The 110,356-nt window shown below is 42.9% G+C and overlaps 5 protein-coding genes and 1 non-coding gene across 14 annotated transcripts; 3 read left to right on the top strand and 3 right to left on the bottom strand.

Moving 5' to 3' along the window:
* The first annotated feature begins 1,933 nt into the window (after positions 1–1,933).
* Positions 1,934–68,132, top strand: dennd1a (DENN/MADD domain containing 1A). Of its 7 annotated transcripts, none has more exons than XM_028972957.1 (24): positions 1,934–2,074; positions 2,963–3,027; positions 17,196–17,239; positions 26,397–26,446; positions 27,653–27,772; positions 38,859–38,928; positions 39,104–39,184; positions 40,399–40,452; positions 41,183–41,293; positions 44,148–44,248; positions 46,971–47,016; positions 48,014–48,115; positions 50,626–50,751; positions 56,081–56,182; positions 57,012–57,099; positions 57,446–57,486; positions 57,557–57,628; positions 58,278–58,334; positions 58,658–58,792; positions 60,954–61,013; positions 62,922–62,992; positions 63,831–63,959; positions 64,373–64,628; positions 64,871–68,132. In XM_028972957.1, the coding sequence occupies exons 1-24, from the start codon at positions 2,058–2,060 to the stop codon at positions 65,939–65,941; spliced, it is 3,069 nt and encodes a 1,022-aa protein (XP_028828790.1). In that variant the 5' UTR covers positions 1,934–2,057; the 3' UTR covers positions 65,942–68,132. The 7 variants fall into 7 exon arrangements, with proteins under 7 accessions (XP_028828790.1, XP_028828788.1, XP_028828792.1 ...); XM_028972955.1 differs by having other exon boundaries at positions 58,568–58,792; XM_028972959.1 differs by lacking the exon at positions 60,954–61,013.
* LOC114787251 (U1 spliceosomal RNA) lies at positions 34,586–34,749 on the top strand. The gene has a single exon (XR_003749381.1). It is a non-coding gene; the product is annotated as a U1 spliceosomal RNA (small nuclear RNA).
* A 193-nt stretch (positions 68,133–68,325) lies between the features above and the next one.
* Positions 68,326–83,092, bottom strand: crb2a (crumbs cell polarity complex component 2a). Of its 2 annotated transcripts, none has more exons than XM_028972952.1 (13): positions 82,895–83,092; positions 75,933–76,625; positions 74,443–74,638; positions 74,049–74,188; positions 73,784–73,954; positions 73,577–73,690; positions 72,231–73,187; positions 71,554–72,128; positions 71,309–71,474; positions 70,357–71,227; positions 70,045–70,161; positions 69,820–69,946; positions 68,326–69,624 (listed from the first exon to the last, which is right to left on the bottom strand). In XM_028972952.1, the coding sequence occupies exons 1-13, from the start codon at positions 82,980–82,982 to the stop codon at positions 69,400–69,402; spliced, it is 4,440 nt and encodes a 1,479-aa protein (XP_028828785.1). In that variant the 5' UTR covers positions 82,983–83,092; the 3' UTR covers positions 68,326–69,399. The 2 variants fall into 2 exon arrangements, with proteins under 2 accessions (XP_028828785.1, XP_028828786.1); XM_028972953.1 differs by having other exon boundaries at positions 68,326–69,621.
* Positions 83,093–86,006: 2,914 nt separating this feature from the next.
* cdk9 (cyclin-dependent kinase 9 (CDC2-related kinase)) lies at positions 86,007–90,174 on the bottom strand. The gene is made up of 8 exons (XM_028972986.1): positions 90,122–90,174; positions 89,832–89,945; positions 89,020–89,101; positions 88,826–88,916; positions 88,580–88,746; positions 88,180–88,351; positions 87,877–88,025; positions 86,007–86,786 (listed from the first exon to the last, which is right to left on the bottom strand). Exons 1-8 carry the CDS (start codon positions 90,160–90,162, stop codon positions 86,421–86,423), a joined length of 1,182 nt encoding a protein of 393 aa, XP_028828819.1. The 5' UTR covers positions 90,163–90,174; the 3' UTR covers positions 86,007–86,420.
* Positions 90,175–90,657: 483 nt separating this feature from the next.
* fpgs (folylpolyglutamate synthase) lies at positions 90,658–97,979 on the bottom strand. Its single transcript, XM_028972970.1, has 15 exons — positions 97,370–97,979; positions 96,216–96,344; positions 95,763–95,816; positions 95,617–95,681; positions 95,115–95,229; positions 94,663–94,740; positions 94,508–94,569; positions 94,052–94,154; positions 93,816–93,893; positions 93,560–93,707; positions 93,248–93,328; positions 92,964–93,114; positions 92,624–92,699; positions 92,189–92,255; positions 90,658–92,072 (listed from the first exon to the last, which is right to left on the bottom strand). The coding sequence occupies exons 1-15, from the start codon at positions 97,511–97,513 to the stop codon at positions 91,696–91,698; spliced, it is 1,728 nt and encodes a 575-aa protein (XP_028828803.1). The 5' UTR covers positions 97,514–97,979; the 3' UTR covers positions 90,658–91,695.
* Positions 97,980–100,172: 2,193 nt separating this feature from the next.
* glipr2 (GLI pathogenesis-related 2) lies at positions 100,173–105,725 on the top strand. 2 transcript variants are annotated; one of them, XM_028972972.1, is made up of 12 exons: positions 100,173–100,263; positions 100,752–100,964; positions 101,091–101,168; positions 101,251–101,430; positions 102,090–102,161; positions 102,673–102,885; positions 103,012–103,089; positions 103,172–103,351; positions 104,008–104,079; positions 104,584–104,796; positions 104,899–104,976; positions 105,059–105,725. In XM_028972972.1, the coding sequence occupies exons 1-12, from the start codon at positions 100,257–100,259 to the stop codon at positions 105,259–105,261; spliced, it is 1,587 nt and encodes a 528-aa protein (XP_028828805.1). In that variant the 5' UTR covers positions 100,173–100,256; the 3' UTR covers positions 105,262–105,725. The 2 variants fall into 2 exon arrangements, with proteins under 2 accessions (XP_028828805.1, XP_028828806.1); XM_028972973.1 differs by lacking the exons at positions 101,091–101,168; positions 101,251–101,430; positions 102,090–102,161; positions 102,673–102,885.
* Positions 105,726–110,356: the final 4,631 nt, after the last annotated feature.

The following is a 110,356-nucleotide window of genomic DNA, read 5'->3' as shown; positions in this document are numbered from 1 at the left end:
TGGAAAATACTCTGCGTCGCGTAAACAGGACAGGACTTACACCGAAAAAAATAACCGTATGCAAATAATAAAAAAACCTCATGTAATACCCTTAATTGAATAAATGCATATTTATCATCTCCGTCCTCTGTGTGGAATAATGTTAGCTCATGCATTAAACATGCGGCGCACTGGAGACCCCTTCGCGTGCATGAAATACGAGATTGTGCGACTCGGTTAAAAAAGTTAAATCGGTGTAAATCTCATTATTGACGGGGCTTTTTTTTTTTTTTTTTTTTTTGGTAAATGATGCCGCTCGACTAAGGACGCGGTTTCTCCCCTCCTTCTCAGGTTCAGCGCTGCGATAAGACTGACTTCGGGATCCATCCCTTCTGTTGCTTCCTTTTTTCTTCTCTTTTCTTTTCTTTTTTTTTTTTATCTTTTCCCTCTGATCTCCGTTTGGGAAAGTACTCATGGCCAATCTGAAGACCCCGCTTCCGAATACATGCTGATATATATATATATATTGCGACACTGTGTTTCTTCTTTTAATTATTATTACATCGTTTTAGACAACGTTCAGGATGCATTGACGCGATGTCACTACAGCCGGAATCAATTTGGCCTAATGGCGGCAAACCCCACCAAGACACTGTAACTGGTGTACAAACGACTGCCGAAAAGCTGACGAACACGCCCGCAAGCTCCGAAACGACGTCGACGTCGCGCCGATAAAATGTTGCGTAAACTCGTGCGGCGACTCCTCCCTGCTGCGTCTGCGCGTTTGGGGGAGCGAGAGAGAGAGAGAGAGAGAGAGAGAGAACGCCTCCGATTTGACAGGATGGGGGGGGGGGGGGGGGGGTTGGTTGTTGCGAAGCGATGGTCAATCTGAGACTTCCTCTTCATTAAAAAAAAAAAAAAGTTTTATTTATGCAGCAACTCCTTTCGAGGCTTTTCTTCAAACGAAGCAGCTTACCGTTGCCGCAGAGAGCTGCGGGTTAATTTATGCAGCCGCTCATCTATCATTAAGACGCTGAGATCGGTTTTCGAAGCACTTTCTCCCACGCCGGGGTTCAGAATGAGGTTAATCCAGGCACATCGTTTAGTGCTAGAATAAAACTGTTTACTCTACGTCATTTTGTTTGTACTGCGGATCGGGGTGAAACGAATCCCTCTCTTCTCTGGTCGAGGCTTACAGAGCAGCTGTTATTATATCACGATGTGTTACACACCTCCCTGGTGAAATCTGCAGCTGACACGCACTGGTACCCAAAACATGCACCACATATCGCATGCTAGATATGGGTTACACTCTTCTGGCCAGACGGAGACTTCATTTTCATTTCACAGTTGAATTTCCCGCGAGGTTTCATTTAATTCGGGTAAACGACCAAAAGGGAATACCCACACAAAGCCGAAGGATCATCAGAGTGAATGTATCTAATGTCTTTTGGGGTGGACAGGCTTTAATTAAAACAGAGAATATGTCATTTTGAATGGACTCAGACGATTAATACCTGTCCCTCTGTCACACAAAGTCACATTCCGACATTCAGGACAGCCGGGGGGAAACAAACTGAAATGGGAGAAAATAAACAATGAAAATCAAACTTTCTCTTTATTTTAAATGTATAATTGTAATGGCCAATCCTTATTGCAGTCCGTTTGGTCAAGAAATGTGCAAATTATTAAACTAATTAAACGGATTACGTCGAAACCAAACTGGACGCACATTTGTATTTAATTTATTTTCACATGGCAGTCCACTGTGACAGAAGTTGCTCCACTGCTCTAGTTTGGCGGTGTCACGTCTGCAGACCGCGTCATGCGACTGTTGCGTCGCAGTTTCTTAGCCTCGTGGTATTTGTATTTTTTTAAAGACTCGTTCGCAAGACCCGTGAATCTGAGAAGAACTACAACTCCCACAACCCCCCGCGCCAGCGGTACCGTGATCTGCGCGTGGAGACCATGGCGTTTCCCCGGACTCTCTGACTGGGGCTGTCAGGAAAATAGCAGCGGGAAAACGTCTGCACGGCCCATTCTGACAGCGATAAACTTGGATTTTGTGACAAGTGAAAATGGGGTCTCGTATCAAGTAAGCGCCATTTGTTCCGTTGTTTCCTGAGACGGCGTAGATTGCTCTAGCTTCGCGAGACGGAAACCGGTGACACTACGAGGCCTGGACTTGTTGAAACCGGGTGTTACGTTTGGACAATTTACACGTCTGTCTGATGTAAACTGCTCTCGGCGTCCTAAAATGATAATGCACAAAACAGCGCGGCGTCACATTCGCGTTTTGTTGGCTCCATTCGGACGTTATCCAGCGTTAGCGGGCAGGTAGAAACATGTAAACAAATGCCGACGTTCCTGCCTCGGGCTCCGAATTCCGTCTCTGGCCTTCACGGGAGCCTTGATATTTCTGATCTCGCACCGGCCTCGCTGCCTTTAACTGGCCTGAACACCAGTGACGAGCGCTATTGTCTAAGCAGGAAGTGGGGTTCATTAGTTTAGGGGAGTCTGGGGCGTGGTCTGTTGCTTCATACACGCTCACCCTTGATCGTGGACGTTTGCTTTCGTCATGCATACACGGTGTATCACCATGGTTGCCTTTCAGCAGTCCCCCAGTTATGATTTATTGACAGATCTGGCCGTATTGCATCTCGTAACACCGAGACTGATATATTTCGAGGTCAGCCCTGTTTTCAAATGATGTCGCTGCAGTGTCAAGTGTCACCAGTATGCTGTTCTGTGTGTTAAGGACATGACCTGGTGTGTCTTGTCAACAACTGCAGGGCTTTCACAGTTCTCGATACCTCCAGGATCAACAGTGTACCTTTTGAAAGCTGTGTAAATAAGACTGACGAGTGTGATGATCATTATGGGATGACTTTTTTTTTTTGTTTTACTCAGGGCTCACATAGAAATGCTTTGATATGTTTGGATTTTTAATCGTTGCAAACTTTCTGTCCTGTGCATTTTGCAGGGAGAGCCCCGAAGCAAGTTTTGAAGTGTATGTGGAGGTGGTACATGCAGGACCATCAGGTTCAGGTAAACATTATCGTGACTGTCTCAAGCTCATAACTTCCTCATTAGAACTCTTGGGTGTGCCCTGTAGTTCAACATTACGTATTATTTTGCAAGGCCATGTTTTATGCTTATTCAGCAAACCGCCGCCCTGCCTGTACTGTTTGACTGTGGAGTGTCTGTTGTCAGCACTTACACTGGTAGTGTAATTTGTTTTATTCGTTTTATTTATCTTTTTTGATGATTGTACCCATGAACTTGCTTTGGGGGTTTGTTCAGCATAATACAGATAGGTTAGGTGTCAAGCATCATGTCTCATCAAGTATGTTCTGTACACTACCCCTTTCACTCCTGGGAATAATCCTCTGCTACATTGCTATGTGCACAAGTAATAATCTCACTTCAAAAAGGAGAAATTAAATCTCATGTAAATTAATGGAGATTTGAATTGTAAAATTGTGCTGTTTAACTAATTTTCATGATTTCACAAATATTCCCAAGGTCCCTGTTTCATCCACTGCATTCTGCATACATGGTTTATTGGCCTCAGTGGCCCAAAATGCAATAAAAAATTCTGTATAATGACATATTTAAAAAAACGGGGTCAGTGTGACTGAATGGGCTTCACCTTCTTCACAACAACAACAACAACACCAACAACATTTATTTCTTATATAGCCCAAAATGACCCAATGGGCTTTGACAGGCCCTACAGTTGACACCCCCCATACTTGACCCTTCTCCACACAAAAAAAAACTCTAGGAGAGAGGAAAAAAAAAAAGAAAGGAAGAAACTTTGGGAAGGAGTGATACAGAGAGGGACCCCCTTCCAGGGTAGAGTGAGCCTGCAAATGGTGTCAGTGCAGGGCTGGGGATGATATAATAATAAGTCCTACGGTTGTAGGGTTGGAGAAGTCCAGGATGTAGTCAGTGTCATGGTCTAGATTACGTGTCCATAATGATGTTACTTGTCCATTTGAAGATCCCTGAAGCTATATGTCCTTGTTCAACCTTTCCCCCCACTGCTGGCCTTGCACATTTTTTGTGGGTGATTTGCTTTGTCTTTGTCTCTTTTTAATAACCATGTTAACTCATAAAAGGTGGCATTATGAAAATGTGTGCACTTTTGACTCTTTGGCGATTTTCCTCAGTAGCAGAAAAACTGTAATTTGTTGCTCACTTGACTTAATTGTTGATTTGACTAAGATATTGTGCAGCTTAATTATGCAGCCTGTCGTGGGGGCTAAATATACATTAGATTAAAATAAACAGGGCTATTCTGTGACCTGCTGCTTCCTTCCTTGTCCTGATTTTCGCCATGCAGGACCAACTATTGTCCCTTTCTTGGCAGGGTGTGAAAAGCACGTTTTCCTCTGATCAGATAATTGGGGGGTCCCTGACCATTGCTCCATAAATGCATTTAGTAATTAAAGCCATGCTAAAAATAGAGCCTCAACGTTTGATCTTTTCTATATCTTTACATGTGGCTTTATACACAGCATCTTTAAGAAGATTTGTATTGATCAGGCTTTGCTGTTCTGATGCGAGTTTGCATTTCCTTTAGATCAGATGTGCACATGTTTTGGCTGATTTATTTGTCTTCAGTTAAATGAGTTCCAAGTGGCATTGTGTCTGTCTAGCTGTTTGAATCACCTTTAGGCACACAGGCCTTCTGTACAGGCCTCCTTTACCTCTTCAGGAAGAGGGGCATTGTTGATGGGGAACCTATTATCTGGAAAAAGAGTTTCAATTTGAATCAGTTTCCTGGGCTTTACTGAACCCATGTAGTCAAAAGTACAGTGTTTCTGCTGATGTGGCATTTTTATTTTTAAAGGTTGGAAAAAAAAAATAACACCAGAGATAATAATGATTGTGCTGATAGGACCCTTCTCTTTTGTTATTGTGGCCTTCATCTTCAGCACATAAAATATTGGAAAAAGAAATGATTTTGTTTTCAAGACATTGTCTTGCCGATTCTCCTTAGAACAAACCAAGAAAAGAGAAGAAATGGCTAAAAATGATATGAACTCTGAGAAATTGCTGTTTAAGAAAGGATGTGCCATATGCATGCAACTAATGAGCATTTAAGGTTGTTTACTCTCTGGAGTCTGCTCTTTCCAGCCACTTCCAGAGCTCTTTGATTACTGTGACAGCGGCGTTCCACATTCCACCTCCATGAGGTCCACAGCATGACCTCTGACCCCTTGGGGAGCTGTGGAACTGTGCTGCGCTCTGAGAAGTGATGGCTGCAGGAGCGGAGGAGTAAAACGCTAATTAAGAGTTCCTGCATTTTCCTTCACTGATTTCAGAAGCCAGTAGAGGCCAGAGCACCACGTGACGTGTGTGTGAGTGTGATTGTGAGTGTGTGCGCAAAAGTGGAGGGAACCAAGATTGGTTACCAAAAGCAAGTTAATTTACGTCTGCCTACCATACAAGTCTATGTGTACATTTCCTGCTGAGAGCACTTATGGGTTTTGTTTAAAAATGAATATAAGGCTAGCTTGAAAAAAAAAAAAACTGTCCATCTACAACAGAAAAGACTCACACTTTCTAGGTCGCCAATGTAGCTTCTGCGTATTTTAGCGATGGCGCGTTGGCCAGCGCGCAGCTTGCGTTCTCCCAATTTGTCCAATTTGCCTTGATGCAATCAAATTGATCCCTAGTGTTTGTGACCTTCACGTTGCATCGGCCTACAGCTGACAGTCAGCGTGTTCTGCACGATGACAGCCCATTTCGCTGTTTTTTTTTTTTTTTTTTTGTTGCCCCAACCAACTGATGCAGTTTTTAATGCAACTACCCTCCTTTCAGTACACCAACCCCCCAACAACCACCACCACATCACAGCCTCACCCACTGCCCTCCCCTCCAGCCCTTGGGGCCTGAGGATTAATCCGGCCTTGTTTTGTTTGCAGAGGCTGAGCTGCTTCAGCTGGGAGATGGTGCTATTTGCACTCCAGTGCTTTATCGAGCAGAAAAAAAACAGGGAATCGGAGAATGGGCGTCAAGCCTGGGTGGAAACTGAGACTGTTTTACATTCAGTTTTTTTTATTTTTTCTCGTTGATTAAACCAATTTTTTTTTCTTTTTCAAACAGTTGTTTTTGTTTGTATAATTTTGCATTTAGCATTTTATTCTATAGACTTTCTCATTGCTACCGCCTTACAGCCTTGGTCGTGCTGAGTAATGTCTTCTGTCCAGAAACCTAGTAGCCTGATAGCCAGCCCTGCCCTGAGCAGGAGATTCCGCTGGTGGCCCCTGTCAGGCTCTCGCAGCAGCCTGTTATCCAGCATGTCAGACAAAGGGGCCCTAATCCATGCAAACACTGGCAAGTAAATAGAGCACGAGGTGAGGCGGAGAGTTGAGAGGGTGACGGTGGAGTCAAGTAGCTTTTAACCGAGCCAAATAACAGGTTTGTAAGCGTGTAGAAGAAGAAGTTTCATTAAAGGGGGCTGGGCATGGCTGACAGAGCTCTGTTTGACTCTTCTCTCATGGGGCTGTGACTGACAGGTGACATCCTGCAAGTGACAAGCTGTAGCAGATCTGAAAGGCCCCCCCACTCGTCTTTCCTCTGTGCTCGTGGGAGTGCCAAGGGAGACAACGCAAAGAGAGAGATCCCCTTCACACATAGCTTTTTTTTTTTTGTTGTTGTTGCACATGCTTGTGCATCTCTGTAGCACGTCATCTGATCTGTGTGCCTGGACAAAGTTTGGGAAATGTTGAGTCTGGGGCTTCTCATGCCAGGTGGCTCCAGCACATTGGCATGTGTCTGCAGGGGGTGTGTGGCTGTGAGCAGGTTCAGGATAGGGCAGCAAGCGTCCCATTTTTAGAAGCAGCCGGGGCTGTAGCATCATGTTGCTGAGCTGGCACGAAAGAATCCCCCCAAGTCTGTCACGGCGGCCTGAAAGCGGCCTTCGTGGTCTTTTTAAAATAGCCCCACTATTTTAACAGGAAGAAAGACAAATTCCTTTCGCTGTCAGGTGCTGTCCCTGTGTAGGAATACCCCTGTTGGCTGGCCCACAAGCAGGCAGTAGCCAAAATAAAGCGGATTCTCACGAGGCGTGCGAACTAACATGACCTTTTTATTCTGGATTCTTCTGGGCCTGTCTCTTTAGAGGTTGTTTTTGTGTGTGTGTGTGTGTGTGAACGAAGGCACATCACACGTATCTGTAACAGAAACGTATCTTATAAGCAGGTCTCTGTCCACAGTAGCCAGTGAAACATTGATTTCTCCTTGTCAGTTTTACAAAGGATTGATTTGTTAAGACAGGATTGTGTGTTTTTTTTTTTTTTGTGCTCCCCCCGGACGCGGGCTGGACGAGCGTTTAGGAGATAACAGCGCCTTCCTGCGTGCTGCCGGCTCTCCTGCTTGTTCTGCTTGATCATTCTGCAGCCAGTGTGCACGCTGGACCAGTAATGAAATGTCATGCTGCCGCTTGGCCTGCATTTGTGTGCTGTATCCCTGTACCCATGTGTGCTTCGGAAAGGAGTGTGCTCGTTCCAGTCGTGCCTTTTATGTGTGTGTGTGTGTTCGTGTGTGCGCGTGCCTGTGTTTTTCCAACCCTCTCCCCTTGGTCTAGGTTTCTTCTCTTAATTACAGCAGTGCAGGTCCTGGGAGACCCGTCTCCTGTGAGTGCACCCCTCCCTTCCGCCCCCTCCGAGGGCTCCAGCAGAGTCCCCATTAACGGCAGACCAAGGCCGGCTGTTTGTACTCTCACACGGAGCACAATTAAATGCAGGCAGATCAAAAAGCCAGGGGAAGTCTCAGTGCAGTGTGATACTTTTTAAAAATGCACATTCTGCTATTGATGGCTGTCTGTGTTTTTTTTTTTTCTTCTTGTTCTTCTTCCCCCAAGCTCACCCCCGCCAGCCCCCCATTTGTTGCTCCGGACTCGGACTCTAATGGCACAAGCTGCCTCCACAGTTAACTTAATTTCATCTTTTTTTAATATCCTTTCAGTGGGCTTTAGTCTGCAGGTTTGCAAGGCTTCTTTCATAATGGTTTCCTGTGTATGGTGAAGGAGGGTGATTAAAAGTGCCTGGTCTGAGAGTGTGTAGCAGTGCATTTAGGATATGTGGGTGTGTGGGGCACTTGGGTCGGCATTAGCAATGCAGCGGGTTGAGTCTGGAGGTGAGTGTCAGCTCCAATTCTCACTTTGTGCTCCCTGCAGATAGGTGCTGACTCCTGCTCCCCCCCAGGGATCCCGTTGCTATATCAGGTCTCAGAACAGCTTCTTTCAATTTGCGTCCTGTCATTATTATGGCTCACTCAGAGACAGTCACGATACGAGCTGTCCTGTTACTTCATCAGTAGCTCAGAATACTTTTTAGCAATTCGTAGATTATATTTTTAAATGTAGTTGAATTCTTCTCTTGGTAGTCTTTGTGTGGGAATAAAGGAAAGAACCTGGTGGAATGATTGGCAGGTCCATCTTGCTCCTGCTCCTTTCTCATTATTCCTGTATTTTAATTTCCTTCGTTTTTAATTGCAGTTGCACCCTCTCATTTCCCCCTTCTCCTCTCTGTCCAGCTTTTTGCTCACAGTTAACATTCAACCTCAAGGCTGTTTTAACTTTAAATGAGATCAGTGGCTTCCATCTTTTTTTTTTTTTCTTTCTTTTTTTCTTTCCTCCCTTTTCTCTTTTGTAGTACAGTAGACGGTGGCTGGAGTCTCTTCACTTAGTGAATTAATTGATGTCTCCTTTTATTTGCAGTGCATTAATGATGTGTGAGGCAGAGAGCGTAGCTCAGTGTTCATCCTACACGGGGCTTTAATGTCACAGGCAGAACAGCTGCTGCTGACTGGATGCTGCAGAGTATGGGACCATATGCTGAGTTAGATACTGATGCAGACATGCTGAGAGGATCCCCTTGTTTAATTGAGCAAACTCACTTTGAGCAGTAGTGTGTGTCTGTCCGTGTGTGATTTGATTTGATCGGATCTTGAGCAAAAGCAGCCTTGTGAGTTAAAACTCTCTTGTTGGCTAATCCCCTGATGCAGGATTGTGTAATATCCTGTTAGCGAGGTATGCAAAGCTGCTGGGTTTGTGGCTGGCACTGCCAAACCCTCTATGTGTCCCTCATACACACAAGTACACACTGACGGGGGCCTGTAGAAACATACAGGCCTGCACGCCCTCGTCTGTTTGTTGTAGGCAGGATGAGCACTGCACACCCCATCCACTACACCGTTTTTGATGATCCATAGCATTTTTTTTGTGGGTGTGTTCAGTGCTGAAATGTTCATTCATTCATTTGACAGAGGTGATTTGTTTTTCTGATGCGACGAGGACCTGCTGCTATTCATATACACTATGCAGTGATTCACACTATATATTATAATGTGAAATGCAAGTGCAGAACAATACTGAAACTATTACATACAATGTCCAATCATATTGACCCTTTATTAATGTATCCAGTAAGTTGGAACAATGTGCATTGTGTGCACATGGGCTATGTTTGATTAAATCATCAATCAAATCTTTTTGTTGTAGACAAACGTGACCAATCACATTTCCTGCCAGGCTCACAGGCTATAAAGACATTGTGCTCAGGACTGCAGCCAGTTTTATTCACAAAGGGAGAAAATGGAAGCCTTATGTCTAAATGCTGTGTATCACATGTGACAATCACTTCACTTTAGAAAAGTAACTTGCAGTCATTCAATCTTATGAAAGTTGCTCAGAAAGAGCTTGAAAATGTTACTCTGGCAACACCAGGGTGATCAGTAACAATTTTGTGAAAATGCAGTGTGTATGTACAAAGTGTAACCTTGTTTAACACCATTAAGCCTCTTTAACCCTGTTAAAATGGCAGTTTCGTCCGAATACACAGTGTTCTCTTGGTGATGCAAAGTTTTGTTTCTGAGCCAAAGGTACCTTTTGGAATTGTGGCCAAAAATGTAGTCTTTGGTCTCATCAGTCCACACATGGGGACTTTATTTTCAAGTTTTAGCCTGGTCTGGATTTTTTTTGGACATTAAGCAAACCCTTAGTCCAGAGTCATAGTCACATCTTTTCATAACCAGTACTTGCTGGGGATTCCTGCACCTCCTTCAGGGTTGCTGTATGTGTCTTTGACCAGTTTTCATCTTGTCTTTTTTTTGGTGGGACATCCAGTCCTTGGCAACATTTGCAGTCTTTTTGAAAACTGTCTTTACTTTAGTCCACAGTATATCCAATGCTGTAGATTTTATACTGTTCCACTGATCGATTACAAGGTGATCCCTTTAATGCTTTCAAGCTTTCTATGAACCATGTCTATATCAGGCAACGGAGGCAATGTCAGGAAAATCCTACTAGATTAAGGATGTGGACACATTATACTTATTATTCAATTAAAATAACAACAAGAATTGAATTGTGCAGGTTAGAGATAACATCGCAAACAGATCATTTTGAAATGATTTATTGTGATTGTGTGGTCAAAAAAATCCTGCCATTATGCACACCTTTTTATATGCACTGTAATGCACACTAAAGTGTATCAATGCAGCGCACTTTTACCATAATAATGCCTTTGTTAGAGGATCAAGGAAGTGTTATTATGGTATGCATTACAGAAATTACCTAGTGAACAAAGTGTAATGCAAAGGCATAATTGCTAGTCTTCATTGATTGATAGTAGTAGAATTAATAGAAATCACTATTCACTCACTATATGTCTGTGTATGTGATCATGTCTGTCATAAAGATCATGAGGGCGGTTCTCTGGAAAATGAAATCAAAATGCTAAAAAAATATGTAATATTTGTCCTAATATTTAAGACTGGTTCTCAGATAAAATAAATGTATTTAAAACCAAAGGTTTTGCAGACATTTAAAACATGGTTTCCTCTCGCGATGTAATATATTTACTAATTACAATGGAATTCAAAGCAATTTATTATTATAACCTTAATACTTAACCTTAATATTACTCTTAATAATGGCTATCACATGTTAAATTTAACAGCACTCATGTAGCTTTTAAACCAGGGACATAGTGTGATATAACAATCTTGGTCATTTTAATTGCATATATTGGTATATCATATACACAGTATTTGAAGTGTTGTACAGTTTTGATGGCCATTATACATTTAAATATTTGGTGCAATAGTTGTCTGAATTCTAATAGTCACAGAATTGTGGACTAGTGGACTAGTTTTCTGTGTCCTGTGTCACATGGCAAGTTTTCAAACTGCTTGTTTAGATTTTGTAATAACTTTATATTGAACTAGTAGTAAGAACCAGTAGTAAGGCATGACAAGTACTACATACATGTCACACTTGTTCATAGCTCCTACCACTAGTTATGGGGATAAAGTAACATAGAAAGAAAACTCACTGATGCAATGTACTGTGAGATGTGACAAAGGTAATAAAGGATGTTTAATCCCTCCAAAAAGTCGAATATGAAAGGTGACACCTGCTTTGTGATTCCTCAGCTCCCAGGTACTTGTACATTGTATTTGAAATTCATGGCTGACCATTATATGTTCAAGATTTTAACAATTGAGCTTGAGTAAAGTGCAAAAGTAGTTCTTGTTCTTGTAGATGACTGCTCATATTCAGTGCTTGAACTTGATGAACTATCCAGATCCATTTTTCCCTTTTTTCCCCTCTTCTTTTATTGACCTTTTTATAATTTTAACATGCAAAATTGCAGTTTTTTCAGGTTTGTTTCAACAAAACAAAGTTAATATCACTAATATCATGTATAATGTGATGCTTAAATGGACATTAAAGTGGTTTCCCAGCACCCAACTGTGTTTAGGGCCTTTGCTCGGCTGTTTTTTCCCCAGTGTAAATCGCTCAGAAGTGTGCGTCATATGCTCTTGGCTAAACATTCACTGGAAAGCCGCGACCTCTGAGTGTAAATCCTCATGTTTCCATATAATGTGAACAAACCATCCCACGCGCCTGACGATTTTCTCTTTCCCCCAAACCGATGCCGCTGGACCATGCAGCTCCATAAAAATCTCCGACATTGTTAAAGGCACTTGGGAAGCGACGCCCATGACATCAGCTGAGGAGGAGATCAGCAGCGTCTGGATCTGGTCTGCGGGACTCGCCCCTTCTGCCGCCACATTTGTTCGCTTAGCCTGTCGCTCATTCTATTTGTGATGTTTGTCTGTTTTCACTTGCGGTCCCATGCTGCATGGCGGCAGCAGACTGTGAGAGGGCTGGAGAACAGGAGGTGAGCTGCTACCAGGTCCCTTGTTTCTCCACGTAACACCCCCCTATGTCCGCCTCCTCTCTGCCAGCATCACCTCCGCCCTGCTTTGTGCGGCACAGATGTATATGGTGTCATAATGACAGGGTGAGGCGAGGGGTGCTGCTTCTCTCTCCCGCCCAGACCCCTGTCCCCTCTCCAGGGAACCAGGCTGCAGTCCTGATGGCAGGGAGCGCTGCTGGTGGCGGCAGCCTGCGTTTGTCTTCTCCTGCTGGGCCCGGCCTCTCGTCTGGGTTTCTCTCTGCTCAAGCCTCCAACGTTGGATGCTGCGACTGAGACTACAGAAGGCCCGTCTCTCCGCCTAACCTCCACCTCTCCACCACCACCCCCACACACTCTGGGCTATGCCAGCTGCTGCACCTCCTTTAGACCTGTCGCCTGGCAACTGTCGCTCGGTGGCGGTGGGGAGTCAGGAGGGGCACGGGCCGCAGCAGGTCTGAACGAGCTCCCTGGAGACCCCTCAGTGCTGAGCCGACCCCCGCCCTCTCCTCCAGCAAAACACAACCCAGAGGAAGCACTCATCTCACGCAGGAAGTTTTACTTTGCTCTTGACGAATAATAGCCTGTTTTGTTGTTTAGGTGCGTAGCTATTGAGCTTAGCTCATCCAGAGCCACTCCCCCCATGTTAGCTGGGCTCGTGATTCAAAGAGGCCAAGGAGGAATTCGTTTTTTGCAGGACCCCTTTGCCTCTTGTTACGGTCTTCATGTAGTCCAAGGAGCCTGCTAAAACTATATGGCTTTAGGTTGCTCATCCAATTTTTTGCTGCAATCTCAAATCTGCTTGTAATATTTTCCCAAGCTGTAGACGCTAGTCACATGATTTGTATTCATCCTGTTTGGATAGAAATGGTATGATCAAACTTTTGATGGAAGGAAAATACGCATGTGCCAAGTTCTTGTGTCACAGTCCTATCTATAAACAACAATTAAGATTAGAACGGGAAGAAAATAAAGAATTACAATGCTACAACACTTTATCTGTAGCGTTTGCAGAGCCAAGGTTGTGGTTACACAGGCCCTGCCTGCACTAGAACCACCAGAGACGTGAAGGACCATCGTTAACTCTGCGAGAGCGAGGCCACTGGCTCTCTGTTGAATTTGTGGGGTGAACGTGGGCAGTCGCTCAGTCCAACTGCCTCATGGATGAACAAAGAAACATCCCACATGTCCTATATTTTCCCGTGGTTTTTCCCCAAGACAAACTTTACAAATTGTGGAGTGTTGAGTTCTTTTTCCATTTATATTGAACAGGATAAATACATCTATGTGTACATGAGATTAAGGGTTGATTAGAGCTACTTTAAGTGTGGTTTGACATTTGTGGAATGTCTCTGTTCAGAAGTTTCATTTTACCACAATAAATGTGTGCCAATCTGAAATAATTGCTACATATACACAAAGCACAGATAATTAGGCAACTTGGACTTGTCTCAATGCTTTGGTGCAGAAGAATTTCCGACAGAAGATCTGTTCTTCCTTGTCTTTTTGAACATCAGTGTGAACATCATATTTCAGCTGTAATTACAATTATTGTAATTGTGTAACTATGGACAGCCAATCAAGTCCCCGTTCTTCAAAACATTCAAATTGGGAAGTTCACAGCACCACTTCTTGGCCTGGGGCAAGTTTCTTAGGGAAGGAAACACTGAGTCAGATGCCCCTCCTCACTATTTTTACATTGATTGAAGACCCAGCGGCAGCACGGAGCATTTACAGTCTATTTGGCAGTGTTCTGTTCTAAAGAGACGTCAGTCCCAGCTTTCAGTTTCATGTCTGTCTGTTTTTGCTGACATACGTAGGTGTTCTGTTTAACCTTTTACTGCCTCACTGGACCCCTGAAGTCTCAAATTGCTGTCTTTAAATACATAGCTTCTTTCATTCCTCCTTTTCTTCTCTCTCTCTCACACACACACTACACCGCCCATTATTCTCTCTTCCAAGTTTCTTCATCACTTGTACTTTTCCTTCCTTTTCCCTTCTTTATGCTCAGCAGTGCTCCTTTGTACTTTTTCCTCCTCAACATGTTCACATCCTCTTAGCCAGAAAAAGATAAGGGGGTCCGGGCAGTGGATTAAGTTGTATAGCCCCACCCATGGTAAAAGGGCTTGGTGGATCAAAAAGAACTGCTCTAAACTCCCATGAAATCAGGCAACAAGATTATTTGGCTTCTGTCTCAAAGCTGGGGCTCAAAACGGCCTTTTTTTTAATTCATGGCTCACACACCACAGCTGTAAGTTTCTTATCATGGCATCCCCGTTCTGCTTTAGTCTCGCACTGTCATTAAAAACATGTTCTACAGTAGAGCTAGGCGTCCCCCAGATTTCACAGAAAGGGTTGTGTCTGTGTGCCGAGTATCTTGTTGTGGTCTCTGCACTGAGAATTTCAAGAGAACAAGCTTTGATAAGGGCTTTGCAAGCCTCGGGCCTAAAGCCGCCTTTGAAAGGATCTGTGGTTTGAAAGCCACATGACTTTGCCAGAGGCTCAGTGAGGTTCTGTGTTGTCTGTATGTTGTGTGGGTTACAGGCAAGTGTACTCGTTGTTCATTTTGGGTGCAAAAGGAGACTTGGCTTTTTGTTGTCCCAGGATGACTGTGTCAGGGACACCTGATGACATTATATTGGATTATGTTCTAGTGCCTAGGATAAGGTGAAGAGGGAATATTTAGTGTATTAACCTGTACAATAATTATTTCATTATTATCCCACCATTATTTTTATTACACAGTGTTTCTATGTGAAGGCTGCTATTTTTATGCATCTTATGTTTTTTGTAGGTGTACTGCTACTAGAAACTGAATTTCCCTGATAACTAACTAACTACCTACCTTCCAATAATATGAATGTAAAATGTATTCTGTATTATAATATTAGATTTATACAGTATTTTTTTTATATGGTTTGTCTTTTCTATTGCGATATAATGAAATTTATGTTATGTTCATTTTATGCACGCACGCACACACACTTGTCTGTATATTATTCACGTTAACTATATATGTTTGTGTGTATGTGTGTGTGTGACACACACACACACACACACACACACACACACATGTATATATATATATATATATAAAACGTGAATAATATACAGACAAGTGAGAAGAACGTTTCAGAGACTAATAGTGGTACATAAAAAATGTAAGCAGATGGGGGTGCACAGGATTGTGTGTTCAAATTGATTTAAAAAAAGTTTTTTAATTGGGTAAAACTTCTCGCCTGAATCTGGATTACACTCTGCAACCACTACGTAAACTTTAGATATGTTGAATGTCCTTTAATTAAATGCACAAATAAACACCCCTTGCTTATTATCCAACTATTGTGTTGCTACTGTAGTTAGGAATGTTTCATTGTGTGGAACTTCTGCAATTAGTTCTTTGGACTGCGACTGTACATGCATTTACATGGATAGGGTTCTCTAAAGCCCCCCCAAAAAATCAGTTTTCAAGGGTCAAACCACCCTACATTTTTAAAAGTAGTTACTTAAGACTTCAGTTACAATTGGCAGTTGGTCCAGATGGTTACAGCGGTGCACAGTCTGCGTGTGTGTGTGTGTGTGTGTGTGTGTGTGTGTGTTCAACACATCTTCGTAGTGTGTCAACTCCAGAGGGTACAGCGGGTGTGCGATTTTGCAGGAGCAGAAGGGGGTCTCTCTCAATACCTCTGTTTCTCTGTCCTCCTCTCACCGGGGGATGAATTTTTCATGGCTGCTTCTCACTGCAGCGTGGGACCAGTCAGCAGCTCTCTTTCAACACGCCTCACACTTCCGTCACCTGTGTACTCTCTCTGTCTCTATCTCTTCCTCTCTACTTCGTTTCTGTCACCAGGAAGGATTCACACGCTGACTTGGCGGGTGTGTTTTGGAGCATTAGGCCCGTCTGGAGCCTTTTGGCCCATCCAAGATGTAAATGTCCTAGATGCTCGGTATAAGTTGGTTTCCTATGTAAAACTGCATGTAATGTATGCCTGCTTTACATTTGGATGGATCTGTGTGTGTGTGTGTGTGTGTGTGTGTGTGTTTGGTACAGCGTGTGTGCAGACGCACTCAGCTACGTAGGCAGTGAGTCTGGAAGCTGCTGTGGTTGGTTGCCGGTTGCTGCGACAGCGAGGCAGGCAGCATACGGAGTGGTAATGAATACTGCCTGAGTGTTATCAGTGGTCACGACGCTGACAGATAAACAAAGACAATGACAGACTGTCTCATTTGCAATTCAGTTTTTTTTTTTCTTTCCCCTTCTTCTTCTTTCTCCTCCTCCACGTTGTGCCAATGGCTGATTTCTTGGCAGGGTAGAGTTAAGGAATATGATGAGCAGAGAGTGAAAGTTGGTGCTCTGTGAAATTCAGATGCAATCAGTAAAACTTACAGCGGGCCCACGACACAGTGAGTGGAGCATGAAGCGTATATACTGTTGTATACCGTGAATGACTGGTAATTTGCAGATGTTTCTGTTAGTCTGTGCTGTTATATATATATATAAAAAAAATAATAAGAATTTTACTGGGGCTTTAAACTGAGACAATGACCTTGATTTAAAGGGAAATATATATATAATGTACACATATTTACAGCTATGAGGTATAGAACCCCAGAAATATATGATCAACATACTGTCAGGTATTTTTTTAAGATTGTGTGTGTGTTATATCTGATAGGACGTCCGGCATTCAGCTTGTTGGCACTAGGACTTAGCTGATAATGTAGGCACCACACCCCTCTCCTCTTTTCCACTCTCCTGCCAGGAGCAGGGTGCTGGAGGAAGAGGAGGCGACTACATGGGTTACGGGGGTGGCCCTAACGCCTCCTGCCCCGGCCCCTAATCAGCCTCAGCTGCCACCCCCCTTACCCTTCGAAACGCCACCCCACCCCCGATCCCCTGCCAGGGTCCCTATCATCCTCTGATCAAATATTAATGTGCTCTGCTCGGCCTGCTCACTAATCCAAAGCCAATTAATATTATCTGTCAATTATTTACAGATCCAGAGGTACGTAGGCGATTCCCGGAGGACTACATCGACCAGGTTTGGAATGCATAATTAACTCTTCTCTTTCCTGCCCTCCTCCTTCCTTGAAACCATTCTCTTTTCTGCGCCCCCCCCCCATTTCTTTCCGTCTTTCCGTCATCCCCTAACTCGCTGTGTCTCTTATCCTCTTCCCAGTGTTGTGTATTACTGTGGCTTGTGTTTTGATGTCTTCCTTTTTATTCTGTTCGTTGGACCTTTTAAGTTATAAACGCTTGTCATTTAGGCACCCCCACCCGCCCCTTTTTCACTGGACTTGCTGGTGTAATGGCAACAGTCCCGACTAACACCACTGTACACACAAAGACTCATAAAACATCGATTACCAGAAATAAATGAAAGTTGATTTGTGGTTTAACTAATTAAACACATTTGAATTTTAAAAGAGCTTTTTCAAATGAACACTGCATAAAAAAATATAAAAATTGCATTTGAAAGAGCGCACCAACAAATGTTTATTTGCATTGGCACTTCACTATTTGATTGCACGAATTTCTTTAATTTTATAAGTCCAGTTTCATTGTATTCATTTTTTATTTTCAGCTTGTTGCCACGTGAACATTCAAGCAGAGATTAGATCCACTAACGTGCATGATGTCAGAGGGAAGACCTCATTAAGTGTGATGCACAAGCATAATTGGTTTTGATACTTTTAAAGGCAGGATGCATGTTATGTTGGCTGTAAATAAACACCACTCTACGCATTCTTTTATCTGCCCAACGGCCTCCCTTAAATCAGGCCTGCATTGCGCTGCACTGAATAGAAAAAGCTTGTTGCCACAGATCTCACAATGGATTCTTCTGCAGCAGTAGCCTGAGGTAATTGTCTGCATCTTCAAAGACACTGAATGCTGCATTTTTCCTGTTGTTGTAAACGGTCCCTTAGCCAAGCCGGGCACACTGTAATCACCAGGCTTTGTAGCTGAGTGCGCACCCACCTTCCATTTCTCTCGCTCACGCTCTCGCGTGCTCATTTGATGCAGCCGAAAAGCCATTCTTTTGTTGTGAGCGAATGTTTCATCCTATCCTGGCTTTGTTCCTTGTGAAGAATCTGTAGGATGGATCTGCTTTAGGAAGCTAAAGGAAAAAGGAAGAAGGTGAGGGAAAGAGGAAAAAGAATGTAATGTAATGGAAGGAGAAGAAAAGGGAAGAAAAAGAGTAGGGAGCATGAAAGTGGGCTGATGCTTTTGAAACTGGCTGTTGAAAACATAGATTAGAAAAAGAGAAGTGGGATGAGGAAGAGATGTGAATTTGTAAATCGGAAAGAGAGAGAGAGAGAGAGAGTGGGAAGGCGAGAAGAGGGATGGGAATAGAGGCAGAGAGAGAGAGAAAAAAGATCCACACGGGCATAATGACAGCCAGTCCCGTTGGCTTCCCTCTAGCCTCCACACCACACACTTCTCTTTCACTCTTTGTAGTTCACAGAGTGGTTGGAGCAGAGAAAGAGAGAGAGAGACACACACAGAGGGGATAAAAGGTGGCGACAACAAAAAGGGAGTTGGTACCAATTCCAATCTCCACTGCAGGGTCCTAATGATTGTAGTCCAGCCCAGTGGCCTGGGAGAAAATGGTTCTCCACTGCTCTCGCCTTCAGAACTCCACAGGTTTTGGTCTGCCTCTATTGTGTCTTTTAGACCATATTGTGTTTTGTCTTATGTCCATAAGGTTGGGGACTGTCAATTAATTGTTTTAAGACTTGTGATCGGTAAGTCACAGTAAACTTGTGTGTTCCCCTAATTCAACATGACCCAATTTACACCAAGTATTGTGTACCCAAAGCTTCCAAAAATGGAAGACGGCGAAGAGACTATAAGCAAAGGGAAGTGTATCTTAAAATGAGCCAAAACACATCTCTGGACTTTTATGATGATGGTTAACTGCAACAGATAGAATCAGGATTAAATGTTTATGACAATTAGATGAAAATATTTAAGTGCACACAATACCATGTGACATGGTTCAAATTCTTTAGAATTTTTATCTGCGAGTAATTGTGATTAATGAATTAACATTATAAAGAAAAACAAGTGTTTTCTCTGTAGGCAAAGGAAGCAAATATTTTACCATTTAGATCAAATCAACACTGAATAAAGTAACAAAGTGGGCTTTAAATATTAGGCATATGGCTTTATTGATTTTCAAAATGTACAAAGTGATTGTGTTGACAATATACAGCATCTTGATTATAAGGTATAAATTCTGACGGATCTTTTTAAAAATGATTCTTTTCAATTTCATAGTGTTTAGGATCGAATTAGGATATCATATACTGTTCATCAGCAGATGGAGACGTTAATACACAGTGATTGATTTGTCTGAAGAGAAGGCACAGCAGTGTCTCATTATCTGTTTCATTCTATATCGCTCTCTCTCACTCATTTTTTTCTCCTCGCGGTCTCTACATGGTGTTAGATCTCTGTGACAACTGGTAGGGTCTTTCTCTCCTGCATCTTCTCTTCCTGGTTTGTAATTAAAACAAAGCTCAGCGATCACCCCCAATATCACACTTTATCTCTTTCTCACACACACACACACACGCGCACACACACAGACGCACACACGCTGCTGTGACATACCTACTTTGAACCCTTTAAATTAGGCAGCTGCTGCCTGTTTCTCTTTGCTTATTACAGCAATGTGTTTTATTTTATAATGTAGAGAAATGTTGTTTTGAAGTTCAAGCTCCTTTTGATGTGCACACTGCATCCACTGACTATTTCAACTCACAGGCAAAGGCGCTCGAATTAGTGAACATTTAACAGGGGAATATTCAAATAGGTGACCTCCAGAGGAGAGGTATGCATGAGGAAAGGAGGCTTGGGTTTTCACACTAAAAAGGGATGAGATCCTTTTGGTCTCGATGCACTGAAGTCTTGTGCCCTTGATTAGGATGTGCCGCATTTCTTCATAGCTTCTCCTTCTTGTACTCTGTGTCAGCCACAGTAGATACTATTTAGTTCATTCCGGGATTGTGTTTGTCAGTCCACTGCTAATCCAATCCTTATTTTGATTTCTTGTCTTGACCTCAAGATGTACGTCTCAAAAACATTGCTCCTTTTGTCTTTTAGTTCCTGTGCAAAATCAGTCCTTTTTGTTCTGCATATATTTATTTGACTCAGACCACTGCACACTGTTTCCATAATTTGACCCCTTTTACCCCTGCAATGAGAGTGATTCACAAAGTGTGTAAAACTGTGTTATCAGGTGTACTCGCATCCTTTTTAGCCACTCACTCTCTCGCCCACAGCACCCACTGTGATTCACTATTGACTTGAATAACTGGACACTGTCCAACCAGGTAATGCAGCGTGAATCAAGAACCAAGGTCCGATGACATTTAGAGAGAGACAGAGGTTTGCTTTAGAGAAGAAGTGCACAATTAAACTGCTCTTTTTTTTGTGTTCTTGTATATTATATTATATAGGATAATATTCACTATATTATTCTATCCTACATCTATCCTTTTTTGGCATATCACACTTTATCACAATTTTTTTTTTATATTATTGCACCATATACTTTGTAACATGCTCATTATGTATATATTAGAATATTCTCATGTTTAATGTGTTTAAAAATAAGTACAGATGCATGGGAATAATGAATATTGTGAATATCTGGTTTCTCGGACCTGTATACAGCTTGTTCATTCCAAGTTACTAATATGTTAACCACTGTAGAGGCTGATCATTGGCATTGTTCTCTTAACAACTTCAGGTGCATTATTTGTGTAGTTATTGTACTACTTGCATTTCAAATATCAGCTTTGAGTTTATTAACTTGAAATGCAGCCTAATCCCGAGCGTTAAAAGAGCTGGTTAAATCTTCCGGTCCTGGGGTGGAAAACCTGCTGCTATTGTGTCTTCATCCCAGGAGGAGATAATTGTGATGTGGTACCTGGAGCTTGTGTAATGGTTTGGGGTGTATCTCTTAATTGCAGCTCACCTTAGCGAAGCGTCGCGTCACTGGAGAGGACACCTGGCTACCCATATGGTGTCAATGCCGCCACTGGCACCGAACAACGGTTAAGCATCTGGCCAAATAGAGAGGCAGAGAGCAGCAGAGTGAGAATCACCGCGGTAGACTGTTGTTCCTCACAGTCGACTGCCTTCCTGCCCTGATCCACCTTATCTGCTTTAATCCAGATCACTTCAGATCGGAGCAGCTCTGGACACATTCACCTGTCACTTACAGTTAGGACTTACACGGAGGAAACTTCCTCTCTGCGGAGAAGCTGGAAGAGCAGGAAGAGGAAGGGAGGGAGGGAATGGGTGGATGTTTGCCCATTAACTCCTAACTGACATTTACTATGTAGTCAGAAATAGAGCTTTGGGAAAAAATAGTTTTTAAATTCTGAAAACTGTAATCAAGTAATATACCTGCCATTGAAAATTATAATTCAACATAAAACAACTGAACGTAAACAACTGCCCAACTCTCTTCCCAGACCATGGCCCTACAATAAAAACGGCAAAATGTCTTGTCTTCATAAAATTTATCTATGGATAGGCAGTCAGATAGTGTCTGTGAAATGTCTGGAATTGAACTTCAGATGTTGTATTCCAGATGTACGTCAATGTAAAAAGCTAAAAAATTTAACCTGCTGTATATAATTTGACAACTATTTTTTAATAACGTATTTTAATTTAATTACATACATTTTTATCAATTTGCAAAACAAATAAAGATTGAAAGGTAAATGTCTCTTTTTAATTAAGCTTCTCCCTCGGTTTTTGATGTGGTCACACACTCCCCCCATTCGTGATTTATGCAGCGAGATGGGATGACTTGGCATAAAGTGTGCACTATTTACTACACACAGATGGTCGCAGTTGTATAATAAAGTATGCTGCTCCTAATGACAGTTTTCTCTCAAAGATGACTGTACAGCAGAAGTGTGTTTGGTAGTGATGCTTTAACATGCCTAAAATGGTTTAATCATGACTAATCCAAATCATTTTGATTTGGCTGTGTATAGAAAATCTGGGATTTGCTGTAATTAACACCATACCTCTGAGTAGGGGCAAATTAAAAAGAAATCGCCATAGCATTGTACATTTATTTGTTTGTTTGTTTTCATTTATTTATTTATTTGTTTGTTTATTTATTCCCCTCTCACAGAAAGGAAGTGGAGTCAGTGGATGTGAAATTCCAGTTTAGCCTTTCTGATACTAATGAATAAAATATCTTCTTGCCCTTGACTAAGGATCACTGGCAGAGAGTGAATTATTTATCCCCACCATTATGTTGGTTCTTGAGGTTCTTCAGATGCCAGGAGATTGAGAGTGGTGGACCACAGTCAGGGCCCTTCATTTGAATCTGATAGTGGCCACGGATTACACCGAATTGAACTAAATGTGTCCCATTTCAGGGTTCACCACTGTGTCTCAATCTGTCTACTCTTTGTATTTCCATACATCTGTTCATTTAGTCTGTGCATTTGTGTCTCATTAGCTCCACGAGACACTTGTATTCCTTGTGTTAGATGTGCCCCAGATATCAGGGTTGCTTCACCTGCAGTGAACAGACTGGTATGGAGGAGCTCAGATCTGAATGGTGGCTTGCGGCTGCTGGAGATCACAGACCGAGATTTCTCTTGCTCAGTCTGCTCCAGCCACCCAGGGTCCAGGCTCAGTGCCGGCTGGTGCTAATCCACATGGAATCTTCATGAATATGTACGTCCTGTGTGCAGTGGTCCTTTTTCATTTCCTTAAAATGATTAATAATGTGGAGATTTATACACAGAAACAACTCAAAACTGGTTTATTGATGTATAAATAGATTGATACAAATATACTTGATTGATACCAAAGGGAAATTTAGGGTTACAGTTGCAATGAATGTCTCTTCTGTCTGCCCTTCATGCTTTTTGGACCTTCAGATGACCCTTGTCAAGTGCGAGTACCAAATAGGCATGTGCACTAAGCTCCCTTCCAGGCCTTTACCCATGGGTACTGTCTATATTTCTGTGAAATCTTTAAACAGAATTTTAATGCATGGACACACAAGCTTTTTTTTCTTCTCTTAAAAGACTGCCGTCTTGGTTGTGAAGTCAGTTATCAAAATGGTTTAGAGATTTAACTTATTTTACAGCTACATCAAATTTTAGTGTTCTTAACATAATTTCTCATAATGTACCATTTGTACACAATCAGCATTCACAAACTTCCAGATCAGTGCAATTTTTGTGTTTGCATGCAAGGACTTGGAATATATATTTTTTATTAGAATTTTTTCCTTATTTAATTTAAGAGACTTTCTATTGATGTTAGCCAGGCTATGTTGTAATTTAAAATCTATAACTAATAAAAGGGACGTATTTCGCCATTAAAACCCATAATGAGCCTCTCCACCCTCTAATGAAGTAGCAATATGGAGCCCGGCATGCTTTTATTAAAGCATTTCATCACTCAGCGGACACTCATTTAAGTGCCCCTCAATAGGAAATGGAGGAACAGGAAATGACCCTCATACCGATCACTGCTTGCTTGCCTGTTGTTATTTATTAATGCAGTGTTTATTAACTGTGTGATGTTTTCTTCATCATCTTCTATTGGTATTGGTACGAGTATATAGATTTTTTGGATTAGATTATCTTGTAACATCCAGGAACTTTAGGGTCACTTGAGTAAATAAATGTATTTTTTACCTCTATTACACATTTAAAAAATGTGACTGACCTGTTCATATGGCATATGTCGCCTCAGTGTTTGGTTAAAATATCTTTTTATCTGTCTGCCCCCTTGTACTTTGCTCGTGAGCAAGGAAGATGTGAGTGAGCTGAAAGCTTTGAACCGAACGCAACGGGTTACTGTTCACTGCTGTGAAAAATGCCTGACTGTTTTCAGTTTGGATTTGTGTGTGCCTCTGTGTGTCTGCTAGTGTGTGTTCATTCACTCGGTATGTTTAGCTAAGAGATGTGCCTTTTGTCTGTGTGTGTGCAGTGTGGGGTTAATATAGCTTCAGTGTGTAGACCCCAGGTGTTTCGAAGTCCCGCCCAGACCCCTCCTTGTCACCAGACTGACTGCTGTATGCTGCATGGCAATTAAATCCAAAAGCAATAAAACGAGAGCTACAACACCTTACGCACCACAAGAGACTCGCTCACAGCAACCACCTCGCGCCCAAATCTGTTTCCTCTTTTCAAGAATCACTTACCTGTCCCTGCTTTTCAATAATGATAGATGATTATTGCTCCCAAACCACTTTATGATACATGTGCTTGTTAAAGTAAACAGTCTGATCAATTCACTGTGTTGTCCTATCTACGTGATTGGGTGAAACCCTAATAGGTTTATTAATCCGATTTTGAAAAACATTCATTTAAACGTAGTTCATGTGATTAAGTGCTTCATTGATAAATATCTGTATGCAGCTTTGAACACAATTTGAACACAATTCTGAACACATCTATTCTAATTTCCACTTGTCTATGTTTTTATAAACAATGCAATAACACAAATGTACAGTGTATGTATGTTTTCACTTTTTTTTTTTTTTTTTTTTAAACATTTCTTTTTTTTATACTGCTCCTGTATAAAAAACAGCTCCTTTTTCTTTATTTCTTCATATTACATTTGGTTGATTACTTATCCTGTATACAGATAAATCATTGAACCATACTGTGAAAGGTTTTTATATTTACTGCGAAGGATGGCATTTTAATGAAGTGGTCCTTCCGTGGGAAGCGGCCGCCAGAAACCAGGCGAACCCCCCCAGCCATCCAGACCTCGAAGGTGGGGCTGGTGCTGCAGCCAGCTGTTGGTTCAAGTGCCCTGCGCTCCTATCGGCAGACGGTGAGGCCGACTGTGGAGACTGAGGCTCATGCTGGCACAGACCACTCTTTGAGGGTGTCTGCATAAAGCTGAACCATAGCAACAATAATAAGCACACATTAGTCATGACAAAAAAGCCCTGAGAAACGGGGATTGCTGACCAGAGTGAAGTGTGTTTGTGAAATTGAAACCTCTCCATCCCCACCATGTTGTAACCTCACGTGTTGTAACCTCACGTCACCCCCAGCCTCATGTTGTGTGAAGCCAAAGTGAACTGTGTGGCGCGTTAGTGTTACGTAAGCGGGGCTGTGCGTGTGTCTGTGTGTATGTGAGCGTGCCCCGTGATAAACAGGCGGCACCAGACGTTTAATTTGGCCCTGTTTTCCACTGCCACCTGTTTCCTGCTGTTACGGACGATCCCCAAAGCGTCACCGATATGAGGGCTGGGAGGTGCAACCAGGTCCCCTGCACCAGTGCCATGACGACGCACCAGCCCTTGGTAGCTCTGGGGACGTGTTGGTGCAGCCATGGTGACGCTGCCTTCTGTACATGTCAGAGATCCCATCCCGGTGCACCGAGGCTGGAGACGACTGTCTACTCTCCACTTGGTCTCATCCCAACCTGCCCTCTCAGTCAGCCTGGGTTCTCTCTCTCTCTCTCCCTCCCTCACCCTCTATCTTCTGTTCTCTCTCTCTCTCTCTCTCTGTCTTTGTTTGGGGGCACTGCAGCCCCTCTGCTCTAATCCTGGGGCCTCCTGGAACAGCTGAAGAAGAGGCAGAGTGGCTTTGCCAGCGTTCCGGACTCCCTGCGGACTCCCGTCCAACTCTCTCTCTTTTTCTTGGCCTCCCCTGGCCTCCTCCCTGCTGCTCACTGGCTCACTGTTGCCCATATGTTGGGGCAGCTCCTCTCCCCCAGGGCCCTGTTAACACTGCTCACCCCACCCCTCCACACCCCCACCCCCCCCCACCCCACCCCAACTGCCCGCACACCTCCTGACCCAAACCCCAGTGAGCCACCCTCACTTATTTGTTTTCTTTGTGTGGCTCTCTCTCCCCTCCTTTTCCACTTCTTCCTCCCTCCCTCTTTCCGCGTCACCATTGTGACTTTCCCCACTTTGATCGACCGCTGGAGCATTGTGTCGTCCATCTCCCTCCGTCTCCCTCGCTTTCTCCCTCACCTTTAGCTCTTAACACACCCGTCGCCTCTCCTCCCTCCCCTGCCCTCATCTGTCTTCCATTCCTCCAGGCTGTGGCCTGTTATATGGTGTGGCGCAGTTAATACTTAGATTTATTGGCCCCTTTAGATGTATAAATGATCTCCTTTTCTCTCTCCCCTCTCCTGCCCCCCCCCCCCCGCTCCCTTTTTTGCCTCTCCTCCAACAGGAAACTCTTCAGACTCTGCCCAAGTTCTGCTTCCCCTTCAGCGTGGACAGGTACGCTTGTCATCAGCCTTTTCTTTTAAGAGGTGGCGGCAATGGCTTTTTTTCCCCCGGAAGCTTTCTGGAAATTTAAAGGCTTCAGGTTCCCTAGAGAGACAGAGAGAGTGTGTGTGTGTGTGTGTGTGTGTGTGTGTGCGCACGCTCTTTTTAAAGTGTGATTTAGCTGTCCCAGCTGGTAGCTGGTGGCGGAGCTCCCCTCCATTTTGTGCGACAGCAGCTCGGTGTGTCCTTATATCAGTGTGATCTATTAATCATTACGCTTAATTAAGTGTAAGGATATTGCTCACTGCAAAGATTTAGTGGGCGGATATTCCGCCGCTCACCCCTTGACCCTAATCAATTCACAATTTATGTTTTTTCAGTGTCTGTTTAACAACTTAGCCAATCATAAACATGAAATATTTTTTTTTCTGCTTTGGCCTTGATATGACCATTTAAATGTATGCATTTGACTTCAGTTTAAGTCAGAAGGTGTAAAAGAAAACGGGAGTAGGTAAACTGAATTTAGGAAAAAATAACGGTTTACCTGAAACCCCAGGGGCTGTATGTAAAGTGTTGTTTTATTAAAAAAAAAAAATAAATCACATTTGCATTTAGTCAAATGAGTTCGTCCCGTTCTCACCATTTCTTACAGTAGGTCTCAGGTGGACCGTTTTAATAAGCTGCACTGGAACTGATTCCTAGCGCCATCTGCAGTCCAGAGGAGCTCGCGCAGCCCTGTATTTACCTAACTGGTGAGGCAGATCGGTCAGGGCTGTGTTGGATGGTCTTGATAGGTTGGCAGCGGTGGCTGCGGTGTTAACTTGCACGCGGCCTGTTCCGTGGTTGCTGATGGACTGTCACGCTGCACTGTGTCCCCAAAGCCCCTGCTGTGCCGCGGGGTAGGACAAACGAAACACAGGCTTGTTGAGGAGGAGTTATGGCAGTTTTCCATATATAGTTTTTTTTTTATCCCATGTTAAATGTTTTTCCATTTTGTGTGTGTGTCAGTGTGTAACTCCGATTTTAATGGTGTTACTGTGCCATTACAGTATGTGAGACTCCTGAATTGCAAATACCTGTCTTGGACCAATCATGTTTATAATAAGCTAACCTGTCTGTCTGTCTGTCTTGACATGTCTCTCTCTCTCTGTCTTTTTTTTTTTTTTTTTTTTTTTGGAAACCTCTGTCTTCCTTTGCACGTCTGTCACTCACTCTCAGCCTGTCAGTAAGTCAGGTGGGCCAGAACTTCACCTTTGTTCTGACGGACATCGAGAGCAAGCAGAGGTTCGGCTTCTGTCGCCTGTCATCAGGTGCCCACACCTGCCACTGCATCCTGAGGTAAGACCGCGTGTTATTTTCCACAGTCGGATCTCTAGATGGTTCTCCTTCCTTTGTTAGCTGAATGGCCATCATTGCCCACCTTACTTCTCTAACAGCAAACGAATCCGTAATTGCATCAGTAGCACGTGCGTCATTCTTTTTCCAGCGACAGTCGCTTTCTGCAGCCTGCGCTGTGCTGTAGTTGACTGTGATGTTGGGCTCTTTGTAAGCGGCGCTCCGTTGCTGGCGGCGCGCTGGAATAAATCAGCCGGCCTTCTGTCTGCTGTCATCCTGCTCCGTCTGACTGCTCCGAATGCTCCCATCCGGCGCAGCTGTAACCCTCCGCCCTGTCGTTAGACTCATGAGCGGTGTCAGCGCACCGTCCCAGTTTGAGCGGCGGCGTTGTGATGCGATGTAGCTCTCAGCAGGCAGCCGCTCGGTACGGAGGGACGAAGCGTGGGGTGGCCGGGGAGCATCCGATGCCTCACCGGCCACCACAGAATCCTCTCCTGTGTTTTGTCTAATTTGTCTGTTCACCCCCTGGTTTTCCTCTTTCTGTCCTTGTACTTTAGGATTAAAATAAAAAATTTCAGTGTCTCTGCAGAACTTGTTAATTGTTCTTTTTTCCACACCCCACCTCACTGCTCTCTTGTATCCCTTTTTTTTTTTTTTTTTTGTTCCTTTTGATCTCTCCCTCTCCCCCTCTACAGCTGTTTAGTCCTTTTGAGTAATTGCATGTGACTTCTTTCCTCCCTGTTGGAAGTGGAAAAACTCGGATGAAGTTTGTATCATGCAACTGAGCCATGTAGTGGTTACACCAACAGCATCACCAGCACCTCAGACACAGATGCCTCAACCGAGTCCCCAACGGCTCTGTCACAACGTTTTTGTTGTATGACGTGAACTGTGCATTGAGTGCGTGCCACTCTGCCGCGGGAATTGTGTCCTGTGCTTTAAGACGCATATTTTAAACTGGGGATTAATGTTTGGTCATGTGAATGTCCCATATACATTGAATGGGAAGTATGTATTCCGCATGATAATCTGATAAAGGCATCTTTGTTCTGTGTGCACGGGCCATTTGGTAATAGGATTTGGCCAGCGGCGGATTTTCTCTTTAAGGGAGAATTTAGACCTTATGGGAAATTACATTGTGTTTTTTAGGTTTTCACGTGAGCAGAGGTCACTGTCATGCACCTTTGTTTATTTACGTTGTTTATTTAGTTATTTATGAGCGTGACCTCACCCCTCCTTCTGTCCTGTTCTTGCCATTTCTCTCATTTGCCTCAGCTTGTAACCACCCCACTATCTCCTCCCTTCCAACTGGCCCTTTCTTTTCTCTCCTTTACTTTCTGTCCCTCCTTTTTCTCTGTCTTTCTCTCTCTGTCACTTCTCCTGGTTGGAGGAGGACAGGCGGCCATTTTGCTCTAATTGAGCAGAAACATGTGAAGGGATCGGGCATATCTGGAGGGATTAGAGGCCCGGCTCGGAGTCGGTGCTACACGCAGCTTGTGTTGTGGAGCAAAAGGGCTCTGCTGGGAATGAATGTAGTTAGTGTGACCTTTGACCCTGGGCTCTGTTGACATGGATGGCAGCCAAGGCGCAGCCACAGAACGTCTTTTGTTAATCTCATTCATGGGCCCCACCCCCATGAGCGTGGGGCAGAGAGGGGAGGCTGGCAGCTCGCTCCGCTGGAATGCAGGGCCTTTCTGTTCCCATGCTTTGGAAACAGAGGTGGGTCGCCTGGGCAGCAGGGACGGGCCGGCCCTCTCCGGCAGGTCCACTCCGGCTCAGCTCAATCGGCTCTGACAGCTTCCTGCTCTGGGCTTGCCAATTGGCAGCACAAGGGAAGTGCATGATTCTCTTTCTTTCTCTCTTCCTTTCACATTTGACGACTCAAACAGGCAGAACAAAAGCAGAGACTGACACAGAACGTTTTAATGCTCTAGATATCATTCAGCCTTACTACATTCATTCGTTCATCTGGTGCTCTTATCTATCCAGTGTCATTAACTAATTACAAGTTCTGTCCCCCTGCGCCAGCGTCGGCTTAAGTGTCTTATTCAGGGACACAATTGTAGTAGTGCTTCTCCTACTGTTGTTCTCTTAGCGCTTCCTCAGCACAGGATTAATTAGCAATGCTATTAACCCCCCATAATAATTATGTGGCGTTGAAGGACTCCACATGTGTCTCGCACAGCTAGAAGCATTGCGTTCACCATGGGTATACAACAACAGGCTCTCCAAACAAAATAAATCATAAAAGAGAGGAAGTAGTCGAAGAGGATGAGAGACAAAGATTTGGGTAGAATGGGCTCTTGAAAGAAAAGGAGTGGAGGAAAGCTGTTTCTCCCAGATTACTGACTGTGGGCCACCTCCACATGGGTCTTTTGGGAGCCCAGCGTGGGGCTGTGTGTCTGGGGTTCTTCTTCACTAGAGCTGGGGGATTAGGCAGCGGCAGGCCCCTGACCTGCCTTTGTGTGTTCGGCCTGCTGACCGGACTGGCCGTTGCAGCCCTGGCCTCTACAATCTCCCCTGTTGCTGACCTGCGTACGGGCCAGTAGGTCTTCTGTGAGAGGTAATCAGGGGAAATCAATGGGCAATCGATTAGTTTGTTCTTCTTTGGGCCTTCAGTATGTGCCGCATGGAGCTTAAGTGGTGATGTGCATGGTTGAGTAGACAGACAAGGGGAGGCAGAGGCTGGGACTGAGGGTGTTAATAGGTTTGATTAAGTGCTTTAATTCACTGATTTCATTTAATACCCTTCACTGAGCACTTAAGTACACGCGTATCCCATGAAAGGACATTTTCAGCTCACTTGATACAACTCGGTGAGTTTCCTGGAATTATTCACCAGTGGTGTTTATCTCTGAGTTTCAGTAGTAACTCCCTATTAACTTAATCATTTCTTTAGATTAGAACACAGAAGATTGTTGTTTTCACTTTTACAATGAGATCTTATTTTGAGATATAATAATAATTATATGCTGCTATCCATTCAGACGTTTAAGAAATGTGTTAAAAGCATTCAAATGATTTAGGATGAAACTTCTCAACATTTAAAAAAATCATAATTTTACAAAAACAGTTATAAAAAAATTCTCACATACTCATGAACTCAGTGAGAAACTCACAATTCAACATGGTAAATGTTTTCTGGTTAAACTGGAAGTGAATGTAGCATTTAACACTTCAGCTATCTGCTTCCTAGTTGGGTAGAATGGACTCTTGAAAGAAAAGGAGTGAAGGAAAGCTGTTTCTACGATAACCTCATGATCAAATATAATCGATTGTGTCTGTGGAATCAAGTCTTTAACAGTTATTATGATTGAAAATTGATCAGTTTGTTTGTAAAGGCACACATTTACTTGTCTTTTAATAGAGATAAATGTACTCTTTGAGTTCTGTTAAAAATTGAAATAATAAAACTAGAAGGTTCATGAATGAACCTTTATGCTTTTATGTCTGCATGCTATTTTATGTGAACTCTTTTATGTGGCTGTCAATTCAATCATCATAAAATATACAGTGTAAAGTGTTCACATGGTTTTGTTTTTTCACATTTTTCACAATACAGCCTTATTCCAAAGGGGATAAAATTCATTTTAATCCAAAACAATTTACACACAATATCCAAGAATAAAAAAGCTTGCTTGATTTGAAGGCACACATTTTTGTCCATTTTTGAGAAAATACAAGCCCTTGCCTTTAGAAATTGCAATTAAATCGCTTGAAAGTTTAATAGCAAAGGACTTTGATCCTTTAAACTTTTTTTCCCATCATAATTGCACAATAAAACATTCCCAAAATAATACTCATTTTTATTACTGAGTTTAAACTAAGTGTTAATTAAAAGTATAAATGATTAACTACAAATGAATACAATATTAGAAAATACTATAGAGAAAAGTCTTTTAACTGCTATCACTTTGCCTGATTTTAATGTATTTTACAGATAACATTTGTAATTTAGAACATTTTAGGAGTAGTGCATGTTTTAGATATGTTTGACTAAGGATTTCAGACATCTGACTCAACGAAACCAGTTTAGTGACACACACACACACACACACACACACACACACACACACACACACACACACATTTGTGAACCAGACACTGTTGTTTGACAGAGATGTTGTAAATTGCCATTTTATATCCATTTATGGCAAACCTGAAAATCCAGCCCTCACGTTATATCAGGATCATGTGGCCATGTGTAGTAAATCAGGCTGGTTTTTAATGAGCCAACAGAATGAGCAGAATGTGGTTGTCAACCCAGCTGCTAGCATACCTGTGGGAGCAGAGTTCAGAGGAGAGGTGTGGAACCTCTGGTTGGCAAGGAGGATAATGGCATTAGTGGCTGCTCACCCCCTGCTGGTCTGGGGCACAGACGTCTGGAGGGAGGGGTCCCCGCCATGCAGTTGAGGGACTTCCGCCACTGATTGAGTGTGTGTGTGTGTTTGGAGGTCATAGACGAGCCCTAATCAATTCCCTGCCTGGCTTTTTTTTTTTACAGGCTGGAGGAGGAACCATAAAGGCTAGCCCAGGCGGAAGGGGTATTGGGGAGCACATAGAACTCTTTCACTTCCCTTACAGTTAAAGAGCTTGTTGACGCATTTACGTTCTGCCCACTGCCCCCCTGCTCTCCGCCCAGCCCTCCAACATCAGTGCAAGGATGGTGCCAAAAAATGTTTCTAATTCTGTCTGAGGCCATGTATCACGCAATTATTTGACCAGGGAAGTTCGGCTAATGGTGGTGCTGAAACCATAAACCCGCTTGTCTGGAGCGCATGGAAGTAACTTAATCACGTTCTTCTTTAAAGCAACTGCGTGTCAAAGGAGATGGGCGACCAGCAGCTGTGTGCAAAGTGGCTCTCTGACATTGAGCCATGGGCTGTGGAATAGTTGGTCATTATGAAGACTACATTTATGTATCATTTTTTATATAATTTTTTTTAATGCCCCTTTCTCTGCTATGGTTACATTAACCACCCCACAGAATGTCCAGACAGAGAAAAACTGATCCTGATCCTGCAACAATCGATCTGTTTGTTGTACTTCCTCATACAAGGCTGTGTCTGTTATAAACACCTGGTGTGCATTGAGCATTTAAGAGGTGTTAATTACCGCTGGATGAAGATTTTTACATGCCTGTGCATGCCTTGCTTTTGCTTAATTGATGAATATTTCAGTCAAAACATCTCATCTTGGCCTGTGACCTGCGATACACTGTCCAGACCACCACCTGCTCATTTCCCACTGGCCGCTGAAACTTTAAGACTTCTGTCCTCACAGGAAGCAGTCCATGAGCACAGGGGGACCGGTGTTGTGGCCGAGATGTTTATTGTGTTCTGGCCAGCGTGAGGTGAGGCTAAAACAGGAGTCAGAGTGAGCGTCTCAGGGATGTTTGAAGGCAGGAGCATTGGAGGGTTTATGATCCGTGTTGCTGTAAAGTTGTCACTGCCAGGCATCTCAGACAGGCTGGGGGAAATGTTAGAGGTCCTGAGCCGCACCTCGGCCCACAGCTCTGAGACGCTGGGCTGTCGGGGATGTTTCCTATTCGCCCTTCAGTTTACAAGCTTTTGTAGTTTCATTCCCGAGGAAAGAAAGCGCTTTAAACAGGCTTCTTGAATAACTTTTTTCATGCCAGTCAGAGTGTGCTTAGTGTTGCTACTCTGTTATTTAACCTTTTGCCTGTGCAGTCAAGACTTCAGGAGAAGGGAAAGTTTTTTTGGTCACACTTACATGTAGATCACAAATCACTATTTTTTTTAAAGCCCAAAGTTTTGAGCTTTTAAATGACTGTCCACAGACATGATCATAGGTACCCATTTGCTTTTTTTCTTTGTAGCTGGTGATTTTTTTTTCAGGTTGTGGTGGACACAACACATATGCTGTTGTGACTGATTAGACTACTGGCACAGGATACTTGAAACAAGAAAATGTTTAGGTTCCTGGCATTACTTTGCTTGTAGTTGGCCTTCGTGTGAGTGTTGATTCCTTCCTGAGTAAGATGTCTTTCGACAAACGACTAACAGATGTTCCTGTTCAAATGAGTCCATTAACGTCCAATAGCACTTTGCCTCTGCTCCATTCCATGCTGTTTTTTACACCCATGCCATTAAATATTCTGAAACAGATGTGCTTCAAATGTGGTGAAAATTTTAAACTGACCTTTAAGGGACAAACATGAAAACCAAAAACAGAGAGTCAGTCTTAAAAGGCAGCCTACCTTTCTCCAAATGACAGATTTATTGGTGATGTTGTAACAAATGTACCTGCTATGGATTTGTTGACTGCAATGTGCAATAAAAAGTTTTTTGAATTAGGGCTTGAATTTATCATGATTACAGCATATTTTTAATGTCAGAGATGCACTTGCTTCTCTCCCCAGACCTTCACTGTTGAGTATTACACCCCCTCTTTCTCTCTTTCAATCTTCCTCGTCTCCTTCCTTCCCTCCTCTCGGGTGAAACTCTCATAGGACTTAACATAGAAACTAAAATCTCAAAACTGTTCTCCTTTCTCATGTCCATGTGAATTCAGATCAGATGGGCAGCAAATGCAACTGTAGAATTTTTTTTTGACCAATATTGTTTTTTCAGGGACAGTGTTGATTATTAGTAGTGAATGTGTTCCCATATCCAATATTTGGAACCAATATTAATTTACAGTAAAACATTAAGATGTTTTAATTTGACAAAATTCAGTTTAAACTGAAAGGTAAAATGTATAACGAAAATGTAAAAGGCATAAAGAAAATGTTACATATAACATGTGAGAACACCATATCATAGGGATGAGTAATGTAAATACTGTAATGTAAAGCAAGATACCTGGCAGGGGAGATACCATGATCAAGAAGGCGGTTCACCCAGGGCGAGGCTCAGCCATTACACTATGACTGTGCTGACCCCTGCAAATTCCCCAAATGTCGGAATCTTGACTGCATAGTTTCTGGTAGTGGGGGACTGCGTTCGCCCTCTCCCCTGGTTTAAATTGGGGCAGTGGTGTCCTAGAGGTTAAGAAAGCAGAGTTGTAATCAGAAGGTTGTCTGTTCGAATCCTGAACCGCCAAGGTGCCACTGATATGCCACTGAGCAAGCTACCGTCCACACACACTGCTGCCCCGCCACCTGTCATGGCTGCCCACTGCTCACCAAGGGTGATGGATAAATGCAGAGGATTTGTGTGCACTGTGTGCTGTGCTGCAGTGTTTCACAACAACGATCACTTTTACTTTTTAAAAAAACTTTTGCTTTAAATGCTGCGGAAGCTCAAATAATCCTTTTTTAACGTTAACGTTTGCATTACAGAAAACTTAATGCGGCTGTTACATGTATCATTGGTGCTCACACAAACGTATTGCATTCACTATATTATTAAGACAACATTTCTTTATAAAGCAGTATGTTCATTTAATATAATGAGGTACGGTTTAAATGTTTAAAATGTTTGTTGTTTTTACATTTACATTTACAGCATTTATCAGACGCCCTTATGCAGAGCAACTTACAATCAGTAGTTACAGGGACAGTCCCCCCCCAGAGCAACTTAGGGTTAAGTGTCTTGGTCAGGGACACAATGGTAGTAAGTGGAATTTGAACCTGGGTCTTCTGGTTCAGAGGCGAGTGTGTTATCCACTAGACTACTACCATTATTTTGTGTGCTCACATTATCTTCACAGCAAGGGTTATTATTCTGACATTTTCCATCGTCTAACTGGGAAACCAGGCAAGATTTTCATTATGGAAATGTGTGGTGTTTTGCAGCATTAGTGTGTAAGACTCTGATGTTCTAATGTGGGGAACAACTTTTGGGGTTTTACACTGTGCATGTGTACTGTGAGGAACAGCAGGGCTTCAGCACTGATTGGCTATTACTCATTTGAATGTAGCAAATCAGAGATAATTGTGGGCAGGACATTAAACGAAGCAGTGGATTGAGTGCAAAGGGCACAGAGGCCACAATTAGTGCAACTAATTACTTAATATCAGTGATTGCTAAAATATAACGATACAGATAATCAACAAAATGCCTAATATCAACCCCCAACCAAAAAAAAAAACAAGGCTGATGATCAGTCGATCTCTAGTAGAAATGTTTTTTTCTCTTAGATACCTTTTCTCTTAGATGCTTACTTAAAACATAGTTTCAAAGCTTCCATTGGGTTAAGCACGCACGCACGTGCACACACATGCACACGCACACACACACACATACACACACACACACACACACACACACACACAAACACAATATAAGGGTTACATTTTTACTTTCCATATTATATATGTGTGTGTGTGTGTCTGTGTGTGTGTGCGTGCGTGCTTAACCCAATGAACACACACTCATATAAAACATGGAATGTGAACATTTAACCTTTATATTACACAATGAATCAGCACCACAGACAGCTCCTTTTTTATATATTCTGTGGCTATGTTTTATGAAAACATGGAATAGGCCTCCAACTGGTCTTAGGGATGATTAGGGGATAAATTGTCTGACTGGACTGTATTTCTTATTGTTTTATGGTCTTCCTCACAAGTCTAATCTGCATGGCTGTATAACACTTTGAAGACACCAAAAGCACTTCACAAAACCACGTGAAGTTAATTTGTCTGGTTGTTACTTGGGGCCACCAGTGATTTTTTTTTTTTTCATGGTGGGGGTTGAAATCCTAACCCCATGAGTTCAACGACCTCGTATCCATTCACCTTCCCACCCCACAGACATTTTAGAGGTCAAAGGTCATGCATTCATTCTCTTATTCAGTTGTAGAATTATCTGCATGTTCATCAGAGAGTGTGGGCCAAGCTGTGGCCTCCACCATGCATTAAGGCTGAATTATTTGAAGTTCAGGTGGAGGTTGGGTCTGGACCGACTCCCCTCTGGTGGCCCTGGAACAGGCTGGAAGGGTTCATGGTGAGAGTAAGCTCTGCATAATCCTGTAGCCGCGTAACCCCCATCTTCTCACAAAGTCAAGGATGTTTAGCGCTCATCTCAGCTAATGAATTTCAGAATACTAAAGAGCTCAGAGAAGCCCCGGTCCCCTGGAAAAGTCAGTGGTGCTGTTGAGCATTCTGATCACATGCACCAGCCTTGAATGCAGGCTCCATACTAATACTGCCCACCGTTGGCTAGAGGATCATGGCTGCTTTGCATATTTTGAATATTCCAGCAGAGTGGGACCCCTTCATTGGATGGCCTGGGCTCGTGCCTTATTTATTTCCTACTTAGGGCTTTCCTGTGTGAAGATGAACGCTTTCAGGGGACAGCTTGGTCAAGTGGAGAGCCTCAGAGCGCCGTCCTTCCTGTCCTTGTTCCCCTGAAGTGCCTCTGGGCGTGCGGTGACAGTTTAGCAGCGTGTCGCAGGTGAATAGGTTAGCGTTGGCACTACAATTGTGCTTGTGAGGGTTTGCCCCACCACATGGAAAGGACACGGTCTGACACCAGCACCTATTTAAATATCCCAGTTTGGGTGTTGGAATAATCTGCATATCTCATCCGTCTCAGAAGAGAAGGGGCCTAAGAGAACCGTGATCTATGCACATACATTAAAACTCAAGCCCTTGATGTAAACCTTCATATTTTCATGGGTAAGAGACCGAATTTGGGCTGTGTTTGGTTAAATTAGTTGACCAAAACATGCATCTGTAATATGCAAGGGCTTGCAGAGGACTTGCTCCAATTAGTCTGAGGGATCCTCAGCTTGGCTGGGCTTCTGCCATTTAACGCCGACACCAGGGATTCTCCGGGTCTATCTCCGAGCTTAGCCAGACTCTGCCAGAAAATCAACACATCAGGGATAATCCGTGTGTGAAGAGGTGTGGAGCGGCGATGCTGTTGTCTGTAGCGTTAACTCCAACCCCACCCACCTCCAACCTGCTGGATCAGTGGGCGAGATGCCATAATCTGTAAGTCTAGACGCAGCTTTGTGTTGTTGCCGGAAAACAAACTTTCCCGGCCGCTTGTCTCAGGGCTGCATTTTTTTGGGGTTATTTTTTATTTATATTTATGAGTATGAAGGGATTAGTGGAAAGCTGTTTAGTAGTGCCCACTGTTTAGCTCCGGCAGGCACTCGTCAAATGAATGGGGATGGAGTGTGTGTGTGTGTGTGTGTGTGTGTGTTTGCTTCAGTGTCCGCTGCAGTAATGAGCCCGCACGGTGGAAGCTTTGCGTTCACGGACGACTGACGGCCACAATTAAAGGTGAGAGGTATAGTACGCGGGGGCGCAGTCAGCCACCTCAGCCAGCTCTGGATGTAAATAGCGGCGCAGCGGCGGAATTAGCCGCTGCGCAGTGCAGCCGCGATGCTGTCTGAGTAATGAGAGAACCCTGGCATTTCAACATCACTTTTCCTACTGAAGCAACAAGCGTCAAGCCGCGTGTCTTCTGCTGCAATATTTTAATTAGGATGAGTATATTTCCCCCGCATCTCAGGGCCTAGGCTATATGACTTGGATACGAAGGAAGGGGAGAGGGGAGGTGGGGACGGGGGGGATGCAGCTGTTGCCATTAGACATCTCTCTCCTTCAGCCACTCTTTCACCCTGTCTTGGTCTACTTTCCTCTTTTTTTTTTTTTTTTCAACACTTTCATTCTCATAGGCCATTATTTTTTCATCCACCTCTCTCTCGTTGTCACCATCTCTTTCTCTGCTTGGCTCCCTTTTACCCCTGAGGCCAGCGGAGGGTAGCAGCGGTGCAGTTCCTTTCTGAGTTCACTTGTCTCACTTGTCTTGTGTTCTCTCTCCCTCTCACACACAAACACTGTGGGACTGTGGGTCCCCACAGCTGTTGTGAGATGATGGAGAGAGGGCCACAGAAAGCTCCAGAGGAAAAGTGTCAGTGCTCAGTCCCTCTCACTCTCCCACATCAGACTGACCCACTGACAGCTGCTTCCTCTCAGAGCACCACCTCCTCCGCCTCCTCCACCATTGCCTCACCACTGAAGACGGATAAATTTTTTATCCTTAAGGAACAGTTTCAATTTTTAACATACAGTACATAAGTCACAGAGATTCAAGCAAAACTGCATCAAGGTGGAAATTTGGCTTTGGTAATGTACATATAATTTTTTTTTCGTCTTTGTGTACAGTTATCTCCCATGGTTTGAAGTGTTCTACAAGCTTCTCAATATCCTTGCTGACTACACTCTTAAAGGCCAGGTTGGTGTTTGCTAGTGATGTTTATGCATCTCTAGCATTTTATTATCTGGATGCATTGAGAGAACCTGCCAAATTACTTCTTTTCAGGGCAGCACATTGGTTGTAAGTCCATTAAGTGTGTGTTTTTGTGTGTGTGTGTGTGTGTGTGTGTGTGTGTGTCCGGGGGGTGTTTCAGGAAAGCCAATGGCGGGAGCTCTTGGAATCACTCCACAGTCTCTCAATCCCTGAGCCTGGAGTGCCTGTACATCTGAGTGTGGTAAGTTCTGGCTTTAGTCCCTATAAAAGATGCTGCTAATTAAACCTGTTACTGTCACACCTCACCTAGTGACCTTCTCTCAGTCAGTGCAGGATTTATATTTTGTTTTTTGGGAGACTAATGCATTTTCACAGTCAACGTGTACAGGCCTCTCTGACTCTGAGCTAAGCCTCCTGCTCTCCATGCTCAGCCCCAGCCTCTGCTGCCTTCAGTCTGTAGTTTAAGGCAGGACCAGCGGCCGCACTCTCCCTCGGCGCTGCTCGTTTTACAGGTGACAGAGCGGGTAAAAGATTCGCCTGTGGGGGAAGAACTGACAGGGGAAGGTTTGGGAATAAAAGAGAGATGACACTAGTGCAGGAACAGAGTTTATTATCTTTTTTTTTTTTTTTTTTTTTTCTTTCAGACACCTTTACTGTTGTTTATGTTGTCTGCCACCCTGCTCACTTGCTCCATTCTCTGCTCCTGCAGCACATATGCGTGCACATTTAAACTAAACACATTTTTTTTTATTGATCTGTGCACATTCTGACGGACATTTGAGAGATTACTTTCAAAAACACCACTTTTTATGGTAGCCCTTCCATTTCCATGTTTGTTGAATTTATGCACCAAAACATCTTCTCCAACATGATCAACTAAACAAAAAATGTCAAAGAAAGAACCTTGTCTGTGGAGTTATACCTCTAATTTCATCCAGTTTTCCTAAGTTGGAGCATTATATTATATTATTCAGCAGTGGATTATAAAATTTAGGTAGTTGTTTATTGTTGTAACATTTTTTAAAAACTATTTTAGGTAATACATGCATTGGAGTTTTATTTATTTTATTTTAAATAATGAAGCCCATCAATTGAGAAATAAGTGGAAAATAAATGGTCTCTTTTATTTCAGGAGTTTATGTCCAAATATATATGTTCAGTTTTTTTTCAACCCGTTATCACAAAATGCAAGTACCTGCATCTGTACTGTTCAGTTATAACTGTGTTGTCAAAATGTATTCCTGTGTTTCATATATGGCGAATACAAATTCTGATTCTGAGATTCAGTGTAATTTGGTTGGCCTAAACTCCATAGAGAGGCCACTGAGCATTTTTGCTTTGTTTCCCTGTGAGAATAGAATATTTAATTTATTTTTGTTGTTATATGATTATATTCAGAAATGTAAATGTACCATGCTGTTCGGAATGTATAACCACTGTGTTTTCTGTCTATAGCATTCCTATTTCATTGTGCCTGATACCAGGGAGCTGCCCAGTATACCTGAGAACGTGAGTCTGCTCAGCCCTCATTTTTTATTACAACTCTGTACAAGTGGCGAGAAACAAAAAGTGTGGAATACATGCATGTTTTTTTCCCCAACCCAAAGAATATGATCCAATGCTGCAGGCAATTGTCCTCTAGAGGCTGAACAAACATTTCACATATCAGTGATCAGCTGTATGTTTCCTGCCTGGGTCAGACTGCCTGAATGCCTCCCCACCCAGGGGCATCTTTCCGTAACACAGTGACAGGGTTCCTCTATCATCCTCCCTGTACCTGGGTCTCTGAGGGAGAAATGTGAGGAGCCAGCTGAATCAATAGGCCTTTTTAAAGAACATTTCCCAAGTCCCCACTTGCCATCAATGATCAGTGGCTGAGGCTTAGAAGCCAAAAAGGCCCCAAGGCTGCGTATGCCTGTAAGTGTTTATGTTTGCACGTTTGCCTCTGTATGAGCGCGACAGATATATCGAGAGAATTGTAGACCTCTGTGACAGAAAAATCAAACACACTCCCCATTCCTGCTCTGTCTTTACATTAACGATAATGAGTTTTCAAACACTGATGATGAGTTCAGCCATCCTTGTTTAGTTGTTGGCAGTAAAACAACCCTCAGTGCTGTTTCATGTTGAAAATGTGGTTTTAGAAATGATTGATGTTTCTGTTAATACACATTTGTGGCCTCTCCTTCTTAACTAACCTCTCTACTGTTGTTGTTTTTTTACCTTTGTTTTCTTGCAGAGAAACCTAACAGAGTATTTTGTAGCCGTAGATGTCAATAACATGCTCCATCTGTATGCTAGCATGCTCTATGAGCGCCGAGTCCTCCTCTGCTGTAGCAAACTAAGCACTGTAAGTACTGTAGTCTCTTCACTCCCTCCGTCTCTGTGTCTCCTCTCGCCTTTTTTTGGGTTTTATTTTTCTCCATGCATTCCTCCTCTAGTTTTTTTATGCTCCTGGTTTCCACCACAGGAGATCAGACCCACTGGCTGCTCAGGATGGGGCTTCAGTGTTGGGTTTGTGATATGATGAAATAATGAAATCCTCTTACCTTGTAGCTTTGATTTATCCATACAAGTATAATATGTAGTGTGTGTGTGTGTGTGTGTGTGTGTGTGTGTGTGTGTGTGTGTGTGTGTGTGTGTGTGTGTGTATATATATATATATATATATATATATATATATATATATAATGCCATTCTATTTTAGTAGTTTGTTACCTTAAAAAGGGCTTTTTTTTTTATGAATTAATTTTTTTTTTTTTGTTTGTTTCTGAAAATTCATCTTCTTTTGAATTGCGCTGTTCTTTATTTACTGTTTGTTTTGGTTCTTGTGTGGAGAGTGGCTTCTGACAGGCTGGATAATTTGTGAAGTACTTTATTCTTAGGATGACTTTTACACATTCGCTCTGTACCCTGACATCTTTATCCTAGGCAAGACTAACAGGCTTTTAATGATGCTTCCTTAAAGAACATCTTCGTTTTGTTGGAGCACATTGGTTTGTTATGTCGGTGAGTGCATTTTCCTGGGGAAAGGGTAACTTTACACCTTTAGTGTCGTGTGAATGCATTGTGGTCTTGTCCATCCATTCCAAGTAAAAGACGCTAATGTCTTTACACCTGGGACCATTTTTATGTTTCAGTCCTTCTCCACTCCCACCCCCCATTAGTTTCAGCCTGTAAATCTAGTGGGGTCTATAATGGTGACGGTGTTATTTATTTAATTATTTATATATAAAGATCGCTCAGTTCTTTTAGTCTTTATTTTTAATACTGGTAGCAGTGTTCACACAGAGCTGAAGGCAACTAGAAGGATGCTGTCTCGTCGGACACGTTGTTTATGCTTTACTTCTGTACGAGGGTGTCATTCATCTGAGGGATCCCACGCCGGTTCCCCTTTTGACGTGAAAGACTGCCAGGTATGCCTGGATAGGACCGTGACAAGCGTTCCCCAGGGCTCCCTCCCCCTGCCAGCCACTCGTTGTCTGAAGGACAGGGACACCACTGGAATGGATCCGCCACAGATCCTGTTTTTCCCCTTTATTTCCTGCCAGAAATAATAATACGATTAAAAGCTGCATTTTTGCACTCTCAAATCTTCAGCAGCTGGCCAGTTTGATTGACTGGGTGAGGAGAGGGGGGATAAATAATTTGTGTAAGATTTGACAGATCTTAATATAGCAACACACTTAAAGCGTATATATAAGGACCCAGCGGTGTTATTTTGAGGCATGTGCATGTAAATTTGCACCGCCATGCTACTACACAACTGCCTTTATACTCTTTCCCTCTGAATCAGAGCAACGAGGATGCTGTCGTTTGCAGCATTCCTCTTACCTGACACACAAAGCTGCATGGATGCGGTAAAGAAGGAATGACACCAGCGTTAGAGAATTGCAGTTCGAACGCTGGCGGAAATTAAATGTCTTTCCTGGCATGCGTAATTAGTTTGCTCTGCCGAGGAGAGCAGGGCTGCTTTGATGCCCTGAGTAATCTGGCCACTCACTGTTTGACCTGAACCCCTGATGCGCACAGGCACACTGTTTGTCCTGCGCCCTGTGGTGAGGGTTTATGGGAAAGGGGGATGACATCACAAGCGGGTCTGAAGGCAGTGTGCCAGTGTGTCTACAAGACCTCTGTCACACAGCTGTGGGTCTAAAATGTACCTCCCGTTCACGGGTTTTATCAGAAGGCATGTGTCATCAATTTTAATTTTTTGCTCATTTTTTTGAGGTTTATGAGCACCGTGACGAGCAGCGATATGAGGCTTTCTGACAAACATCCTGGTTTATGTCATGTCCGCACAGTCTAATGTGAGACACTGAAGCTGTAATCACAGCTCTGGGTGGAATTAGCATTTGTTTGAAGTTTGGTTTTTTGAAATGTTTGGTTTTCTTTTTTTAAGGAGAGAGGTATAAACAGCATTTAATATTTATGAAGGAGAAAGGTGTGGGACATTTTGTGCATATGCTGAAAGATATGGCATTTTTGAGGAATGTGTGGAATCTTTCATCATTTTCCTCTGGCTTTTCACACCATGTGAGCTGTTAGTTATATATATGGATGGTATGTATGAAGAAGTTGAAGTTATAGAAGAAGAATTTTATAACATGCAAATGTGCCACTGAGTTTTGAAAAAGCACCAGGACAAGCATCAGCACATGGTAGAATTATTATCATGAAACCAATATGGACTAGATATATTAGTACAGTGGTAATTCATTTTGCTTACATTTTCATCAATTCATCAATGCAATCAGTCATTACAATCATAAATAAAAGGCATATTGTGGAATGTTCAGCAGTACAGTGACTATTTTTGTACTAATTGTTATCCAGGCAAATTTGATCCAGGCATCTTCATCCTTATTTTAATCTCTAAATAGTTTAAGGTTATGTAATAAACAAACAATAAAAAAAAATAAAAAATAAACCAGGCAAAAAATTTTTCCAACATCCACAAGGTTTACACTGAACACTTTCTTATCCTTCACTCATGTTAATGAGAATCTCATGAAGCGGATTTTGACGATAACAAAAGTGAACAAAGTAGTCATGAAACAAAAAAAGGTGGAACTTTGGAACAATCTACAGTCCAATCTTGCACTACATTCTTCAAAATTCGTCCATAATCACCACAGATTAGATAGTGCATTTGTAAAACAAATTTTTTGTGTAACCATACTGTCTCCTTTTCTTTCTCCTAGTTAACGGCTTGTGTTCATGGAGCGGCGGCCATGTTGTATCCAATGTATTGGCAACATGTTTACATTCCTGTTCTTCCACAGCACTTGATCGACTATTGCTGGTGAGTACTATGCTGCACCAGCTGCAATTGTTCTTCCACATGAAATTCTCAGGTGAACCCTTGTGCTCCTTAAAGCGGTTGAGAAAAAATGTTTCCTGCAGTAGCATACAAACTGAAATCACCACTGGAAAAATCGGAAGCTGAACATTGTCAGTGTGTTCATTTGAAATGAAGAAAGCTGTAGGTAGATGCTTGTTCTATTTGGGAAAAGACATTTTGTTTGAACACTGAACTGTTCAAAAAATATTTTACATTTCTAAAAACTGCAGCTGTGAGTGGTTTTGCATTTAAGAATCACATATTTTTGTTATCTCAGTTGCAGCACTATACAGTACTTTACATGGTGTTGTCATTTAACACGTCATTGTTAGTGAGTGAGCAGTGGGCAGCCATGAAATGTGCCCAGGGAGCGGTGTGTGGGGACTTTGTCCAAGAGGACCTGAGTTGGTGATTTGGGATTTGAACCTTCAACCGTTTTATTACAGGTCCGCTTCCTTAAAGCGAGACCACCACTGCCCCACTTTATATTAATATTTATGCCTTTGATGCTTCTGCTCTTCTTTCTGGTGGTTTTTAGCAGCAGAGCATATCGGTCTCTTAAGACAGAGATGTTGAGGACAACACCTTGGTTTAATGGTTTGCCTGTTGTCAAGGCAGGTGTGAAAGGAAAAGAAACACTTACAGATCTGAGAAGGGAAGTGAATTATCAAAACCACAAAAGGGGAGAAAATGAAGCCGCAACCTCAGCTGTCTTGAGCACCTTGTTTAGATTCTGCAGATTATTGAATCATGCTGAACCGTTGCTATAGCTTGTCCGTCTTTGCACATCAATATACCAATAGGCATTCTTGTCACACTAAACTCGGGAATGGCCATAGATACACTAATTAAGAGAGGACTGGAGGATTTGGCTCGTAATTAGAGCCATTGTCACCGTTTTTCTGAATGACTGGACCTGCCCAGACCTCAGTATTGAGCTACAACCCGCATGAATGCACTTTTATCATGAATGCACTTTTACAAGCCAGTATGTTTCAGCATAAGCTGTTTTCCAAGCAGAGTTTTTCATCTCCCAGCAACCAGTGTTAATTATGGGGGTGTTCACATCTAGATAAGGTTGGCGGTGTGGGAGGGGAGCGGATGTGGGGAAGGCAATAAGCTAATTATCACTCTCTCTTTCTTCCACGGAAAACCGCTAATCACTCATCTAACGCTCTCTGTCTACGGGTGCATGAGTGTTGTCTGGCTGTGCTGTAGCCTGGTTGGCTGGCTGGGTTTGTGAGTGAGGTGGAGGACATGCAGGGTGGAGTGCTAATTTGATGTCAGGCTTTAAAAAATGTTTATGTCTCTGCTCAGGCCCAGTCGCCCCCTTTCCGTAGCTTCAAGCATGTCCCTTCAGCAACGAATAATTGGGCACAATGAAATTAGTGTTGGCCAAAACATGCACCCGCGTGGTCGGTTTATTTATTTATTTATTTATTTATTCATTCAACTCTTCCTCACTCCTGCTGCCCTCTCCTCAATCCATGGAATTTTTATTTTTTAATTTCTTGAAGGAGTCTGCATTTTAATTGAATGTCACTGTGTGGGAGATGGAAACGAGGACACTTAATTAAGGGCTGCGGGTCTGGCTCCATCGCACCCTTGATGGGTGACAGGTTCCCTCACCCCCCCCTTCTTGTTCTGACCATTACCCAGTCAGCCACATCTCCCCTCGGCTCAGCCACGTCGCCTCGTCTAATTCCCCTCAAGTCCACTTCCTCTGGCTGCTGCCTGGGGCCAAGGCAGGAGAGAGAGAGAGAGAGAGAGAGAGAGAGAGAGACGAGAAGCCAAGCAGTGGAGAAATGCAGCAGCCTAAAGGACTACGTGTAGATGAGGGGTGTTTGGGTCTCTGACCATAAAGCTCATTGATAGGCTGTTTTGAGAGTACAGGCAGTGAACGCAACTATGTACTTTCGTGGCTCCATGTTTTTGTTATTTGGATAACCACACCAATGTAGACAAGCGTACGTCTTCAGTAAAAATATTGATACAGACTTTTCTGTGCCTAATTGTCGTTTTATTAATTACAGCAAAGGGCCAGATTTTCACAGCTCCATAATAGATGTGGATGTAGACATATTATGACTGTTTGCTTGTGTCACTTCAAGAAATTCTCCTGGATTTACAGAAACGAAGAGCTGGAAACAAGAAAGGACTGCTTGCTACCTATATCTTGGAGAGGAGACACTAACTACCCACCCATCCCTTTTTGTTTGCGTCATTATTTCTGACACCTGGTGGATGTACTTTAATGATGTTTTCATAAACAAAGTTTATAATGAGGGAATCCCATTGCAATGATTGACAGCCCTCGCGCACCCTACTTCCTCATTCTGGCAATTTTAAACCTGCTCCCGTCAATAAATCACACCCAAAAGTGAAGCACAAGGTCTTGTCTATTCCTTTCCACTTCCCTCCGTTCTATACACTTGGAATCACCTTTTAACACAGGAGTGTCTCTAGGCATCTTGGGACCAAGTCCGCTGGATTTGTCCATTGTTGGGACCAAACCAAACATTCATACTGGTTTTCAGCACTTTAGTTCATTCATTCTGATGGGCGATTTATTGAATGTCAAATATTAGGGAACAGTCCCCGTTTCTTTTCAGTTTTCTGTAATTAAAGTCTACAGTATAATCTATACTTTTTTGAAAATGTGTTTCATCTTTCTATTCCCCAGTGCGCCCATGCCATACCTCATTGGAGTACATTCCAGCCTAATGGAGGTGAGTGGCTATGATTCATCAATGCCCCTTTTATTCTGTATGTTCCTTCTGATCTGTTTGATTGACAGATTAGCATTGTCGTGCCATTCACACAAACGAGACCCCAAGTACTAGACTGTGTTCTGGCTGTTTCCCAAACTCATCTACTTATTACATGTGTGGCTGCACCAAGCTCATGTATGACATCAGGTGCTGGTACAGTTTGTTGAGCTTGTACAGCTCTATTATTCACCTTTTGATGGCACCATCTGATGGAGCCCTCACCTCCTTAATTTATATCATACATTAACCCATCCAAATAGTGCAGGTGAAAGCAACTTCCACATTCACACACACAGCCCTTCTAACAGTGCAATAGCCTATATGAGGCAAAGCTGTGGGTGTGAAACACGACTCGGACAAAGACACCCTAATTGTGAGGATGGACTGCATTCACACACATCGATCCACATGTGTTTGTTCCGAGCAGCCGTACTTTGCCTCCTATTAGGCTTTTTCTTTAGTCGTTAAAGGCCATTCAGTGCGCTCCGAATGCCCAGCAGAGGTTTGATCTCTCGGCCATACGCCACAGGCTGTGAGGATGATTAATGACTAGCTTGCAACTAGCTTTCGCTTCTTGTCTCTCTTCCCAGCTCAAAGGTCACGTCGCTCTAACAACCTCTCGATCCATCATTCCCCATAACCGACTGATGATGATATATTAATCACAGGCTCGGTCCTTGGCATATCTTTGGGGGTCTTTTTAATTCAAAGGCCACTGCCTGTGTGTTGGTTGGAGCATTCTGGATACCAGGTTGGTGTAGGGGCCATTGTGGTGAGAAGAGAGATCATGGTAGTGGCAATGTGGCTCTCCCATGAGAGGTCATAGAAATTGGCCATCATGGGTCATGTGTCCAGAAAAGTGTTGTGTGACCAGGGAAGTTGGAGTTGGTTTAAATGGGGCAAAAAAGAGCAATTTTTTTCATTGCTTCGTTTTGTTCCTTTTTTTTCTGTACAGAAGGTAAGGAGCATGGCCCTGGACGACATTGTGGTGCTTAACGTGGACACCAACACTCTGGAGACTCCCTTTGATGACTTGCAGAGTTTACCGAATGACGTGGTGAGTGTTGCATTTTTCCTGCACTAACCTTCTAAATGTTCTGCTTTTTGTTCTGTCCATTCACGACCCGTGGCCCCTCCACTGCATGCGCTTCTGTCAGCTCGGTGACAAAGCTTCATGGGCATCCGCACAGTAGTCCAAATTACCGACCCTGAAGCCAGATCATTGCTCCACTGCTTGTTATTTATGTTTTTGCGTCTACAGTCAAGATACAGCTTCAAGGGTTACTGTCTTTTTAACTCGAGTGTGTTTTTGTTGCTTTTATTAAAGCTGGACCCTTTTAGTGGAGTGTTAGCATGTGCAAGCTGTGTGTGGGTGTCTGTTTGTATGAAGAGAGAGAGAGAGAGAGAGAGAGAGAGTGTGCACAAGACCTGATGGTCTGGGCCCCGATCCGTGCCACCTGCATCTGAAGTGGCCTTTTAATTATCGGATCAAAAGGCTGCACTGCTGCTCAAAGAGGCAGAGGAGGTGGAGCCACCAGCCCTGCTGCTTTTCATCCACTCTGAGGCGCACCGGCAAATACACTGCAGCCCCGGAGACGCCCACCAGGAGTGTGTGTGCTGTTTGTATGTGAGTGTTATTGATTAGCAGGTCATGGGTATTCAGGACAGTGATTTTTTTTTTTTTTTTTTTTTTTTTTGAGTGATTGAGTGGCACCATCTACTTTGAAGTCTTAGATGGAGTGTGTTTGTGTGTTTCTGTGGGTAGAATGGAGAATAATATAATTAGGGACTGACTGAATCACTTATATTTCTGTCATTTCTGGGAAAGCCTGAATGGTGGAGCAGTGTCGTAAAAAAAAGGGGGGGGGGGGTTTGGCTCAGTGACACACAAAGCGAGCTCAACTTTTTACTTTCAGTCTTAATATCCTCTACTGTACGTGCTTCAGAGAGACAGGAATTTATCTGGATTTTGTTAGATTGGGATATCTACCAGGTATTTCCTTGGAAAGGTTTAATTGATGCTGACTGGGCTGCTCGGCAGAGGGGGAAAAGACATTCAATTAGTGTTTTGCAGCGTGCTCAATGCTGCCGAAAGGCTGCTGCTGCTGTTCATTGAAGGAGACCGCTCCGCTGAACCTGTTCTGCAGGGCAAAAGCAAAAGGGCCTCAGGCTGCACCTCAGCCGACTGTTCAGTTGTTGTCCCGAGGACCTTTTCTAGCCACTGGGGTTGACGTGTGACCATGATACCCTGCAGGCCGCTCCGTGAGTCATGAGTCACCCGGAGCTTTTACTGGACTTCGGCAGGCTTGAAGCTGGCCCTGGTGGTTTGCTGCCGCTGGGCTGCTTTAACGGGAGCCTGCGGTGATTAAAGTGGCAGCATGCAGCATCGGCATGGCACATCAGAGGCCGTGGGTCCAGTAAATACCCCCCAGTGAGCCCCCACCACTCACAGGAATGCCATAAAGCTTTAAGAGAGTTCCGACTTGTTGGTCAGACTCGCTCTGCTCATGCTTTCAAAGAGTCGTAAGCCTTGATTTATGACTTTTTCATTACTTTTTCTCCCTGCTTCCTCTCCTCTATGGACTTTTTTGTGACTATACGTTAGAGGGACTGGGTGCCTTGTAAGTTCTGTGACTGGTTTTTTCTTTGAGACGCAGGAAGTTGTGAAGAGAGGACTGAACGGAGTGTGGCTTGAGAATAACCTAGAGGATCTTGATTAATGACACTTTTATTAGTATTTATCGTTAGCTAAATACAACATTGATCTCTCATTTGTTTCATCATTCCAGCCTGTTTCTATTTATTTAAATATAGGAAATACATTGTTCATGCTCAGTTGCATCCATGTTTTAAAGACTTTTCACTGACTGGGTATGGCCAGGGGTCTTAATGACTGGGAGCAGAATTGCGCGAGCACGCGAGCAGCGGATGTATTATTTCAGGACTCATGGGCACGCGTTTAGCCACATTAGCCTAAACGGCCGTCTCAAAATGTTTGCTCATGTAGAATAACGTAGCCACTGCCTCTCCGCGCTTCTGTAGGCAGATACCACTGACGAATGGGGCAGTGATGAGGTCAGACAGTGCGGTACCTGAGCCCTGCAGAGCCCTGTGGATGAGGCTTACTGTAAACCCATCTGTCTCCAGAAACGTGAAGGGGTCAGAATTTTGTAGCAGATCTCTCTCTGTCTGGCGGTAGCCTACTTCCACCGTAAGCATTTCTGTTTGTAACACGCTCAAAGAATTTTGAACATAATGCAAAAACTACATTTACGTTGCACAATAGAGGTTTTATTCAGCAGTGTGTGGTTGCTCCCTTTATATCCAGGGCGCCCCTTTTGTAGCTCCACTTTATTTCATACAAAACCGGAACTTTTTATTTAACAAAATAATTAAAGTGACAAATCACCCTCACAGAGGAAATATAAAAGTGCCATTCGAGTTTAATGCTTTCAATATGTGGTTGTGCCCTGCCTCGCAACTTTGACATCCCCTGGCGTAATGTGTTCTGAGAACAAAAAGAACAGGATTTTATCAATACGTTCACTGGCCTTGCTTCCCCTGCAGGTTTCATCACTGAAGAACCGTCTGAAGAAAGTGTCCACCACCACTGGCGAGGGGGTGGCCAGAGCCTTCCTCAAAGCCCAAGCAGCACTATTTGGCAGCTACAGGAGTGCATTGCAGATTGAACCGGTAAGAGAGAAGTCATAAGCAATGACATAAATAGACACACGATACCTTGTATGCTAAATATGTTAATGAGTTGATGTACTTTTAAACTGGAAAGAAGCAATACAAAACACTTTCAGTTCAGTTCAGAGCTTTTTGCAGTTCTTTATCTCCTATCTCTGCATATGTGCTATTGTTATAATGGCTTATTATGACACTTGTGTATCTTTTTGAATTTAACAGTAAAGTGCATGCTCTACCTGCATAAATGTGGAGTGCATGAAAAACAGAGAAAGAAAACAGCGAGCTGATTATTAAAATATTCTACCATATGTTGTCAACGTCTGATCCGCACATTGTCTGGCCCAATGGATCTATTTTAAAATCATCTCAATGTTGGATTTACATATTTTAGACAGGATGATATGAATAAAACAAATATAGGTGTCAATCACAACCCAATGCATGCTGGGAAGGTGGGAGCAGGGGTGAGCATGTATAATAGCATTAGCGATGTAGATCCCTGTGACCCCCAGTGCTGAAGCCGAGAGAAGAAAGCCCCCCATGTGGCCCTCTCCAGGGCCCTCTGCAGTGGGGACACTGAGCCCAACAATGGCCCAGCTGGTTCTCTTGTCACATATGGGAGCCCTGTACTCTCACTCGCAATCTGTCAATGCCCTGTGGCTAACGCCAGTGCTAACACCCACTGTACAGGGGAATGGGGGGGAGACCGGCACTAAATCAGCCGACTCCGGTGCCATCAGACTTTAATTAAAATAAAAAGGCCATCCGAACACAACAGAGAAATAAGTGTTTTATGTTGCAAGAAGAGAGTGTCTCAGACAGGATGGCAGTGATGTGGAGGTTCTTGCAAAAGTGTTCTGCAGGACAATTGTATTGTCAGGCTGCATGATAACAAGCAAGTCATAAATACGTTAACTAGCCGACATCTTTAAGAGCTATGAAGATTTCTGTCATCTCCTACCCCTCTCTCTTCCAGTCGCTCTGCCTATCTCCCGTTCACTTCGGCTCGTTGTGTCTCATGCACAGAGTTTGTGGTCATTAAGGCTGAACTGCAGACCCAATTAGTCTGACCAAGAAGAAGGATGATGAGAGAAAGGCTGAGGGGGTAGTGTGTGTGTGTGTGTGTGTGTGTGTTGGGGCGGTGGGGGGGTGTGGGTTTATATTTGACGGCACTCTGCTCTGGGCCCCTCACTCATGCTCGGATACACTCCTGAAATGTCAGACAGACATGTCCGTACACCGGGATGAGCGCGCGCTCGCGAGACGCAGAGCAAAACACGACTTGGCTCAGCATCTGGCATCGCTGTGGCAGCGAGTCTGGTTGTGTGGGCCGGGTGGAGGGATACTAGGCCACTGCAGTCAGTTGCCAGAAGACGCTCAGAACTCTTAAATTAATGGTATATATGGCTACAAAAGTATTGCCTGATCTGTATATCAAATGAAATAGAAATAGATTTGCACATAGAGTTTTTGTGTGTGTTTTGACATTCTTTTGTAACGTTACTGCATCTTGCTGCTTGCAGATGAACCCTCAATGATGGTCAAATCTTAATTGTTTTTTAATAGCACACATTCATGTGTGCTATCATGACAATGTAGCACACAAAGCTGATAAATGCTAAACCGCTCAATGTTGAACCTGTAAATTGGTATTTAATTATGCGTAGTATTTAAATTGGGTCTGTGGGACCTTTCAGACAGGACAGTTTTTTTTTTTTATCTATTTATAATCCTAAGCAAAGAGTGTACGTGACGTAAACCAGCTGTAATATTTCAGAATTCACTACCTGAGATTTGACACACAGACACACGCACGCACGCATACACAGTTGCTCAGGTAATGAGGGATGACTTCTATGCTGTGCAGCATGGCGGCTCTCATCTCGCTGGTAATAATGTTATCTCCGTTCGGCCATTAGGGACGACGGGGCTTTTAATGTGCTAATGTCTGGCCAGGTGGTCCCGTCGCCCAGAAGGACCATGAAACCTGCAGCGCTCAGTCCCCATTACTGTAATGAGGCCTCTTTAGCTCCCAGCTTACCTGTGCCATGTGGCTGCCTCTACTCTGTCCTGTGTGTGTGAGGGTTGGTGTGTATCTGTGTGGGCGTGTGCCTGCTCAGGATGATTTTGTTAGTGTTTGTGGAGGGATACAGTGTGTGCACTTACTTGTATGTGTTGACGGATAGAGTGGGAGATGGAGGCTTCACACTGTGTGTGCCCGAGCGTGTATGCATGCCCGTGTGTGTGTGTGTGTGTGTGTGTGTGTGTGAGTTGGGGTAATGTACTGCTCACTTTGAAGCAGTGAGGTTGGAGATGCTCCCTGACAGCTCATTGTGACAGTGTGTAATGGAAGCACGATACATTGCTCTGTGTGTGTGTGTGTGTGTGTGTGTGTGTGTGTGTGTGTGTGTGTGTGTGTGTGTGTGTGTGAGAGAGAGAGAAAGCCAACTCTGACAGGGTAGTGTGACAGGGCGTAGTGAGGGCCCGATGCATGGCCATGTCACACAAACACTCACTCGCTCTGGCAGGCTGCATCCAAGCGTGCGCTCAAATCTGTTTTTCTCATTTCCTCATAAACGTCTTCGCGGAAACGACAAGCCTGTGCAGCCTCAGGAGGCTTGGCTCGCTCCCGCTTCAGCTTAGCCCGCCTGCCGCTAGAGACAGCCAAGCATGCATGAGCCGCTTGGCCGGCCTGTGTGTGTGTGTGTGTGTGTGTGTGTGTGTGTGTGTGTGTGTGTGTGTGTGTGTGTGTGTGTGGGCCACAGTTTGTGTACTTGAACAAGATGTGTGTTTTGTGTCCACGCAAAGTTCTTAATTTTGTGTGTGTATGGTTTTATATGTATGTGTGTCATATACGTGCGTAGGTCTTTACATTTCAGTGTGTTTTAGTGTGTTTGTGGCATGTATTTATTGCATCCATTAATTGGCCTGTATATTGTGTGTCCATTTTATGTGAAATATTTATATCTGTAGCTCATTATTGTGTGTAACTCCTCAGCGTGTCCCTGTCCTTCTCCTAAAACATATATTTTTTGCACTTTTTATATCCTGTAACTTTTTGTTAATATGAAAAGCACTCTACAGTCTAAATAAAAATGGTTTCTCTTTCTCAGTTCAATTATGGTTATAATGTGCATAAAGTGGCTATATCTGCAGATTTCATGTCACCGTGGTGCAGTGCTTAGTAGAATTAACACATTAATGACCTTCCAAGGATGAAGTGCCCATAGGCCCAATCCTCCCCCTTTTTTCTCGTCTTCTTTCCTTCCCCCCCACCTCTCTCTCTCCTTCACCCATCTCTCTGCCAGACATGCATGGGGGCCATTTTGAGCGGGTTGTGTTTCATTAGCGTGATGCGAGCGGACAGTGCTAAGCTGCTAGCAGCCTCCTCACTGACAGCTAATTACCCGAATGAGACTCGCACGCTGATAGAGAACAACGCAGAGAAAATGTGCACCGAGAGAAAGTCAGACGAGGGAGGGGATGGACAGAGTGAACGGGAGAGAGAGAGAGCGAGTAATGCACACAGATGTACAGTATTGCTTTTCTAGCACATCCAGCAAAGTTTTACATGTGTTAAATGTTTAAGGATGCATAATTGGATGCTTGAGTAAAAATCCTAGAGGAAAAAAAAAAAAGAAACTTGCTGAGCTGGAGGAACCAAAGCCTATACAGTTCTGCTGAAAGCTGCAGTCTTACACACGATACACACTGACCACCATACACTTCATATGCAGGTCTCATCATGTTCCAAAAAAAAGAACCTAAACTGTTCTGAGACAACCCAGTTTTTCATTGTTTCATTTTGCAGCGCATATTACAATGTTGTGTATGTATGTTTTTAATGAATTAGGTTTTCTAATGAAATTCTAGATGGGAATACTACTTTCATGCAACCTTTAATATTAACACAAATCTTCCTATAGGCATATCTTTAAATATGCTTTTTCATCTACGTACGGGTAAATGTTAAAAAACATAATTTTTATTAACTTTATTTTGTATACGGCTTGCCTCATAATAAGATAGCAGTGTAATATATTGTATATAAAAAGAAAAGTTTAGCATTATATAACATACTATATAACTAACTTATATAAGGTTACTCTCACCCCTTATTTTTGTTGCAATGTTTTTTGCATCATCATCATCATCATCATCCATCATGTCCCTGTTTAGTAGCTTGCTAATGCATTCAGAACCTTTGTAAGGAGGGAGTGGTAGTGCCAGGGTCCTGGTTGTGGTGTTGGACCTGTGGCGTAGCAGTCACTAGAGCAGCGCCCCTCTTCCACATGGATGGCCTTTGGTTGGGGTCAGTGGCTCCACACTGGGTCAGAGCTCCCCGGCTTAATCCTTTTGCTGCAACTTGGCTCTGGTATCTTACTGCCCCCTCACACTGGACTCCACGAACCCCAGAAAGCCCACAGCACACAGCTCTTGTCTTTTTACTATTCCAGTAAGGTGTTGTGATAATCTCATGCACTGATTTGGGATGCGCATGGTTTGGAGTGTGGCTTTGTGGAATGGATGTGTGTGAATTTGACTGGTTTATTTCAATCTTTAGCAGTCTGGGGTTTTGTGTATTAGAAAAAAGAGTGCAAGGGTGTGGGTCAGGTCTAAACTCTCTTTGACCTCCTGTGCTGTTGCAGCACTGCCACCTGCTGGTGTGTACTGGATGCTCCAAGAATGGCTCACATGTTTAACATTTAATGGTGTGTCTCGGGTGTGTTTCAAGTTTTATGAATGATTATGATAAATAATCAAATGGAGAGAACATTAATGCAGCATCAGGTCTTATATTATATTAATGTAGCATTTTGGTGTGAGGCCTTGAGCATTTAGATGGATGTCGAATTATTTATTGTGTGAGCTTGTTAAAAAAAATCATATCAAATCAAAGAGCCTATATACAGTGTCTAGAGGAATAAGCTTGTTACTGATAGTAATGATATGCTGAGTATATCTGTGCGGAATAGATGTGTGTGAGTAAAGATTTCCAATACGTTTGAGCATGCATAGTAATTAAGTACAAGTCTGTATTTATGTTTTATGTATTTGTACTGTGTGTGTGTGTGTGTGTGTGTGTGTGAGAGAGAGAGAGAGAGAGAGAACTGAAAGTGACTTTCATCTTAAAACAGCTTCATTTAATTGTTTATTTTCATAATTCTTTATTTTGACAGATTTCTTGTAAGGAGAAGTGATTTTACCTCTTAATACACGACGTTAATCATAAATACACTTTCCAGGAATTAATTCACTGCAGTGGTAATCCAGATGCACAGAGCCTGTTCGAAATTGTGATAAGAATGTTGTGTGTTTGTGTCTCTAGGGGGAACCAATCACATTCAGTGAAGAGGCGTTTGTTAGCCACCGCTCGAGTGCTATGAGGCAGTTCGTGCTGAACGCCATCCAGCTGCAGCTTTTTAAACAGGTCATACACTGTGTTTTATACACTCACTCACCCATTCACTCACTCAGAATCTCCTTCTAAAACACACAGACAAATATGGTGTGTTTCTATACAAGGGTCTTGTGCCATATTTATTTCTGATGAGGACAGTAAACAGGGTAGCGGCGGCCTAGCAGGTAAGGGAGCGGACTCGTAATCAGAAGGTTGCTGGTTCCAATCCGGAACCGCCAAGGTGCCACTGAGGAACACCCTTCTCCTCGGGCGCCTGTCATGGCTGCCCACTGCTCACCAAGGGTAAAGGTTAAAAGCTGAGGAGACATTTCGTTGTGTCACCGTGTGCTGTGCTGCAGTGTATCACAATGACAATCACTTCACTTTCACTTATAGAAAATTTACACAGCCAAGTGGGTTCACATATGAACCCAGTCCCACTTACTACCATTACTACAAATCCCACTTACTACCATTGTTTCCCTGAGCAAGACACTTAACCCTAAGTTGCTCCAGGGGGACTGTCCCTGTAACTAATGTCGCAAGTCGCTCTCGATAAAGGCGTCCAATAAGTGCCGTAAATGTAAACATACATGTAAATGTTCCGATGCGTCACACTTAACATTAACACCCACAGTTTACCACACATTTTAACCAAAGTAGATTTTCTATTGCCAAACATTTTTTCATGATATTCATATTTACACTAAACCACAGAGCTGCTAGCACCATTGTGTGAAGGGCTACTCACAGCCTTTATCCCCCCCCACCCCATTATTCTTAATGATGTCAGGTCCATTTGTTTCACATCAGCGTCTGTGAGCTTTTTCTAAATCAGTCTGCTTGTTTCTCTTTATAGTTTATAGACGGCCGACTGGACCTGTTGAACTCTGGCCAGGGTTTTAGTGATGTGTTTGAGGAGGAGATTAATATGGGCGAGTATGCTGGTGAGAGTCAATTTTATACGATAATCCGTCTTCACATATGAGGTTTAATTTGCTACAGTTGTTCAATATTTTTTTTATAATTAAATAAATAAACATAAATTTATGCTGTTGAATCCTAGTTTTGGTTTAAATGACAGATTGTTAAGAGGTTATAATCATACAGGTCTTTTGTAGTTTCCTAATCTGAAGACAAAAAGAAATTCTCAAATCTTGTTGTCTCTTCAGTTAGAAATCGTTTGTGCTACGTTCTTAACCCTTAAGGGGTTCTTTTAATTCAGGGATCTCTTTAAATGCATTCTACATAGTCTCACATTACTTTCAAACTATAATTTACTTTTCTCCTCAGGCAGTGACAAAACCTACCACCAGTGGCTTCTGACTGTAAAGGTTAGTTATGAGTGGAATTATAAAATAGATGATCCAGCATTCCAGACTATAGAATCTGTTTCTCCAACAGAAAGGGGGTGGTGCTATATTCAACACCGTGAAGACCAAGGCAAACCCGGCAATGAAAACTGTCTACAAGTTTGTAAGTGTAATGTGCAGATTGCGAACCATATCGCTGCCAGATTGCCATGCTGAACTATCAGAGTGTGCAGCCACGGTTTGCATGTGTTCCCTGCCTCATTACTAAATTAGTGTGGGGTTCCCTGGCTCATGCTCAAGATATTACTGTAGTGAAAGCAAATGTGCTAAGTATGTAAAATCACCGATATATTTGATGATAAAGCATGCAACAACTATGCTTCAGTGGAACAATTATGCAAACGAATGGATTTATTGTTGCATAGCAAGTATCTGGATGGCACTCATCCTGCACATTTTTGGGGTTTACTCTGATTTAACAAAACTTTCATTCAACTTGAGTGCTTATTAGCACACAGTTCTTGAATTAAATTGGCGGAACTGATCTGTGCAGGGCTTGTCCCCTCCGGGACTAATGTTTGATGCACCTGCTTTAGACTCTGTGTCTATGACTCTTGAACTGTGCTGTTTATGTGAAGTGAATGTCGAGTTACGTGCTGATAGATGAGGGCATCTGGTACACCACTGCTGAACGGCATCCCACCAGCCTTCAGTCAAAGTGGGCCTAGTGTGAGCTTGTAATTGACCACGCCGGGTGTCTGTTGTTCAGTTTCTTGATCTCGGTTTTAAAAAGTCACTCTTCTTGTTTACAGGCCAAAGATCATGCGAAGATGGGCATCAAAGAAGTAAAGAGTCGACTAAAGCAGAAGGTATGTGGCTCTGGGTTGGCCACTCAGATTTGACCTGGATCCAGAATTTTCACAGGCTGTCTCTCTCTCATACACAAACACACACACACACACACACACACACACACACACACACCCTTTCTGGTGGTGAAGACTCAGTCGAAATAACCCTGTACACTGAAGGACTCTCCTGTCTCCTCATTTGTTGCTGCACCTTTTCTCCTCTTGTGCTGACCTTTAACCTCTGACCTCAGTCGGCCATGCCCCGCAGTGCCTCCTCTCTTCCCCTCACCTTGCACCAAGATCGGCCCTGGCCATCCATCTCTCCTTTCCCCACCCTACAGGAGCTGGCAGAAAATGGCTATGCAGCCGCCGCCGAGGATGCCCTGAGACACCACGCCGCTGCTTCACCTGCAGCTGACGGCAAGGACTCACGCACGTGGGAGGACCGCCGGCCAATCACGGTGCACTTTGGACAGGTGAGGGGAAAACTGCAATTTTCTTTTTTGCTGTGCATCTAACTGTGTGTGTATCAGAGGTGTGAAATGGCAACAAGGTATTGACAGGATGCAGTGATGGTGACAATAATAAAGTGTCAGTGGAGGTGTTTCTTGTGTATTTATTGGCATGTTCTTTAAAAAAAATAGTTGCATGTACCCTCTATTACAGCCTTGTTCTGTGAATACTCTCTTGGCGGTGACTGCTGTGTGATATGTGCTACCAGATTGTCCGTGGCTCACATGCTGACAAAGGTTCTTTGGATCACATTTTTTATATTTTTTCTAGTTGTGATAAAGCTGGTCCATTTTTTTGCAGTATACAATCTTCAGTTTATTGTCGTCTTCTTATGTTATTAGGAATCCTGTACATGGATCAAGTTAGTGCTACATACATATTCACAATACTGATACATTCGAGACAGCAGGAAACAAATCAAACTTTAATAATCTGTTCAGAAGAAAGACTTCTTTAGAATAGAATTACCATTCTATTAACACAGCCAGTTAGAGATTTGATTGTTCTAGCCTTCCCCCAGTGGACATAACTTCTAATCTACCATATATACAAAAGTGTGTACACACACTTGCATTGTGGTAACAAGTGTATCCAGGTTTCGTGTAGGCAATTATTTTTTCCTCTTAAGAATTTAAATGTTTTAATTGCCTTCTCGGAAATTCTCCTCTCTTATCTTTTAGCACAACTATTGCATTGTGTCTGTAGGCTCACTACTCACTTGATTTAATGTCTATCTCTCTCATCTCTTTCTGTCTTCAACAGAGGACATTTTGACAGTGTCTCCATTATATGCGGAGATCTGTCTGTACACATCTTCTAATCCTGTCTGTGTTCTACGCAGCACTCTTGCCTGCCATCAGATGAGGTCATCACTCTTCAAAGTGCTTTGTTCAGGACAGCAGCCATTTGTCATTCACCAGTGCATCCTGGCATAACTGCACTGTTCCATTTGCATCACCTTCCACCATGCATCCATTCTGCATACTGTCATCATTAACAAGAGCTTGTGGCTGCTGCTCCTTTCCACCGTTGTTCCTTCTTCTGTCCATTCATCCATTAATTTCTGCTCAACATGTAAATGAAAACCATCCTCTCTTCTCTTCTCTTCTTTTCAGTAATGATTTTGTTGTTTAATTTTTATTTCCCTCAAGCTGACCCATTCTCTATGTTTGAAGCTGTGGTTGTATGTTAGTGGCCAGATGGGCAAAGAGAATACACTGACACATATTTTTAGTTGATATAAAATTGTGTGAGCAGCTCACAATATGACAGTAACACACAAGCAGCATAGTTTTCATTAGTTCAATGATCAAAACCACATTGAAGTAAGGTGCGCGTTTCACTTCATGCTGACCTGGAGAGACAAGGAAAGTGGAAAAATTCAATTTTGAATTTAGAACTTCATTGAAGTTTTATTTTTGTCATCCATGACTGGGAAACTGACCCTATATGTTTTAATACTTATTCGATTTTTACCATTTGTCTTCTTGGTTCTGAAGTCGCTGGAAAACATGTGTGTTCATAATTATAACATAGGTCAGTTAGGTGAGGTCATCAAGGAATGGAAAGAACCTCCATGTGTGTGCAGAGTGCGGACTGTGATAACAAGATTGGAATAGATATACTTGTGAGGCAGAATGACGCTCAGGAGGTCATTATGTTTCCATGGTCACCTTACTCTGACAGTTTTCTCCTTTTCTGCACCACATCAAAAGAGCAAAGGTGAAAAAGACCCCTGTCACCTTAGTCACTTTTTTTTTTTAAATAATTAAGAGCTGTCTTCTATATGAGCTCATTACCTTTCTACACTCTCACTCAACATGAGAGACAACTATCAACACTGTTTTCTGGTGCATGAATGTGTCCGGTGCTGAAGTGTGTGTGAGCACTTCTTATTGGTCAGAAAGATCTGGCATTAACAGAACAGAAGTCAAATGCATGATCTACATAGGCTGTCTGCTCTTTCTCTCAGCTGGCACTACCAGTTCCAGCATTTCTCTTTTGTAATACCGATTCTGTGAAAAATACCTGCTGCACACGCATTGAAACTTGTCTGATTGACTGTTACAGTGTGAGTGTGTGTGTGTGTGTGTGCCGGTCTGACCTTTGATATCTCTGGTACAGCCTACGCGACAACCACCCCCTCGGCCCCCTCCTCCCAGACTCCAGCGCAGCAGAGGACCTGTGAGTACCTTCCCCCCCAGGCCTGACCTCTGACCTCTCTCTGGAACTCTGGGCTGTCTCTGCATGGCCCATCTCTGGTCTGCAGTGCTGCTGCGTGTAGTGCGTGGTTGGGTCTCTGCTGCTATGTGTCTGCTGAGCCTGTCTGATAGATGTTATGAGAGTTGCTGAGTTTTGTAAAGGCTACACACCAGGCACTGTGGATAACCCTCACAATTCTTACCCTTAGCTGCTGGAAACACGCAGATTCACAATGCATGGGGGAGAGAATTTGTTTGGTGTGTGCTGTCTAAGAACTGTGTGTTGAAGTGCTCTGTCTTTGGCTGTGGCGTGGACACTTTTTTTTAAGCTCCCAACATAACCATAACATGAGAGTAAAAGACTGTGCAGTGTCAAATAATAAATATAACCTGTCCTTACTCACTGATATTGTCCTGTGCTCAATCATTCAAAAGCCTGCATCAGCCGATATTGCAGGCTGATGATTTCGATTGAACATTTTATAATGATTTTTCATGTAATTTCTTGTCATTTCTTCATCTCATCCACAGCTCAGACCCTGAAACAAGAAAATGTCTAGAAATATGTACATCAGCATCAAATATGTTGAAATTACTGAGCGTCTCCAGCGTTTTTTGCGTGTAAATGTTGAGAGTTGCAGGAACACCAACTTCTCTGTAATGGCCAAAGTTCAGCTGTAGGTCAGATAGAGGACTGATTGTGACAATCAACCATGTGGCATGTTAGAAAATACAATCTAGAACAAGTCAATATTAATTCATTCCCTTGAAACTGTTAGCTCATTAAAGTAAACGGTACATGTGAATCTCATACGGTTCCATGCTTACCACATCTGTGTAGAAATCGGACAGCTTGCAGTGCAAAATTTCTCTGACTTCTTTTTTTTTTTTTTTTTTTTTTTTTTTTTTTTTTTAACGTTTAATTCTAATTCGTAGTAGATTCTTTGGAAGAAATTGAGACTTTATTCCCTTGTGCATATCTCTAACATCTTTCAGTGTTTTATGTGATCACTAGTAAAACCTGGCTATTATTGTGATTTATATATGTTTCAGTGACCTGTGATCATTTATTTCCCCCAGAACATCCTTTGATGAGAATATGTAGCTGTTAGAGAGAGCAGGAGTAATTAAAACAGGCATTGAATTACCTATAAATCTATAAATAGGCTTCTCTTCTGGTCTTCCCCTGTTCTACAGTCATTACCTGTACAGATGGAAGGTTCTTTCAACACTCTGCATTTTAACACCTCCCAGTAAAGATGACAGTGGTATTGTGCCTGCCTTCTGCTGTCCCCCTTCTTCCTCCTTTTCTCTCTTGTCTCCATCTCTCGCCTCCATTTCCACCTGCCCTCCTCCTTCTGCTGTTTTGTTCTGTGTTTTAATGAAGCTGTCTCCTCCGTGGGTCCAGCTGATGGTTTGTGTTCACTTTTTGTTCCGCCAGCTCAGCTCTTCTACTAATTAGCCCTGTTGTCCTCTCCGCCTCTTCCTCCCCATCTTCATCTCCCTTTTCCTCCCTCTGAGTGGCTAGGTGTCAGAGTGCAGGGCAGAGGCTTGGGGGTGGGGCTGACCTCTGACTCCTCTGTGTGGACTCTGTGTGCACCCAGTGACTCCTGATGAGGTCGAACCTAGATTCATCATTAGTTCCTTAGGGATGGGAAGTACATGTATAGAACAACAGGACTTAAGTTTACTTCTCTGTGCATGTGCCAACAATTTTTTTACAGCTTTTCCTGAGGCAGCACCTGCTCTACAAGTTGTGTTTAGGAATCAAATGTTTTGTGTTCATTTCCACAGTCTTTCTACTACAGTATATAAGACAGCGTAAGCACAAGGGCTTCAGCAGTGTGTTTGTGTAGTAAGTGTGTAACTCATCTTTACTGTTTGCTTACAGGCCCGGCCACCCAGACCTCTAGTCCCAAAGAGACCTCGCAGCAATGTGGGCTTAGAAAGCAGCCCTGAACAGTAAGATACCCCACATATCTGTGTCATTTTTAACATGAATTTAATGTTTTTGTATAACTGGAATGCTCCTGCATGGTTTAAAAATTTAATTGCTCTGACGGTTCAAAGTCTGGAGTAAAACGTTTGATATTTCATGTCTGACACATACACTTATTCAATTTTCATACTAATCACCATACCAGACACTAATTGTATTGCCATCATAATTTAGTTTGACATATCTGTGAATGTGAAACACCATTTTCATAATTTTTATTAAGATACACTGAAGCCTGACACCACCTCGGGGCTCATTCTTTTCAATTTATTCTTTTCCACATATACTTATAATCAGTAATGCATAAAGTGCTCTGCCCATAAAGCTGGGAGATGCTCCGTTTTATTTTCCACTTGGCCTGACCTCTGCTACTCTGAGCGCTTGGAATTTTTTTTTTTCCTTTTAAGAAAGTCAGTTGGTGGTGGCATTTTAAAAAATGGCTGAAGGTTCAAACCTTTGTGTGGTTGTAGTAGTAGTTTTTACAGAATTTAAATTCACTAGAATGGGCTACTGTTTTACTGCCATCTGGTGGATTGTCTTGTGTACTGTATTATGAACGCTAATTGGTGTTCACATCTAATGATATTATCTACGTATTAGTGATACCATAAATTCCACCACAGAGATTTGTTATGATGTCATTTCAGTTTTACTAGCTTGACTTTACTGATTTACAAATGTAATTCTCTCTTTTTCTTTGTCTCCCCTTGCCTTGTGTTTTTTCTGCATGCGTGTGTGCATGCACTCCCCCTTTATGCATGGTGTGGGGCTGTACCTCCCTCTCTCTTTTTATTCCTCCAGCTATGTCCGCCCAACCCGCCACTACACAGTCTTTCTGTCTGAGGACTCCTCCGGTGACGAACTCCAGAATGATGACGACTCAATCACCTGCTTCCCCGACAACTTTCTCTTCTCTGCACCCTTTGAATGGTCTCCCTCTCTTCTTCTGTGTTTATGTTGACCGCTCCCTGCATTGCTACATCTGCCTGTCTCTTATGACATACAAATGCTTTGATTGGCTGCTTGAGGTGACTGATGCTTAAAGCTTCCCTCAGCTGGGTATTCTGATTGGCTGTGATTTATCCCCTCCTGCGCTAACATCATCATTGGTTGCTTAATCCAAAGTCTACGAGTCATGCTATGCTGCTTCATGCTAATTCAAATACTAACATATTGTGATAATGTTTTTTTACTTGATTATCCAAAGTTGGTAGAGACTACTCAGTAATAAAATTCCAGTTTAAATGTGACAGAATATTAGAGTTTTAGTTTGTGTTGCATTGTAAGCACCCAGAGATAACAACCCAACTAAAACCAATCAATCGCTTTTCCCTCTCTTGAAGGCCCCAGCCATACAGGTCTCTGAAGGAGGCAGACCTAATGGAGGGTGAGGGGGGCTTCGAGAAAGAACGCCCCCAGGGCTACACAGCTCCATCCAGCCCAGTCACTGAGAAGAGCTCAGACATCAACCTGTTGGGTGACATTTTCAGTTACAAGGATGGGGAGCCAGAGAACCAACAACTCAGCCTGGCCAAGAGTCTGGAGGACCTTCGTCTCACTAAAGAACCTGAGGAGCAGCAGGCCAAGTTTAGCTACCAGGTCAGATATCTACCAGGGTGGATATCGAACCACACAAATGTAACCTAGATGTGTTTTTTAGGAATTGGGCTGTTGCTGTTTTGAGTGAATGTAGAACCATTTTTCTACTGTTTAAAAAGAAAAGTAGTTTTAGCATTTATTGTTTTATTTTTTTATTGTTTATTGTTCATAGACATAGGCTCTTTCTGCCGTGTGATGACCCACAACCGGTTGAATTTGTTTGTTGTACTGTAATTCTCTAGCGGATGGATCTGAGTGGTGGTGAGCGAACTCGGACCCTCCCTGTCCTGAAGCATTCCAACCCTTACAACAAGCTGTGGAGCCAGGGGCTGGATGACATGGCGGTGCCTGGCCGAACATCCCCTACCTGGGAAAGGCCTTTGTCGGTTCCCCCACTGGAGCTCCATGAGCCACGTCCCCCGAGCCGTGAGAGTTTAGGCCCAATCCAGGAGATGTTGGATGGAAGCTGTATCACCATCCCACGGCCCCAGGGAAGGAAGACTCCTGAGCCCATCAAGGTCCTTGCCCCTCCTCTCCCGTTACCACGGACCCTGAAGTCGCATAGTGGCGAGCACAGCGAGAAGGGGGTTATTACTGGAGGGCAGGAGTTTCGGCAGGCCCTCAACATGTCTCCTCTCTCCTCCTGTTCCTCTGCTTCTCAACAGCAGGACATGGACCTCCTGAAGCATACAGAGGAGGTGGACATCCTCAGCTTGCTGGATCCTCTCAGTGGCAATTCGACTGGTGCAGGGGATTCAGAAAATGGCAAACCTCCATCCAAACCTCCACCCCCTCCACGGCCCTTCCCTCCAAGTCTGCCCCCATTTCCCCCGGTGTCCCTCAACCCTTTTGCCCAGCAGGCTCACTCTTACCAACAACACAGACCCTTAGGACCTTCCGTTGTTGGTGCCAACCCCTTCAGACCCACCTATGTGCCTCATTCAGGGGCTTATTTCCAGTCACATTCTCAAACACACATCGCTCTTGCTGTACCACCCAACGTGTTCCGCCAGCCCTCTCCAGTGGGCACAGGTCTGCCAACCGCCCTTGGGCCTCTGAGGCCAGCCTTCCCCAGTGCAGGACCCCCATCATCCAGTAGCAGTGGCGCCCTCTCCAGTCTACTGGACTCCCCCTCAGCCCCTACAACTCGTCCACTGCCAAAGCCCCTTGTTGGGGAAAGTGACTCAGACCATCCCTCCCAGGAGTCCCAAGACCCCTTTGGGGACTTGCTGGCCATGGCCAAGCCAGCGGCTGCTGCACCGCCCAAAAAACGAGTGGAGGATCTGCGCAGACAGTGGGAAACGTTTGATTAGCCGCCGCCCACGCAGTTGTGTCTTCATTTCTGCTGCTGGCCAATGGCAGACTGCACTGATGGTATCAGATGACCAAAGGAGAAGTCCTGGGGTTTTATTCCTACGAGCAGTGCTGCTCCATCTGCTGAGTTTCTGCTTGCCCTCTCCCCTCGCCCCATGGTTCTGCTTTACCGCTGTGTGGTCAGAGAGTTTGCCTCGTGCCCGAAACAGCTCCGCTTTGTGTTTACCGCCTTTACTTGATCATCACTGCGGGACTATCTAAGAAGGGGTGTGCTGCTGGCCCACTGCTTCCTCCTTGACCGCCTTTTGCTCTAGTAGTTTTTAAGCTTCCAGATTGCGTGCAGCATAAACTTGTAGCCGAGACTCCATGTGATTGTTGCTCAAACATTAATGCTGTTGAGATGAAGATTTCATTTACAGACAGCTAAACTGAAAAAAAGTGCAACACTATTCATTTTTTAATTTAACTTTGTTCTTGGTTTACTTGGTCAGTTTGAAGAGAGTTTGTCATGACAGTTGTCCCCCATGACTTTCCTCTGTCTTTGTCAGATTTCTCCTGCCATACACAGCAAACTCATCTGTTCTGGACTTTTTGTGAGGTGGACACCCTTTAACTCCAATGGCAAAACTGGAACAGTCTTGGAGTGGAAAAAAATCGATTTGCTCCGTTGATTTTGGTGGGGGCTGTTACTGAATCTGTTGTTTTGAAGCAAAGTGCCAGCTGAAGCGGCATGTGCTTGTTTTTTTTTTCTTCAATATTTGGACAGCCTCTTGCTCAGTGTTTTGGTCGATATGTATACCCTCCTGATGTTAAACACGCTGCACAAGTTTGGCTGTCAATTCCGCTTCATGCACACAGCAGTGTTATTGATTTTGAAATACTACTCTATGCTGCTCAAGAGCTCATTTTGGTCGAGGCCATGTAAAACACTTTTTTTTTAAACGCAAAGTTGACCTGCAGATTTAATTTGGAATTCCTAAAAAGAAATTGCAGAGCATAGTACACAATCATAAATTAAGCACTATGTGACTTTGGAAAACAAAAGGTCAGAATTCATGCTATTGGGTTCTGTAGTATTTAACCTCAACATATCAAATCTGGCCATACTGCCAGGGAAAGACCATAGTATGCAAGGGTACTGATGGAAAACATGGTTACTGAAAGGGAATTTTTAACCCATTTGTGTTTTTGTTTTTTTTCTATCACAATTTCAATGTCTTTAAGAACAGAGGCTTCCAGTGCAGTCTGGACTCTTTATCTTTCACTAACAAGACATAATTCTTAGTCACTTAGTGATAAAATAATCACTTAGTGATGTAGTGATCATTAAATAAACAACCAATCTTTGTATTTGTGCAAATATATCAATTCATTCAGAGAGCATATTCATTTTAGAGTCAAATGATGTTGAAAGTGCTTAACTCACTACTGCATTCAAAGTGAGATCCAGATCTCCTGAATAAGCATAGTTATTTATTGCTGTATAAGTACCTTAAAATCTGTGTCTTAAGATCTGTAGACTTCACAGCAAAGTAAATTTTATGTGACACTGGACATTTGTTGCTCTTGACATTTGACAAAAATGTCTTTTAGGCTATATATGTGGTGGTCCTTAGCAACTGGCCAGTCTTGTTTGATCCACATATGCAGCTAAATGTACATCTCCTCCAAGGATTAAACACTGGTTTGGGAAATTAGTATAAGTCACTGTATCAAAGAACACATAATTACTATTGCCTTACAGAGGAAACTCAGTGTGTATGTGTGTGTGTAGCTTTATTTTGAATATGTACGTCAAAATGCAGAGTTTGTGTGATTTTGATTGGATTAGTTCAGCCGAGGTTACTATAGTCTGTCTTCAAGATAAAAAAATGTCTTTGTTAAATGGTAGAATTGAACTACCAGAACTAGCTTTTTTCCAGTGTTAATGTAAGATGTCCACACAAGTAATGAAAGTTCAGCACTACTAATCTCCATCTGTATTGGTTCTTGACAGCCAGCTTTAGTAACCTCAGCAGTAGTTTTGGTGCCCTTTATCCCTGTACTCCTTCAAGAATGTCTCCTATAGAAATGTGAACTCATTACTTTTATACATCTTGGAGCACTTTTGTTGCAAATGGTTTTATTTGGATGTTTTGTTTGTTTTATGTATCTCAGTATTAAAGAGCACATATCATGCCTATATATATATATATTTGGTGGCCTCAATTTCTTATGTAGATCAGCATCATATATTAAATCAGAGAAAGTTGGAGAAATGTGAATTATTTTTAAAACATGTAAATGTCAAATATTTGATTCTTTGATTTCTTTTTAGACTAATTGTCAACACCATGTATTTACTTCACATATTCATCTGTAATTGAGTGTAGAGAGTACTTTACACATACCAAAGTATTTTTATTGCAAGAGTTTCCTTATCAGAGTATTGTACATAATCAAAATAGACCTATGACTGTGTGTGTCTAATGTGCTTCCTTAATTTATAAATCATACAATGTGGGATATGTCCTGAATTCCTTTACATCTCAAGTTAATTAAGAGTAAAAAACAGCATGTATACATCCAACGTCCAGCGTCAACAGTATAACAATAACCATAACCTTGTGTGGGGAACTTAAAAGGAAAACAGAAAATATACAATATTCACATCAGAAATATAACAGCAACATGTTTTTCCTCTCAGTAGCTAACGAATTTCCCTTTTCCACCTGCTAATATTAGCAATATTAGGAAAAGTCCCAAGCCTTTTTGATTTTCATGTCAATATTAGGCACCGTAATTAACAAATCCAAATATACAATTTGTGCCATATATATACAAACATTGTCTAAAGGTGCCATTAAAAAAAGTCATGAGCAAATCATTCTGATTGTCACAGTTGGCTGCAATGGCTTTAGACATGTACACAAATGCACACAAATCCATTAGGGCTTATTAACCTGAGCCATTTAAAGAGCCAGATGGGTTGCTTAGGAAACAATATGACCATGTCCTTCATTTGTAGAAAAGTGAATGTCTTGTTCATGGCTTGGATCTATAACGTCTATGTGTAATCTCCCTTTGTGAGTCCCAGTCAAAGTGTCAATTATGACAAAGACAGTATTGACTATGTGGACCAGCAATTCATCAAATATCCAACATCTGCAGTTTAGAGAGAAAAAAGCTTCCATGTCTCATGATTGTCCACAAGGCGGTGACAAATAGCCCAAAATGGTTCCTGCTGTGCAGTCTTGGATAGTTTTCAAAAGAGGCACTTCTCAGGCCTCATTTCAGTTGAGAGACAGTAGAACTCAGATCACTACTCCAAACAGGTTTTAGATTCTGCAAAATGCATTCGTTGTGCTTTTTAAAATTTTTTTATTCCTATCTGTTTTTAGTTTCTTTATATTATAACACTTGTCCAGTGTTATAGCCTGTGTCTGTTCCAACAGTCTGTAGTGAAGGGGAATGGAAGTCAGATGAGACGTTCTTCTGGGGGCACTTTTAGCATGCTGTCCATCTCTAGCCGTGCCCCTGCAACCTCCTCCTGGCTGGGGCTGTAGGCGCCCTCAGACTGACGCTTCCTGCGAGCAGTGAGCACCATGAAACTTAGGCCAATGATGAGCAGTAGCACGCCGCAGCAGACCAGGGGGATGGCAACCACCAACCAAGGGATTCGTTCTTTCTGTGGCAGCTTCTGCTGAAAGCACAGCAGTGCACAGTCAGTTTTTACATTTTTGTATTGCTGATGTATAAGTTAAAAACATTTTAATGAACAAAGGTGGTGGCATGACTTTTTTTTTTTTTTTTTTTCCAAGATTAGTTGGTTTCGAATCACTAGGCTACTTACACAACAATAAATAATAGAGAGAAAATAGAGAGAGATTGTACATACACTTGTCTCACAGAAGGGGCCACTGAATCCTGCTGCACACACACATCGGAATCTGTTGAGTCTATCCACACAGGATCCCCCATTCAAACAGGGGTTGGACATACATTCGTCCACCTCCACCTCACACCTGAACACACAGGAGAAAGGATGTGTTGTTCAATACCTGTATTCTGTTTCAAGGTCGATGTTTTTCCACACAGAAGGGGGTGCTTTGAAGGGGCTCACCTGTCTCCTGAAAAACCTGGGACACAGGTGCAGTTGGCCCCCCAGATTTCATCATGGCAGACCCCATTATTAGCACACTGCACATCCTGACCACATAACTGAGGAGGATAATTCCACCTGAGGAAAGACAAAATATAATTTAGTATGTTCATTATGCTGTAGAAGAGGAAACTGTGGAGAAGCTAAATAAATACATATAAACAGAAAGTAATTATTAATTATATTCAACATTATATTGTATGAAAGTGAACATTTCAGGAAAATAATATTTTCTCTGTGCTAATTGTAATAGTAAGCAGAAGGTACACTCACTGGCAGCGAGGGCCACTGTACTCTGGTGGGCACACACACGTGTACCGGTTAATTCCATCAACACAAGTACCGCCATTTTCACAAACACCGTCCAGACACTCGTTCAGGTCTTCCTCACAGGTTGAACCTCCGTAGCCCGGCAAGCAAGTGCATTGAAACCCCCCAGCCTGGTTTGTGCAGCGACCATGGGCACAGGGGTGTAAAACACACTCATTTATGTCCACATCGCAGTGTGACCCCTCCCACCCAGAGGCACAATCACAGCTAAAGAGATTAAACCTGTCCAGACACACACCACCATGCTGACATGGGTTGGTCTCACATACAGGGGCACCCATGCAACCCGTCTGCACATTTGCATCTCCAAGCCTAAAGAACTGACCGGGCTGTGGGGGGCTTGCATCATCAACAAAGGGCAGGTAAACCCCACCGAGCCTCACAGCCCCCAAGCAGCCAGTGTAGCTGTCAGCCAGGGCCACAACCATGCCCTCCTCATTCAGAAATTGCAGCCTTCCAGCCACATCAGGGGCACTGCTTCCATCTGAGAGACCATCCACAGTGATGACCCAGTGAGAAGCCTCGTGGTCAGGGTGAGCCATGGAGATCTGGACACGGTGCCAACTGCCATCTGACAGTCTATGCTTGCCAGAGAAGGCAATGGGTTCCAAACTGTTGTCACTGTGGATCTCCACTCGCAGGGAAGAGTCCAGCAAGCCCACCAGCAGGAGCTCCAGCCCATTGGAGGCCCTCAGGAGAATGCCATTTTCTGTGCGTGTTCGTAGTTCCATGCCGATGTTAGTTACTGGGGCCAACAATGAGGCTTGAGCACTGTACTGCAGGGGGCTGTTCTCAAAGGTGGCGTTGGAAATACCTGGGATGGCAGATGGGCAGATTTCATAATCAATGAAATGCATTAGGACATTTTTCACAGTAAACTGACACTGTAACTTACACTCATATCCATCTGGCAGGTCCACACAGTGCCCACCATTAATGCATGGATTGCTAACACACCATAATCGTGTCTCACAGTGTTTCCCGGTGAAATTTGGCTGGCATGAGCAGACAAAGTCATTCCATGTGACTGTACACTCTCCTCCATTTAAACATGGTTTCACCTTAAGAAATAAACCAACATCCATCACTTTCATTGCAAGTGAAAATGATCAAAATTAAAAAATCAACTCTTTGTTATACCTTGCAGGTGTTATCACTTATGCACCCCTGTTCCACATTTTCTGCGTTGTTGGGGAAGTACACCATTGAGTAGACCGAGCTGTTCCAGGCATCCAGGTCCATATGAACATCATCCAATCTCAGATCCTGAAGACAGCCCTTAAAGTCCCCTCTCCATATTTCTGAGTCTCTCTCTCCAGGTAGTCCACCAACATAAGCCAGGTCACCTTCCAAAATCTCCACTTCATGGACCTTGCCCAGGATGTAATATAGACCGGCATGTTTGAAGAAAACCTGACCATGCTGGAGCTCCACCTGAACAAGCTGTTTCTCTCCTGTGGTCAGGAAGATTGGTGCCGTCAGAGGAGAGGTGCCTGGCAATGAGCTGACCATCAGTCTGCCCGTCTGCAAGAAGATACTGAAGTATGACTCCTCCTCTCCCTCACTCCCTTTTCGCCGAAGCTGAAACAGCAGACCTTCAGGCTTTAATGAGCGCAGAAAGAAGGACACGTTGAAGCTGGCACCATGGTTATTATTAACGTAATAGGAAACATAGCTTTGTGTGTCCTCATGACTGAATGTCCATGATGGGAATTCTGGTGGAAGAGGAATTAGGGCAATTTAGACACAGTAGAGATTACAAAAAAAATCAACAGATCACATACGGGATGGTAAGGGGCAATTTTTAATTCTCTTACCCTGTCCACAGGCATTTCCATAATATGGTCGATGACATTCACAGACGTAGGAAGTCCAGAGATCCACACAGTGGCCATGCTGCGAACAGGGGTCCTCTTTGCACCACTCTGTCTTACTGCAGCCAAGTTCTGTTGTCTGAGTTGCCTCCGCTGGCAGATTTTGGTGCAAGATCGGATTGGAGTCAATGAACAGGTCCTCCATGCATCCCATAAACCCGTTTTCAGTGTTGAGATGGGCTAAGTACTGAAGTGGAGCTCCACCAATGTACACATGTTTGAAGGAGCTTGGGAAATGAAAGTGAGGCCCATTGGGAACCCCTTTATCTTCTATTCTACACCCGTTTGAATCACAACCAGGTCCCTTCACCACCATAACCAGCCCCTGACCCAGTGTTAAGGCTGTCTGATGCCACCCCCCATCTGACACCAAACTAGAGAAGACCACCTCCAACAATGATCCCTCATAGGTTGCCTTGGCCTTCAGTCCTCCTCTATTAATCTCCAGAGACATGTAGTTTTTAGCATCACCCCTGTAGAACAACACCATGTCAGTTAGTGTGGTTCGGAAACGCAGCTGGATGCTGGCCGTGTGGTTGCTGCTGCTAGTCTGTCTGCGTCTACGCTCAGGCAAGGGCACCTCGACCAGGATGAAGCCTGGTCTCGAGAAGGAAAACGTGGTGGGAGTGGAACAGACTTCATCGTAGAATCCTGGCTGGCAGATACATGTGTGGTGGTGCTCTTCTCCTTCCAGCCATGGCTCACAGATTGCACCATTCTGGCATTCATGCTCCACACATCCTGCCAGCTGGACACTGCAGTCGTGGCCACCCCATGGCAGGCTGCCATTCTCAGGTGTAGGACAATGGCAGGTGTAGTCAGCCACACCATCTTCACACCATGCACCATTGTGACATGGCTGACTCTCACATTCATCAATGTTGACCTCACAGGATTCACCTGAGAAGTAGTACAGAAGACAGCTGCACTGAAGGGTCACATAGGCCTATAATTACCATATCAAAGCCATCTACCACTTTTCTAAACCAGTTTTAACAGGAAAACTGGCCAATCCCAACAATCTTAGGTCTATCAGCCTTTTACTGGCTGAACACAAATATACTAAGGGTGTCTTTAGGATGTTTTACATGTGAGCATAGATGGTTTACTAAAGGCCAAGGCCATATCCACTCAGGATTCATAATGGAAAACAAATGGTGCTCGTGTTAACGAGGCCTTGTAATAATATAGAAGAAGATCACCCAGACTGGGACTCCAGTCTTTTACAAGGACACAGTGGAAACCACCAACCCCTAACATATTATGCATCATAGTTCTCCAAAACCTACCTGTGAAGCCTGCTGGACACACACAGACGTAAGCATTCACTAGGTCCTTACAGGTCGCTCCATTCTGGCATGGTCCTGACCCACACTCATCTATATTCACAGAACAATTCTCTCCTAGGAAAGCAGATATTCAATAACCATTATAAACATGTACTGGTGCACACTCAAATTCTGAGAGTATGGAAGTGGGCTGTGAAAACGACTAACCCATATATCCTGGTTGACAGTGGCAGACATATCCAGCTGCATGTGCATAGCTGAACTCCCATCCCTCCTCCCAGTTGGCTGGGTCAGAATTCTGGAAGCACTGTCCCCCATTCAGACAGGGAGCATCAGCACATTCATCCATGTCCACTTCACAGTTCTGTCCATCATAACCTATGGAAGCAGGTGGCATCACAACCAGGAAGCTTCAGAGGAAAAAATACCAGAGGATTGCACTGCATCCAGTCTCATTTGTAGGGAGGAGTACCTGGCCAACAAAGGCAGGTGTAGTGGTTGGTGCCTTCCACACATGTGGATTCATGTTGGCAAGGGTCTGAAGCACACTCTGGAATATCCACTTCACAGTGGTCTCCTGTGAAGCCTGTACCACCGCAGTCACACTCATATCTGGAGTAGACAGAACAATCTATTAGAGTTTTCATTTGAAGGGGGATGAGATAAAGAGCCATTTGCTGCTTTGAAGTTGTTGACAAAGACAGAAGTATCCCTAAACTCTATTTAACACATTAATATGATGTCATATTACAAAATAATTTTTGGGGTTTCCTACATTACGACAATTAGAGGTGATGCAAGCTCTTTCAATGGCTGGACAACAAATTAGATCAATTGTGTTTGCATAATCTTAAATAGTTTCGTACCTGTTCACCAAGTCATTGCATAGGGCTCCGTTCTGGCATGGTTCACTGGCGCATTCATTGATGTTGATCTCACAGTTCAGTCCCTCAAACCCAATCACGCACTCACAGATGTAAAGCCCTATGAGGTCATGACAGGTGGCACCATTCTGACATGGATTCAACTCACACTCATTTATCTCCACCTCACAATTTATTCCTGAAGGAACACAGAGCAGAAAAACACGTCAGGGACGAAATAAAATCAGAGGACACTCACACTCACCAAATGTTTCAAAGGAGTTCGTTTTTATAGCTCACGTACAAAACGTTTTCTCAATAAGCCTTATGACTCTCACAGAGAACATGCCAAACTGAAACACAGCTTTTTTTTTTAGCAGCTGGCTGAGAGACCCAGGTCAATCTGGCACTAGGAACTCTTTAATTTCTGATCCTGAGTGGGCTGAGGAATCTCCAGAATGAGGAATGCCTTTTCCCTCTACTTTACCTTTATTCTGCCACTACTGAGAAGCTCTGCTGAAATAAACCAGGTCTTTTGAGGCACTGTGACTAATGGGGCTCTAAAGGACCCACAAAGCAGATCGGAGACAGACCCTGAATCTTGAATGTTGAGCTCATGTAGAAACGTTAACACATATTCACTCCTCAATGGATACCATGCTGCACTTTTTTTTTATGTAACCCAGCCACTGCGGAAGCATGTGACTTACAGTGTATTTCTTGATGCCAGTCCCAAGCCCAGGAAAATGGGGAGGGTCGTGTCAGGATGGGCATCTTAAATTTTTTACTAAATCAATTGTGTAGACAACCAGACTGGGTGACCCTCTATGGTGACCCCTAAGGGGAGCAGCCGGAGGGAGGAGGAGAAGGAGGAGTATGTTGCATGTATGTCAATTGCATAAACACCTACTGCATCCAGTACATTTCCATGCACTAATTAGACGTGTTTGGCAGGTTTCTCTTTTGTTGTCACATCAGCACTAACCCTCACACACACACTCACTTTCCATAACATCTTAGTCCTTTCAGGGTTCTGGATGCCGGTTGGGGACTCACCCAGGGTGGGGTGCCAGCCCAACGCAGGGCACACACACACACACACACACACACACACACACTCACTAATCACATCCTCACATCTATGAACAATTCAGAGCCACAAATCTATCTAGTGTGCACGCCTTGGATCAGTGTGAGGAAACCGGAAAACCTGGAGGAAACCCACGGTAACATGTGGAGAGCACGCAAACTCCACCCACACAAAGTTCGAGCCAGAATTCAAAATCACAACCTTGGAGGTGTGAGGCCACGTCACTAACCAGCTGGTTGAACATTGTAAATGGCTGGTCATACAGCTGAAGTCATGCTGCTTGCAAATGCATTCTGAGACTAGATATGCTGAGATCTATATACTGAGATCTAGCTAGATATGCTTCTCCCTTTCTGCTATATGGTTGAACCATAGTGGACTAAAAATGGCAAAAAATACCTACCCATGAACCCCAGCAGGCATTCACATGAATAGCGGTCCTTCTCATTGATGCAGGTGCCATTGTTCTCACATGGCCGCGAGGCACACTCGTTGATGTCAATCTCACAGTTGTAGCCCTGGAAGCCTGGCACACAGAAACAGTGGTATTCTCCTACAGCATCCAGGCATATGGCTCCATTCTGGCATGGGTGTGACAGGCACTCGTCAACATCGTTCTCGCAGTGGTCCCCATCAAAACCTTGGACACACAAACATTTGTAGCCATCGGGTAGCTGGGAGCACGTTCCATTGTTCAAGCAGGGCTCATCCACACAGTCAACCACTCGAAGGCTACAGTCCTGTCCCTTGTAGCCATTTGGACAGAGACAAGAATACCCATTAACCTCATCCACACACTTTCCCCTGTGGCAGGGGTTGCTCTGACACTCGTTGACATCCTCAGTGCAGTTGGCACCGGTGTACCCGGCTGGGCAGATGCAGGTATATTCCCTACTGCCCGGTGTACTTTCACACTCAGCACAGGGAGCAAACGCACAGGCATCAAACAGCTGGTCACAGTCTTTCCCCGTGTACTGCACTTCCTCATGCCTCGGACACAGGCAAGCATAGTCGTCCATGGAGATCACACAGGTGCCCCCATTCTGGCAGGGCGCTGACATGCACTTGTCGTCCAATGTTGCTGTGCACAATATACCTGCACACACAAAAAATGAATTCAATTATTGTCTGAAGAATTCATTATACTGGAGGTTTATGTTAGCAAAAGTATGCTCCAGTGTGTCAAAAATGTGAATGGTCATATCATGACCAAAATGATACAACCTAAATTTTACATTGCTTTTTTATAAATTTTTTTTTTTTTATACATTTTAATTTATAACAAAAGATGTTGTTCATTTACAATTTTCTTGGACAAATTTGTTATTTACCTAACTGGGCATTACACCTGATTTTTTTCTAAAGAAAAATTTAGAAAATTTTCACAATATGATTTTTATTTTGCATATTATATTTAATATTTAATCATGATGCCTGACATTGAAACGTGACAATTGACAACTGAGAGACCAACTTAATTTGCTTGGACATGCATACAAACCAGTTGTCTAAAGGATTCATTAAATTTATGTGTACAGTGTGGCATTTTAGGCTTTTTAACCTGCTGGTACCAAAATGTAATGGACAAGCCACACAATGTTGAGTCCTGGAGGGCATTAAGATTTAACGACCCATTTCACAGTGAGACGCTGGGCGTTAAAGCATCACTGAAAATACCACACCAAAAAAACTCTTACAACTTCCTTTGTCTTAAGCTGCTGGATCCGCGCTCGTTCATGGCCTCTTAACAATGGGCATCTGGTGTGACTCATGGCCTAATCTCTGCTGTCATTCTGGGAGATCTGGACCACCCTCTGGGTAATAAATCAACACACCGGCGTGTACAAAAAAAAAACAAGCTAAAGTGCACAAAACCGCGAGACAGTGGGTTCATCTGCATCTCTATGAGAATGACAGATATAGAATGACTGTATTGTCTGTACCTTCAGTTACGCGGTCAAACAAAGCAATCGATCTAAATCAAGGTTTGTTTCTGCTCATATGGAATTGGTATTAAAAGCTGTTGATGAAAGAGAAGATAAATGCCCTGAAAACGCGGCCGACGGGTTTGATTATACGGTTTGGTTTTACAGAATGACTGCAGGGAGGTCCCTGTGTGTTGGAGGAGCCTGATCCATCTCCAATTTATCACATGGCTGCTCACGCTTCCGCATCTCACACTGGGAACTTCTACTTCAACAAGAAGCCAAAGGTTACATGGTCCATTACACGACTAATGATCACACAAACCCATGAGGATGTTTGCTATCAGCTCAGGCCGATAAACCTTTAGTAGATTTTACATGGAGGGAAGGGGCTGGGTGAAGATCATTTAACAAGATTTATTTCTCATGGAGTAAAAACTGAGTAATCTGGCAGCGGCAGCATTACAGTGATGGTAAACACAGTGCTTGGTGATGCTGAGTGTTTGACTGCTGTCTGGGCGTTCTCAGTGTGAAACCCGCTGCGCTCTCCATGTGAATGGAGCTGAATGCATTCAAGACAAACCGTGGGGGGATTTCTGGCCGTCACTTGTCTGTCCCGGCCAGCCAATCACGTGGGCGCTCTGTTGAGTCATTCCACATTCCACAGGACGGGCCAACCCCAGCCCCGCTACACTCCCATCTCTGGGCCCCCATCGCTCACACTTTGATCAGTGTTTTTGTTCCCCGAATTTTTATTCAAGCGGAAGATATTAACGACTGGGGCAGCAGAGGGAGGGATTTGGAGTTTGGAATGTGGAGGTGCTAGTGCCATGGAGCACTGCCGAAATTCCACTTCACCTTCCATAATAAAGGTAATAAAGGCTCTGTATTCGCTTTTTAGGAAAGACCAGGCAGCTCTTTGCTGCAATGTGAATTGCTCTGACGACCAGATGGCTTTAGCGATAAGCTGCTAACACCACTGGAATTAACACCACCACCTGAGTTAAAAGAGCACAAGGCTGAAACAGAGCAGGTGGAGTGAGAGTTGTCTCCAACTGGCCCCTTGTGTGGAGTTCTGTGGTGGGGTGAGGCCCAAATTGCCCTATGACACCAACTCTTCCCATCAGCCATGGGACAAACACCCAAACTCAATCAGTCAGACTCGTGATTTAGGGCAGAACTGAGTATTGGGGTGAGGGGTGAGTCAGCCACTCTGTTACAAATAAAATAAAAGGCCATTATTTTCGGCTTGAAAGGCATGAAGCAGAAGTTGCATTACTTACATATAAATTAGGTGCTGAATGGAGCAATGTAGAGCAGTCAAACATCCTCTTCAATAACCCTACTCACAAACTCCCTTAAAAGAAATTAAATAATAGATTGGCCTTGGTTGAAAGCAACTGAGAAAAATATGAATACAGCATATGAACTATGTATCACAGGAACCCCACTTTGCCCTGCTGTAAGAAGAGTATTTAATCAGTCAAAGCAGGACTTTCAGGCCAAGATAAATCTCTTTATCAGCTTTTGAGCTGCCTGAACATTCTGTCACAACACATGGAGCTTACGGCTTGATGGGACTCTGAAACGAACAACCGTAGGTGTTTCAGGAGATACTGTTTACCTGAATTAGCCGCATAGCACAGGAAAATATAAAAGAGAAGAAGCACTGGAGCTTCCTGAATGCTTTATGCTGCACTGCATCTCACTGCAGGAGTCTTTGCACCTGCTCCAGTCCCAAATCCTTTCCCAGAGTTCAGACCTTTTCATCGCCACCCTGCCCCCGAGTGCGGGAACGGGACCAGTGAACACACCGTTCCACCGGAGTGTCCGGAAAAGAGCAGTGTGTTGCCGCGGCAGTCTCAAAGTTATGCATCTGGATTAGTGAGCCCCTGTGACCCCTCCTGACCCAGTGCCCTGCCTCCTCTCCCCCGTTTAAAGGAAAAGATGCCAGTGTGGGGGTGGGGACTGCACACACTGCTGAAGAAAATCTAGGATGGAGGGACCTGGAGCCAAGCTGCTTCACCCCGTCCAGGCCGGTCATGCTGCAGGGGACGTCTGAACTTTTTTTCAGGAAGCTTACTTGTTTCCTGGCTCATACACAGCCCTGCTACTACTCTGGCTGTGAGCATGTTGTTTAGTGGGAACTAAGGTAGATTACGCTGAGTATTATTTAATCCAAAGCACCTTCACAAAACAAGGGTTTAAAGATCTGCACGTCCAAGCTGTGCTGTTGTGGTGACAGCTCATCAGGGAGAAGTTTAAAGCTCATGTGAAGCCAAGTTGAACATAGCTGCATGGATCCAACAATTTAAGTTGCTAACTATGTTCAGGAAAAGTAAATCAGTGGAACTCAGTCAACTGTCAAGCAAAGAGAGGGTCTGTTGATGTGGTTAAAATATGAACATTCATCACACGGATCAAGTGGATCTTTGTTACATCACGCAGTCCATTCATTTTTACAAATTTTCTGCTGTAATAATAAGAGCCCATTACTGGGTACACATGCAGACTGTGAGATGGCAGGTACCTGAATACACTCTACCTAAAATATCTAGTGTCTTTGATCCAGGTTTGATCCAGAGAATGTTCTCTGCATTAATTGGCTGGATTTGCCAATCCCCTACCAGTTACTTTAAGATGCCAAGAACAGGATACCTGCAAGGATTATGGGCGTCTGCTTCCTCTTGGATACACCACACACACAAAAAAAAATTGTACCCCTTTCTGTTGGAACAATGGGCATTACAAATTTCACACAGTTCCCTTTTTTTGCTGTAGACAGTAGCCGCTGATCACCATAAACAGATGATTCTCTGATATTAAAGAGATTAAGTGAGAAAATCAGACCTGCATCAAACACCAAATAATGCTCAGCACAACATGCCAGTATGTAAAGAGGAAAAACTAGGTAATTTTGCAATACTTCATGACCCATGCTTCCCAGGATTACAGATTAACTGAGAACAATTGAGGCAAAGCCATCAAACCTACTTGACCACATGGATTAATGATGAGAATCTTTTGCATGTCGTCCTGCTGCACTCACATGCACAAATTCCTACAGATGCAGCCCCTGATTCATCACCTTGCCTTGCACCGAATGGCACGGGCTGATCCCTGAGCAGAGGTTACGAGGGAGGGGGTATAGCTGGGTGCGCAAATGTGGGGGGGTTTCTGTTACATTGGGACAGCCGTCTCCCTCGCCTGCTTTATCTCTACTGATGAAGAACAGGGCCGCGTCATTGCCAAGACATTCCCTCTCTGTCGTTTCAGCACCTTCTGCCGAATCTGCGCATATCTGCCCTGCTGTGATTTATCTGCGTGGGACTGTGAGGGGGAATGCCAGTCACTCTGCTGTGGTGGTGGTAAAATGCATCTGTTGTATCACGAGAGTCACACTACTGCTAGATACCTACAGCTGCCCGCTGTCCATATAAGACCTGCACAAAACATCTCAACTTTTCTCTTTTCTAGATGCTCCACTGTGCATATGTTCTACTTTACCTATCAAATGATAACTGGATGTTACTTACAGTAAGTAGGGGACTGAGACAGTGACTAATCCAGATATACTTGAGCAACATTATCTGTTCTAGAGGCATTGAGTTCTCAGCACAGTGAGTGCTGGAAGAGCCATCTAACTTTTAGACCACAGGAGCACATCTCCATCTTCAAGCTGGGCCCACACTCTGGTATCATCAACCCCATAGCTAACATCCTCTAGAGAAACTAACAGATAAATGCATTTAGGAACAATTGTGGGCTGGGATGTGGGGATCTGTGGACTGGGTCACTGTATCTGATGACCTGCTCTGTGTCTTCCTGGGTGGAGAAGCTGCCATGGACAACTGACAAGAGCCTCCCGATTGGCCTGTGATCTGGCAGCTTTCACAGACTTGGGTCAGGGCAGGAGGAGAGGAGATGAGGGGTTGGGGGTGTAAATAAACCTCTAGTTTGACCTCTGCCCATTGCCTAGTGCTCTTTCACGCTCATTTAAGTTTATGAGCACATTCTTCAACAAACCATAGAGAGTAGTATCAATTCTAAAAAAAGGACGAGTAGTTTGTTATTTTAACATAAGGCCATCTGTGAGGGGGGGCTATCTGTGATCATTTGGGGAATTTAGACCCCCTTTGAGGTCAGTGATAAGAATCCACCTTGCCAATCAAACCCAACCCAAAATTTCTAGCAAAAATGCAGAATGGACCTCAGAACTCATTTATCAGCTAATCGCTGTCAACACACTGTTGTCTGGTTTTACAGAATGGACAGCTCCTCCAATGCATTAATTAATATTCCATTAACAGGCGGTTTTCCTTCTGGCCCCCCGGTAGTCTGGCATGCCCGAATCACACTGTCACCGGGAAATCATTGCCCTAGAAATAATAGGGCAGAATATAAGCTGGTCAAATGGCACTATTTTGCTTGCACATGATATGTAGGCTGCAAAAGGATGTCTTCATCAAAGGAATGGGAGGAGAGCTCTGGCCACCAGTGCCAGATCTATGTGCTATTTGTTTTTTGTTACTTATTTTAAATTTTGGTTGAGGTTAACTTTGACACGACAGAAAAACTGTAATCACACAGCCAAAGTAAGCCAAACAGCATTCGTTAAAGTGATTAGCTCTGGATTCCGATCTTTCTCAGGCACCCTGTAATGCCCTCAAAATTACTCAGAGCACGTTGTCATGGTAATGCGCAACAATGGCACCCCTCCTTCTGCCCTTTCAGTCTATTCCAGACTTAGATGGGGGTGTCCAGGGGGGGAAAATAGGGCAAAAGAATAAAAGCCCTTTGCCGAGACCCTCAACCGAACTGCACACCCGGCAGCATCACGCTCTAAGCATAAGTGGGGGGCAAGCAGAATGCTGGGCTGGCACAAGTTACAAAGGTCCCGTAGCACATAAGAAAGGAAAACAAGGAATAAGAAGTACCTTGCAAAATATTAACGCATAATTCCAGGTATATTAAATATAATTTTAAAGTAATTTAAAAAAATCATAACAAAGTTTGGAAACAGCCATGATGAATGGTGATGGAATGAATGGCGCAAGCGCCAAACAATGTTTAGAGTTCAATACATTTACAGTATTTATCCAACGGCCTTATCCAGAGTGATTTACAATTATCAGTTACAGAATATTCATACAGAACATTTGCAATGAATGAAAATATCATAAACATCATACTTTTGTTATTGAAAAAAAAAAAGTGTTTTGACACTTAAAAAAAAAACTTGGATACATGGTTACACATTAATGTTGACAAGCCGCTAAGTCTGTCAGGGCAACCTGTTGATCTCACAACTAAGGGATTATCTGTCATTTGCAAACAACTGGCAAGTGTGCAGGATGTGTGCAGATTTCTCCACATTTCCACATTCACCCCTACAAGTTCAACACACAAAAAACAAGGTAAGCAAAAAGAAGAGACTTACCCCATTTAAACATCATGATGATGATGAACAAACTTTTGGGAAATTTGGGAAGGGCGCTTCCAGGCTCCATGGCGACCCAAAGACTCATAAAGACAGAAGAGAGGCTTTCAGCAATTCAGCACCTTCTGCGCTGGCATCCTGGAGTCAGATAGTCCATTTAGGACTCATGTGCACTGGGCATGCTTGGCCACTAATGAGAGCAACATTAGCCCGGACAGGGAGTTTGGCTGGAGTGAGACTGAATAATCCTGAGCAAAGAGACCAGCAAAACCTGGACTGGACTCTGAGCCATGGATTGCGATTCCAGTCTGGCCCAGCCACCGTTCCACGTTCTTACTTAATCTCGATCTTTTTTCCCTCGGAGGAAGTGTAAATAGAATCTTTACTGAGTTTGTGATTATCTATGAGAAGCTTTGAGATTAATAGAGTATGGATATTTAACATATGGATTATGGTCCATCCCAGGTTTTACTGCTGCACTCGATGGCGCTCTCATGAGTGTGATGGATCCTTTGTGAAGCTGGGGCTTATCTCCCTGCAGTTCAGCACCTAGCAGGGCCTGTGGCCCCAGCACAGCTGCGCTCACCCTAAATCCTGGCCCTCCACACTGTGCCAGAACAGGTTGATTAAAAAACTGGGCACAACCAGGAGCCACAAGCGTCAGAAGTAGACAGCCCCCCCCAAACCCCCCAGATTAGCCTTCATCCCACCTGCTCTACCAGGCGCCTAGTGCTGATCGTTACACTCACAGGCCCTTATAACGGAATCAGGGGGATGGGCTCTATATATCGCATGACCTCATCTGAGATGTGCAGAGCTCAGGAGATGAACTCCCACACTTGTATGATTCATGCCCACTATCTGTCTATTGATAAGAATGTGTCACAGTACACATACTTTTCTACCGTATCATTTCAGTCACCCTTACTTTGTGTGTCATGTTTTTTTTTTTTTATACAAAAACAGGACATTACAAGCTGAAATGACTGACCTTGACAAGATACACATTTGTTTAACAGTGAAATCATGTGCACCCCATCTAAGACAGTTTTTTTACAATAGTGCAACAAACAAAAGTTTTTTCTTTATTATAGTTATCATGCCTTCTTTATTTTAATAAAATAATTTCATATTTGAATTTTATAAGACAACTGCTGCACAGCACTTGACCTTAATGCAGTAAACCCACCCTGAAGAGCCGAACTGGCAAATGTTTCAGCATAAACATCACGCATCTGGACGGGGTTAACTTGATCTGGCGCTGCTTAGAAAAAGAGCATTATAACAGGATGACAAATACCCAGCTTAGACTCTGCTGAGGAACAAATCTCGGTGTTATGAGGCTTATGATCAGCACGTAAGCATATGAGACACGGAGACTTGCGTAGACGGGGGCTTTCCTGTACAGTCCCGGCTGAGGTAAATAACATGATGGCCTCCTGTGCTCAGGTTTTCATTCTCTATTTAAATATGATGAAATCATTTGTGATAATGTATCCTGGAATATGATGTCACAAGTTTCTTGTCTGTATTTGTGTGTTTATTTGAAATTATATTATAGGAGGAGACTCCTTGTGGCAGTGTGAGAACCGGGCGGTAATGGACTGCCAATGCTGATTGTCACTGTGGTGCCATAAAGCCACCGGACAGCCTCTATTAAGGCCTTTATGGCTGTGAATAAAACCCGCTGGTTGAGAACGCCAGCATAGAGAGTACCGGGGGGTCCTTAGTAGTTAAACCTGTGTGGTATTTTCTCACTCTGCATATAAACCTTAATAAATTAGTAATTGTAACATGAAATGTTAAACTAGAAAAAAAACAAACAAATAGAGACAGTTGTGTTTATGAATGCTGCTGTGTGGTTTCATTCAGAATTGTACCGCTTACAACAGTGCAGTGGTGGCCTAGCAGTTAAGGAAGCGGCCCTGTAATCAGAAGGTTGCCGTTTCGAATCCCAGTCCGCCGAGGTGCCACTGAGGAAAGCACCGTCCCCACACACTGCTCTCCGGGCGCCTGTCATGGCTGCCCACTGCTCACTCAGTGTGATGGGTTAAATGCAGAGGACAAATTTCACTGTGTGCACCGTGTGCTGTGCATCAAGTGACAATCACTTCACTTTAACAGATGTAGCATTAGCCGTTATAAACTATTTAAGCTCTGAACCAAATATGTTTTAGTATCATTGTGTTACGTAGGAGAAATAAAAGGCATTCTTCATCCTAAGAGTTGTATGGGTCACTTATATTCTGGCTCACTCCATTGTCAATGCTGGAATTTGTCCCATCTTTATCCACAAAATGGAACTTATTTAAATATCATCCCAATGTCTCAGGTCTGTGTGTGTGCATATAGTGATCATATACATGGATAAAAAAAGTTGAGTTCTTCAGTTGCTGTATAATAATGACATTTCACAAGATAAACTGGCATAACCTTTTAGTACATCAGTAGTCCTACTTATGTTAAGTACAAGAGTAGGTGTACTAGAGCAAAAAGCTAAATAAATCAAGTACACTGGAAGTGTAGCCTGTTTAGGCGCATAATTAGATTAAGTTAAATGGGTTAAGATGAGAGTTAGGTGTGGGAATACCCATGCTTCAGAAAACCAATTAACAAGCACCCTGGCCCCACATGTGCCTGTAGAAGTCTCAGGCATGACAAAAATTCTACACACGTAACATTCACCAATCACCACTAATGCACAGCAGAAAGGAGCGGTGCTAACTGGATTGTTGAGGGTGCAAATTTCCTAAGACGTCACAAGCCAATTAAATTTTTAGCTATTTTTGCCACTAATGGAGTAATCCATTTATTTTAAGCAGGCCGTCCATGTTGGCTCAGTAAGAATGTTAATTGTGACTTAACTGCTTATGCTTTGTGATGATGCTTCATTGTACTGTTCCGAACTAGTACTCTGGTAACTATAGCTGTAAATGCAATAGATACATATGATGGAGATATTGTACAGAGATCACAAAAAAAAAACAAGAAGGTGATTCAGGTCACCATATGAATCTCAAGCAAATATACAGGTATAATGAGCACTGGCTTCCATAGCAATTATACTGTTTCTTATAAATTGACATTGTGGATATAAAAAGGAAAAGGATGCTCAAAAGGAGGCTGTAGATTTATTAGTGTATTATACTCACAAGTACAACATACACCAAAAACCAGTCTAGGACATTTCCATGAGCTTTAAAAAAAAAAAAATCTATAAACAAAAGTAAGAAATATACAAACATATTAATACCAGGCAGAGAAAATAACAGCAAATTGGCTATTATTTTCCACTTGAATATACATCATTATACATACGTCCTTTGTCATAGTACAGATTGATTTTCTGATGCATAGATAGTCTCAACTCCACAGTAGAACTCTGTATCGACTGACATTACTCAATATATGATTAGAGCAGTTTAATTTCAAGGATGTCTGATCCCAGGGGAAAAAAATCTGGCAAAAACTGCAAGGTGGAGACGTTGCTTAGGTGTCTGCAGAATTGGATTTTCATTTGTTTTGCTCAAAACACCCGATCAAATTCTGACTGACTTGTGGTAGCAGGGTTTCTGTTCTGATTGGCTGGCTGCTGGGGCATGTGACTTCGCCTCCTGGGTGGGGCCAAATATTCAAACATGGATGTGTTGTGAGTGGAGAGCATGTTCTTCAGGTCAGAAGGCATTGGGTCAGACCAGAAGAAGTCATGATTTAGCGCATCGTCGCTGTCAGTTCTCTGAGTGGGATCCAACACAAGCAGTTTGTCAATCAAGTCCAAGGCATATGAGTCTTTCACATAAAACTTCAGCCGTTCCTTCACTTTCCTCTTCTGTCCTTTTGGCAGCTCCATTTTCTGATAGAGTTCATACTTTTTGTCCACCCCAGGCCAAACCTAGAAGACAGAATTGATATCTTAGGCTGAATTTTGCTGTATACATATAAACTGGATATCAAGTTGTCTAAAAAAAAAAAAAAAATTGTAATTCAATGCTGTTCTGAGTTTCATCTCTCTTGCTGGTCCAAAACTACACATGTTGGATATTACATTTTGACTAGAAATTCATATTGGAAACATGTATCTGTTACATTAACTTAAAAACACTATATTACAATTACTAGTTCCTTGTATATTAATGGTAGTGTAAGGTTATTTAAAATATCTCTGGTGACTTGTTTTTATACAAATTTTTACAATGCAGAAGACACATTCCAATATTGGGTGGGGCACCAAAAAGGCTAGGACGCCCCTGTTCATTTCCGGCTCGCTGTCAGTACCCAATCGCAGGCACGGAACCGATTGAGCGAGTGGTACGAATTGGGCATCGACACAGATGCTGCGTTTAGTAAACCTGGAAGTGTGCAGTGACTGGCGGATTACTGACCGATTGAAGACTTTTTGCTTTATTTATTGGTTCGGCATTATTTTTTAAACTCTATATATAACGATTACTTGTCCTTTTAATTATATTTAAGGCCTTATTTTTCAGAAACTCAAATTTAAAACTTTTTGAAGATCCATGGAAGCCCTGCCGTGCACTGTGCTCTCCCACAAAACGAATGCCTCGTGTGGCGAATAGGCGTGGTTTCGGGCAGGTGATGTGTCATTTTCATTTACAGCATTTATCAGACGCCCTTATCCAGAGCGACTTACAATCAGTAGTTACAGGGACAGCCCCCCTGGAGCAACTAAGGGTTAAGTGTCTTGCTCAGGGACACAATGGTAGTAAGTGGGATTTTGAACCCAGGTCTTACTACTTACTACCAGGCTACTACCACCCATTTTCACGAGGAGCGGATATTTCTGTGGTAGGCCACTATAATCAAAATCTCTCCCATTGGTCTAATGTATATTGCATACTGTTTACACCGCGCAGCCCTAACTACGACAACCAATTTCATGGGTGTACACTGTAGTATATAACAATGACAATCACTTCACTTTCAAGTGGGTGAGGACTGTGACCAGAAATCCAAACACTTACCTCGGGTGTGATGGAGCCACAGAGCTGACTGATGAGGGTTAGCTGGTGCTGCTCTGTGTTGCCTTGCATGATGGGACTCCTAGTCCACATTTCTGCCATGATACAGCCCCCACCCCACAGGTCGATGGGAGGGCCGTAGTCTCGCTCACCTGTCAATGTCAAAGTAAAGGTCCCAAGGTAAAGTCAGAATTTATTGCAATAACCTATGAACATATAGTGAATGTAATTTACAAAAGACACATGGTGTCTTTAACAAATATTAATTATAGGGTTATTGATCCATGCTGGATCCACACTTCTCACCCAAAAGCAATTCTGGTGGCCTGTACCAGAGAGTGACAACTCGATTGGTGTAACGGTTGCCCTGGCTGTTCTTGGCTAAGCTGAATGCTCGTGCCAAGCCAAAGTCTGCCAGCTTAAGTATGCCGTCTCGTGTGATAAGCACATTGGCAGCCTTCATGTCTCGGTGTAAAATCTGCGGAAGAAGCCAATCACATTAAGTCAGCCAGAATTAATGCACAATGACATAAATAGCACACTTGCTATCATTTCATAGTTGTTAACTGCTGACTCCATAAACATGAACAAAATAACTTTAAATCTAGAGATGAACAACGTTTTAAAAGAAAAACCTTCTTTTTCTTACACAGTAGATAACATCACCTGCAAATATCATGAAAATTAAAGAAAGAAGATGCCCCACCTTGTTTCTGTGTATGTAGTATAGTCCATTTAGCAGCATCTGCATGACTTTCTTGATTTCGGATAACGTAAACTTCACATTGGCATTACTGAGCAAACCGGCCAGGTCATGTTCACAGAAGTCAAAAACCAAGTAAATGCTGCCTTTGTATCGGTTGAACTGTGTAGCTAAAAAAAAGGGGGGGAAATCACTACAAATCCCTGAGAGGATCTTCCTCAGAGCAGAATTAAGAACGCAGCAACTTACCTTTTGTCCGACAAATCTCTATTAAATTCACTACATTTTCATGTTTCAGAAGCTGGAGAATCTTGATCTCTCTGAGAGCTGTGATGGGAAACTGAAGAAAAGGGTGCAATATTAAAATGCATTTAAAAAAAACACCCCCATTTTCACATTTTCAAAGCATAATTTGCATTAATTCAGTGGATGACTATATTTACCCCTTCTTTTTCATTTTCCATGAGAACTTTCTTCAGTGCCACCTTCTTTCCAGTCTGTCTGTGTTTTGCTTTGAAAACCTCCCTACAAGGAGAAATAGCTTCATTTTAATAAGAGCCAGTCAGCCAAGACCAAACCATTCGATTCCCATCACAATGCTGATAATAGTATAGTCACTGACAGGAGCTACTGTAAGATTCTGTTCAGAGACTATACTAAGCAATATAATAATATAAAGTGTGTGTGCGTGTATGTATGTGTGTGTGTATATATATATATATATATATAGAGAGAGAGAGAGAGAGAGAGAGATGTATGTGTGTGTGTAACACAATACATATTGTATGTCTACTTGTCGCTCTATATATAATATTTGTCTACATCACTTTTTACAATAACATTTGCTAATATACTGTGTTGGAAACACGCGTTCACTTCATTATACAAAGCAGTAAAAAAGGGAATCCACCATAACGTAAGACTGCGATGTTCACTGCGTAGTGGGTGGTAGTAGCCTGGTGGGTAACACACTGGCCTATGAACCAGAAGACCCAGGTTCAAATCTCGCTTACTACCATTGTGTCCCTGAGCAAGACACTTAACCCTAAATTGCTCCAGGGGGGGGACTGTCCCTGTAACTACTGATTGTAAGTCGCTCTGGATAAGGGCGTCTGATATATGCTGTAAATGTAAATGTAGAGGGGTTTACGGCGAAAGGTGGATATTTGGAACACAGCCACGGTCTTTGTCCCTGTCCTCCTACCCCAACACCCGACAAAACCCCCACAACACGACACATGGACAACAAACGCACCCGAAGGTGCCTTGTCCGATCTTCGCCAGCTTTTCATATTTTGAGAACTCGTCGCAGAAAGGGAACTCGACTCCGTCGTAATACTTGGACATGACTGCGACGTCCCGCTCCGGCCTAGAGGTGAAATGAGGAAAACACGTCTGAAGAACAACATTGAACTACGAAGCACTCGTTGAGAGGATAAGAGTCGCTCCAGACAAATAATGTGCCGCGAACTCTGGGGAGTCAAAAGACGGCATTCACCACTGGCTGTGGTTGATTAAACGCGCTAGAAATAAATTTATTCATACTTATCGCCGCCGACGGAGCTTCCGGTTTTGTCTCGCTGCATCCTTGCTCTTCTTCTGCGCCTCGGCACAGTCGGACGCGGGTAAAGGAAGCTCCAGTGCGCCCGCCCCCTGCCGTTAGGCAGAGGAATTGCAGATCCCAGAAACACATAAACGCGCGGGCCGTCCTTGCGTATAATGCGGCTAAGAATTCCGTTCGTCTTGTATGACCAGACACGCCTTCTACACGGCTACGACTTTCTCAGACAAAAATATTATTTACTACTTATATATAACCTGTGAGTATGAGGACCATGTAACATAATGGTGGGTGTTTACAGGTGCAGCTACGGGATACCCTGTTCAGGGTTCTTTTGCATCTCCTGGTTATTCTCTCAAGCATCAGTGCAAACAGCTCAAGTTTTAATGTGTAATTAATGCTGTATTTAAACTCATCTGATGTTACCTGGACATACAGAGGCATGGCACAACAGAAGATACAAGAATGAACAGGTTCTATGTAGGTAGATTAGTATTGCTGTTACAGTTAAATTGTACCAATGTTTGAGAAAAACTCAAATTAAAAGAAAAGGAGAAAGAGAGACAGAAGGGGGTCAGAGGAAGGCCAAAAAATTGGGGGGAGAACATCAATTTCCCATCTTACAAATGCCACCTTATGCATGATACCCCTAATATATGGATAAAGCAGCACAGTCGACATCTTTCCATTACATTATTTATTACAATGCCTTTAGAAGACAAGTACAACATGTCCAGGATTGGTCCGCCATTTTATGTGTGAACTGTTTCCGTTACATCCATTATTTAGTACTTAGCATAGGCCCAAACATCTTCGTGCCATCGGAAATGAGTCCAAAATGTTTTCTCTTACCAGTTATTTGTATAAACCGCATTTCAATTAGACACAAATTTCAAGTGTGAAGTGCTCTTTGGCTCAGATGGTACCTGATAACAATTCAATTTGTAACAATAAGTAATATTTTTTGGACAATAAATACCCTATAAATTAAATGAGGGACACTCTCATATTAACATAGCTAAACAGTATACGTGCACATGTTTCCTAAGTCTGATTTTCCACATTTTCCTCAGACACTGGTGAAAATGTACTCAAACAGCAGTTCCTACCAGGAGGTGTGGCATGGTCTCTGTGTACAGTTGCCTGTAATAAACCTCATCTGGAAAACCATCCCTGAAATGTTTTAAGTAACAGGAACAATTCCAGTTGCTCCATAACACCATTTGGCACCGCATTAACATTTAGTTACCGATAATGGTGTATTATAAAAGTAGCTGCTTTTAGTCACACCCACTGACCTCTTTAGGTCCAGTAAAATGCAAATGTGCACAAAGTCTCCTGTAAACAATAGTCTTCAAGTGTGAACATGCACGTATAGTACTTGCAACTGTAAGGCACTAAGAAGAGTGTTTAAAAGGTCACTACGAAGTGGAGAAAATGTTCTACACACTTCCTTTTTACTAAACACAGAAAACTGGCAGTTTGCTCAAATGTAGTGGCAAACCTCTACTGTTTGTGGTAAGACACTGCAGTTTCACATCAAATCTCCATTCATAATTTAAGAGACAGAAGCAGGGTCCAGATGCTTCAGAACTCCACCTACGAGGTGGAGGCTTCCTGTGATAAGAACGTGGATCTCAGCTGCTTCCCTCAGTGATGCTGCCTTATCTGCTACACATGATGTGACTGGGATGACTGTCTTGGCTGGGTTGGTCAGAACTGAGTCCCTTCCCTGGGTGATCCACTGGAGGGCGCTGAGAATGCAGGGAAACACCAGCGTTTCAGTCCTGAGCTCAGCCACCAGGGGAAGATTGCTGGAGATCAGCAGTTCGGCCGTGGCCTTCTCCTCCTCTCCATTCAGTACTCTCCAGCTCTGCTGGTTGTCCAGGCAACGGGTCAGCATGCTCTCCACGGACACGTTGAAATTTTGTTGGTCTGCCAAAAGGGGCCAGGTTGGAGAACATTAGCATATTACTGCCCACCAGTGAGAGAACCTTCTCCCTTTTTCTAATATAGTGACACAGCTGACAGCATTATCAGCACTTCCTCACCGGCGTTACATGTAGGAATCGTCTCAGTGATGTTTGGGCAGAACACAGCAAAGTCAAAATGGCATGGCTTGGGAGGAAAAAAAAAAAATCATGCAAAGATATTATTTTAACAGAGCAAAAATTAAAAGCACTACCATGACATGAAGTAGAGTATTGGAAAAACAGTACAACAGTTTCAAAATGCAGCTTGCCCACTAGTTGGTATCTTTACATGAACTGCATTTACATTACTGCAGGGTGCAGTAGCCTAGTGGGTAACACACTCGCCTATGAACCAGAAGACCCAGGTCCAAATCCCACTTACTACCATTGTGTCCCTGAGCAAGACACCCTGAGTTGCTCCAGGGGGGGACTGTCCCTGTAACTACTGATTGTAAGTTGCTCTGGATGAAAGCGTCTGCAAAATAATGTAAAGTAACTTCCCATTAAACTCACCACAAGCAGCTTGAGCATGGCGGCACAGTCTCTTTCCCCTGTGGCATTAAAAAGCAGTACTCTTAACACAGGACCCCTGTGAACATATAAATATAAAAGAGAGAGAGAGAGAGGGGTTTGAAATATAAGAGAAAATTGTAAGGTGAACTGTCTGCCTCATCAGAATGAAGGGTTGCTTATGCTCCTTCTGGATGAACTGTGTCTGTAGTGGAATACTTGTATTATCAGTCTTATTCTTGGAATCTATCGCCTACTTTTGTCATATCAATGGCCAAAATGACTACCTGCTTGCATGACAGGCAAATGTAAATCCAGTAATTAGACAAAATAGGTTCTGTACCCCGCACTTCTCTCGTGCTGAGCAGCTGCCTCACTGAACCAGGGCACACAGGCCTGCATGCTGCGAGTGGTGTGGGCTCCATCCAGGAAGTATGTGACTCGTCCATGCTTGAGAGTCTGTGTTCGACCCGGCCACTCAGTGTCTTGCAGTCCTGGTATTAGGAGCATATAATAAAAAAAAAATATATATATATATATATTATTATTATTATTATTTTTTTTTTTAATGAATACAAATCTCTAATGTCTCGCTGAGAACTGTTGATCTGCTGAAGGTAGGCTGACCTTTAACCATGCCTGGACTTGGCTTGAATCCATTAGCCTGTATCAAACCTTTGTATTCTGAAGCAGGTTGGAGACGCTTATCTGTAAGAAAGAGGACAATGTTTGATTCCCATACCATAGCAGCCATATCACATAAGAACAGGAATACATAACACTAGAAGTTCTAGAAATTACAGCCATGTTTTAAATGCACATTTATAACAACTAATCAAATTTGGTGCTTTAGGTTTTCACAGTTTAACTACCATTTTACACACAGGCCCAGAAAGTATGCGAGTACAAATGCATGCACATAGCCAATTGAAAGCATACCTGGCAGGTAGCGGCGTTGCAGCCAGCAGTGACTGAGCTGCAGGGCCAGGCTGGCATTGCTGTGCTGGTGTTGCCCTGCCAACCCCAGTCGGAGCGGCCCGTCCTCCACCTCGTACTCATCCAGCTCAGGACACACCGAGAGAGAGCACTGGCAGACAGACAGGAGAGTATAGACGGATGGTAAACAGGATGTTGTAGTGTTAAAAGACCGCAGTGAAATTGCACATAGGATTTGGATCTGGGGAGGGTGGCTCACCCCAATCTCCTCTGCTTGCTGCTGTAGAACAGTCATGGGCGCCTCTGGCTGCTTTACAGTGAAGGCTGGAACTCCTGGCTGAATTATGAAATAAGTAAATAGCTGTGGCTCTGATGTAAATTATTGTAATATAAACACGGACTCATTTTCTGTGAAGATACAACACAACACATTTTTACTCGACCCTGAAAAAACTGAACATCACACAAGGGTTAAACATGGATAAAACAGACAACCTTAAAAATCCCTGCTTTCTGCCAGGCTATTTTCTCGATGGTGTCACCCAGAATGCTTGTGTGGTCGATTCCAAGAGAAGAGATCCCACAGACCCAGGGTTTCCTGTAACACCAGACAATTTTAACACATCAATGAACCTTCTTTCCTTTTTTAGTGTGTTTTCTTGCATGGGTTTGTTTGGGCTTGCATATGAAATGCACATGCAAATAGTGAGGGAGACCCTATAAACATGTAGTGCAGGTGACTCTCTCATGGCTTCTGGTGAATGTGAGCTGGGGAGTCATGCTACTGGGTGGAATGAAAGGGTTAAAAGCATGTACAGCAAGAGAATGCATTGGTAGATAAAGTGCGCATGACATCCAACTGGCAACTCTAGTTGCTCTCAAGTGAAAATGCAAGTGGAACCCCCCCAACACCATCACAATTATGTGTTCGAGAATTTTCAGTCGACTGACCTGATTATGTTTGTGCAGTCGTAGGCTCCACCAATCCCTACTTCAATTACTGCCAAATCTACCTACAAAACAAGCACGGCATATTAACAAAGGCTGCTCTCAGCGGTCAACTTTTGGCCGTAGTGAATCGCCCATAGGAGTCAGGTCAAACCCACCTTCTCCTGCAGGAAGACATGGAATGCCAGGATTGTGAGAAAGCGGAAATAGGCAGGCATTGATCCTCCATGGGCATCCTAAAGAGATACAGAGCTTGTTAAAGAGTACAGCATCTACATTGGGATGCCTTTGAAAGGCAGCCTTTGAATGCCATGGGATTAAGTGAAGACTGCATGTCCTCACATGACCAGACAAACCACCATAAATACACTGCGCAAGGTCCGACATTTACCCATAAACTCGTTAGCCAGTTCATGAAGAATAGTGACAGGCTTAATATGAAACACTGTATGTTGCATTACAAATTCCTTCCCTTCCTTTAAAATCTGAATTGAGAAGAGTAAACAAACATCTGTTGCAATTCCCATGCCAGACCAGACACAGGCATCGCTTTCCCTAAAACTTTCTTAAAGGCTTTATGCAATCCATGAATCAATCCATCCATTCCTACCTTGGTCTCATCCAGTCGCCCATAGACCTGCCAGAAGTATTTGGAGAAGAGGTCCTTGCTGATGGGTTGTCCGTCAATACGAATTCTCTCCCTGACTTGCACTAGATGAGGCGAGCTGGAATTCACACAAAAGATCAGATCAAGAAAAACAGCTTGACTAAGAAGAGCATTTTGATGGCGAACAACAAATTTCAGCCAAACAAGCAATGGAAGCCCTCACTATTCAGACCAAAACCACTGATAATAACTCAATGACAATTGCGAAATAAACTCCACCTATTACTTTTTCACAAGATTCTGCATTGGTCATTAGTCAAAGCAGACTGTGGCGTGTAAAGTCCAGCAGCGCTGAACCCTTGGTTGTTAACTAGCAAACAAAGGTGCCTTACATAACTCAGACAGGCATTTCACACAAGAGGGACACGTGCATCCCCACACACACACAACACACAAACTACTCCTATGTGATATTATTACGTATTGAATGTGTGCGCTACCTTACCTGTAAAATCCAGTACGGAAGCCATAGTTCCTTAGAATCTGCTCAGTAAACGCACACGTTGATCCCTGCAAGACGTACAGTAATCGTTCATGGCATGCAGTGGACAGATCTGTATACATGCGGCCCACAGTCCACAAGACCTCTACCTTGCCCTTTGTTCCAGTGACATGAATAATGTTTAATTGGTCGAGCTCCTCAACCTGAACAAGAAAGGACACAGAAAAGACACAAACAACTGTGGTTGATCGGAGTATTCCACAAAGCAGTGGTTCTTACTTAACTTGGTTCATGTACACTTAAAAGTTACAGGTCCTGCATTATTTAAAAAAAATGAACAAGGTCAGAAATGGACATTTTAGCACTTTCCTCTCACCAACTGCATTCCCTCAGGGGCAGTATCGTATTCTCTTCAAGAGCACAATGGAAGTATCAGGAGTTGTTAACGTGTAAATTAGTGTAAAAAGTGTAACTGGCATCAGGCGTCCACACAACAAGCCACTCCTCGCAACGACCCAGCATTACAATGGCCATCTATCCGGAGCAGCATTTTGAGCATTATACACATGTGGTGGTGCACGTCTCTGCGGCAGCATACTGACCATAAGCCCCGCTCGCTGAAGGTATCCTTTCATGGCCTGCAGCTGGAGCTGGGGGTGGCCACGCTCACGCCTGACCTGCTCCAAAGCACTGGCGTTGGTCTGAAGGGTGTTGAGGGTGCACACCGCATCCTGGAGGAGCAAATCCACAGTCTGAGCACCACTCCTCTGAAGCCAACTGCTGTTCAATTTCATTCGGTCACTCAGAGCCCTGGTACAGTCGGCTCCCTGCAGCATTTCTTCTCCACAACTCCCCTTATCCAAATAACTGTGTCATTTGGCACGGACAATGCCAAAGTAATGTTGTATGTTAAAAGCCAATAGAACACAGAGCACATAGGGGGTGGACCGTCTTTTAAAATGCAGCCCAACTGCCCTCCCAATGGTTTCGCAATATTTAGTTAATCGTTAGCTAGCTTTAGATAGGTAAAAGAAAGATGACGGACAGACAGACAGAGTTGGTAAACATGCTCAACTGGAGAAACTACTACCAATGTTACACTTCAGGCAACCAGGACACAAAGCAAAACCTTTTGCTAACATGATTGTTAGACCACAAAGACCCAGGTTCAACCCCCACTTACTACCAAGGTGTCCCTGAACAAGACACTTCACCCTGAGTGTCTCCAGGGGGGACTGTCCCTGTAACTACTGATTGTAAGTCGCTCTGCATAAAGGCGCCTGATAAACGCCAGGCGTGTAAATTCGCGCTGCTGTTCCACAGACCCGCCGCTGGGGGGCGACGTCGAGCTCTGTTGACAGACGCGCGTCAGTCCGCCGCCGCGCGCGAGAAGAAGCGCGCGCCAGAGCGGCGTCACGTGTGCACGGTGGTAACGTGAAACGAAATCACCAAAGCAGTAAACTGACCGCGAGGTTAATACGTAATACATTTTAATGCGTCCACCGGCCGCTTCAATACCAAAGTCAATTTTTTTTTTTTTTAAATATACATCAAGCCTATTAAAAAAGTTAAATAAAGGCCAACGATGCGCCGTTATTGTAACCCAGCAGTAGTAACGACGGCCGCGCTACTCCTCCTCCACCTGCGTGGCTGATGCAACGGTGGCGCCCTGCGCCCTGCACCCACCAGCCCGGGGGGGCTACACGGCCGGCCGACGCTACCACCGCGCCTCCGACCCGGAGAAGCGCAGCCTTACTTGATAGTCCATCCTCGGGAGGCGGGGGGCGGCTCTGGCGCCGGAGCGTTTGAACGGCACCTGCGCGAAGTCTCTCCAGCTCCCGTGGCGCGGACACGGCTTGAACACGGAGCAGCGCTCCCACACGCGGGAGAGACGGACCATGCTGCAGGGGCGGCCGCGCAGGAAGTGTCCTGTCAGGGGCGCAGCCACGCCTCTCCTTCAAACCGCATGGGGAGCTTTTACTTTTATTATTATTATTTTTTTAAAAACACATTCTGGCGCAGCAACGGAAATGTTGTATGATTCACAAAGCGCAGTCGCGTGTCACGCGTGTTTCCGTCCGTCTGTCTTTAATTCCACGCGTCCGAGGAACGACCGACTCGTTGCTGCTCCTGCGCGGGGAGAACTGGCGCCACCTGGCGGACGTGGAGCAGAACCGCCAGCCACGCACACGCGAGTGAAAGTGTCACGTCCACATCCACGTCCACGTCCACCCCCTGCTTTATTTAGGCAAATGGTGGACACGCGAGTCTGTCACTTTCCATAGCCGAGCCCCCCTTTTATCCATGCTTCATTTGGGCTTCATTTGGGGTGCACCATGCAGGACAGGCGAGCCCTACAGAGGGTGTACCAAGCTCCCTGATCTTCAGAGAGAATGAGGAGGAGCTTCTTCCCTTAGGCTATCCCAGCTCTCAACAACAACAACAATACATAGAACTCCAATACACTCCAGCTTTCACTTTTTTAATCACGCTGAACTCTTTGCACAAAATCTTGGCGCTTTTTTTCTCTTTGCACAATCTCAGCTCTTTTTACTTATTTTTTTTCCACTCATTTGCACACCTTCACCCTACCTGTTACACATATTTTATGTTAAAGATGTAAAAGTGTAATATTTGGTTATGTTTGCAATATTTGCATATTGGTTCATTGTATACTTGCAACATTTGCAATACTGTGGTCTCAAAAAGCATTTCACTGCATATCATACCGTGTATGACTATATATGTGACAAATAAAATTTGAATTTGACTTTATTTAAAATGAGATGGGGTGATAGTAGCCTAGTGGGTAACACACTTGCATATGAACCAGAAGACCCAGGTTCAAATCCCACTTACTACCATTGTGTCCCTGAGCAAGACACTTAACTCTAAAGTGAAGCATTCTGGCTGCCCTTTTTTCAGGATGTGAGGGCAAATATGCAGCAGATTCTGCATGGAAAGAATTCATCAAGCTGACCGCACCCAACAAGCTCACAACAAGATAAGATAAGATAAGATAAACCTTTATTAGTCCCACAAGTGGGAAATTGCACTTGTCACGGCAGAAAGTGGACAGAAGCAGAAGGTAATAGCAGCAACAACAGAGGTAATAGCATCACAAAAAATAAGATAAATATGTATGTCCAAATTTACAATTTAAACAGTTAACAATTTAACAGAATGTGCCAAAGTGTGTGTGTTTGTCTGTGTGTGTGTGGTCAGCTGTGAGGTCATTGTTATAGAGTCTGACAGTGGTTGGAAGAAAAGATCTTCTGATCATCTCCTTCCCACATCGTGGGTGCAGTAGCCTGCCACTGAAGGAGCTGCTCAGTGCTGTCAGAGTTTCCTGCATGGGGTGGGAGATGTTGTCCAACAGGGATGACAGCTTAGCCACCATTCTCCTGTCACTCACCACCTCCACTGGGTCCAGAGGGCATCCTAAAACAGAGCTGGCCTTCCGGATCAGTCTGTTCAGCCTCTTCCTGTCCCCAGCGGAGATGCTGCTACCCCAGCAGACCACACCGTAAAAGATGGCTGATGCCACTACAGAGTCATAAAAAGTCTTTAGGAGTGGCCCCTGTACTCCAAAAGACCTGAGCCTCCGCAGCAGGTACAGCCTGTTCTGCCCTTTTTTATAAAGTGCATTAGTGTTATGAGTCCAGTCCAGTTTATTGTTCAGTGACAAGTGAATTTCCAGATAAAACATTTCCCATTAACTTCAAACAAATAGCAAACATATTTTTGTTCACACAAGTGCTTTCTGTGGAAACAACACATTCCATGGAAGTCAAGATGATTATAGTCTGTGTGTAAATAGCATCATTAACCTACTGGATTTTCTGGATTTTCTGCTTCCAGAGAGTGAAGAAATCGGAGTGGACTCTCACTTTAATTGTCCTGTTTTGTGTAGCTTGGTTAAATAAAGGACTGTGGTAGATATATTTAAGGTGGGAGGGACAAACTGTTGCAATATTTTAAGCACAGTGTTGTCTGGATGTGGTGTCAAATATTTACTATTATTTTATTTACTTTATATTACACATTACATACACTTATACATACACTTATATTATATTTTAACTTCTATTATACTGTATGAAACATTGTTCTATATGTATTACTGAAAACTGTCACGCCAACTGTACATTTGGTGCTTTGTGTTGAATCGATTTAATGTTTATTGTTTTTTTTTTTATTTCTTATAAATTTTGTGTTGTATATTTCTTATATTTCCTTAGTTTTTACCCTTTGAACTTTTGGTCACTGTACTTAAACTTACAGACAGATTGTGTAACTGTTTATGTGACAATAAAGAGCTTGGAATTGTTACCCGATGAAATATTTGGCATACACTGTATATGTACAGTTTTTAAACAAAGTTTCACTATGTGATTTTTTTTGGTTTAATTTCTTTCTGGCTCTTTGACAAAAAGGAGAAAGAAAGCAAGGGAACCATTTGTTCCCACATGTGATGTGCTCTACATTCACTGAACCTTTTTTTTTCTTTGAGGCGGAGCATCGGCTATATATTTCAGCCCATCAGCAGCTCTTCTTCATTTTTAAGCTTACCTGTATGCATGCCAAGACACTGAATTAGCTGCAATTTCTTATTGCTTGAAGCTACCAGACAAGTAACAACAATGGCGGGTGAGTCACTTTGTTTGGGCTTTCTGGGGTGAAAAATTGCACATCATTAATAAAAAAAATCAGATGAAGACATGGCTGTTAATAATGGAATTTCTATGCGAATGTAGAGAAGCTCCAAATCAGCACATTTTAGCCTCGAGTCCCAGTGGTATTCTGCATTTGCCAATGCAGATGTCACTTTAAAAGGTTCATTAATTAGAATAACAATTTATGACAGTTTCAGTTTATGACAGCTTGAATGGCAACATGTCTAGTTTGACTGGATACATTTCTTTGATATGTCTGCATGAAAAACTGTAATCAGCGTATGAAATCCACAATGTTCCACAGCCAAATCGAAGATTCCTACAAAACACACTGTATAAAAATATAAATACATATCCTTAGCATGTCGTTTTTGGGACTTGGGAATGTCTCCTCTTTTGTTTTGCTTGCCTTGCTTTACGATTAAATTAACATTTTCATTAACTTTAGCCTTTTTCTTTCAGCCGACGGTGATTTTGAGAAGGAATTCCTGGATGCTCACAATACCTACCGGCAGAAGCATGGCGCCCCACCACTGACCATGAGCAGAGAGCTGTCCAGATCTGCACAAAAGTGGGCTGAAAAGCTGCTGGCTGCTAAAATTCTGAAGCACAGTGATACAGATGACGGGGAAAACTTGTTCTATGCGTCTAGTTCTTCACCCAAAAAATATTCTGGTAAACATTAAGTTATGGACTGGATAATTCCTGTTTTGAAATATGATTGATTTCTTATTGAAATATGAATATTCATTTTAAGGCTCTTTACACCATAGTCTTCTGATATCACTTTCTGCTTTTCAGGCAACGAAGCAGTGGACAAATGGTACAATGAAATAGAAAAGTACAAATTCAGTAGACCTGGATTTCAGTCAAGCACAGGTTCATCTTCTTATTAAATATAAATCATGCACTCAAAATACATCCATAGCTTCTTCTCAACACCCTCTGGTGTCCACTACAGGTCACTTCACCCAGGTTGTGTGGAAGAGCAGCAAGGAGCTGGGCCTGGGGGTTGCTACTGATGGACGTACAATAATTGTGGTCGGTCAGTACCACCCAGCAGGCAACGTTACTAATCCAGGGTATTTTCAGGAGAACGTCTTACCGGAAGGAACTCCTGCAGACCCAGTGAATAAAGGTGGTATGTAACAAATACGTTTTTATTTTCAACTGCTGCGAACACACTCACATCCAATAAACAAACAGAAAGAAATTGCACTTAATCAGCTCTTTCTGTAGCCAATGTGAACAGAAATCCAAATAATACAAATAAAGCAATTAAACCTTAAACAATCAGTTAATTCAATCTACTCATGTCCCATCAAACAAGAGCAAGAGGAGAATATTTTTTTTTAGCATACTAGAGACAAGGGCCCCGAATTCTCCAAAATTCATTGGTGGAAACCTCCTAGACATACTATTTCTTACCAGTTTTATAAATAAAATAATGTCCCTCAAACAATAAGCTTGAGAGAGAAGAATTGAAGACTTTCAATAAAGTAAAACAAGCCTCTTGGCGAATGAAGAGACAAAGACAAGAGCATCTCACTTGGATGTGGAAAGAGAAAATAATGAGGAAAAGCAATTATAGTTTTTAATGAAGATAGTAAAATGAAAACATATCAGCTACCTCATCCTTGCTGAATCAGTTTAAACCTTGAGAAACATCAAATTTTATCAGAGGAATCTTTTTAATTGATGAATTTCAGTTTCTGTACCTTTTACGACAAGGATGCACATTATTACTTTTATATATGGAGTTTTTGAGCATTGAATTTTTTCCTCTGTTGCATGAATTAGCTGGCAAGCCCCAGAAAGACAGTTTGGACCCACAGGGAAGAGATGGTAAACTTCAGCCTTCCAGTGGAAAAGGTGACTTCAGCAAATCAGCACTAAATGTCCTTGTTTGTTAAGTCAAAGTGGAAGTTTCCAGAATATGTTGGGATCAACAGCTAAACAGGAATACATGGATAATAAGTTAAGCAGCTAATGACACTGTACTGGTGAAGTTCATTCACTCAACATCAGTTTGTTCTTTGAAGATATCGTCGCACTTGACACCCTTAATGATGGATATTTTACTAAATGTAGTGTGACATTTACATCCTACTGGTTTATTCTTCATTGTAAACTTAATGTTTGATTATTACTCTGGAGTAATATTTTATCAACTATCTACTGAAGTGTGAACCCACTCCAGTGTGAAAAGTTCATATTTGACCAAAAACTTTCATGTGAAAAGGTTCATTATTTTAATACTTGTTCCAAATTGGTTTTCTTTAAGAAGTTTTCATGTTAGACATTGATCCTGCCTACAAGCTACTAACTTATTCAACCTTTAGTTCTGATTCAGTTACTCAAAGACTTTTTTTCGGTTCTCCAGCCGACGGTGATTTTGAGAAGGAATTCCTGGATGCTCACAATACCTACCGGCAGAAGCATGGCGCCCCACCACTGACCATGAGCAGAGAGCTGTCCAGAGCTGCACAAAAGTGGGCTGAAAAGCTGCTGGCTGCTAACATTCTGAAGCACAGTGATACTGATGACGGGGAAAACTTGTTCTATGCGTCTAGTTCTTCACCCAAAAAATATTCTGGTAAACGTTAAGTTATGGATTGGATAATTCCTGTTTTGAAATATGATTGATTTCTTATTGAAATATGAATATTCATTTTAAGGCTCTATACACCATAGTCTTCTGATATCACTTTCTGTTTTTCAGGCAACGAAGCAGTGGACAAATGGTACAATGAAATAGAAAAGTACAAATTTAGTAGACCTGGATTTCAGTCAGGCACAGGTTCATCTTCTTATTAAATATAAATCATGCACTCAAAATACATCCATAGCTTCTTCTCAACACCCTCTGGTGTCCACTACAGGTCACTTCACCCAGGTTGTGTGGAAGAGCAGCAAGGAGCTGGGCCTGGGGGTTGCTACTGATGGACGTACAATAATTGTGGTCGGTCAGTACCACCCAGCAGGCAACGTTACTAATCCAGGGTATTTTCAGGAGAACGTCTTACCTGAAGGAACTCCTGCAGACCCAGTGAATAAAGGTGGTATGTAACAAATATGTTTTTATTTTCAACTGCTGCGAACACACTCACATCCAATAAACAAACAGAAAGAAATTGCACTTAATCAGCTCTTTCTGTAGCCAATGTGAACAGAAATCCAAATAATACAAATAAAGCAATTAACCCTTAAACAATCCGTTATTCAATCTACTCATGTCCCATTAAACAAGAGCTAGAGGAGAATATTTTTTTAGCATACTAGAGACAAGGGTCCCGAATTCTCCAAAATTCATTGGCAGAAAACTCCTAGACATACTATTTCTTACCAGTTTTATAAATAAAATAATGTCCCTCAACCAATAAGCTTGAGAGAGAAGAATTGAAGACTTTCAATGAAGTAAAACAAGCCTCTTGGCGAATGAAGAGACAAAGACAAGAGCATCTCACTTGGATGTGGAGAGAGAAAATAATGAGGAAAAGCAACTATAGTTTTTAATGAAGATAGTAAAGTGAAAACATATCAGCTACCTCATCCTTGCTGAATCAGTTTAAACCTTGAGAAACATCAAATTTTATCAGAAGAATCTTTTTAATTGATGAATTTCAGTTTCTGTACCTTTTACGACCAAGATGCACATTATTACTTTTATATATGGAGTTTTTGAGCATTGAATTTTTTCCTCTGTTGCATGAATTAGCTGGCAAGCCCCAGAAAGACAGTTTGGACCCACAGGGAAGAGATGGTAAACTTCAGCCTTCCAGTGGAAAAGGTGACTTCAGCAAATCAGCACTAAATGTCCTTGTTTGTTAAGTCAAAGTGGAAGTTTCCAGAATATGTTGGGATCAACAGCTAAACAGGAATACATGGATAATAAGTTAAGCAGCTAATGACACTGTACTGGTGAAGTTCATTCACTCAACATCAGTTTGTTCTTTGAAGATATCGTCGCACTTGACACCCTTAATGATGGATATTTTACTAAATGTAGTGTGACATTTACATCCTACTGGTTTATTCTTCATTGTAAACTTAATGTTTGATTATTACTCTGGAGTAATATTTTATCAACTATCTACTGCAGTGTGAACCAACTCCAGTGTGAAAAGTTCATATTTCACCTAAATATGAAAAGGTTAATTATTTTAATACTTGTTCCAAATCGGTTTTCTTTAAGAAGTTTTCATGTTAGACATTGATCCTGCCTACAAGCTACTAACTAATTCAGCCTTTAATTCTGATTCAGTTACTTAAAGACTTTGTTTCGGTTCTCCAGCCGACGGTGATTTTGAGAAGGAATTCCTGGATGCTCACAATACCTACCGGCAGAAGCATGGCGCCCCACCACTGACCATGAGCAGAGAGCTGTCCATATCTGCACAAAAGTGGGCTGAAAAGCTGCTGGCTGCTAATATTCTGAAGCACAGTGATACTGATGACGGGGAAAACTTGTTCTATGCGTCTAGTTCTTCGCCCAAAAAATATTCTGGTAAACATTAAGTTGCACTGGATAATTCCTGTTTTGAAATATGAATATTCATTTTAAGGCTCTATACACCATAGTCTTCTGATATCACTTTCTGTTTTTCAGGCAACGAAGCAGTGGACAAATGGTACAATGAAATAGAAAAGTACAAATTTAGTAGACCTGGATTTCAGTCAGGCACAGGTTCATCTTCTTATTAAATATAAATCATGCACTCAAACTACATCCATAGCTTCTTCTCAACACCTTCTGGTGTCCACTACAGGTCACTTCACCCAGGTTGTGTGGAAGAGCAGCAAGGAGCTGGGCCTGGGGGTTGCTACTGATGGACGTACAATAATTGTGGTCGGTCAGTACCACCCAGCAGGCAACTTTACTAATCCAGGGTATTTTCAGGAGAACGTCTTACCTGAGGGACCTACAACCCCAGCAGAGTTGGTCCAGCGTTTCAAGGGGTTGAGGGCCTGATTTCCTGATTGTGTGCACCTAATCTTCAGTGTAAAAATGCAGCCTCATTATGTTTAGTCTGTTTAGTTCAAATAATTTTGTGTATGTATGTGCTTGTACCCTGATGTTAATATGTCATAGTATGTATGTATTCAGGACAGTGATGCTGTGTCCAACATTTACATTTGTATTGACATTTTCATTCACATTCTGTTTTATAGGCACTCCTATATTTTCTATTCTAATATTTACATTTTATGGCATTTATAAGACGGCCTTATTCAGAGTGACTTACAATCAGGGACAGTCCCCCTGGAGCAACTTAGGGTTAAGTGTCTTGCTCAGGGACACAAGGGTAGTAAGTGGGATTTGAACCTGGGTCTTCTGGCCAGTGTCTAACCTACTGGGCTACTACCACATAATCTAGGGTTCTTCTGTTTTGTCATATATGCTCTTTTTTCTCCATTAAAACATTGCAAGGCTTTGGATTTGTTAAGTGTTAATATTTACAAGGCTTAAAAAATAAGGTACTAATATCTTGATGACAGAGAGTACAGAACACCAACGGTCTTGTGGCGTGCAAGTCTCAACGGGTCAGGGCTGTTTGGCACATGGGAGAGGGACGGGTGTGAAGTATGTGGATGAATTTAATGTATCTGACTGGTCCATGTTTTTTCATTGTCAATAGATGGATTATTTTTGCTTCCAAATTTAGGGTCAATATATTGCAGATTTACAGATAAACTGAGAATTACAATCTTACACACATAGGGTTTGGGAGACAGGCAGAATGAAAAAGAAGATAATTTTTTTTAAACACACTGACAAAAAATAAAGCAGATGATTTCTCATACCGCAGGTTGCAACCTGTTGACAGGTACATAACAGGGTTTTGCTCTGTGATGAGTCATATATAAATTTTCTGCTGTATTGTAAGTCAGGGAATTAATCATTGCTGTCTTTTGACTGTGGGATATTATTTTTGGTGGCCTGATTTAATTTCAGTTTTAGTTTAATCTTTATCTTTATAAGTCTTTGTCACGTCCAGACTCATTTTAGTCTAAATTGGTGGATACAACGTTTTAGAAGCAAGCGTAAGCAGGGCTCCAAATGCCACTTAATTCACAAGGTATGAGCCTAATAAAGAAATCTAAAATTCTTACTCACTTTAAGTGACTTAAAACAGATTTTCTGCAAGAAACCTGTATGCGTAACAGGGTTCCGGTAAGATTGAAATGTCCATGGGTGTCTGAAGTGTACCATACAAGGCCAGCGCTATGTGAGACCTTTCCAGTGTCAGTAACAGCATTCATTTCCTGGTGGGCAACCCTCGTAATGGGAGAGGCAATCTTCAAGGGGGACAGAATGGGCTAAGGCCCTCCGCTATCCTCGTCAGCAGAATACTGCTGTGAGAACACATACGATCTCGGCCGCTTGTGCTTACCTGGCCTAACTGCCCATTCAGTGGTTTGCAAAACTGAAATGGGTGAAAACGAGATGAAAATTGAAACGTTTTGCCTGCCAGATATACTCTAATCATCTCGAAAGGATCCCTCCAGCTGAGGGCGCCATTCCCCAACGCAGCCACCAGTAATTCTCGATTACTCTCGGCCTCATCAGATTGTATGAGAAAAAAAAACAGGATGAAGAGGAATCATGGGGAGAACAACAGGTAATTCCTTACAACATCATAACATGGTAAGATGTAGACATAACACACCACAGTAATATTGTGGACATCTTGTGGAAAAGCTCCAAAAAATGTCAATTTTTCCCCTTGGGTTAAAATGTATTGGGATTTGACTGAATTCATCATGTCTACTTGCCCAATGGGCAATAAAACACCCGAAATATTTTGCGTTCTTGAAAAACAATAGACACACCATAACACACCATAGACATAATTTTGTAAATATGAAAAAACATATCTTTACAAATTTGTAAAGATTTACAGATATCTTTACAAATATCTTTTGGCAAATCTAGAAGAGTAGCTTTTCTGACCATTGAAATGAACGGAGATTTGACTGGATTCACCTAGTCCAAGGCAATAAACTTGCCCAATTGGCAATAAAAGAGAACAATTTTGTAAATTATGGAAAAAAAAGATTAAACCTATACATGTTTTGGAAAAGCTCATCATTGAATTCACAGATGTTCACTTGCTCAATGGGGGAAAAAACTCCCTAAATGTCATGTATTTTTGAAAATATTGTGCACACATATATCTTTACAAAAGAGACCACCAACGCTGTTTTGTTTTTTAAGATTAGAACGTTAAAACAAATGAATTATAAAAACTAATACCTGTAGACCAACCCAAAACAAGTTTACACAACTAAAATGACTGAATTTGCCAATAATTATCATTATACTAGAAATAATATGAGCTTTTAAGAGCAGAACATGAACACTTCATCTGCATAGGTTCAAGTATATAGATATTTCAAACACATGAGGTTTAGGGCTCACCAGTGGGGAACACCAGAGAGGTTGCTGCTTCCATGTAGTCATGGCCAAAAGTTTTGAGAATGACACAAATGCTGGTGTGTCACAACGTTTACTGTTTCAGTGGTTTTAGATCATTTTGTCAGTTATTTCTGTGGTGTTACGAAGTATAATTACAAGCATCTTTTTGTAAGTTTCAAAGGCTTTTATTTGACAATTACATCAAGACAAATACAGACTCATGGCAGCCCATTCCTTTACAATAAGTGCTTGGAATTTCAGCATTTCAGAATTTCAGTTTGTCAGAATTTGTGTTTTTTTTGTTTCTCCACCTGCCTGACCACAAGTTTTCAATTGAATTAAAGTCTGTGGAGATTCGTGGCCATGGACCAAACATTTTAAAATTTTGTTCCACTTAGTTCCACTTAGTTTCCACTGGCACGGTGCTCCATCATACTGGAAAAGGCATTGTTCTTCACCGAACTGTTCTTGGATGGTTAGGAGAAGTTGTGGCAGGGACAGGGCCTGCATGTGCACAGAAGGCACCTGCCTGGTGGTAGGGTGGTAGGGAGTGATGCAGGAAGCATCAAAGGGGACAGGCAGAGACAGGGCCTGTGCACACCCAGAAGGTTCGGCCCGTGTTGTGTGCAGGTTGCTGGAGGGGCCAATGCCGGCATGCCGGACGATGTCTGGGGACGATGTCCTCTAACCATGGACAGGCGCTGCTGATTAGGTGTCCATGGTTGCAGCCCTGTTATAAGGATCTGCTTGGCAGCAGACTGATGCTGCTGCATTAATGTGACTGACTGATCTTTATGTTTGTTCCTGGCCTTGTACCTCAAGCCTGTGGGTTTGTTTTTGTTGGTTTCCTTTGTTTTGGCCCTCATGCCCTTTTCTTTTGTGTGTATAAATAAATCCCATTTACACAGATGTCCTGTCTCTACTGTTCCTTCCCCTGTCAGCCCGTAGTCATGACAGGAGCCTGGTAATCACTCCTTGTGAGAGAAGACATTGGGACACTAGCGGGAAACAACATTTCATGTGATTCCCTCACCAACACACAAGATTCAAATGTGAAAACACATGGTCAGTCTTTGTATGAAAGGTATCACGCACAATCATACACGGTATCATACAAGGTATCATACACAAACAGTCTCTTTACTATTTGTGTTAGTTGTGTGTAAGTTCTGTGTTCTGTATTAGTTCAGAAAATCATGGAAACAAAACTTTGGCAATGTGAGGGATATTTTTCATGACTGTTGCATGTTTAGGTCAGATTTTTAAAAACCTGGTGACATAAAATTTTACCTTCTCAATTCGACCACCAGATGGCATAAGCCAAACACTTGCTAAGACTAAAACACTCACAGATAGGTGATGCCATTTATTTTCCTGTCTCCAATTCACACACATAAAGAAAACATGACAATGTCAGTGCTCGTGACACTTTACTTTACTTTTAATTTACTTCCTTTACTTTCTGCCAATGTGCTGTGTGAGCAATCCTTGTCTTGACTAATGATGTTTTCCATGTGTCATAGCACGGTGTCATATGGTACCATTGGTTTTTGTGGGATTAAGGGGAAACCAAATCTCCTGTTAAATGATGGGTAGCCTCTGAGTTGCCTACATTTTAATTATATCTCCAGAACGTCACATTATACATACCTGTTACAAAAGACATCAGACTGAAGAAAACAACACAAAACTAGCAAGTAAAGAACATTTCAGAAAAAAATATATATAATTTTAATGGCACATTTAATGGCTGTGAGCACAGGAAACTGTCAAATGCTGTTTCTAACTGTTTAACACTGAATAATCACAAAACTGTTATTTCAGCAACACTCCCCAATTCCTTAATGCATTTAATTAATGCATAACTGAAACATAGGTAGAAAACCTTTGGATTTCTGGGGTGGGTTGCAGTGACAGAAACAATCTGATTGGATGTGTTTGGTGTGCTATTTCCATTTTGAAGGGTCCTGATCAGCCTGGACTAATTGGTGGCACCCGTGAGTGATAATGTGAAATGAGGGAAACCTGGGCGAAACCTGGGCATGATACCTAGGCATCACAACAACCCTCCATTAAAGCAGCGGACTCTTGGCCAACCTTGAATATGGATGCAAAAATATTTTACCATTTAGGTAGGAGGATCTGAAGTAATTACAAGCAGTAGCTACAGGTAAGCCCAACATGTAGCCCATCGGTTAACTACTTCACCCTGTGTATACACAATACTGTGCATGTGCTGCATCTATGGTCTCACCACAGGAAGTATCTCTGTTGTGTGTTACTATGGTAGAGTGTTCCGGCATCTCCATAGTGTCATGTTTGTTTTGTCAGCCACAGCCAGCATAGGGACTTCTACTTGGCAACAGTTCCTCTGAAGGGAGGTCACCGAAAAAACGAAGGAAAAGAAAACGGGGTCAAGTGTAACAAACAGTGATCCCATTCCACACATAAGCGTCTGAAAGCTCCTCTCATTCTGAGCTCTGCAACAAAAATGGTTACTTGGTGGTACCTGAACTGGTGTTACCTGAACTGGGGCACTGGTGGCCTAGTGTGTAAAGAGGCGGATCCGTATTCAGAAGGTTGCGGGTTCAAATCCGAACTAGAGAAGTGCAAAGTACCGTCCCCATACACTGTTCCCCGGGCACAT

This window comes from Denticeps clupeoides, chromosome 3 (assembly GCF_900700375.1).
Source record: "Denticeps clupeoides chromosome 3, fDenClu1.1, whole genome shotgun sequence".
Classification (NCBI taxonomy): Eukaryota; Metazoa; Chordata; class Actinopteri; order Clupeiformes; family Denticipitidae; genus Denticeps; species Denticeps clupeoides.
This window is presented reverse-complemented; position numbering and strand designations above follow the sequence as displayed.

Bases quoted from the DNA above. Each gene is read 5' to 3' on its own strand.
- cdk9 (XM_028972986.1), bottom strand. From the start codon at position 90,162: ATGCAGCGAGACAAAACCGGAAGCTCCGTCGGCGGCGATAA. The intron at 89,102-89,831 runs GTGCGTTTGTTG...TTCTCCTTGTAG, and splicing joins ATCGGACAAGGCACCTTCGG to GGAGGTTTTCAAAGCAAAAC. The intron at 88,917-89,019 runs GTAAATATAGTC...CCTTTTCTTCAG, and splicing joins TGGAAAATGAAAAAGAAGGG to TTTCCCATCACAGCTCTCAG.
- dennd1a (XM_028972955.1), top strand. The intron at 57,629-58,277 runs GTAAGTGTAATG...TCTTGTTTACAG, and splicing joins TGAAAACTGTCTACAAGTTT to GCCAAAGATCATGCGAAGAT. The intron at 63,960-64,372 runs GTCTCCCTCTCT...CCTCTCTTGAAG, and splicing joins TTCTCTGCACCCTTTGAATG to GCCCCAGCCATACAGGTCTC.
- crb2a (XM_028972952.1), bottom strand. From the start codon at position 82,982: ATGAGTCTTTGGGTCGCCATGGAGCCTGGAAGCGCCCTTCCCAAATTT. The intron at 69,947-70,044 runs GTGAGCCCCTTC...CTGTGTGTTCAG, and splicing joins CCAGGTTTTTCAGGAGACAG to GTGTGAGGTGGAGGTGGACG. The intron at 69,625-69,819 runs GTATGTACAATC...CTGTGCTTTCAG, and splicing joins GCCCCTTCTGTGAGACAAGT to CAGAAGCTGCCACAGAAAGA.
- glipr2 (XM_028972972.1), top strand. The intron at 101,169-101,250 runs GTTCATCTTCTT...TGTCCACTACAG, and splicing joins TGGATTTCAGTCAAGCACAG to GTCACTTCACCCAGGTTGTG. The intron at 104,080-104,583 runs GTGACTTCAGCA...TCGGTTCTCCAG, and splicing joins TCAGCCTTCCAGTGGAAAAG to CCGACGGTGATTTTGAGAAG.
- fpgs (XM_028972970.1), bottom strand. From the start codon at position 97,513: ATGGTCCGTCTCTCCCGCGTGTGGGAGCGCTGCTCCGTGTTCAAGCCG. The intron at 95,817-96,215 runs GTCAGTATGCTG...TTTCTTGTTCAG, and splicing joins TTCAGCGAGCGGGGCTTATG to GTTGAGGAGCTCGACCAATT. The intron at 93,329-93,559 runs GTATGCTTTCAA...TCTTTCTTACAG, and splicing joins GCAACGCCGCTACCTGCCAG to ATAAGCGTCTCCAACCTGCT.